The sequence below is a fragment of the Epinephelus lanceolatus genome, chromosome 3 (genome assembly GCF_041903045.1).
Source record: "Epinephelus lanceolatus isolate andai-2023 chromosome 3, ASM4190304v1, whole genome shotgun sequence".
Classification (NCBI taxonomy): domain Eukaryota; kingdom Metazoa; phylum Chordata; class Actinopteri; order Perciformes; family Serranidae; genus Epinephelus; species Epinephelus lanceolatus.
Window position 1 is genome coordinate 14,283,796 of NC_135736.1, and position 121,164 is coordinate 14,404,959.

At 41.0% G+C, this 121,164-nt stretch overlaps 2 protein-coding genes across 8 annotated transcripts; one reads left to right on the forward strand and one right to left on the reverse strand.

The window, feature by feature from the left end:
• Positions 1-2,187: 2,187 nt before the first annotated feature.
• Positions 2,188-28,032, forward strand: ubn2a (ubinuclein 2a). Of its 4 annotated transcripts, none has more exons than XM_033624232.2 (17): positions 2,188-2,659; positions 3,576-3,689; positions 5,406-5,507; positions 6,355-6,465; positions 8,435-8,538; positions 11,090-11,648; positions 14,129-14,199; positions 14,614-14,743; positions 17,048-17,154; positions 17,513-17,623; positions 18,300-18,443; positions 19,276-19,326; positions 19,463-19,505; positions 21,044-22,567; positions 22,658-22,865; positions 24,504-24,572; positions 27,523-28,032. In XM_033624232.2, the coding sequence occupies exons 1-17, from the start codon at positions 2,357-2,359 to the stop codon at positions 27,567-27,569; spliced, it is 3,798 nt and encodes a 1,265-aa protein (XP_033480123.2). In that variant the 5' UTR covers positions 2,188-2,356; the 3' UTR covers positions 27,570-28,032. The 4 variants fall into 4 exon arrangements, with proteins under 4 accessions (XP_033480123.2, XP_033480124.2, XP_078021537.1 ...); XM_078165411.1 differs by having other exon boundaries at positions 2,197-2,659; positions 8,438-8,538; XM_033624233.2 differs by lacking the exon at positions 24,504-24,572 and having other exon boundaries at positions 27,523-28,023.
• Positions 28,033-36,166: 8,134 nt separating this feature from the next.
• Positions 36,167-112,344, reverse strand: myh10 (myosin, heavy chain 10, non-muscle). Of its 4 annotated transcripts, none has more exons than XM_033625008.2 (45): positions 112,169-112,344; positions 107,297-107,678; positions 97,145-97,301; positions 83,113-83,140; positions 73,594-73,696; positions 73,174-73,203; positions 72,402-72,416; positions 71,793-71,810; positions 67,007-67,099; positions 65,931-65,994; positions 65,520-65,618; positions 65,028-65,171; positions 64,126-64,221; positions 63,219-63,337; positions 60,433-60,585; positions 60,058-60,231; positions 59,613-59,786; positions 55,974-56,088; positions 53,506-53,699; positions 53,188-53,309; positions 53,031-53,100; positions 52,140-52,300; positions 51,666-51,774; positions 50,431-50,562; positions 50,094-50,300; positions 49,492-49,629; positions 49,183-49,306; positions 48,377-48,548; positions 44,902-45,114; positions 44,476-44,620; positions 44,127-44,333; positions 43,835-43,939; positions 43,335-43,487; positions 42,517-42,765; positions 42,209-42,421; positions 41,702-41,914; positions 41,441-41,602; positions 40,492-40,620; positions 40,188-40,276; positions 39,215-39,338; positions 38,912-39,001; positions 38,639-38,757; positions 38,340-38,448; positions 38,059-38,231; positions 36,167-36,686 (listed from the first exon to the last, which is right to left on the reverse strand). In XM_033625008.2, the coding sequence occupies exons 1-45, from the start codon at positions 112,300-112,302 to the stop codon at positions 36,539-36,541; spliced, it is 6,168 nt and encodes a 2,055-aa protein (XP_033480899.1). In that variant the 5' UTR covers positions 112,303-112,344; the 3' UTR covers positions 36,167-36,538. The 4 variants fall into 4 exon arrangements, with proteins under 4 accessions (XP_033480899.1, XP_033480904.1, XP_033480901.1 ...); XM_033625013.2 differs by having other exon boundaries at positions 112,174-112,330; XM_033625010.2 differs by lacking the exon at positions 72,402-72,416.
• Positions 112,345-121,164: the final 8,820 nt, after the last annotated feature.

Genomic DNA, 121,164 nt, shown 5'->3' on the forward strand with positions numbered 1-121,164 from the left:
TGATTTTTTTGTGTGCTATTGAAAGACACTATTGTCCTACTTTAGGCTTTGAATTGCACAAAGAAACATGAGAGGCTGCTAACAGCTACGAAACAAGAATAAAATGTGGATGGTGGTGAGGCAGCGCCATAAACTAACAAAAGTAATTAATGAATATTAATAAGGAACTCTCTGGAAAACATTTTTGCTTTTGTCCTTGTGGAATAAATTTGGCAATGTCATGTCAGCGTTGCGGTTTCACATGCATTGGCACATGAAATGTACGATTTCCTGTTAGTATAACAAAATTTAATATGTACTCCATTTCTTTAGTGTTACTCTTCCATAAAGTTAATGATTTTACAAAGACAGTTTAAAACAACAATGGCTCCAAACACAGCGGCTGAGGCTGAGAAATCTTGCGTTTTAGTTGCTAATTTAAGTCAAGCTTCAAAAATACTGGATCCTACAACTCACACAATGCAACTCAGTACTATCTTGCATTAAACCTTACCTGTCTGTTTAAATACCTTTACCTCTCAAACTTTAAGGCCAAACTGACCATGATGACATCATTAGGATTATTTTTACAGGCAGAGTGTCCACATTAAGATGGTTTAATTTGTAAATGCACCTTTTTCTCTCCATATCAGCCCTCCTTCAAGACAGTAACAGCATTTTTCTTTCTTCACAACGGTGCTTTTCCAAAACGATGAGCTAGCCCAGTCAGGGTCAGGGGCAGTGTGCTAAAGTGCTGGAACAGTTAAGAAAATCCTAGTTGTCTATAACTGTCTCTGTAGTTGTTAATTTTAAACGCCAACATAGCAGAATACACAGCTAAGCTGTTCCTATTAACCTGGATTTATGTTGATTTTCACAGACAGACGGTGCAATTATAAACTAAGAATCTTGCAATGCAGGGCAGTAGCGTGGGAATGGTGGTTAACGTGGGGTTCATTAGCTGCAGTTAAATAAGTATGTTATACACATTCAGCTGACTGAAAACAGAAATAGAAAATATGTAAATTACAGCTATATGGTGACTATATAAAAACAGTCTAGGTGACCACAGAGAGCAGGCAGACAGACCGGTGGAGTAACATGCTTTACCATTGCTGAGTGTGTGTGTAACCTAGTCACAGGCAGGGACTGTGTGGCTGTAAAGTTAAAAAGGTAACTCTCTGTCATCTAACTTTTTGAGTTATTATGCATTTTAAACATTGATATAGCTGATCACGCAGCCCAGCTGTTGTCATTTATCTCTGTTCATATATTAATTTTGTCAGACAACACCCTGGCCATGAAATAATTATTTGATCAGCTATGATGTCTGTCTCACTCCTTATTAATGTTGGCTGTGATGCACTTGAAAATGGGCAACGAATAGGTTGTTTTGGGTCACGTTTTCACGTAAAAAAAGGCATTTTGAATCTGGGAAGTGTTTTTCAAATTGCAAATTTGGCCACATTGCACAGGGGGGATAATGGGGGCCCAAAACCAAATTTTGCCCTGGGGCTTCCTAACAGGTTAATCCAGCCATGGTTTAACCACAGAAGTACAGAAAGCACAAGCATCAATTTCACTTTTCAGTTAATTAATTTAAGGTAATAAGGGGCATGTCTGTTACTCTTAAAGTGAATATCAACAGGTGGTCAGCAGTGGCTGTAACTAACTCAGCTGTGTTGGGCTGGTTAACTGAGACAGCCAACCATCTGGCTTGCTTTCTTCCGTTTCGGATTTGATGTTTGAGTGTGCGCTGGTGCCATTGTAGAAAAATGCACAATTCAGCATTTTCTTGAATAGACACAAAGACAGGCTTCAGCTGAAAGCTATCGATCCTGAACCAGAGCCGAAGCTGCCAATCGATGCGTGGCCACACACATGTGGTGTGTGTACGCCGAAGCCTGTCCTTCACTCAGACACTTTATAAAGGTCATCATAGTACTGACAGTGTTGTTATTATCGCCTGTTGTGACAGAGGCGGGTTTAGGATCGGGGCACGCGGTGATTGGACGTGACGACCCCCGTGTCACGGTGCTTCCGTTTTGTGCGTACGCGCAGGCGCAGCGACCCCTCTCTTCTGATATTTTATTTACTCCCGAAAACCCAAGATGGCTCCTGTGAATGTGTCGGTCCCATAGCAAATTGAGGATGCAAGTAGCTGCCGAAAAAACAACTTTTCCCCGACCGTCGCATCCCCTGGAGTTCAATTCGTATGGTGCGGAGGAGGCCCTGACATCCGTCTAGGCACTGAGCAGCCGTCGGAGCTTCGCGAAACCTTCTTCAATCCACCAATTTGGAGTAGTTTCGCGAAGTAGCTCTTCTCCTCGCTGTCGCTGTCTGTCCGGAGCGAGGTTCAGGCAGGCAGCTCATCCAAATGGCCGAACCGAGAAAAGTGCAATTTGTCACCCTCTCGGCCTTCGCAGCTGGAGCAGCCGCGGAGTCCAGGAAACGCCGGCTGGAGGATGAGGCCGACTTCAACTTCGGTAGAGCCGGGGAGGTCGAGGCAGCGACCGGGGCAGGGGGTGCTGCCAGCAACGGTCGCCTCGGCAAAACCGGCGACAGGGACACGGCTGGAGCCGAGAAGAGGGTGACGGTGCGGCTCAACCTGTCCCTACCGGAGCCTGACGACCGCTCCTCCGCCGAGTTTAATTACGGCGAACTCATCCAGAACCTCCAGGTAGGGTATCCCAGTTTGACTAACACTACCAGGCCGGGTGAGACTGGAGCTGGAGTTAATTTTATTTGCTCTTGGAAGTGTTTGTGAGGACTTGTCATTGCTAAGTGAGAGGGGGGAAGTGCACCTTGTCCTTCTGTGGACTAGCGTGGCTGAAACTGACCATTAGTGCGACTCAACACAAAAGACAGCAGCAGTTTTTTTGAGCACGCAGCTCAGCCAGTCCACTCTGCGTGCTTTCCAACTTCAGCTGCGCTCTGCTGCCAGATTGTAGCTCTATATCGAGGGACCTCCTCTTTCTGAACATGTAGAGATATAGCTTATCTCGTGCTGCTACCTGTGTCCTGTTCACTCAGACTTGCCCAGCAACAGCCCAGTCACACAGCCATTACAGCACTTGGAAATGCCACATGCAGTTTGGCCCTCTGGCTGCGGGTGATAGATAGATGATAGAGCATTGCTGATGGAAGTACCAGGATGTAGCATGGGAGCAAGGCAAATGTCAGAGCTGTGAGATCAAAGAGAAGCTCGCCTCATTTTGATACTCTGCAGTTTGGGATGATCCAGTTTTTGCAATTATGTTTTACATGAGTTGGAGATTGGTGGGAAAAAGTTTGCAAACCACAGCTGAATTGAATAATTATTATTTGGATCTAAAAGGTGATCATGCCAGCACCATGTTTGGCAAACTGTATGTTTTTTTATTCAGTTATTTTAAGTTTGCAGGTAATATTATGATAATGTATTGATATTTTACCAACTGGATTTTCCTTTTTTTCAGAGGTTTGAGCACAGAGTCATGTTGTGTTTTTGTGTAAGGGTGGTCTGACACTGTCTAATCCAAGTTTTGAAATCTGATTATTCCTGTGACCTAATCTTGATGTTAATAATATTCATAATTTTCACATTTGTTTTCCAGGCAAAGAATCCTCCAAGTCTGACTCCAGCCCACACTCCCAATGACCCCTTCAACGATGACGAGAGAGAGCGGCTCCAGGTTGAGGCCCTGGCAAAAAAGTTTGAAAATAAATATGTGAGTTTTTTGTTTTGTTTTGTTTTTATCTCTGCATTTGAAGTGTTTCTAATCTGATGATGTAAGATTTATAGCCTGGCAAATACTGGATTTTTGAGGCCCATACCAATACGGATATTTGAGAGTTTCAAAAAATTGGCTGATGAGCACTAAATGTAAACAAAAATGAGTTGGAGATTTTATGGTTGTCGGAGGCTTTCTTTAAAGCGGTGGGTGGGGCAATGTAATGGTGATATTATGTCTGAAATAAATATGTGTGTGTATATATATATATATATAAATATGTGTGTGTATGTGTATATGTATATATATATATATATATACACACACACACACACACACACACACACACATATATATATATGTATATATATGTATATATATATATATATATATATATATATAGATATATAGATATATAAATAATAACCAACACATATGTCAATACCACTATCTGCAATTACATAATATCGGCTGATATATTGGTCAAATTTACTGTTAATTATCTCGTTATAGTCAAGTTAATTTAATTTATATAGCCCAAAATCTCAGCTTTACAACAGGTGACACCCTCTCTCCGTAGACTTGGAGAAAAGGGGACAAAGGAAAAAACTCTGGAGCAACAGATGCGGTTAAATATATATTTCGTGATATTTTCAGTCTCGTATTGATTGTTGCTGCAGCCTCACTAAACTGGGATTTTCAGGTTGATGTTGATATTTGAGAATTTAAAGTATCCAATACCAGTGCAGTTTCTGATTTTATTGTCTCATTTTTGTACCTTATTGCATACCTTTTGTTTGTTTGTTTGTTGGTTTAAAGAATTGTGGCAGAGAAACATACTGAGTGGGGCATTTTATAGTTGAAAAATGAACTAGTCTGTGCTCTCTGGTGAACAGACTATGTAATGGAGCAAGTGTTTCTGAATGGCCTTAAACATATCTTTTGCAATGTAGTGCAATCTCTCACTGCTTATCGGCTGATATATATGCCAGTAGAATATATCTGTAAGAAGTCAATATCGGCCCAATATGTCAGCATGGTTGAATTATCAGTCTGGCTCTAGATGTCTTTTGTGTTTGTGTCTTAAGAGGTCCAAATGCCCCTAAAACAACAGCCACATGGAGAAAGTGAGGACATTTTGTAAATCCTCACTCTAGAAATGGGTCGTTTTAAGATTAAAGGAACAGTTCACCCCAAAATCAAAAATAAATATTATTCCATATACCTGTTGTGCTTTTTATCAATAAAGCGTGCATCTACTTTTAGCTCACCTAGCACCACTGAGCAAGCTCACAGCTCTTGACCATGAGTAGATGCATGCTTCCTCCTTCATGGTAATACAGTTGGTGGGTGTAGTTGGTTGTAAGAAAATAGTTCCTCCATGAATCTGCGCACAACAAAGTCTCTGGATTATCTTGAGAAATCAGGTCATAATTTCATTGCTGTTGAGTTTTTTAAATGTATTTTCTTGGCACTTTGAGCACCACAAGCAGAGTGCCATCTAGTTCCATTATATTTGAGAGAAGGCAGACATCTCCAACACTCTGTAACTCACACCAAAATGATCTAGACTGATATAGCACTACAGGTAAGAGGAAGAATATGTATTTTTTGATTTACCTACCTTTAAGGTTAGAATAAATGTAAGGAAATTTCATGTGAAATGAAATCAAAAGTTAATATTTTTAAATGTTTTTTAAAATTATTTTTCAGGGTAACGCAGAAAAGAAGAAGAAGAAGGACAGAATGCAGGATTTGATTGATATAGGCTTTGGCTACGATGAGACAGACCCCTTTATCGACAACTCAGAAGCTGTGAGTGCACTTCACTTTATTAATAATGAAGTGATTTTTCACCTTTAGTTGTTTTTTTTCAAGGCTGTCACTTTTATTTAGTCAGGTTTCTCTCTTTAGTCTTGTAATGACATAACATATTGTTCCCTTTGTCTCCTGTTTTATCTGCTGGTTAATTTGCTGTCCTTGTCACATTCCTGTTCTCATGTCGTGTTGTGTTGAGGTAGACATTATTCCTCTGTGGTTAAATATTTATTTCCTGGCTTGATGTTTCAATACAGTGCATTCAGTGGCACTTCTAAAGATAGACACTTGTCCCTTCTTAGAGCCAACCCGAGACTGCGGTCTAAAATCATCCTCATGACTCATGAATACGTACGTGCTGCTTGTGTCCACATAGGGATATGTCATTGTTTTGGTTTGTCTGTGTTTGTTGCTCAGTATTCGGAGGATATCGCTCTCTGTCTCACTCTAATAGCTAGAATTATGCTCTTTGTATGGAATCTCTGCCATTATATGATATTTGTTTTGCTGTTTTGATAGCTGTCCTCTCTGCTCTCACAAATTGGCAGTGCCTGTTTGACCCTTTTCTCCTTTTGTTTTGATATGCTCCGTTATGGAAAAGTGTTTCATCTGTGGCCTGCAGGGATTGCGACTTTTTTTGTTTTGTTTTTTTTAGTCATTTTATTTATTTTGTTGCACAAGTCATCCATTTTTACCGACCAGCAGAAGAGAATGGGCTTATTTGTAAAATGTTCACAAAAAACATGATCACAAGATCTGCTTTTGTTGTGTAAGAGGATTTATTGTTTCCCCAGATTTCTATGTTCTTATAATACAAACTGTCTTCTGTTGTTATTTTTCTCAGTATGATGAGCTGGTGCCTGCCTCTCTGACCACAAAGCTGGGGGGATTTTACATCAACACCGGTACGCTGCAGTTCAGAGCGGCCTCCGACTCTGAGGGAGAGGAGGACAAGGTGAGACTATCTCAACACGTTCATAACGAAACGATAGTAACATAAAGCAGTTAATATCCAGCCGGGCTACAACTCACAGTTATTTTTATTGTTGATCAATCCTTCAGTTATTTTCTTGATTAATTGAATAGTTGTTTGGTCTATAACATGTCAGAAAAGTGTGAAAAATGTAGCTCTGTGTTTCCCAAAGCCCAGGATAATGTCCTTAAAATGTCTTGTTTTGTCTGCAACCCATAGATATTTAGTTTACTGTCAAAGAGGAGTAAAGAAACCAGAAAATATTCACATTTAAGAGCTGGAATATTGACTTTTTTCCCCAAAAAAAATTCTCAGACTGATTGATTATTAAATTAGGTGGCTCTATTATACAGCTTTTCAAACTCATATTCAAGCCCGGAAAAGACATGGAAATGGATATATATATATATATATATATATATATATATATATATATATATATATATATATATATATATGTGTGTGTGTGTTGTGTGTTTGCTGTTGTCTGAGAAGGTACAGTGCTGGGGAAAGAATCTCATCTTGGGTACAATAAAGTGGAAGTCTGTTTTAAATTGATGTTGATTTTGAGTCGGTGTTCCGGCTGTCATATGTATGTACATATATATATATATATATATATATATATATATATATATATATATGTATATATATATGTATATATATATATACATATATATATATATGTATATATATATATATATATATATGTGTATATATATATATATATATATATATGTATATATATATATATATATATATGTATATGTATGTATATGTATATTAATTTTAATTTTGTTGTTTTTTTTCCCATGAATTACATGCTACTATAAAAGATGATGAGCATACACAAACTCCAAGACTTATTTCCTGTATGGTTTGTTATGTAAAACTAGCAAAGATGCAGAAATGCAGGTGGCTGGGAAACATCAGGGTACCAACAGCAACAAACCAACACAATACATGCATATATTATCACCATTGAAATTACTTCAAGTCAAAAATTCAAGATTTTTTTTTTTATTTCATACAATAACAAAAACTAGGATGATAAGCTCATACCTTCGAATGTTTGGAAAACCAGAATTATTATTTTGATATGCTAAGGTAGCTTACTCAAATTTGTTGCACTACAGAACCCAAAGGATCAAGTATCCTCGATGGAAATATATAAAAGATAAGAAAATGATACCTTTAATCACACAAGTGCCAGTGGTTAGTTGGTCACTAGGACCAATACTTTGGTCCAGATGGAAATATTTCAACCACTTCTGGGTGGTTTGGTACAGAATGTTGCACATTACACATTTACATTTCTTGGAGGATAAATCCCTAATTTTCGTGACCTACCCTGCCAGTTAGCATATGTTGGTGTGCTAACACACTAAACTAAGATATTGACCATGGTAAACAATATACCTGCTTAACATCAACATGTTGGCATTGTCATCATGAGCATGCTGATGTTAGTGTCCAGTTCAAAACACCACTGAGCCTAATTACAGCCTCACAGTGCTGCTAGCTTGGCTGAACACCTCCCACTACTCCCAAAACAACACGCTGATAACCGTGGACTAATGGTCATAGACGTGAAAACATCTATATTACATTTTATATCCGACTCTCATTTCGATATATAATATGGTTACTAACATTTGGCACATCCCATTGTTATTGCAACATATGACACAGCAGGATCTCAACAGTCCTAATGAAGCACATGAACGTCCTTCCAACGGGAGCTTGATTTTCATTGGTTTTAGCGATACATGATGTAGACGTTATCTTTCACCACATCAAGAGAAATCTCTGAAGGGCATACTGGTGCACACTCACTCAAAAACACACACACAGCACAGCATGTGTTCCTCATACAGAATCGATCGTTTTTCACTGTGCACTGTCGTCTTCTGCTTAGTTGAGTTAAGGCGTGTTTGTGCTTTCGTTTCAGAAGCCGACTGACAACAAGGAGCAGGTGATTAAGAAGAGGAAAAAGAAGGAAGTGAATAATCTGGAAGAGAAGAACCTGAAGAAGAACAGAGTACCGAAACAAGGGTGAGAATCATGGCACTATGATATTACTGAATTTTTGTGGTTGTCTTGTGTCAGTTGGTGAAGTTACACTTCTGCGTGTAAGGGATTTTTGGCTGTATGGTAATTAAGAAGCTGAATGAATGGCTCATGAGTAGCTGATCAAGCTGCCTTGTCTCTCGTAAAGAGTCCATCACTTTCCATGCATCTGTAAAATAGATCTAAAAAAACATCCACTTAGTCAAGTGATTCATTACAGTTAAGCCAAGCTGTTTAAAAATGTCACACAGACGCTGTTATGTAAAGGGACGTGTTTATCTCCTGTGCTTGAAAAGTTGACCTTTTGGACACCCGTGGATCTGTGGGGCACTGTGAATATGTGATGACGCATTTGTTCACTCTTTACTGCGCTAATAATCCACCACCCTGTGTGACATTATACTCCTGGGCTTTTGTGCGGGTCCTCTCATACATCTATCATGAGGCAAGGATGCTGACTGCGACTTGCTCTTAGTTGCCAACCGCCTTCCAGAAAACGCCCCGTGATCCGTGCTCGGATAGGCCGAATACTCCAACATGCTGCCATTCTGAAAATAACTTCCAGAAATAGCAGCAGCTATTGCCATTGTGCCATTATGAAAGAGATGATGTTATATATGTGTGTGAGTGTGTGTGTGTCAGATCTTCAGACTGCAGGTTAATCCCGCAGAATCCCCACAGTTCCTCTTCCCACGTTCCTGAGTCGTCTTTGTCAGCATGTGTCGATGCCTCGGTTTCTCAGGGAAAATGGCTCTCATTCCTCGCATGGGTTTCTTTTGTTTTTCATCTTGCGCTTTATACCTCCGCCTACGTATTTTTTGTCCTTAAATGTAACTGAAATTGTCTTTGTGCCTTATTAGGATGTCTATCTCAGATTTGTTCAGCAGTTCAGATATGTCCTCTGTTGTGCCTGTTTATGGTTGTTTCAGTCAACCAGTCAGAGCTGACTAGGCAGGACTAAGAATGAGGATATCATCCTCCTCCATAAATGAAAAATAGCAAAAGAAAAATGGCAACAATAGTGGATGAGATCGATGCAGCTGTTGTTGCAAGTTGACTTACAGAAATACTTAATAATCTCGTACATGTGAACATGATATCCACGAAGGCTGAGTAATATGAAGAAAATCAAATATCACATAATTTTTGACCGAATACATAAATATTGATGTTGCGATGCTATTGAGTATTTGCGCTTCCACAAAATATTTACATCTAAATTTTAGATAAATAGACATCAGTAATGTGGATATAATGACTAAGTGGGTAAAGGCGAATAATAGAACAGCTACAACAGCGTGCTAAGTTCAGTTAATTACGTCAATTTACTGTAATGCAGCCTTTAAAACAGGACAACACTTATGATATTATGATTTACAAAATCTAAGACCTCGTCTCATATTGTAATATTGATTTAATATTGATATATTGCCCAGCCCTAATATCTATGTGCAACATCAGATATAGATCGGGCTGCTGTGGCTCAGGAGGTCGAGCAGGTTGTCCGCAAATTGGAAGATTGGTTGTTTGATCCCTGATTCTTTTAGTCCACATGTGGAAGTATCCTGTCTTCTAAACCCCAAATTGCTCCTGATGGTTGTGTGTGAATGCGTGTGAATATTTAGACTGAGTAGCAGGTGGCACCTTGAATGGTAGCCTCGGCCACCAGTGTGTGAATGAGTGTGTGAATGGGTGAATGTTTAAAAATGCTTTGAATGGTCAGAAGACAAAACTAAAAAAGGCACTATATAGGTTCAAGGCCACTTAAGTCCACATTAGACTCTTATCCCCTCCATAGCCACTATTTTCGATTAACGTCTTCACATCTGTCTATATGTGCTATATTAACGCACATCTTTTTGGACTACTATCTGCTTTTATATTATACTGTGAAGTGCACTGCTGTGCACATCCCCCAGAATGGGTTAGTGCATATTTTTGCCTAGGTTTTTCGTTTTAAATGATTATATTTTAAATGTGCATATTTTAAAAAAAATTATTGTATTTTTTTCTGTTCGACATTTGTTTTTTGTCTACACATTAAAACACCAACGCAAATTTTTTATATGTGAAAACTTACTTTGCAGTAAACTGGATTCTGATTCTGATACCCTCGTTTCAAAAACCTGGATAAAGACTTATCCCAGTTTTGAGAAACCTGCTACCTGGAGTTCTCTGATAGAAACTGGGACACTGTGGCCGTCTGATCATTCTCAGTTAGTACAGAATATAGTGACTGAGATGTGGAGGATTCAAGACACAGCTACACACAGATTATCAGAGAAGTGAATACTGTTATAACCATGTGAACGGGGATAACCAGCTCTGTCATGTTCCATGTCATCATCATATTCTAAATAAGATCAGAAGCTGTATACTAATGTGCCTGTAAGTGTACTGTGTGTCAGGCTGAATGAATGAATGAATGAAGTGAAACTAAATGCTGATGCAGTCTGAGGCACTATATCGCCGTTCATCCAAAACATGCACTAAGCGTTTTGTCATAAACAGGCATTGCTGTGCTTTCCTCCAACAGTGTAACAGCCCTCAACCTCCACCGGCCGGAGAAGAAGAAGAGGAAGAAGCTGATGAAGGACTCGCTCTACCTGGCGGCCATGCTCCGCCGCTTCACCCGGGAGAAGGAGGAGATGAGGAAAAGAAACCCTAACATGGCTCACCCCGGCTTGGCAGGAAGCATGGCTAACAAACTCCACTCCGCCAACTCAACGAACCACCTGTTAGCCTCCAACTCCACCCACTCACAGGGCAACACAGCCAGCAACGACCTCTCACTGGCAGACCTCACCTCGGACCCTGCTGTGATGTCACTGCTGGGCTCAGCCAACGAGAAGGAGCTGCAGGATCTCCTAGGCGACCTGGACTTCGGCTTGTTGGACACTGACCAGCAGCACGCCATGGTGGCTGCCAGGGAGAACGGCATTCTGGGAGTCGGTGTTCCGGCTCATAAAGCAGCAGCAGCAGGAGGAGGTGGCCAAGGGCGAGGCCTGGGGTCTTCCAGCGGACTGTTTTCTCCGCCTCCGCTGCCTGATGGACTGCCTGCTCCTCTTATTAAACGCATCGAGGACCTGCGGGCGGTGAGTCAACCGTAGCCCGTCTGTGGGCGGCTGCAATTACCTGTGAAGCCTCTTTGCTGAAGTTAAACACAAATGCCCATAATCTCAGGAAGTGGCACAAAATGTTTATTGTTATTGTTTAGTCCAACGAGAATAGTCTCTTCTAAAGCAGTGGAGGAACATGGCTCCAAGCTGAACCCTGAGGGTTTTTATGTAACCGAAACAGCAGGGTCGGCCTCGCTGCCTTTGAAGAAGTTCTTATTTTCTTGTTGCTTGTATATCTCACAGTCACAGAGTCCATCCGTAGCAGAGAATTGTTTTTCTAGGTGTTGGTAAAAATGTAAAGAGAGGCAGAGAAAGGCAATTGAGCAGGATGATTCAAGTGAAGTATACAGAGGTGAAGAAGAGTGAGGAGGAGGAGGGAGGCAGAGAAATAAATAAAGAAATGGATTTCTTTGGTTGCTTCCAAAGATAACATATGGGGGGAAAGCTCGAGAGAGTCAACATTAGTATTGAGTATTTTCTTGAATTCGTTAAAGAAAGTGTCACTCTAGTCCAGGGACGCTGGAAGTCAGTGAGACTTCTGTATAATGACGTAAAGGCCAGAATAATTTATATTTAATAGTTATTAGCATCATGTTTTACACTACAACAGACAGCAAACTTAAACACCGATATACTTCATGTCGAAGCAGCCAGAGCAACTACACAGTCAACAGCACAGATCTAATGCATGAGAACTGTAAGGAGAGAAAGAGTGAGTGAGGCAGTGTTAATACAGGCGAGAGGTGTGACCCATAGTCAGGTTATTATAGTTTATATTAATGCAGGACAGTGAGGATACAGCCCTTTCATACAGGACACATTTCATATAGGAGGCAAGCATGGATCTACCGATACGTATTCACCCCACGAAGGCTCATGTGAGACAGCTGTCAGTCTCAGTTTTAAAAAAGACTCCACTTTGCAGTGTAGTTCAGTAGGCCTACAGAAAAAGAGGGGGGTGTTGGGTTAGAAATCCTCTGGTACTTGGTACTGGAAAAATAAAGCACAAACTGACAGTCACTGACATTAAAGCAGTTTGTTAAACTATACTTAAACATATAGATATGAATAAATACAAAATGCTCTTTACAAAATCACATGAAAGGTAAAATACAACAAAACTATAGTAACTTAATGCTGAATAATGGATACAGAGCTAATCATCTTCCTGGGGAGACTCAGCAGCCAGACTCTACTTCCATTATCTGTTTAGGAGCGGCTGAAATCGTCACTAGCTAGCTAGCCCACCTTAAGGTCCAGACAGATCACCTTAAGGGAGGCTACCTTCGCTGGCTAACTTCTGGTGCACCGTTTACAGTTAGATCAGCAGATGACAAGCAAGACATAGAAATTTGGCTCAGTTTCATACTCTCTGCTCCAGATGCCTCAACCTAACTGTCACTCATCACTGTCACACTCTCTTGCTCTCCCTGGCACCTAAACAAGGCACCGAAATCTGTGTTGTGAGTTTTTCTAGCGGGCACTGGTTGTACAGGAACTGGTACTACATTAGCACCAGCTTTTGGTATCCAGCCTTACTCAGCACCACCACTTATAGAGTCAAACTACAGGTCAAGTGACCAAGGAAAAAGCTGGCCTGTTGGTTCTTGTCTGTTTTGCATTTAGACTGACATTTTACACATAAACCAAGAGCTGTGAACATGAAGTCAAACAGAGCAACAGGACAGTTTTGGTGACTGTCTTCCTGCATTATCAGCTCTATGTAGAGAAAACCAAATTCCAGCAACAGACAGCAGATCATACAGCACTTTAATGCCTCTTAGGTGATTATTTTTCTTAGCTTGTGGTCACACAAGTTCACAAAGAAATAGTTGATTATGAGCATTATTCGCCAAGACTGCAGCTGCACCTCATATGTCATAAATGGACAGATAGAAACAGGACAGAAAAGAGCCATTTGTTTGTTTCTCACTTTTTTAATTGAGGAACTGACAATTCAGATTAGAACACAAGCACAACACACGCTGTTGTAATGAGTTCACACTGTCTGATTGATCAGGGAAATTTTGTGCACTCCCTTGCTGATGGTGTTAACACCATGCCAACCACATCACATTGTGTATACGTATTGCATATACAGACTGTGAGATCCTCGAAGGTTCTTGTGATCAACAGGTGGATTTAACTGTAGTGTATCTTTTTAACTCATGCTTAAATTACCGCTTGGAAGATATGTTTGTTTAGTCTACTCCAGAGTTCAGTTGACATCTTTCACACCAGCCAAAGTGAAAGGGCAAATTAGGTAGAAGCGTAAAAAGCATCCTTAGAAGTTTATGGTTAGAATCAGAGTAAGGAGAGGGGCAGTGTCAGGTAGAGGACGAAATGTGTTTCTGTCAGTACAACCCCATCAAAGGCACAGCATCACAGATATATGTATATGTATTTGTCCTGTATGGAACAGTGCTGGTATGCTGACTAAACCTTTTCTCCTACAGGCCTCGCGGCAGTTTGATCAAGAGGGCAGGAAGAAATTTTTCACCTTGGACATGAATAACATTCTCCTGGAGTGAGTAGGACAGCTTTTAAATCACCGTCAGCCAAATCCCAGCTCATACTCCTCCTCCCTTTCAGTGTTTCTCACTCATTTTCAGCAGATTTCCCTCGCCACCTCTCCTGCTGTCTTAAAGTGTTTTGTTTTCCCTGCATGTCTCATTGTCTGTGTTAATGACATGCTTCTCATTTCCATTACTCTCTCTTGTGCCATCATCTTTATGTTCACCCTCCCCTCATTCTGTGCAACTACCCTTTATTCTTCCCCATCCATTACTTCAATCTCCCATGTCTGTTTTATTCTGTCTGTCTGTATCCCACCATGTTTGTCTCCACCGCCATAACTGTTCATCTCCTTGATTTTTCGACCCGTTCTGTATTTCACAATCTTGATTTTTTTTTTTTCTCTCCCTCCTCTTCCTCCTCTCAGCATTGAGCTGCAGGTGCAGGAGCAGCCTCCTGAGGTGCGCTCAGGCATCTACTCGCACATGGAGGCGTTTGTGCCGTGCAACAAAGAAGCCCTCCTCAAACGCCTGAAGAAGCTCAGTCTCAACATTCAGGTGGGTGAGGCTCATCTGTGGAGGGAGTGAGAAATTACCTCATTTTAAATTGATCTAGAATCTGATTCAAAAAGTCTTTCCCACCGCAGCCTTTTTGATTGCTCTGTGTTTATTAAAAGCCAGATTCAGAAAGGGCTGAAGCCTCTGTACATGTACACTATCAAACCTAATCAGAAAAAGTATTTTCAACTGAGAACAGGACTCACAGAAAATCATAATTGATGCCCTGAAATTAAAATCACATCAGTGTCTGAACTTCATGATTTAGGACGCTCTAAAGAATTAGTTTGCATCAAGTGTTGTCTGACCACATTTGAAGGCAATAGCTGCTGTTGAGGAGAGCGCCAAGATGTGATAATTGTGCAAAAAGGGTGAATGGCACACACTGTTGGACAGTCTCTTCTCTGAGGCATTCAGTGTTTCACTTGTTTGTACTCATGGGACGTGATAGGAATAGCTCTGTGGAGATTCATATCCAGTTTATTTTCATACCTCTGCACATCTGGCCAATCGCTGTGTGAGGTGGGTGTGTTCAGAAAGTTGTAGCCTAAAAAATGCTGGACACAGGCCTTATTCCCACTGCTGTGGAAGAGTTTTAGGGCCAGACATATGGAAAGAACCTTTTTTTATTGTGCATTACAAGAATAAAGCCGAAATGTTGAGAATAAAGTCACATTTTTTAATATTAGTGTCAGGAATAAAAAAATGCATTATAGGAGGTAGATTTTTTTTTTCTTGCATTTCGAGAATAAAGCGGAAATGTGAATAATAAATTTGACATTTCGACATTACAGTCCAGCTAATGAGAATAAATCAAACTACTAACGTTAGCACATATGGCTGCCTCTACACTGTGCCTAGTGTAGATGAATTGGTGAAACTGTACTTAGGAATCAGTTTGAGTAACAAGGAAAGTATTTCTCTTTTAGCACTTAAACACAATGTTGTGATAAATATTAGGACTTTGAACAGATTGTGCCTAAAATTGCTGCATCTGTTCAGAAGGAGAAAACACACGGACGTGGAAGTGGTGCCTTTATTTGTGAAAACTGAAATAGCTGGTAATGAAGAAATACAAGGGTATTGATGGTTATAAGTGCATGCATTACAGAGAGAACGAACTGTATCACAACACACAATTTGGTGGACCAGATGAGCTGACTTTATTCTCAGCATTTAGACTTTATTCTTTAAATTGTATTACAACTTCATTATCCAAATTTTTTTAACGATATTCTCTCTATTCTTTCTCTGATTTACTTTCTTCCTTATGCCTAGCCCTGATACTCTTTTGTAAATGTCAGTGCTCCATAACTTTCAATTTTTTTTGCAGCATCTTATACTTAAAGCAGAGTCAAATCGTTGAAAATGCAGACTGTAACCATGTAATTAAAGCTGGACTGTCATGCAAAGAAAACAACTATTATAAAAATGTCATTGCTCGACATAAAAGGAATGGAAAAGGAATATAAATTGATTCTCATATTAATGTTGTAGATAAGTTAGAAATGTATGTGCAGGGAAAAAATAGGTCCATATTCACAGTCACCTTGTAGCTGATTCAGGGCAAAATCACAACTGAAACTACGAATGTTCGCATTTTAATTCTTTTTTGATCCTCTTTACACCTTTGAACTGACTTGGATACTGTATGAGATTTGTACCTTGTTTTTCTACAACCCACTTCCTGTTTGCGTTTCTATTTTTATCACATCACACCAAGGATTTTTTATAGGTCCTTGTGGCTTATTTACACACTCATGTTCATGTGTGACCAATAAATTATTTGTGTTTTTTCATAATGAACAAATCAGGGAAGCAACTAAATATGATTTTAAGGTTTTCCTTCAAACTCTGTTTTCTAAATTTACAGCTATGTTTTTGAGACTGTGACCTGCTTTTGTCTAAATCTGATCCTCTAGTTTCTCCACATTATTTGTGCCTTTTCATATAGCGTTAAATCCTCAGCCATCTTCACTTCTCCAGTCGTTAATGTGCAGGGATCTCAGTATAGGTTGACTAGTGCGATGAGGACTGTCACTGAAAACAGGTTTCTAAATGTGTTTGGTCATGGACCATTAAAGTAGCATTGTTGACAAAATACATCAACATACTCCCCCGCTCTCTCCCTGTTTGACTCTTCCTATTGACGTCCCCCCTGCCTCTACATTTTTTTTCCTCCTCTCCTTCCCTCACCATCTCTGACTTCAAGTTTCTCCCTCAAACTTTTTCCTTCATTTTCATTCCTGTTCTCCCTCTGCCTCGGTCTGTCCTTAATACAACCACCCTTTGTCTCTCTTTCAGGATGATCGCTTACGGACACCGTTGTTAAAGCTGAAGCTGGCGGTGTGTAGCGTGATGCCAGAGCAGATAGCCAGATACAACATGGACTGCATGGCCAAGGTTGCAAAGTAAGTACCTTTTCTGTTTCAGAAGACGTGCAAGTACAAAGCTAAGCAGGTGAACTCAAACTAAAACCTAAAGACTTCTGATCAGGTTCTACTTTTATGGCTGTTCACCATTTTTACTAACCAAATCTATTAAAAGAATTACAGCTGGAGTCAGGGAGACATTTAACTGATATATTTTTAGACAGTTTTTTTTCCTGTAACTGGACACTCAGTCAGCATATACTTACAAGACCGCAGTAATCATTGGTTAGGTAATCCAAGTTTATTCAAGCTGTTTGTGAATGGGTGCGTGTATGTTTACATTTTACTAACTCTGTGTGTGTGTGTGTGTGTGTGTGTGTGTGTGTGTGTCTGACAGGCAGCAGTCAGAAGAAGGTGATAAGAACGGCTCAGAGGAGGAAGATGAGGAAAAACCCGGGAAAAGGGTGATAGGCCCGCGGAAGAAGTTTGTCTGGGATGACAAGCTCAGGTAATGATCAAGGATTGGATGGTGTGTTACGTGTTTGTGATGCTGCAGGTTTGACTTTGTATGCTGACTCATTTTTCTCGTTCCCTGTCCCTTCATGTAGGCATCATGCCTGTTTGTGTCCACTTAAAGATGGTTCAGAGTTGCTGGGATGGAGGAAAAAATAAGGCTTTGAAAGTTTTGACTATGTATTAGGGGGGAAATGGCAAACCTTGTCATGATTATTCCTCAGCTGTTTGGAATATTTAGGACTGTAGATTATGATGGGTTGTGTTCACTTCATCACCAAGACCTTTGAATGAGAACTCCACTTATTTTATTAATTCACACCTTACTTTCCAAAACCCAGCGCCTACATTACCCATTATGCAATGCTTTAAAGTTACAGAGGAAATGCCTGAATTTTATGCCTGTACAAATATGGAAACCCAGAGTAAAGATTTAATGTCCTAATGACATTACAAAAACCCCGAGACGGAATCACAGCTGCTTTTCAATCATAATTCAATTCCATAACGGCTTCCACATTTTCAGAAATGTGTTTTTACGAGGTCATAATTACCTCTGACTCCCTGCAGAGTAACCGTCTTCTCAGTCATTATGAGCCGAGCACCTGCAGCCTAATTTAGATTTTAATCGTGAATGATTTGTGTTGAATTGAACATTTGTGTTTGCGCAGGAACCTGCTGTGCAGCTTGGTGCGGGTGAAGCTGAGCTGCTACGAGATGGAGAACCAGTGCTCTCTGTCTGTGGAGGACTACCTCAAGGCCTTCTTAGAGAATGAGGTCAAACCACTATGGCCCAAGGGCTGGATGCAGACCAGGTCTGTGTGTGTGTGTGTGTCTTTGTTTTTCTGTGTGTGTGTGCGACTGTGTGTGTGTTCTTGTGTGTACGCAGCCTTTATATATAACAGCTGGTGAACAAATTTCTTCGTGGTGATAAGACAATTACTGAAAAGTCTCCAGGGTGAAAACAATGGAGTTAACCTTAAAACTAGGATTAAGTTAGAAATGACAACGGCGCATGTGTGTGAGAGAGATGCCAAGAGACAGAGCTCTTTACATATTTCTTTCCAGAGTGGCATTAGTTAAGTCTGTTGGTGAATCTATGCACTTTTCCCATCGAACAAAGTTTGTTGTAAATAGCAGTTCATCTTTTTTTTTTTTTTTTTTTTTTTTTAGCAAATATAATCATTTATTACAAAAAAAAATAGCCTAGTGTTTGAAGTTGGGAGGTTAGACAAGTTCTCTAAAAACATATTCTTCATGTCATGTCAAAGTGGACATAGCTGTTTCTGTGGCAACAGAAAACAAAAATTACGTTTGCAAGAATTAAAATGCTTCCACCTTGAATTTCCTCACTGTATTCTTTTGTCTATGTGAACCAGTATCTCCACGTACGTATCTGCTGCTCGTATGCAGCCTAAACACACTTTTTTTCTCAGCTGTCTCACGTTTTTTCCAACTTGATATCTTAAATAAGTTAATTGAAAAATCTCTCCTTCCAAGACATCAATGACCGTGGTCTTCATATAACTCTGGCGATGTCTGCAAATAAATTCACTTGAGAGATGTAACCCAACATTAATCCAGCCCTACTTGTCCTCTGGCATGAACGGTGTGTGTCTCTTATCGCCTTGTGTTTCCTCTGCTCAGGATTCTGTTCAAGGAGAGTCTTGCTGTTCACAGTCACCTCACTGGAAACCTGTAAGTGTTTTATTTTATCTCGCACAGCTCGTGTTTCCTCAATAACACTAACGACTCGGGGGCTTCTCAGGGACCGGGATTGAATGCAAAATGTAAATAAAGGAGGGTGAATATGTGCCTGCATTTTTCCATACAGTGTCAAGAGGAGAATGGTGCCTGGGCCCAAGGCCAAAGCCAAGGTGAGTGACAGCTCAGATCACATACTATATAATAACTGAAAATATCTTAATGCTTTTTTGTGGTGGGAGTTTTAAAGCCACAATAATAATTTAATCTGAACCCATTTACCAAACAGCATGCTGCCATAAAGTATTTCCTGGCTGCTAGTTATCGTATTTGCTCAGTGTTTGATGTCTCGAGTCGTATTTTATTATTTCCATGCTGGAGGGTTGTTCTTATCTTTCTAACTCTCATATAAAAGCAGGTATTCAAACAATAGCCCGGGGCTTAGCCAACACTACAAATAAAGGCTGAGTAAAAAAATCTACCACAGCTCACATGGCAATTTTAGTATAACATGCATTTCCACAGCACAGAGTCCTGCTACACTTACCACTGGACAGCTCCGAGTTTCACTTGTTAAACAGAAGTAATGTTTCATAACTCTGAGTAGTTTTTTCTTTGCCATAATCCTGATGAGTGTTACAATACAGTCAATAAAACTCAACATTTCCTGATGCTTTTTCACATTAAAAACCTTCCTGGAAAAGGAAGCTGCAAGACTTTCTGCCCCACTTAGATCTTTATTGGCAAAACATTTGCAACATTAAAGAACGACAGTAACAAAGAACAAAAAAATCCCATATTTTCTGTCCTATAATACAGTCCTGTTGATGGATTGATTTGCTGCTTCGCTCTGATTTTGCCATTTTGAGTCTTGTGTAATGTCTGTTGCATTCAAGATACAGTCAGCAACGTTTATGAAAATAACTTAATGTCATATTTGCTGAAACTGTCAGTATATTCTGAAAGAAGTACATGAGATAATATGTGAAAAAATCATGTCCTTCCTCCTTTTCCTACTGCATCTAATGGTATTCGCTAGAGTCAGACCACGGTCAGCAACAATCAATCAGAGCTGAGGAGTCTCTAATGTACCTGTCAATCATGTCAGTCGCTGAACAAATATGAATCAAGATTCTTTTACCGCATTGCCTGTTTCTCACCTCAGATGTTTTCAGAAACATATTTTAGTGTACCGTTTAGCTGTAAAATGAGAAAGTTGGTCCGGCTAGTGGGCATTGCTTGGTACTCCTGTTTAACTGTATCAAACATGGCGGCCGGGTCACAGACTTTTTCATGTTACAGCTAAACACTAAAGTATGATTTTGAACATTTGTGGTGACAAATAGGCAATGCAGTAACAGAATCATGATTAATATTTGATCAGCGCTGCTTAGTTTGACCACAGTTTATGAGCAGTGATTGACAGCTGCATCAGAGACTCCTCGGCTCTGATTGGCTGTTTTCATTTGCATGCAGTAAGGCCATTAATAATAATTAATGCTACAAAGCAATAGAGTAGGCAGAGAAATATGATTTTTATTTTATACAAATTATCTCTCTTATTTAGTGCTGTATGAATATTTTACAGGTTCAGCAAATACAACACAAGTTTTTGTACTGTAGCTTGAACTGAGGAACAGCGGACATTAGAAAATAGCGGTCTGGTTCTCTCTGCGTCTCTGACACTGATCATGTGTTCTCTGTTTTTTAGGAGGGTCTTTGGATCCACAAACAACCTCTCACCATGACCTCCACCTCGTCTTTACCCACCTCTGCATCTAATCTGACCTCCAGCCGCCAGCCCCCCTCCTCCTCCTCGCCCCCCATCTGTCTGTCAGACTCACTGGATGAGGATCTGACTGCTCCCTCTCTGGACTCCATCTCCCACGCTCTGGCCCTCCTCAGCAACGCATCTAAGGGCCTGGGCCCCTCAGACAGTCCCTTGTCGCCCCCACCCCTTCAAATCCCCACCTCCTCTCCTCCGCCTGTCACCCCTCACTACCCCTCAGCCTCTCAGCTCTCTGCCTCGGTCGCATCCACAACGCAGCAACATTCCCTGTCTAAGGTGGAGGCTGCTACGCTGGCAGCTGTGTCTGCTGGGAACTTGCCAACAACAACAACAACGCTACCAACCTCCTCTTCTACCTCCTCTTCCTCGTCTCCCACTGTTTCCTCTTTGGCTCGTGTGCAGGCAGCTGGCCTGTCGCTGGCCTCCAGGACTGCAGATGGTTCCTACAGCCTGATCAAAGGATCTGGCACCATGGGCCAAACCCAGACTCAGAGACTTGTTACCATGGCATCACCCAATCACAGGCCAAGCTTGGTGATGGGCGGGAGTGGCAAGATGCATCCACACCCGTCCCCGTCGCCTCCGAAGCAGCGGCCTCCTCCCACGGCTTCCCCTCTGCTGCCCCCCCATCAGAAGGGCTTTGTCAGCCCGGGGGGGATGCTGGGAGTTATGGGAGCCCCTCAAGGACTGGCAAAGAACAGCACCAAAGCCAGCAGCATCAGCAGCAACGGCAGCGTGAGCAGCAGCATCACGCCTTCTTCCTCCCCCTCCTCACTGTCCCGCTCCAATTCCAACACCCATCCTAGCCTGCAGTCCTTCTGCCCTCCCTCCCCGGTGGCCTCCTCGCCGTCCCCCACCTCTCATACCTCACACTCCTCTCAAGGTAAATCCCACACACACCACCACCACCACCAGCCCAACTTCATCACGCCCATGCAGGCCACCCTAACCAAGTCCTCCCACAGCAGCAACTCCTCTCCCATCATCAAGCTCACCCCTCGGCCCCCTGCGCCCACTCCACCTCCCTCCTCCTCCCCCTCCCCGTCATCCTCCCCGTCACACCCGCTCTCCCATCAGATGATCCCCGGCCAACAGCAACAACACCAGTACTCCGCCAAATCCCCCAAAACTTTCCGCCCCCCCTTCAGTGTATCGGGTAGTGGGCAGGTGAAGCAGACGCAGGGCAGCTTCAGCTTCGCCGGAGGCCAGAAAGCTCAGTCCACCACGAGCAACAGTAGCATCAACAACAACTCCATTAATAACAAGGTATCAGCTGTCTGCAGTCGCCCAGACAAAACTCCTGCCTCTCCTGCACCTTCAGTCTCAGCCAATCACGGGCAGAGGCAGAGGGTGGTGGGCGGGGCTAACCAGAGCTCAAAGGCAGGAAACGGTTGGGCGGCTTCAGGAACTTTGGCCACGTCCTCCACAACGTCACACCTCTCACAGGTTAGTTTCTTTTTGATATTTAGCTTCCCCCTTAAATGAACAATGGAGTCACAGGTCTGACCAGTTTTTTATTGCATCTTATTTCTGCAGGTATCAACAGCAGGCACTTCCCTCCTGGGCAGCCCCTCTGGTCTGCCCCTGGGCTTTGGGATGTTGGGAGGCCTGGTGCCCGTCTCGCTGCCCTTCCAGTTTCCCCCGTTGCTCAATTTCAGCCCTCCTGGAGCCCCAGGGGTCGCTGGCATGGGCTCAGCCCCCAGCTCCAACTCAGGATACCCTCTAGCACAGAGCGACCTAATGGGTGAGTGGGCACACTCACTTGTGAAAGCATGATTTGTCGCTTAACATTGATTAAAAGGAAAAAAGGGGGAGTAATATTTGTGATTTTAGTCCAAAAACAAAATAATTAAGGGGGAAGCTCTGTTTGGTCCTTTCACAAAACACATGCAGCAATATAAAGGGACACAAAACTGACAGTTAGAAACACATTGGCTTCATTATTTTAAAGGTTAATGTTGGTGATATACTATAATTGTTATTGTTGAAATATTCTGTAAATAGAGCAAAACCAGCAATGTGTCAGTCAGTCTGTTAGTACTCTTTGGTTTCCCCACACTGTCTGTAACAATCAGGCCACTGATTCCTTCTCATGATGTGAGGATCTTTAGAAGACGGGTAATAAATAAATAGTTTGATTTTTAAAAATGTCGTTCATCATGTCATATAATAGCTAGGCACTGTTGTTTAGCAAACATCACTTTAACAGGATTAGATTTGTTAGGGACTATTTTCTGTCACAGATTAATACACATTTGGATAACAAGTACGTCTTTATGGCAGCAGATCAACTCAAACTGTTCATGTGTTTTAATAGTTTTGCACAACAATGCAGCTCTGTGGCATAGAGTAAAAACGTATATGTTTGTTTACCTTTTTATAGTCTTTAAAAACATTTTCCCCCTGATATTTAGGTCAGTGTTTTTGAGTGTATTCTATTTTTGTACTGCTTTGTTTTAATGACTATCTTATATATCTTATATTTCAATATACAGCTGAAAATACCCTTGTGGAGCAGGTGCTGAATGATTAATGGTTCTTGTATCAACATTGCAATCTTAAATAATGTAATATTCATATTTATTAACATCACTTTACAAGCTTTAAAAGTTTAAAGACACCAGAGTCGAAGGGCTGCTTTTTACTTTTCAGCAAACACAACTGTAGCCTGAGGATTTAGTCAGCTGTAGCTGTGCAGTTTGACGACCTTAAAGGGACAGTTCACCTCCAAAATCAAAAATACTTTTTTTCTGTGCATCTACTCATAGATGAGAGGCTCGTGCTTGTAACTGGCAGGATGTAGACATTAACGGTGTTCTCCTTGGCTGAGCTGTAACATTAGCTTGCTCAGTGGTGTATGTATTTTAAATTTTTGGATGAACTGTCCCTTTTAAATAATCATTAATCATTCAGCACTTTGTGAAGCAGACTGAAGAGGATGTGTACATAAGGCAAGATATGTGTGAGACGTAAGGACATGTTAGCAGGAATTAACTAAGAAAGTGACACATATTCAGTGTTTTAATTTTAATTCCAGCCTGGTGTATTATTATTTATGTGTGTGCGCTCATATTGAAGTGTACCAGCAGCAGTCTCTCCCCTGTGCCTGCTGTGCTCCTTATCTCTCGCCCCATCTCCATTTTGTTTTATAAACCACTGTCTCCTTCCTTTGTTCTCACCATCTTTTGTGTCCATCTTTGTCATTTCCACCTTTTGTACCTTGCTGCCACCTCACTTTGATCCTCTCCTCTCTTTTGTTGCTGGTCTTCCATTTTAACATGCCCCCCCTCCCTCTCCTCTGCATCACCTTTTCTATGTTCCCCCTTATTGTTGTTGTTGTTGTTGTTGTCTTCCCTCTCATCTTCCCTCCATCTCTCCTCAGATCTGTATAAGAGTCTCCAGTCAGGGTCGCAGGCTGCCCTACCTCCTCACTTGCAGCTTGCTTTCTCAGGTAATCTGCATTCCTCCTCCTCCTCCTCCTCGTCCTCCATCTGTCTGTGTCAAGTCGACCTGTCGTCCTCTGCTCGGCTGATGCGTTGTTTGCTCTGTAACTTTCTGCCTGCTTCAGTATATTTGGTGTTTAGCATGCGTCTGGTTTCTCCTCTGTAGTTGCAGTGCAGTAGACGCATGTTATGAAGCTACTGACGTTATTCAGAGATGTATTGTTGTTTCAGTAGTCTGACGAATACACAGTGAGGATTCAGTTTCTTTCTGGGATGTACAGATGGTTCTTTGATTTGAGAGCAGCCGTCTGGTTAACAAGTCAAACTGCAGGGTGTGATGTGGATAAATTATAAAAAGAAAAAACATCTCTTAGGGATGTGGTTTGAAATGATGTCGACCATGAATGTATGCAGCTTTATCTATGGCTGGATTCAGTTGTATTCATAGCTGTAAACTTGAAGCACACAGTCCAGTCTCACCTGGATTATTCATGGCGCTCAGGTCAAAGAGCCATCTGAACATCTAAAGCAGGAGACACAAACTGAAACACAGCTCATCCTGTTTGACAGCAGCCTGGTGCACCAGCTCACCGTGTGATCAACCACAGACTCCACACTGAATATTATTTACTTCATTTGACACCTAAGCCAAAGTCTGTGTTCAGTTACACCTCTGAGGTTAAAAAGTGCCTGTTAAATAACCAAGTATTTCCTGTCTGCAGCAAACCTTAATATTTAGTCTCCTGTTTATATAAGAAGGACACAATCAGGTATAAAACACATGACCAAGGTAACGTTACAAAATTTGGCTCCATTACAACTCACAAGGTTCACCAAAAAAACAACGGTCCTATACAACCCGTTTTCCAAACAAATATAACATGCTAATGTTATTAGCACAAGCCTATGGCATTTTACATTCTATACATTAGCCTAGCGACGAGCGGAGATCTACTCCGCTCGTATGAAGCCAGGATAAATCATACACAATACTTAAAATGCTATTTTGTGGAGGCTTTATTATCTCCACAATTTGTTGTTTCTTATCTGTGAAATTAAAGTAAATAAAAGCTTTGTTTCCACTGAGTGAAATGGTTTCAGCTTACAAAAATAGACAGGAGGTCTGCGTCACCGCGACGTGTAGTTACATTTCTGGCGAGGCGCACGTCAGGCTACGGCATAGGGTTCAGCGTAGGCTCTACGTCGACACAGAGTCTATGGTGTAAGTATGCTGCCAATTCAACGCAGAAGTATAAATTCCATCTAACCCATAGACATCAACAGCTATTTGACTTTGCCCCTAAAAAGCAGCGAGTGTAAGGTTGAAGCTGTTGGCTGTACAGCCTGACAAATACTGGATTTCTGAGACCATTATGAGTACTGAAGAATTAAAAGTATCTCTCCATCTACCCATCTGGATAGATAATAAATTTAATATGTTATATGAGAATTGGGAAGATTTTTGCTGTAGGATATTGTTTTTTCTGAAGTTTTATACGTCAACTGATGCATCGAGAAAATGATAGATAACAAAAATAATCAATAGTTTCAGCTAAGGCTGGGCTAGGGTTGTCCTGATCACATTTTTTTTGCATCTGATCCGATACCGAGTTCTTTATTTTGAAACCGAGTCCGATCCGATACTTTGCAAAGCATTAAGAAAGAAAAAAAAGAATGCATCCAAGTTGTCCCGTAAGGTTTGTTTTTTATTTAAATAGTATCCAAAAAGCTTATCGGTGGTTCAGCAGCACAAAATGTAAAACAAATTCTGAATTGTAAACAAATTGTCCCTCCAGAGTTGCCATAGGGCTGTGGTAGGTGAGGTTTGCCGTTAGGTGTGGCTGTGTTGCTTGGAATAAAGAGAAGCGGTGGCCGCTGAACCTGTTGTCTTGACTCCTGTCTGTTTATTGCTCATTAGCTGCACTCAGTTAGGCGAACCCAGGACGCTCGGTTACAATACATTGGAAAGTGGGATCGGGACATCCCTAAGCTGGGGAATATATCAATATTATATTAAAATGATATTTGACTAGATATGGTCTTTTGGGTGTTGTAATATCGTGTGTCTTCTTTTCCCTGTTTTTAAAGGTGATGTAATTTTCTGAACTTACCAGTTTTATTATTTGCCTTTAGACAGTCATAGTCAGTCTTAGTCATTATATCCACTTTACAGATGATTATTTACCAAATATCTTATTGTGTAAATTTTTTCTGAAAGCACAAAAGTCAACCCAACATCATGACGATATCGAGGTATTTTGATATTTGATTTTCTCTATTTCAACCCAGCCCTAGTTTCAGCAAAATAATGACTCCGATATTAGCTTAAGGTGACACATGTTATAAAAAACTAATTAATATTAAAGTATAGTCATGATAACCAAGATTAAAAAAGAAAAAAAAAAAAATTAACAAAAAAAAAAAAGAAAGGAAAAGAAGGATGATTAGCAGCCATATGGCCCTAAAAGGTGTTCAGAGTGGATCGGATTCAAAATTCTAACAATAAACTTTATTAATACAGTATGATAATAATATTTTGTTGTATACAGCACATAAAGTAACAAAATATTTTACACGGTTGAATGAACCAGGAATAAAACAGGGATGAAGTAGACAGTTAAACTAGAACACACAAATAAAATGGAAAAAATTCCCCCACAATAATGTGAGATAAAAACAATAATAAAACAGATAAGACATGTTGGAAATAAAAGTGTGCCAACATTAATGAAAAGATAAAATAATAATAATTTGTTTTAAGAAGTGATTTAAAGATGTCCCTAAAGATGTTGTAAAACGTTGAGGTGAAGCTTTTCAGTGTACGTGTGATACATTCAGATGATCCCAGAGTGTGTGGGAGGTTCAGATATTCAGCGTTGATCTGGTGCAAGAGGCTGTCGGATGATTTCCTGTCATCCAGATGTCAAAGTGTTAAAACTCTCCCTCCTCTCCCCTCAGATGCGAACCAAAGCCAGGGTGGAGACATGAAGAGGAAATCCCACTGACCAATAACTGCGCAGGAGGGTGACACCAGCGAGGTGGCATCACAGCCTCCTGGATACATCCACCAATAGGAATCTTCACTTTGACTGACACAGTGACGTGGTATGAGGGGGCGGGGCTCCACTGCCTCTTTTAAGAAAAAAAAACGGACCTAAAGGAGAATCAGTTTATCCTCGCTACAAGTGGCAACGATGAATTAATTTAACTGTATTTTCTAATGAACCGGGTATGAGAACAAGACGGAGTGAATGACGAGAACACTTTTTATTTTTATTTGGCTTATTTTTATTTTCTTTGTCAACATGTTTACATATGACCGACCTTGATCACTGTGGAATGAGTGTGAGCGAGGTGGTGGTACAGATGAGAGTAGTAGTACGCTACGTAATATAATTTGTATTTAAGCTTACGTTGAATAACAGGACTCTCGTTCTTGCAGTACAAAAAGAAAAAAAAAAAAACAGACTGAGTAATGAATTTTTATTTTTCTGTCTTTTTGTCTCAGATGTGGGAATCGTCGTGTCCGTAGAAATTTTATTGTTGGTCACCTCTGCTCCCACAAATGACTGTTAAGTAGTAGCTTAAATTAATATTGATAAATTATTTGTAATTTACACAGGGACAAAAACATGTTATGGTGTGTGTGTGTGTGTGAGAGAGAGAGAGCGATGATTTGAATGTGTGTATGTACATAAAAAAAACACAATATACTGTTAATTTCTTTCCAGATTATTCAGTATGAATGGGTAAAGACGTGTATCCCCTTTTCACAATAATGAGCGAGTGTAAGTTTGATGCCCCTCTCTCGCTCAGTGTGTTTTTGGTGCTGTTTAATCACACTGGACCTTTTCTGGAAAAAAGACTTGAATTGAAAAAGTTTTGGGCGCCTCATCTGACGAGGGGAGTCGCCTGTGAGAGAGGGGAGAAACGTCAAGACTGTAGCCTACTTGAATTGTTTTAGTTGTTTTTTGTTTTTTTTTTCTTGTGAGTTAAGACTTTTTTATTTACTTTCTCTGCTTATTGACTCAAACCAACTTAATATAACACAACGCCTTAGTTTGTATTGAAAAAGTATGAAAAGATCTATGCAGGACTGTAAAACGCTCAATGCAAAAGTGCAAGTCGTCGCTTGGCTTTCAACCTCTACTCAACTTGTCAGTGCATTTCTGGAGTTGTGAATGTTTGTAGATGTTTTTATGTCACTCGAGACTCTTTTTCTTTCTGGCGTGTGTTCAGACAGAATGCAAAGCGGAATTTACAAGTGGCAGATGCAAAATGATTCAACCTGAGTGAAAAAGTCGTGTCATATTAAGTGTGCTTTATTTATGAGCATTAAAAACCTGAGTGTGGAAATGCCAAAAATATTTTTAAAAACTCGAAATATCGCAAAAAAATTGTACGCTTGGGGGAGGTGGAAAAGTTGGTGTACTGATAACTAGAAACAGATTCAGTGGATAACTGATGACCTGCCGTCTTCGTCGTACATTGATGTGTCCACACAGGGCTGTTAACAGAACTCTTCCAGGAGCACATGGATTTGTCATATTAGTTGTAAAAAAACGTTCCCTGTCCATCGTCCAGTGTGCTCTCCATTATTATACGTCCATGGTTTCCTTTGTTTGAGGTTTGACTACATTAGTTCGCTACATTAAAATTTGCGCTATATTTGGACGGACACTGACTGTTATTGAAACCATCATTACGAGCAGCAGAGGGAGAAAAAAGTTTAATAGATGTCAGGAGTTTCTAACACTGATGATCTCTTCCTCTTGGGGAAAAAGACCTACACATGCCAGCAAACTGTTGGCAAAATGGTTGCAAACTGTGATGGTAAATATGCTGCAAAATGCGAGTCTGGGGAAAAAATTCTGAACCTGTATGTTCAAAGCTTTCACTCGTATAAAATATTGAACAATGTGAACTCGTATGGTGAAATTTTCACTCATAGAACTTGTTATCCGTTATTTACTTTTATTAAGCTTCATTTTTTAAGTCAGTTTTCCACTGCAACTTCACACATGTGCTCTCTTGCATCACAAAGTCACAAATCTGCACGTCTTTACTTTTGCAACCGATAAATTTGCTGCAAAAAACATTGGTTCACTCCCCGCTGCTCGCTGTTGCTTGAAAATAAAATCCAATAAAACCACTAATACAATTGTTTTAGCTCATTTTAAAGGGGCTATGTGCAGTTTGGATCTGGATTCAGATGGTAACGTGGGGCTAACCATCTTGGAATGAAGTGTGAACACTCCCAACTTGGAATAACAGATTTTTTCTTCCCATTCTGCTGACATCACCCAAACGCAGCACCAGGGGCTTTATGTATTTACTTTATAAACATGCAGAAGAAAAAGATCAGAGAAAGAAGTTAAACAGTTTGTGGTGAGTTCAGTGTCTGAGCTGAACACAAACACAGTCACACTCCCACAGACATCGTTAGTGTGTGCGTTGCTAGCTCACTCACAGCTAACGTTGATACAGGTGATCCATTGGCTGTTTGGAGGGTCACGCTCAAACTGACACAAGGCTGAAATTCCCTTTCCCGTCTGTCTGAACACACCTGTAGAGATACCTTCCCTCTGCTGAATACCTCCATTAACAAAACCGTTCTTCCTGAGTCTCTCTCTGTCCTCCCCCGACTAGTTCCCCGCCCACCTCCATGAGTGTCTGAATGACCGGCTGCACCGAGAACGGCGCCAAAGATTGTTCTGTAGCTCACTTAGATGGGGTGCTGCTGGTCAGTGTGTGTGTGCGTGTGATTATTCTGACATTTTCCCCACAAAATGTAAACCCATGAGTGTCGATGTGTGGTCCTTCAGGATGTCATTGTGAAGTCATGTGACTGGAGCAGTGGGTGACATCTTCTAAATTGTGCTTTCTTTGGGGGTCGGGGAGGATGAAAATGACATTTCGTGGTTAACTGGTTACTTAATTTGGTCTTTTGTAGATTATTTTTGTGTGTCGATTATGAAATTAAACAAAACAGGTGGTTTTCATGACGACTCTGCCAGACTGTTTGTTTCTCCATCTTAAAGTGAAATGAGTGTAAAGACGTTTTAAATGAACTTCCTCTGAACATGTGATGGAGCAACATGCTCATCCTCCATTAACACCAGCATGCTCACAGGCCCCTACTCACAGGTCATTGATGTGCTCTTCATTTATTGGTGGGAGTGATTGAGGTGGGGTTTGTGAATCAGGTGAACTGAAAACACCAGTTCTCCCCTGATGTCAGTTCTGTCTCTGAAGAAAAGGCTCAAACTCATAAACCTTCAACACTGAAAGGAAGATTCAGTTTCTCTGCTTGGCCTGTTGTCATGGAAACACATCAGAGCAGCAGCAGGCTCATCGGACATCATGGCCAACCAGGTAAGTTTAAAGATTTAATTTTTAAAAAAAGGTTGAGATATTTCTCAAAACTGTGACCACTTCTTAAATGTTTCTCAGTCTTCTGATTATTTATAGCAGCAGGACGGTGTGTGTGTGGGATTCAGTGAAAATAAACTACAGAGTTCGTGTTGTTGTATTTAAGGATGTGTCACCCAGTGCAACAATGAGACTTTTTTTTTAACAGTTTTTGGACAAACTTGTTGGTAAAGTCAATAACTTTCTGGTTTTGGTCTGTTCACAGGAACTGTTGAGGATGATACATTTAAACTATAATAATTATTATCCTTTAAGTCAGGCCTGAGCTGTTTTGAGATTGAGTCAAGACCAAAAGACCAAGTCGCACTTTGGCAACTTGCACTACGCAGTACAAAAGGCTTTCTGGATGAAAAAAAAACTGCAGCTAGTGATTATTTTCATTGATTAATCTGTTAATTATATTCTCTTTTAATCATTTAATCTATGAAATTTCACAAAATAGTGAAATGATGTCCATGACAGTGTCTCATGGTCCGAGGTGACATTTTCATGTCTTTGTCCTGACTACCATTTACAACAGAAAAGCAGGAAATCGTTATATTTTAGATCCTGAAAACATTTTTTTTGTGTGTGTGTGTGTGTTACAATAGCAATTGTTAATTTCTTCCTGTCACCAATTGTTGCAGCTCTACATGGAACAATCTTGCCTAAATGTTAGGAATTGGGAATGAAGCAGCACAATCTTACTATTACAGTTTGGTGTCTCTCTGACAGCAGATCAGCTAAAATTCAAAGATTAAAGACCTTGAATTGATGGAGACTGAAGACTTAAAAACACTAGAGACTGAGAATAGTCTGAGGTAACATTAAACTAGAGTTACTGCATCATGGCTGTCGGTCTCTGCAAACCAGGCAAGCTGCACTTTCACTTTACATCCATGTCTGTAAAAACATGGCTGCTTCACAAACATCTTCCCCCTGACAACACAATCGGCAGTTTCAAGATGGAAACCCAAGATCAGTGTCACCAGATCAGTATCTGACCAAATGTTTCTCCTTGTGTTCCAGACATGTGACGCTGAGCAATGGCCAGAAAAGTGTCTTTGCAGAACATTATGATGTCACAGTGAAGTTGACCTTTAACCTTTTGGATTTAAAATGTCACCACTCCAATTCTTGCTTATGGCCAAAATCATGTTTTGTGAGGTCACAGTGACCTTTGACCTTTTGACCACCAATGGATGTTTGCTATAAACTTGAGAAAACTCCTTCAAGGTTCACAAGAATATGATGGATGGACGGACATATGGACAACCTGAAGACATAAAGGGTTCGTTCCAAATCGCATACTTTTTCTTTTTACTTAAAGTATGTACTGCAGCTGCCCTTAGAGTATGTGCTGTTGCATGCAGCTTGCACACAATCAGGACATACTACTTTCTCATTACATCACCCCCTGAACTTTGACCCTCTCACTCATATAACCTTGGGGGTAAAACAAAACACTGTTCACCAAGCTCGCCAGAGACAGAGGTCAACCCGAAGAGACCTGCTGTGGTAATAACTGCAAACATTGTAGATTCTAACATTATATTCACAATAGTAAAATTAGAGAAGCCATACATTTATATCATTGTGATTTATTATGTGTGCCCTTTTGTTGGTTATATTTATGATTATTTTATGCAACTAAACAATTAATATTCCTGTTATTACTAATCAACTGGTCATCGGTCACCTGAATGTGCTGTCATCCATCACTGCGACCTTAGACGGTTGATGTGAAGTTTCATTTGCTGTGCAGTGGATTATGGGTCAGGATAGCCAGGAAAGCATGCTGGCTTGCATACTGCAAAATCACACTGGATGTCGTAGAACATCCTGGTATTTTTGACACGCTATGTATGAGGACATACTAAATCTTTCTGGCATACTATATAGAATGGTAGGATGGGTACTGGAATGCACAGGCTGCCTCCAGTCGTGGCTGTCCCAGGCACAGAGGCATTAAAAAGACCAAACTCCAGAACTCCAGCTCTGGTCCTACCCCCCCTCCCTCGATAACAAACCATGACAGCGTCACAGCTACAATGAATATGCTTTATTTTCCTTTTACAAAAACAAACAAAACAAAAAAATTACCATCTAGAAATACAGGTATACAAGAAACAATATGATGGGAGTATTTGCAGTTGGATGCCTGGTTGTCAACAGCCAGCTGGATAATAATAATAAAATAAAAACGAGTTAACTACTTGTGGATGTTAAAGCTTCCAACCAAATGAAATCCCGTGCAGAGCAATGAGTCCCAAAAATACCTTCAGCACTAAGCCTTCACCTGTGAGCGGTTACACAGATAAATCTTAGTACAAAAGTAATGTTGGGACGTGCAGCTGCTGAGGGCTCTGCTTCTCACGTAGTTAATGATACCGTAATACTGATTTTGACCCGAACACTCTATAGCTAGGAGGTTATTATGAACATGGAGGTACACAGCGGATATGATATGAAGCACAGCAAATAATACAAAACAAAGAACAAAAGAGTAAGAGTTGAATATCTCCATGGTGTACCTGTTTCATCTCTTTCACATCTGGAATGAAATCCTTGCCGGCTTATGTTCTTATCTAGTGTCTAAGGCACTTTTAAAGAAACATACTGTTAACGTTTGGGAGGAGGGCAAAGAAGTCCGCTGTAGACAACCATCCTAATCTGCAGATCCATGATAAAAGACTAAATCAAAGTTGATGGATGGATATATGGGCACCCTGGCATGTAGCTTCACACTGTGGCGATTCAACTGTTGAGGCGGCTGCTGCAGTTCAAGCAAAGCTTGAATTCACGTCGCTAAACCTGGGCTAAAGCCACGAGGGAAGAACAAAACAACCTGTGAATACTGATTCATCAGGTCTGACTGTAGTCTGAAGAGTCGAGCTTCGACTCACTAAACCATGGCACAAACCAGCCCGGGTTTGTTCATCATAACGTTTCTGTTACATCTGAGTCACAGAGCTGAGAGTCTCTGAAAAATTACACGGCAATCCTTGAAATACACTTAATGCTGTTCTGAAGGTATCTCTAAAATCCTAAACACTTCTCAATGTATAGATAAGAAAGAATCTCATTTATTGCACACACAATGTTTTCAACTTTTTAGCCAGTGTGAAAAGTCTTTCAGAGAAAAGCTAAATGGTGGAGTCCTGTAACACTGTCAAATTCATGATGGATGGGATTCAAATAGTTGCAGCTCCAGCACTAATGGTCCCTGCGGTGCTGAGATTGTTTTTATTGATTATTTTTAATCTTTAGCCCGTTTCCCAATTTCCAAGTCTCCATGCTCATTTTGTACTTCACAAGAAAAATATTAAAATCATTTTAGTGGTGATGAAAATATAAAACATTGAAATGTGATATGAATATGACCAAATGTAGCTAAAAATTCAATTATCATTATTTTATTTTTTTAAAACATCTTCTACTGTTATGAATTAGGAAATAGAGCCGTACCTTGGGATGTTAAAAATTCCTTTTTGTCTGAGCACTTTAAAAATTCTCAACCATCCTGGCTAAGAAGTTTAAAAACGTGTTTGTTGTGCAACAGATTTTTTTCATCCATACAGTGGAGAGTCTGAGAGGATTTCGAAAATGCTTCAAGTGGCCACACATATCGTTTAATTATCATCACAATATGAGCTTGTGCCATAAACACATTGTGAAAGACTGCGATATTGCAATGAAATTAGTCAGTTGAAAGAGTATAAGTAGAAAAAGGCACTTTAAACTGTAACATTCATTCATTTTTTATTGGTGCCTTTTGTGTTTATTTCAATGTAGTGTTGCCAAAAATTAAAGTTTATCGATACATATCGATTCTGAATATTTGAAACGGGTTTATTTCTCATTTTTCACAGTATCGATTCACCTGCATCGGCTGCGCTTTCTTACTGTGTTGCTGTTAATGTATACTGTGGTCTTTCTGCTGCTAACCAAGAAAAGCTGTCGTTGTCATGTTATAGCCTTGTCATATTTTCCCTTTAATAACATTTTTTATTTTAAGCCCTCAGTGTAAATTTACCCTGTGGTATTGACTATAGATATTTTTCAAGGTACTGTATCGAAGTTAGAAGTTATGGTATTGTGACAGCACTATGTCAATGTCTGATTTGCTCAATACAAATACAAATTTAAAAATACAACAAGCAATCTGTTGTATAGCAGTAAACCGAAAGCAGCAGAAAACTGACTTTAATATCCCTTGATTTTAAAGTAATGTCTTTATCATAATGTTCAACTTTTTGCACGTCTCATATCTTCCACACGTCGTGCAGCCGTACTTCACCACAGCTGTAAGTGTTGTTTGGGTTTCCAAAGATCAGCAGGTTATTCCTTTTCAGAAAAATGTTTTGGCTCTGTGACTCAGATACAGTGATGATACAAACTGGGGCTCGGCACAAACACTGAAATGTAGTGAGAAGATGACTGTTTTCAATCTGTCTGATTTCTACTGAAACTACAAGTTTAACCATTTAGTGTCACATTAAAGTCGTGGCCTGAGCGTCACTTTAGTGCTTCCAGTAAGAGCTTTATTTTTCTCCCTGTTGGTTTCCAGTTAAAAATTCACACATCTTCCTGTGCAGTTCTGTGCATTTTCCAGCCACTCTACATCGCTCACAGTTCACGCCGACCATAGTTGAGCACAAATGGCTTACGGTAAACGTGTTAACCCCGTGAGCTGTGAGATTCCAAGTTAAAACCCAGCGAGACATTCCTTCATTAAACGCTGAGATGAAGCAACAGAGAAAATAAAATATTTTCACAGTAAAACACTTTCAATTCAGAGTCCGTGTTCTTGTATTGCGTGTCCCGAGATGTTGGTTGTTCCTGTCGTGCTGCGGTGTAGAAGCTGACAAACAGTCTGTACATCAGAGGGAGACTCATGCAACTGAAGCAGCCGGCGTGGTGCTCTGAAGGCCACAGTGACCTTTGGAGTGTGTCAGGTATGAGATGGCTTTTACACAACATGTGAGTGGGACACTTGTGACAACACCAGAGTGAAACACGTTTCCTTGTAGTCCTGCATTTACAATATGGGGTGCGTTCACATACGTTACATACTTGATGTGTGTACACTTCACAGCCTCCACCTACAGTCTCATATGTATAAAAAGCACTTTGCACCTATGCATACTTTCTCAAGAAGCTGAGCAGATAACTTCACGCCTGATGGGAGGGAGGGTGTTACGTCATGATGCTGAGATGATACGTGGCTGAGAGACGAGCCAGGACTAGCAGCTTGCCGGAGGAGAACAGAGTAAGGCAGAATTGTCCGTTTGCCCCTGTGACTCTCCACAACTGGAGGCTTGACTTCAGGGGAGGGCGGTGGAGTTTCCCTGCAGTGTTAACTGATACAAAAAGGGCTGCCAGGCGCACTCCGCCCAGCGTTACCAAAAACAGCTCATCGCTCCAATCTTCTGTCCAGTCAGTGGTTTGAAATGAACAAAGACGATGGTGACGTCGAGGATCTTTTGTGGGGGTGGGGGGGGGGGGGTAGTGACGAGGTGAGGGGAGGGGGGGAAAACCAGGAAGGAGAGGGTTGTCGTGTTTACTCGGCGTTGGCGGTTTGTGTCTCGTTGAAGTCACCGGCACGGCTGTCGGCGTCATCGTCTGACATGTCAACAGAAGCACCGTCCAGATTGAGGTTGCGTCGGCCCGAGCGGCTGGAGGAGAAGCTGCTGACTGGACCACCGCGCCTGCTCAGAACAGATTGACAAAAGAACTTAAAGCTCTGCTGCTTTCAGGAGAAGTTCAACATTCTGAGATATTTGTGAGATGAGAAGATCAATACTGCCCTAATGTTCATGTGCCAGGGAGGTGTTTAGCTAAGCTTAGCATAAAGACTGAAGCAAGAAGAAATGGCTTGCCTGACTCAAAGTTAAAAAAAAATATGCCTACCACGCAATCCTGAAAATCAAGCTAAAAATTGCAGTTCCTTTCATGGCCACTTGAGGCTGACTCCAGAAGTGACTCAATCCCCACAGACCCTCATGTTAGAGTGCCCAACTTTACAGTAGAATTTACATTTTGTTAAGGCTTTAAGTTACACATAATTAAGGGCATGGTCGCTCTGAGTGACAGGTGGGTACCATCTGTTGAGTAGTCACTACCACAGCGACAACACTGGTTAGGTAACGTAACATGGCGTAACCCTAGATTCACAGAGAATAGGCGCAGCCATACCTGGTCACTTTAAAAAAATATTGTTAAGCAAAAATTAGCATTATCACACTTAACCATAGGCTGTAAATGCACTGTGCTAACCAAGCTAGCAGCCAGCGTCAGGGTTATCTCCACCCTCTCTTCTAAACATGGTCTATGGTCTGATATAATTTTTGGCTCCAAAAATCCACTATTGTGATGGCCAAAATGCCAAACTTATCTATGATGCCTATCAGCACCTCTGCTTTTCACTAATTGGATTGTTTTGGATCTTGCTATGTGATTAGTGGACAGATGCAGTGAAGTAGCTGCAGCATGTAACTCCCTGTGAAACCATAACTTTTTAAATTTCTGTATGAAAAAAAAAAAAAATAGATGCTTCTTTATTTGAATATTACAAATACTGATACACATATTTTAAACTTCTGACAGGGTCAGACTATCTGTTTCCCTGTTTCCAGTCTTTGTGCTTAGTCAAGCTACATAACGTACAAATGTGAGCCAATCTTCTCATCTGACTCTTGGCTAGAAAGCAAATATGTGTTTCCCAAAATGTCAAACTATCCCTCAAATCAGACAAGATCACTCAGGTAAGATGAGCCTGTAAGCACACAAGCTATAGACAGACGTATCAATAACTTTCAAATTAGACATATCAGAACTGTGTTACTGGATATCAGTGCCACTAAAACAGTGTGACACCTTACAGCAAATACACAATCCTGTATGACTGTGTCATTAAGAGACAATAAAGTCACACAGTTTATTCAGTCTTTTCAAACGTGCCCTTTCCTGTTATTATCATAACTGCATCTTGAGGTGTCCTGAATAAAAAACAGTGTTTTCGCTGAAGTACACGGGTCATCTGAGGACATCTCTAACAGGGGGTTAGCAGAGTCCTGGTACCTGAGGCGGTTCTTGAGTGAGTTGACCTCCCGGGTGAGACCCTCGCTGGCCTCTGTGGCGTCATCTAGCTCCCTCTGCAGCTTCCGTCGGGTGGCGTTGGCCCTGGTGGCCTCCTCCTCCGCCTCCTCCAGCTGACGCTTTAGCTGCTTCATACGAGAGTTGGCTTTCTCCATCTGATGGAACACATGGGGGGAACAGACGGAGGCAGTGAGAGGTCGTGGGTGGTTGGGCTGAGTAAAAGTGAGTATTTGCATGTGTCACTTTGCTTCTCGAGTCAATACCTGCTCCTTATACTGGTCGGCGTGACGACGCTCGTCCTCCACCTGCATCATCACCTCCTTCAGTTTCTTCTCTGTGCGACGGACGATCTTGTTGGCTGCTGCTCTTTCCCTGAAAGATTAAAACAGCAAACTGGTAAGACGAGAGCTCATTATCATCTGTATTAACTGTTCAGTCCAACTTTGAATCTTTCACACAGGACTCTCACTAACACCGTCTACCGCCAGGAAATCTCTTCAGTGATGTTTCATCACATGCAAGATGTGACATCTTGTGATAATGGGTTAGTCTGGTCACTTACTTTCCTTCCTGCTCCAGCTGCTCCTCCAGCTGCAGGATCTTGGCCTCCAGGGCAGTGATGGACGCCTTAAACTTTGACTTGACCGTCCCCTCCAGCTCTGCCAGCTTGGCTTTCAAGTCCTGTGTTCATAATATGTAACTGTTAGCCCTGATTCTGATCTCATTACTTTTATGTAGTTGAGAAAACAGATTTTTCTGTTGTTTTATTCTACCCATGTACGTGTATGAGCACACATATGATAAATGATAATGTATTTGACGAACTATACAAGACCTTGTTCTGCCGCTCCATCTGTTGCCGAGCGTTCTCACTCTTTTGTGCAGTGCTGCGTTCTCCGGCCAACTCTGTGTTCAGGTTTTCAACCTGAGGAAGAGATGAAGGTGATGAGAAGACAGACAGGTTGATGCACAGTGTATTGAGTCACTGAAGAACTGTCAGTGAATGAGGATATTTGCATAGCGCTGATTAACGTCAGTCAACGTATGCTTTATGTTTGTCTGAGTGTGTTCATCATCTGGTGTAAAATTAATGGAACTAAGTTCATGACAATGTGTATAACTACTATCTTATTTGCACCTGGATGTTGGTCTTTCTGAAACGGTCATTGAGCAGCTCCATGTTGCCCTGCTCCTCCTCCAGCTCCTCCTCCAGCTGGGCAATACGAGCCTCCAGCCTCCTCTTTTCTTCCAGCAGCGACGACCTGACACACACACAAACACACACAGACAGACACACACTTTTATACACTGTATTTTCAGGAGTCCGTTACCTTTTTAAGACTAGGGACTGGATATATAAATGATGCCTACACACAGAAACCATGCATACACCATGTCCCACAGATTAACTGGTATAAAGTCATGGGACACTATGCCATGAAAAATGTCATAGTATAGTGTCTCATTACAAAAGTCATAGTATACTATGTATGTTATAAAAAATGTCATAGTTTAGTATATCATGAAAAAGGTCAAGGTATAGTCTGTAACACCAAGCAGTAACATTATGCCTCACGGTATTTTTCAGTAATGGGCCTTGGCCATGGTTCAAACGGCATGACCTGCAACTATTTGTCCAAGAACTTCCATTTTCCCAGAAGCTAGAAAGTTTAACACCCAGGTGTAAATGGACCTTTGGGTTACATTAGTAAGCAGCAGTCAATCAGTGGGACAGTGAGCACACTGATAGTCTGCAATTTAAGATTATGTCAAAATTAGCAGAATTCCAGGATTATTTGAGAATCCCACTACGTGCCCGCACAATAATTAAATTCACACAAATATTTGCATCCAACCTCTTTGGATAAACATACATGTTAAAAAACAAGCTACAAAATGTATTGCTTTGGAAAATGGTGTTTAAGACTTAAAGACTTTTTAAGGGCCTTAATTGTGATTTAGAATAAGGCCCCAAAAACAAAAAAATATTTCACTTCTCACTATAGCTATACATTTAAAAGATAACCAAGAGTGACAAAAGCTGCCTGTTGGTCAGTTATTAATGTGGATAAATATTTTTAAAATATGGATACAAACAAGGAGACACTGACTTTCCAGAAGCACTGTTGGAGATCTCATCAGCCAGCTCGTCCCTCTCCTGTTCAGCATGTCGACGGGCCCTCTCTGATGCTGCGTGGTCCTACACATACAACACATTAAGATCAGAATAGAGAAGATCTACCAATTCACGGTCATCAAATACAGAAATGAAGTTTGACTGGATAAAAAGCTGATGTTCATTCTTTTCATAAGTCACTTTGCTTGTCATGAATAAAAGATTAACAGCTCACATCTACATTAAGTTAACCTCAAATTCAAAGCAGTCTTAATTTAAAATAAAATCTGCGTTCTGACCTCCTGTAGCTGCAGGATTTCAGCCTCTAGGCTCTTGAGTTTCTTCTCGTTCTCCTTGGACTGGGTGAAGATCTCATCCCTGGAGGCTCTGGCCTCTTCCAGCTCCCTCTGATAGTCCTTCATCTGAGCCTGCAACACAGTGACAATGTGGACCGTGTCAAAGGCTGACAGCACAAAGTGACCACTCAGGCCAAGGCTTTACAAACTGTGAGGTGCACAGGTGCATGCCTGCGTAACAACAACAAGAAGTTAGTTAGTTTGGCCCATTGACTTGGCCGGCTTATTGACACGGTCAACAGCTGCAACAGCAACAGCTGACACACAGCTAACAGAGACGATTAAGTTACTTAAAAACCCTTAGCGTGGAGTCATAACTCACATCTGAGCACACAGACATAATACACATATTTTCTGATTTAGAGTTACATACACTTAAACAGGATGTAATTATCTGTGAATGAGTGGCCATAAATCATGAAAAAACGATGCTCCTTATAACAGAACTGAGAATCAACATGTTCTCTTCGGTATCACAGTAATAAAGTGCAAACAAATTCTAATAGCTGATTCAGGATACTTTTCATGGAGCCATTTTGCCAATTATAGGCTAAAAATCAGGCTCAAGTTGTAGCCCACTGCTAACTCACTGACTCCATGGCAACAATATTTCCTATTTACATCATCCAAAGCATCATGCAAGCTGTAGTTGCAAAACCTCATTATCAAATGCAGAATCATCCCCCAAAAAGATGTTACACAGGGAATAAAAATCCAGTAATGTTAACTTTTTTGTGCTGCAACATCAATGTTTTGGTAACTGAGGCTCAGGTGTCCCTTAAATGTGGTTATTAGATTCCTGACAAACTGATACTCTCTCCTCTGTCCCAAACCTTTTGAAAAGCTGTTTCAAAGGCTTCTAGGCTATACAGGTGCAAGTGTGAGCGTGTACCTGGAGTTTTCTGAGTTGTTTCACAGCCTCATCCCTGCCTTTGTTTGCGGCTTCGATCTGTCCCTCCAGCTCGTTCAGGTCCATCTCCAGCTTCTTCTTGGCAGCAACAGCCAGAGTTCTCTGCTTCCTCTCGTCCTCCAGCTCTGCCTCCATCTCACGCACCTAAAGGAGTAAAACAACACACAGCATGTCAGACTGAACCAAATGTTTCAGCACTCATGACATGAGTGACAAATGACATGATCTGTGTGCCCTCTGTACCTGTTTGACAAGCGCCCTCTTTTTCTCCTCTCCCTGCTCGTCTCTGGCCTGCAAGTCTCGGTCAAACTGAGCCTTCATGGCCTGCATGTTGACCTCCAGACGCAGTTTGGCGTCCTCTGTGGCCTGCAGCTCGTCCTCCAGCTCCTCCAGCTGAGTTCTCATCTCCTCCACCTGCTGCTCCAGTGTTCGCTTGGACTTCTCCAGCTCATGGACCTGCACGCAGCATTGGGAGAAACAATAACGTCACCGAAACAGGCTGGACAAAGCCAGATCAAAGGTCATCAGAAAACCCTGTGTGGAGACTGATGCATAAAAAGAAAAATCAAACCTATATCTAATAAGCATCATCGGTATGGTGAACGCAAACGCAGAGCTGGAGGCTATAATTTAATTTCAGCTGTGAATGCAACAGATTTAATGCGGACACATCTATCTGCAGAGAAGTGCCTTTACTCAGTAATAAGATTTCATTTAGCAGGGTCATTTAAGAGGTCAAAGTTCACTTACGTTCTTCCCCACGTCATCCTTGGAGCTCATCAGGTCCTCCATCTCAGCACGGAGCTGCTTGTTAAACCTCTCCAGTTCCTCTTTGGCCTCCAAGGCCTCTTCCAGAGCTCTGGCCATAGCCAAAGCCTTGGTGTCCTTCTCTCTGGCCTCAGCCTCTGCACGGTCACGCTCCTCAGCATAACGAGCTGAAATGGTCTTCTCTTCAGCCAGCAGCTAGTGAAGGCAAACAAACAATGGCCTTCAATGACACTTACATACATCTGAACTCAATCTATCATTTCAAAAACATTTTTGGCAGCCCAGCATACCTGGTCGAACTTCTTTTGTTTTTTTTCCAGGTTGGAGACGATCTGTCTCTGGTGGTCCAGGTCAACCATCAGGTCATCCAGCTCCTGCTGCAGCCGGTTCTTGGTCTTCTCCATTTTGTCCATGGCCATTGTCTTCTCTTCCAGACGCTGGTTGGTCAGCTCTACGTCCTTCTGGAGTTTTCTCTTCACCTCCTCCAGGCCCTCCATTGAGCCCATGTCCTCCTCAAGCTTCTTCTTTGTCTCAAACAGCTGCAGGAAGGACATATTTTCAAAATAACATTTCAACACGTGATCATCTTGCTTTGTTGTGGTCATTGTGGCCTTTCCTGTCACATGGGTGTGTACGGGCAAAATAGGCAGCAGTACTATGTGCAAAGTCGGCAGAAGACAACTGAAAAGATGAGGCAAATTAATGAGCTGTGTGATTTGTGAAGCTACTGATAGAATAAACAAGTTACTTGTAACAGAAGTTTATCTTTAAAATTTCAGTTCCCCACTGAATCATCTACCTTCAGACATTTTCACTTCATGTAGTTTTTAATTTCCTGCAAGGCCTCGCTACTTTACAGCTGTCTGCATGCTGCGCTACACGTCACCGGCAGGTGTTCACAGCTGGTAAACAGCTGGAAACTTCATCCCGGCCCTTCTCTTTGCACTTGGTCGAGCAACAGTGGTACCTGAAAGGTGTGCCTGCCCGCCTCATGTGTTTGTGTATGTCAGACCTTTAGATGTGTGTAAATATCTACATACATGTGTGTTGTACGTGCTGTACATGTTTATGATGACTTATTAACGTTTGTGATTATCAGTGCCCGTACCTGAGAGTGCACCGTCTGCAGCTGTTTCTCCAGGTTGCGTCGTGCCTCCTCTTCCTCCTCCTGCTGCTCCAGCAAGGTGTTCTTCTCCACCTCCAGCTGCCGGATTTGGCCGCTCAGGTTCAGCTTCTGACGCGTCTCCTCCTGGCGCAGCTCCTACACACCAGAAATGATGATCAGACCAAAGAAAAGCAGGGATACATATTTGTTAGTATAAAATATCCCTATTGAGTGAGTAATCACAAAACAAGAAGGTATAAGGTGCACTTTCTGTCACACACACTGCATGCCATGGCTGAAATGTCACCATAAAAAAACCTGTTGACTGTGTTGATTTGTTTTCTTGAAATCATTCTGTGTACCCTCATTACCATCCTGGTGTTTGGACTTCAGACAAAATTATTGTGAAAAATATTTAACACCTTTGTTACTTTTGCAGTTATTCTAAATAAAGTTTCCTGTAGCTTAAAACTCTACTCATGTTGATGCTGTCTCTTCTGTACCTCTGAGTCCTGCAGTTTGCTGTTCAGTTTGTCGACTTCCTTGGCCAGTTTCAGGCTCTTCTTCTCTGCCTCCTCCAGCAAAGCGGATGCATTGTCCAGCTCCGTCTAACAAAAGACACACCAGGTTATGAGGAAAACACAATAAACTAATCCAAAGTGTACCATGAATATTCCCATTAAAATATTCATTGGATTTCTAGAGTAATGTGGGGCTACACAACTTAATTTCAAAGCAGAACTGCCCCAAAGCCGTGCTTCTCTGACCCCTATAACTGTCCATGCAGATATTTACCTGTAGTTTGAGTGAGCGTTCGGCCAGCTCTCCCTTGACCCTGTCTACCTCGGTGACCCTGGACATAAACTCCTGCAGCTGGCCCTCCAGTTTCTTCCTCTTATGTTCAGACTCTGTCTTCGCCTGCTGCAGGCTCTTCACATCACAGGCCAGCTCTTTGTTGTCGCTCTCCAGACTCTGCTTGTTCTTCTCCAAGTTGGCCTTGAACTAAACAGAGTGAAATAATGGTTTTATGTAGCTGTAGTATCTTAATTGTGAGCATGATTTAATTTTGTGTCTACACATCTCACAACTGATGTAGACTGATGAGGACAAGCCCTGTAAGCATAAGCATGTACGACTCACTCACCCTCTTGGCCTGTTCCAGCTGTTCGGCTAGCTCTTCCAGCGCTGTGGCGTGCCTCTGTCTCATATCCTGGATCTGAGCCTCGTGGTTTTTGGTCTCCTCATCGATGGCCTTCTTCAGCTCTGCCACCTCTTGCTCTCGCTTGGACCTGGAGTTCAGACGCAAGGGAGAAGGTTTAGAGGACAGGACACCTTCTAAGATACAATATAAAAGTATCTTAACATGCAGGGATTATTGGTACTGTCATCTTATTAAAATCCCAGTTAATTGGTCACTAAGAACTTGAATGGCTCCGCGACCCACTTTTGGACTGTGACCCACCAGTTGGGAACCACTTCCCTAGTACTCCCCACGACCTGTAAACAGACGTTGGTGTATAAAGTCGCTGCAGTTCCCCTTTATCATCACTGATAAGCTTTTAATAATCACCGGAGCTCCTGCTGGGCTGCGGTGGTATCCAAAGTGTCCTCGAGCTCTGTCTTCAGGGCCTCAAGCTCCTCACTCAGATCCCTCTTTAATTTCTCAGCTTTACTTCGACACATCTTCTCTGACTCCAGGTCCTCCTGAAGCTCAGCCAGATGGGCCTGCAGCTCCCGAATCTGCTTCAAGGCGTTGTTCTTCTGGACGGTCTCCTCATCACTCCTGGTTGGAGACACCGAAGAACACAAGTCAGTTTTCTGGAGACATATACAACTTAGACCTTCAGCTAAGGATCGGAATTTACAACAATTTATCATACGCCAAATCACTATCTTCATTTTTTTTAATATTTAGTTTTACCAAAAGAATCTTTGAGGATATGTTGGTCCTCAAAAAAAAACAAAAAACAAAAAAAAAAACAGGATAAGCAAGAGTATGTTCCTGCACACTTCAACTCCTTTCAGGCCGCAGACCTTCACCTCTAAACAAACAAAAAAAACCTTCTTTAGCTCCTCTAAGTTCCACAACCTCCACTGTTAATACACACTTTACTTCAACTGCTTTGAGTGTTTACACTACAGCTGCCACTTCACATTCATTTCTTTCAGGACTTCCACTTTGAATTGACCCATCCAGATCAATTAATAACCTGCACTTTACCTACACATTTCAGCTCCTTTCAGTACCTGAATACGTTTAGCACGTTCACTTCAACAAATACTTCCACTTAACTCAGAGCTCACACTTTAACTTTTATCAAGGACTTGTATTTTGACTGCCATATCAACCCGTTCAGTAGTTAATTTTCAACGGCCACTTAAACTTCTTTCAGTTGTTTAGTTTCAACTGAATATTTCTAGGAGCAAGCAAAAATAAATTCTTCTTTTTTCAGCAAAAGTACAAGAATGCAGAAATGTTGATTCCTTGAATGCAGTTATTCAAACTTCTATTGTCTGTGTATGTAATGAGATGAACATGAAAGTCTATGATGTCATTTTTTAAACTGAAATGAGGCCACCAGTGCACACAGGGTGGCAGTGTGGTCAACTCTTCACTGCTGAAGCTTTCCCCATAACGTGTGCGTGAGTGTGTGTGTGTGTGTTCTCTGTGGGAAGATGAACATGTTAATGAGACTGTTGATCTGTTTGCTGCTGGACGTGAAGCCAAGTCAAATTCATGCTGGCTTCAGCGCCCCTGTAACATTCCTCACTTACAGCGATACCCACTGATTAAACACACTGAATGTAATAATGACTCAGTTTCATAATCAAAATGATGCCACAGCGTTGATTAAAGGCACTAATGACTCCCATATAAAAGTCATTTTCCAAAATAACATCATAGAATTGTTCTCAGAATAGCTGCTGAATTTAAAATGGGGCTCATCAAGTTTAATGAATGCTTAATTATCTGGAGCTGTGACTAAACTGATGATTTCTGCATGTGAAATTAGTGAGACAGACCAGCGACCCCTGTAGTCTGGATTATTAGCTTGCTGCAAGAAGGAAACTACTGAGAAGTCACATTAACCTTCAGAGCGACGACCTCCACAGCTGTTTATCTCATCTGCAACTAAATGGGAAAATAATTAAATATGACACCAAACGTGTTGCTCAGAATATTTTCCCACTGTGTGGAAAATCAGGATAAACGGAGGAGTGAGCTAAATTAAGGACATATTTTGTTGCAGGGTAAGGTTGGTAAGACGCGGGTCTTCTAAAGCCAAAGCTGACAACACTTTTCATTATCATTAAAGACAAAAATCTCCTGACAGTAAATGCAGCCTTGTTAATAGTCTCTGCTCCACTGTGAAATGAGAGAAATGTGGAAAAACGACTGCAAAGCCAGAACAGAGAGCATCCATCAACATCAATTTGCCTGTAATCAGACACGGCTGCCTCCGAGATGAAAGGTCTCAGACACAAACACTGCAGCTGCAGAGTAGAGACGGACTGAGGTAGGGGGAAAGATAGAAGAATAGCGTGTATGTGTGCTGAGACACAAGCTGAAGCAGCTTATGAGGACGTTAGCTGCTTCAAGTCAGAGTGCAGAGTTGACCCAGTGTTCATCTCTGTGGTGTAACATCTATTTTAGGTCTTGCTATTGACTTGGAGTGCAGTTGTCATGGAAATAGGATGTGCTGCACAAGTGAGAGGATATGTGTGAAGTTGTACATCACATACTGGAAATGAGCAACACCGCTAACAGTGAAGGTTTGTTGTGATATGAGTTCAGAGGAGTCTGCCTCTCAGTGGCTGTAAGAATACACTTCAGCGTACTCAGTCCTTCCACATCAGGCTTTAGATATCTGTCAAAACAATTCATCGACTTTCTGCAGTCATCAGTTCAACAGATGTTGAGCTGAGACAAAATATGTATCATTGCAAGGCGCTGACATTTGGACAGCTATCTTTGGACTTCCTGTCAATAAACAGCCACTTAATAATAAAGGATATAATAGCATTTGCTTCATTGTTAGCACGAAGAAGAATTTATAGAGTATTAACGTAAGAATATTAAAGTAGAATACATTTAGCTCCCTCTAAGGAAACTTTCTGCTGTTTTGTCAATATTTTCATGTTTGGATTCAGTATATTAGTGGGTTTTTTTTGGCAGAAGGTGACTGATACAGTCAGTTGTGACACTTGTGTGAAAGATTTTAATATGTCTATCCCGAGTTCCCCTAGGATTTTTAACAGCAGCGGTGCTTAAGTGAGAGTTTCATTTTGCGCTGCCAAAAAACATTTAGCATGTCCGCTGACACATGATGGGCTTTAGACACATTTTTGTTTATGTCGAATATGTTTGATAAAATGCACGAGGGCAGATCTAACATTTGACATCTAGTGTTTTAATCAATACTGTGACTCTAACATTGCTTGAAAAAACAACTGACTGTTAACAAGTACGACACAGATAGAAGTCCAGTTGCAGAAATCAAATCCTGTTGAAATGCAGATAATAAAGAGCTGATATCCATAAAGATGCCACGTCGGTCGTGTGGACAATACAAGACAAAACAAAGCGAAATGTAAACACACACTAAATGCTGCGAAACAGCAGAGTGTATCACATCCTCTACAGAAGCAGTCAGTGCGATGTGTGGGTGGTGAGTGAGGAGAGAGAAACGGCGTGTCTGCACTCAGGTTTGCATTTTTGCCCTACAGTTTTGAACTGAAGCATTTATTGATCACACAGTTAGGAATAAACAAGGAACAGAAAATCAACCAGTGACAAAAAGAATAATGGAAATTGACTGTGACCGAACACCAGGGGTGATTTCAATGTTTTACTCAGATATAAATGCAGAAAACATTGAGAAGAACATCACAGCGGACCAGAGTGAGTCCATGAATGACACAAGTTAACTTGCATAGTTTATGATTTTTCTGTAGAATATAAAAAAAACACTTTTATTTGGGTTGTTAAGTCTGGGACAGTTAAAGGTAGAATTTGGAGAAACTAGAGCTCTGCTATCACTGACCTGGCCAGAGCAGCCTGCAGCTCCTCCTCCTTCTTGCTCAGTTGGATCTTCAGCTCCTCTATTTGGGCCTGGAGCTCAACAATCTGGTCCTGCAGGTCAGTCGTCTCAGCGTCCAGTTTGCGTTTAGCCTTCTCCAGCTCCTGCCGCGTTTTCTCCTCCTTCTTTAATCGCTCTAAAGGGAGTTGCAATCGCATGAAAAAGATTCATTAATAAAATGCTGAATCAAACAGGCCAAAAACTGTTAGAAAACTAAACTTTTGGTTTCAGTTGATCTCGAGAGGTAAACGGTCACAAGTTAGCGAGGGGTCATACGAGGCACAGAGAGGTCACACACAATGATAAACCACAAACACTTAATTGCCAACAGCCTGACACAACTAATGGTAATCAGATTAGCTGCTGTGTTAGATGTCCGTGTGAGTTTTTTAAACTTTCCCACACACCTTGGGACTATCAAGTGCGACCCCACACTTAAATCATAAAAACAATGTTGCTTGTTAACTATTCAGAATGTATTACTGACAATAAAAAACAGGAAAAATATATTTTTGCCATTCATCAAATGTTAATCATTTAAAGATTTTTTCTCTTTCTGAAATTCATTCATTCATGGTTATTTTTCATGTTTATACAGTTTATCTTACATACAGGCTACTGTAAATTCGCCTGGACAGTCACCTACCAAACATGAACTAGTCATGGAACTGATATGACGGTGGCCATCTGTCCTTTTGTGTCTGTTCTGGTAAAGGTTTCCTATTCATGGAGCCAATCACAGTATCTCACTGGAAGTCAGAGTCTCTCACCTTCCAGGTCAACCATCATCAGCTCCTGCTTGTTCTTGACCTTGCCGAGGTTCTTTGCTTTCTCCTCCTCTTCTGTCAGCTGGGAGGTCATCTCGCCAATCCTGTCCTCCAAAAGCTTTTTCTCCTGTTGGGTAAAATCAAAGTGTGGGGTTAGACTGGAGGCTTCAAGACACAAACATACTACATGGATGTAAAAAGGTCAAAATACACAATCTTTTTTTATTAATCACTAATGAACATGCGTCATCACCTTCTTTTAGGTATTTTTGATGTTGTTTAATGCATCATTTACAGATCTAATCCTCTCACCTTAAGGAACTTGGAGTTTTGGTCCTCCAGCAGGAGAATGTCCTCCTCCATTTTCTTGATCTTCGCCTCGGCCGTCACTTTATCCAGCTGCAGCTTCTGTCTTGCAGCTTCCTCCTCATCGAGCTGCTCCTCCAGGTCCTGCAGAGAAAAAAACACAAACACATTTGCACAGATAAAGATTGATAACCCATTCTAATGCGATACAGTTGAAGTTTATAAAGTGAAGTTTAACAGCTACAACTCTTTAAAGCCCCTGAACACTCGTCTTTAAATCATAAAAGTATTTCTCTACATTATTAAATATTTATGTATAAATAAGCAATAATCAAAGTAAAGAATAAAAACACCTTAAGGTATTATTTAAGAGTTTTACACTTATCAGGGTGGTCTAATCAGATCTGTGAGACATGGACGTGAACTCTCTTTAACTTCAGTATATAAATGACAGGAAGGCCCTTTAAAGGTTCAGATGAGGACAGTGTTGATAGTTTATAATGCTTCTGAAAGGCAGGTATTAACAGCATGGATGTCAGCATATCAAAACAAAAAACGGAGAGAGATGTGTATGTATAAGTTTGGTTTAAATATGTGAGGATATAAACCTGGATGTGTGACTGCATCTTCTTCTTCTCGTTCTGCAGGCTCTGGTTCCTCTCCTCCTCCTCCTCCACCCTCGACTCCAGGTCATGAAGGATCTCCTCCAGCTCCTGCTTCCTGGAGAGCAGGCGAACTCTCATCTCCTCGGCCTCGGCAAACAGCTCCGTCTCTGCGTGGAGTTGTTCTGCTAGAATATTCTTCTCCTCTACAAGCTGGAGAGAGGAGGCAATTTGAGAAAAACATCCAGCCTTCTGAGCTGCAACATTGATTACTCAACTGTCAGTGCTACATCAGCTTGTACGAGGTGAAATATTTACTCTGCATCACAGAGGACACGCTTACCTGTTGGTGTTTCCTCTCCATCTCCACGAGCTCATTCTCCACCTTGAGCTGTCTCTCCTTGACCTTCACCAGCTCCTCATCTTTGGCTTGCAGCTCCTCCTCCTGCCTGGTGACCTGCAGCAGAGGCTTCACCTGAGAGAGAGAGAGAGAGAGAGAGAGGGAATAACAAATAATCCTCTGCAGGATGACTGCATTTTAACACTTTATAAGACACAGAATGCAACTGAATATCATTTTTATGGTCGTACAAGTGAGGGACAACCAGTAGGGACAATAAGGCCGACAATTATTTATTAAGAATGCACATTTACTGACATCTTTAATCACATTTTCTTAGTACTTCCAAGCAGTATGTATGTTCCAAGTAATATAATTTATCAATTAACTTGACCTGGACCCTGATAAGCAGGAGAAAACTGATGGATGGATGAACTTATTAAAGGATTAATTTAATTTAAAGTTTTGCTAGAACTGACCCTTGTCAGTCATGATTAGATGAGCTTACTCTCTACACAATCTAGTAGTAGTAACAGTGTTTCCTACAGGTCTGATGGCGTTGACTCAAACTCCACAAAAGAGTATTGTGGCCCCCTGTTCTTTACAACCTTCTGTCTGTCTCAGGCTACCTTGTAGATTATAGGTATGACATCTTTCAATAGCCCACAAACACATGCCCAAAAAAAAAAAAAAGTTTCTGTGTAAGACAGGCAAGAAAAATCATTCAGTTTCAGACTTCAATACCTTCCAAGGCCAGCGTTCAGTGTTTGTTAAGACTGTTCAATACCTGCAGATATTGTGCTCTAATGAGCCAGTGAAACAGAAATAGATGAACTCGACAGTTTATTCTTGACCTTAAAAAGACCAAATCGACAGTAGTTGACAAAATCATCTCAAGGTCCACTTATCCGCTCATTCTGGAGATTCTGACTGCATCACGCGGCCCTCATCATGAGCTGGAGTTTCCTCAGTTGCCATAGAAATGTAGATGTTGAGACATTTTTGCAACATTTAAACACCTACATTTCAAAGGAAACTGAGCAAACTCTGTCAAGAGATTTTTAGTTTTCTCTGTTGTCTGTTTAGTCCTTTTTTAACTGGAGAAACGTTGGAGGCATCCAATCACTAGTTTGTGAAAATGCTCAGATCATTGGGTGAAGCAGAGATGTGGAGCTGTGTATCATCTGTGTAGCATATATGAACTATATTGTTGGAAGAGGTAGCTGTCCGGTTCTTACCTTGGTGAAGAGCCGCCACCACTGCCAGTGTCGCAGCTTCAGGTAAGCAGCGCAGTTCCTCTGGAGGACCTTCAGAGCACTCAGCTGCTGCTGCTTCTTAGCAAAGGCCCTGAGTGAAGAAAGAAAGAGTAACAGGCGACAAATCAGTGTCTGGGTACAGCAGTGTTTTTAAAGTCGTAGGTGTTTTTGGAGACCAAGTTTGGGCTGTTAGTGTACAAATGAGCTGTAAATGCACCAAACTTTTTCCTCATCATGCTGCTTTATGCACTAATATAAATGCTAATCACGACAGACGCTTCAGTGCTTGTGATTGTTTTGGATGGGAATTTGAACTTCTGGATGTGTTGTGCCTCAGATTACCTCTCGGAGTTTGAGTATGGGATTGGCATCCTTAAATGCATCTTGAGTATCCAAATGCTGATATATGTTCATACGTAAGAAATCTATAAGACAATCTAGAGATCTGACACTCACTTGCGTGCCAAGTATCCACGGCAAACAGACTGGAAGTAGATGATGATGTCAGTGATCTTCAGATCTCTCTCCTCCTCCAGGTGAGCCAGAACCCCGGTTCTGAAGAAGATCTTACTCTGACCGATACGAAACAGGTTGGGGTCCAGCTCCAGGGCTCGGATCTATAAAAGGAACATAAGGAGTTGTTCAGGATTTACCTCTGTAGGCAGGGTGAAATTACATTCTGATTTAATATATTTAAGGCATGTTAAATTTAAGGCAGTTTGACATTACAATCAAGTGAGTATTTGTGTTCAGGTGTTTCCACCGCAGGAACTTTCCCCGGGGACTGACAACCTTTTCAAGAACTAAAGAACAAAACCTGCGTCATGCAGCTGGATAGCAGCAAGGGAGTCAATAAGAGAGAGGTAAAGAAAACGAAGCCAGTGAATGAAAGAGATAAAACTTGATATTAATGTGTAGCAGAAATAAATAACCATCAAACACTCAGCGGATCACTGTGGAGACAGGTGCTTGAGTTTACAGTTTCCTTTCTTTCTTCTTTTCATTCATCTCTCACATTAAACTCAAACATCAGAGTCATGCAACAATTAATACAACGAACAAAAGAATAACTCTGTGTTGTTGTGTTTCAAACACTTGCCCTCATTCTTTAATTTGCCATGGGTCTTATTTAATAATCATCACGGTTCTTCAGATGCAGTGGAAAAGCAAAAGGGACTTTAGTTTCTAAAGTTTGTTCCTCTGGTTCTATTGTTCCTCGAACCTTTTGTTTGAAAAAGCCTAATCATTTCTAAATTATGGCTGCTCAGCAGAATATACAGTAAGTCAATGTTTCCTGTGTTGCAGTTTTTAAATTGAACCATGGAAAAACAAAACAAAAAGCCCTACCATTCTCTCACAGGCTTGTTTCCCATCCATGAATCCTTTGGGGATAGCATTAGGTGTCAGGATCTCATATCTGTGAACAAAAGAGAACATTAATATAAGCTTGTCCTCTGTGAAATGAAGTTACAGAGCTCAAAACACCTCTTCTGTTGTTTGTCACCTCTGTCTGAATTCCTGGAAGACGATGCGGTTGGGGAAACCCTGTCTGCAGATGCGAATCCCCTCTAGGACTCCATTACACCTCAGCTGGTCCAGGACCAGGTGAGGCTCCAGTTTACCAGCCTGAAGGAAAAGACAAATACACATTTGTACACTACACTTCAAGAGTTTTAATGTACAATTTCTGCTCTGCTCTGCTCTGCTCTACAGGGATAATCAATGATAATGACAATATAATGAAAAAAGTTTCAGGTCGCTCCCTTTCCACTGCTTGCTGCTCAGCTTCTACCAACTGAATTTGTAATAATTGTTTATTTACTCTTTTCTCGTGGTTGGGGATGATGCAGCGCACAAAGTTGGGGTTGGTGTTCCTCAGTGTGGCCATGAGCTTGGTGAGCGACTCCTTGTAGAGCTGTCCCACTGTACGAAACATGCCCTTTTTCGTTTTGTAGGTGGCGCCAAAGGCTGTCTCGTTCATCCCTGCCACCTGGTCCAGGCCCACGATACGGTCCACTGGAGGGAAGACGATGGAGAACTGGTTAGAGCGAAAAGACTTCATGGGGATAAATCAAACAGCAGCAGCAACACAGTAACATTAGGTGGCTACATGAAGTGCAAATGGATGGAAAAAACATGACACACTACGGTCAAACAACAGCAGTCTAACAAAGTAGCATTCAAAGTCTACAACTAGCACTAGCTTCTACAGATGGAAATGGAGAGCATAGCCTATCTACTCCTGTGTACATACAGGGCTCTTTATGTTGTGTTACCGTGGTGGGATGCTTTACTCACTAAGCACTAACAATGTTACACTGCAAGAATTGAATGGCTCTTCTCTGGTCCTAGTGGATGAATGTTGATGCTTGATGGAAGCTACATGAGGGCTTTTCTGCATTTTACTGCTCATTCCACAGAACCTGCATCAGCACAATGGCAGTAAAAGCATCTCTTTTCAACATGTTTAAACGTAAGAGGTAAAAATATTACAATATAATGGTCATAACCAATATTAAAGGGGCACTCCAGTGTTATGTATTATGTCTAAAACTGCAATGATTAGCTAATTAACTGGCAAGTCAATCAACAGATAATAAATTGGCGACTATTTTGATAATCAAATAATAACTCAAGTAATCTTGTGGGTCAATTTTGCTAAACATTTGGTGGTTCCAGCTTCTCAAATGTGAGGATTTGCTGCTTTTCATGTTTTACTGTATCTTTTGTTGGATAAGTTTGGGTTTTGGTCTGCTGGTTGTACAAGACAAGATAGTTGAAGACGTCACATTGGAAACTGTGATGGGCATTTTCACAGTTTACAGATGTTTTGTAGATGAAACAATTGATTAGCAGTTTAATGAAAACAATTGTTAGTTGCAGACCTAATACTGTCTTCTGTGGCTGTGCACGGAGCTTTGTCAAATGTGAGAAAATGACACAAGTGGCATCACAGCATCATTTCTGCTCAGGCTTGGAGACAGAGACGCTGCATTGCAAACTGGGGATGTCAAGTTTGACATGGCACAAAGGAATACAATAAATCAAGCTAGTCATGACAATTACAGCTCAAGTCATTGCTAGTTTTGGTCCTTTCGTGGAATTAGAAAAATAAAATACAGAATATCACCATGCTGATCCACTGAATAGCAAATCTTTTTATAATCTAGCAGAAGGTTTATTCTTGAAAAAAAACAAAAACTTGACAAAATGACACAGCACATGAGTTACGATTTGACACTCAATTATAAAATATAAAATAATACACTATACCACTTATTAATGTCGACTCAATTAAAGTTACGAGCATCTGATGAGTCTCAGACTGCCTGAGTTTAAACCGAGGTGATGTATGGACTTTGTGTCTAGACCCTCCACACTGACGTCTGAGCTCAGAGCCAAAACAAATACCAACATCTGCTTCCAATTCCCCGCTACTGTGATCCTAGCAGGGCAGGGGGAAGGCGGGAAATTAATGTCATTAAATTTTCTTCAGTCAAGCTTCAAATCTTTAATTTGCTCGTGGATGTATCACATCGCAGAGGAGGGACAAAAACAGACCGCAAACTGCTGCTCTAGATCCTAAAGCTTCAGGGCTATGGACCATACGAAGATCACGAGACAACCTAAAAAATACTAGGACACTAGTTCAACTAAAGGGAGATACTGACTACATTCTACTTTAGCTTATTTATAGGCAATACTGCTTTTGGCTGAGACAAGAGAGCCATGCAGCCTGGAAGCACATGGGAGCCACTGTAGCTATGACGGACACAGCATCGGCTAAAGCATGAAACAAACAGCCAGATCTGGGCAAAAATATACCAGTGCACTGTCAAGAGGTCAAACTGCTTGGAAAGCGCTTACATTTAGCTGACCAAGCACCCTGAGCAGCTTCACAACTCAAAACTGTTCATTTTCAGCTATTATTATTTTGGCCCAGGTCTGCTATAGCACGACCCATTCATTCACCTGCCGGGTCATCCAGACTAGTGACATTGTCATAGAATGAAGCCCTTTGAATGGTCTGAATCTCTACAACACAGAGAGAGAGACAGGAGGGGGAGGGGGTGTTATATTGACTCTTAGAAATCATAAACGTATAGGCCTGGGTCAACAAGGCAGACAGCTGTTGTTAGTAGGCTTGAGTGAGAGACATACTGACATGATTGTTAACTGAAGCAAATCAATACATACTGAATGAATCTTAAAGGATGGGTTTGTAAAATTGATCAATTCTAGTATCTGGCACCATTTCAAGTGTTTAGAGATAAGAAGGTGGCAGCTTACCATCTTTCCAAAGTTCAGCCACAAACTTGTCAGTTGACTGGTGTAGAAGTGTGGCCACATTGTCATTCAGGGGGTCCATGTTCTTCATCAGCCACTCATCTGCCTTGTAGTCAACCTGCGGTAAGCGAGTGACACAGCTCAGATAAGTACAAAACTAATAACACAATTATAGTCTGACTAAGCCGATGTAATATGACTCTGAACAATCTGATAACAACACACTGTTTTTTTACATTATCAACATTTTTTGATAAAAATCCCTTTAACTTGCTTTCTTACAGGATCTAAAGCAGGTCATTGCATTTCTGTACTTCAGTTCAGTTATCTGTATATTCCGAGGAATGTCCCATTGGAGTGAAAGCCCATTTCGCCAACAGATCGTTATAACAAAAACAAATGCCCATGGTGTTTTTTGTGCCTAAATCTAAGCAAACATTCACCACAGCATTGCTGATAAATGTAACATATCCATGGTTCACAAAAACAAACAACGCCAACATTGGAAGTGTGTATTTTCAGAGAAACTAAATTTCGAAGCAATGGCCGTTTGTTTTTGGGGATAACAGACTGCTATAGAAATTGGCTTTTGGTCCAGTGGGGCATTTTTCAGAACAACGGGGCATTTTTTGGACCAACAAGGCTGTTGGAACAATGGGCAGTACCCTCCAATAAGAAGTTTGCTACATATTTTAAAAGAAAGCTAAAAACGTACCTCTTCACATTAGCCTATAACTAGCTATGGCTTTCCTGATGCAGGCCTTCATCTCTTTTTCTGCACTTTGTTTTGCACTTGTGCACTGATTCACTTCTTTTGAAATATTACAATCTACTTGATTTTATGCTCTCTATTTTTTTAACTTTATTTTTATAATTATTATTAAGAGGGTTTTCTTTTCCATCTTAAGTTATACATTCTATGTATTCTTTTTTCACCTCAATCGTTACCTTATTTTTATTAAATTATTTAATTTTCCATCCGATTTTGCATTAATTATGGCACTTCATCCCTGTTTTTATATTTGCTCTATGTCTGTATTCATGTGGAGCACTGGGTGCATGTAATTTCTTTCTTTCTTTTTTTTTTTTTTTAAGATTTTTTTGGGCATTTTTTGCCTTTAATGGACAGGACAGTTAAGTGTGAAAGGGGGAGAGAGAGGGGATGACATGCAGCAAAGGGCCACAGGCTGGACTCGAACCCGGGCCGCTGCGGCAACAGCCTTGTACATGGGGCGCCTGCTCTACCACTAAGCCACCGATGCCCCATATAATTTCTTTTTCGTAAAGCAAAGTCTATTATTATTAGTATCATTATTATTATAGCAAATAAATGTAGCGTAATTCAAATGTCATATCTGTTGGCCACACAGCTGATACTAATGTAATATCTTTCATAGGCTAATATTGGCTGGCATATGGGGAGAGGACATTTATCAGGGTTCAATCACAGTAGTTTACGACATTAGATTAAAATGTTGTGATCTTCATAAACATAAAAAATAATCAAAAACATCCTGGTATAATGCATAACTAAGTAAGCCCCACAAAGATTCTAAAATATATGTTCTTGAGTATTTCAAATGTCAAACTGTAAAAGACTCATTTACACATGAGAGCTGTGAATCAAATATCTTATTATGAGAATTCAGTCACGATATGTTTATGGAGACAACAATACTGATTCAACCTCCATGCATAGTTATAAGGATCTGGATAAAGTTAAGAGCTCGAAATTCTTAAGCAAAAATTTGCTGTGACACAGATATATTGTTATCTGCTGATAGTGAAAGCGAAAATACAGAAAGCATTTTTTTTTGTAGAAAGCACTGACATGTTTGTCCATGTGATGCATCTATGTAAAAAAACAACAACAACAACAACAACAACTCAAATATCGATATAGTTAACAGCCTTAAAAATACAGAACTGGCAGGGGGGGTCTAACTGTAGGTCTCTCAGGACCCCTAAACTATGTGGTTGTGCTGGAGGTCATTTAACAGAAGAAGAGGAAACATAAGGAAGAAGTATTAGCACAATGGTATCAGCTCTATAAGTCTTAATAGCTCTATTAATGTTAATACCTGTGTAACTAGCTAGTCTAGGCAGATTATCATGGCGACCTACGTCAAATACTGACTTAATATACTGCACAAGCCACAGCAGTGACTCAGACTGCATGTGTGAGTTAATATTTTTTTGTGCATTTACAACATTTGGCTTCATGTTGCTGCACATTTTTCTCCACAGAGTTCTTACAGTTCAAATCTCTGTCTGACTGATCGTGGAGTCAAACGACACAGTCCACATAACGATAAGCAGATGTGCTTCTCAGCAGGTCTCCCTGCAACACTGAGTTCTATTGCATAACACCACTCACGACATACAAATCCACTCCAATACAGTCTCATATAAATCAAACCAGGATTCAGTATTTCACTCAAATCCCACCACAGGAGAACCTTGCGTCATTGTTTTATCTGAGAGCAGACTGGTAGCAACTTTTCACTTGCTGTTTAACTTTTGCAGGAGAAGATTGGGGAAGAAAAGAGACGTATTGGACAGAATGAAAATACAATAAGAAGCAAGGGAGTCATATACATTATGTAATATGGAGGTAAAACAGAACATTCAGTCCAGTGCATGCGAACCTTTCAGACATTACCTTAATTAAAAGGTATGTGTTAAAGTACCTTAGAAATTTAAGACAAACTAAAGCAACTGAAGGAGCATTCAGCAGCAATGAAACATTAGTATTATGATATTAGTTGTATCAACCTTTAAAGCTGTGACTATATCAATATAGTTCCCATTTTTCCTATGTGACTGTCTTGGTGAGTGCTTTGTAGAAGAGAGACTGACCTATGCTCCAAAAATAAGCTCCATAAAATGAAAGCTTTATCCTTCAGTAACCTTTCATTTCCAACGAAAACCCGATATTTTTTTCTTTCAAAACACATCTACAGTGTATTCGAAGGGTGGGTCCATCTATATTCTTTTGCTGGTCTTCAAATGGAAATGCCCACTTAGCCATCAGCAAAAGCAGTGACGTAGCTAATAGTGGCGATCGATAATAATAACTAAAAAAGGTAAGTTAGTTTAGACTTTCTGAAATGGGGTTGTATTGTATTGTATGTTCTTATCCGTGGTCAGTGTAATTATTTAACGGCTTTATCGCTGTCTTCAAAGCTACGAGACTCCACCGACAAAACGGTAATTTTACCTCACAGTGCATGGGAGTTGCTGGACTAACACTGCCTTGACCTGTTGTTTAGGTTTTGTTTTTGTGTAACTTTTGGATCCAAACTAACATGGTGTTTTGCTTCTGTGTTGGTAAGGGGGATAGGGGAATGTAGCATATTTGGAAGATCGATAACGCATACATCTCAAAGAAGGATTGGGTCAGTCACGAAGCGGCAAAGGTGGAAGGTTTATGCAGAAACCTCGCTCAGGTCAGGTGGGTTAACATTTTTGGAAGGGCTTGGGAAAATTTTGATACTAAAACATATCTACTTAATCAAAATGTGCATGTTCGGATTTAAATTCATAAGGAAATCTACTGGGCAGCAACAGAATGACATAAAAACCTTAAAAAAAGCAAAAAACATACACAGAAACTTGCTGAGAAATAAAAAACAAGTGTACCCTGCCGGCGTAGTGGATGATGCAGAAGTCAGCCTTGTCTTTGAGCTGGCGGGGCCTCTGGAACTTGGGGTGTGTGCCCTGCTCTTGGATCAGCTTGTCTACAAAGGTTTTGTCTGTGGCCTTGGGGAACCAGCACTCTTCATCCAGAAGAGCCAACACCCCGGGAGGGTTTGCCTAAAACAGGACAGAACAAAAGACTTTACAAAGAGTAAACTGTAACGACATCAGCAAAACAACAATTTCAGGTAGTTTGTGTTTAATTAAGATGGGAGCATTGTGGTCAGCAGCTTAAACCCCTCAGCCACCAGGATGCCCTAACAACTTAAAGGCATAATTAATTTTTCCTTTCCATTTTAGGTAGAAAAATGTATTACATGGTTAAAAAGAAACCTAAATAATTCAAGAATAAGTGAATTATTGATACGAGCTAATCATTCACACTGACCGGCCTCTCAATGAGGTCGATGCAGGGCTGCAGGTCAAGACCGAAGTCGATGAAACTCCACTCGATGCCCTCCCTCTGGTACTCCTCCTGCTCCAGGATGAACATGGTGTGGTTGAAGAGCTGCTGCAGCTTCTCATTGGTGTAGTTAATACACAGCTGCTCAAATGAGTTCAACTGTAGTAGGAGGAGAAATAAAAGGAAGAGCAATAGTTTTACTAAAAAGGTGTGTAGATGACAAGAACTTAAAACCTCCAATGTAGACAACAACAACAACAACAACAGACATTATCATCGACTGTACAAAACCAAAACATTTCCTCTAGGCACAACAGGACGAACTCTCTTCTTTAAAGATGAAAAGACTTTAATCCAAACCTGGAAAATCTCAAAACCCGCAATGTCCAGGATGCCGATGAAGGAGGCACCCTGCCGTTTGGTTCTGTCCAGAGCTTTGTTAATGCGATGGACCAGCCAGCGGAACAGACGCTCATATGTCGCTTTAGCCAACGCCTCGACTGCAAAGTCAGCCTGGAGGGAGAGAGAGGAGAGGAAAGTGGGAAAATAATGTTTAAATAATATGAGGAGCTACAGAGCTGACATGGTAGAGAGCGAGGACAGGCAGGTTGGGTCTTGAGCCAGTAAAATTTAGACACGCTTTCAGATCTTCAGTGGACAAATGGACTCAAACATTTTGGCAAGGCTGCGTACCGTTAATGTTCCACATGCTCTCTGAGTCAGACTTGCATTAATATCTAAAACAGTTGAAACAAAAGCCGTATCCACTGAGCTGCAGCCAGAACAATCAGAAGTCTGTAAGAGTGCTGCACTTTAAAGGAATGATTCATAGTCAGGAGACGTACTTTGGAGTAGTTTCACAGAAGATAAAACTAACCTTCTCTTGTGCCCAGTGCAATATGAAACGAGGCAAGGTATCAGTTTTACACAGCAAGTCTTCACTCTTACGGCTATAAGTCTTCAAATGATTTTAACTTTAGAGTATCTCTTTACTGATGAGTCTTAAGACAACAATACCCATGGTGCTCAGTGACCACTGTATGGAAAGGAAGCTTGATTCTGATTCAGAGCTATAAAAAATTCAAAATCCAAGGTTCAAGAGGCTTTACTGTCAATTCTACAGTTGTGTAACAGGCATACAGAGCATTGAAACAACATTTCACTCTGAATTGATCCACAGTGCAGACAGTGCAAAAGGATAGATATAAAATAAAATATCTATCTTTCTATCTATCTATCTATCTATCTATGTCGTGAAAATATATCTTTAGCTTCCGCTTATTCTTAGCGACATAATTTTAAGCTTTCTAATTGGATGTTTCTTACTGAAATGCAACTTGGGAGTTGTAGGTGACTCCTCTTCTCATGCTTTTATAGACATAGGTTTGTGCCTTTAACTTTTTTGAATCAATACTGTCTTGTACTTATATGACTCTGTGAACCAGTAATGTTGCATTTAAAATTTATATCCATGTCTGTCTAGACTCACATGTAGCCATGACAGGTAACAATACTTCAAATAAAACACATCATATTCTAAAATGTGGATGCTTCAAATACATCTCCCCCCAGGCAGCACAGAAGACCTATACAATCAGCAAAGATTCAAGATGGACACCCAAGATTAGTGACACCAATTCAGTATCTGACCAAATGTCTCCCCTTCTGTTCCTGAGATATGACATTGAATAATGGCCATAAAAGTGTTTAATGCAGAACATTATGATGTCACATTGAAGCTGACCTTTGACCTTTTGGATATAAAATGTCATCACTTCATCATTTTATCCTGGCAGACATTTGTGTGAAATTTTGTCACAATTAGCATAAGAATTCTTGAGTTATGGCCAAAAACATTTCTTATGGTCACAGTGACATTTGACAACCAAAATATAATCAGGTCATTATTGATTCCAAGTGGACATTTGTGTCAAATATGAAGGAATCCCCTCAAGGTATTCTTGAGATATCATGCTCATGAGATTGGGATGGACAACCCAACAGGAAAATGCCTCTGGCTATGGATATCGCCAGCGCAGAGGCAAGAAAACAGATCATTTCTATTGCAGCTGCTATAATTAGTACTGATGATTTAAAAAGGTAGAGTTGATACCTATCAAGGCCTATAAATAGTGCTCCAGCTTCACTGTGAAACAATGTCTCTGCAGAAAATACTACTGGAACCCCTGGTGCCTGAAATAACTCCTCTAACCACGCAACTCCATTACTTCATAACGAAATGACTTAACGAACGACTTAACGTAAAGCTATAGTGCGTAATTTCTACAGGTCCGTAAATGTCCGTTTCACCCAAGCCACTACTAGAGGAGATGACACAATGCTGATTAAGCCGATCGGCTCCTCTAACATCTCGTGGTATTTTTCAATATATATCATTTTTAGTTTGCGTGTAGACTGGCGACATTCCCGCGCTGGCGCACAGGAAATGCTTCCTCACAACAAGAAGGGAGGGGGAGGAAGAGCGGAGAGTCTCATAGCAAGAGGTAGAGCGCAGGTAGAAAGAGAAAGCAACAAAGAAGCGGCCGAGACACGGTTCAGAAGTGGATCCTACCACAAAGAAAAAGCCTGGACGTTCGGCTGAAGGTCAATTAGCAAAGAAGGAAAGTGACCGACGGAGAAGGCAAACAAGGATTTGTATTGGCGTCGCTTTTCCTCGGTGGAGAGCCCTGAAGGAAGAAATTGGGCTGAGGGCAGACACGGATGTTGCCTTGCTGCTGTTGGATAAGTAAGTGACTTGGTTTATAATTATATTATGAGTAGTATGTGTTGCTGTTACATGTACTGGACCTAGTACTTTATTATTTTCTTGGAAATGGTGCTATGAACGTAATGTAATGTTAGCAGCCTGGTGTTCGCCACGTTGTGTAGCGTTGTGTACACGGTGTGAAGCAAGTGTTACTCTGTTTACACGGTGTGTGGCGACTGTTACTCTGTGTACATGGAAGTGCTGCCGGCTTATTAGTTGTAATAACGTATTATCTGCTGGGAGGCGACAGAAGTTACGCACTATAGCTTTAAACTGGAAAAGACCTACTTAAGTTACACGACTATACAATAGATCATCATTGTTACTAAGGATCTTATCTGGCAGCAGAAGAGTATATGCATCATGTTAGCAAACTGACCTGTTCTTTAGTCTGTGCTTTCTGCACGTAGTCTCTTCCCACTTTGATCCTCGGGGACAGGATGGCTCTGGTAAACTCCATTACATTCATACCCAGCAGATGACACAGCTTCTGAGCGGCTGGGAGATGGAGAGCACACAATGGGAAAAAAAAGCTGAATTAAATGAGAATAAAAAGAGGCTACGATAGGAGATTTCAAGCAGTATATTTGGGCAGTATCTGTACGTTTAATTATCTTGTCAAAACAAGAAATAAAAGATTGAGAAATTTGTTTTTGTTCTTCAAGAGTGATTTGACAATTACTGATTAACATCAAGACTCATCACAAATCTTTCAAAAAGGTCTTCTTTTGAAATGTAACGAGGAAAGAGTCATATTTTACATGGCTGGAGTTTGTGGAAAAGTAGAAAAAGCAGAATCCGGTCTAGATCAGCCAAGTCTCACTACTAAAGAAAGAAAAAAACATCTGCTTCAGTTCTGGATTCTGCCTGTCACATTTGGGAGTATCTGGCCGAGCTGCATCACTGGCATCAGACCCATTCTCTCTCCCTGTCTCCCTCATTTAAGTGCCAAATATGCAGTGCCACATGTGGAGGAACTAGAAGGCTGTGCCCCATTTCCTTCAGGAGTAAATCCTCACAATAATGTGGCTTAATAGCAGGTTGACAAGGCTTGGGGAGGGAAAGGACATAAATCACCAGTTCCTCTGTTCTGTGGACGAGAACGCAGTGTGAGGGAGGCAGGAAAAGGTGAGGAGAGTATATATGGCAAGAGGAAAAGGAGGAGAGTAATGTGTTGACCTGTGAGCTCCAAGCTATGAGGTTATGAAGCAGATGTAAAAGGATTGTGTGTGTGTGTGTGTGTGTGTGTGTGTGTGTGTGTGCGTGCCTGTGTGTGAGATACCTACCAGTATTATCAGGCATAGAGGCTTGGTCAGAGTTCCTCTCCTTCTTAAAGTTAATGTTACCAAACTGAAGCACCGAGGACACCACTTTCAGCATGGCTATATATAAAAGAACAAAACAAACAAACAATATTACTATAGAAAGACACCACTTTAGCATCACGTGGATGTGTTTAAGCAGTGAAACTGACAAAAACGCGTTGGTTTCATAGTCATGGAGGTATTAAGAGAGGACCATGATTACATTTTTATTTCACTGGATAATATCAATTAAAAAAACATGATAAGCACTTTTTAACAAACCCATAACACCCAAAGAATTAAAAACACTAAATATCAATATCTTTTGATGCATGCAAAATCATTTTTATACCAAAATCCCTCTTATTTTTCTTGTGTAAAATATCAAGATATTTCTGAAGACTTCATCATTCATCCAATCCAATATGATTTGGGGCTACTGGCTAACCCCACCCATCATACATAGACATCTTGACTATTAACTCTTGTCATAGGTAGCAAAGCAATATAACAGCATGAGGCATGAAGGCAAAACCGTTGTTTACATTTCCAGAAGAGGATGGTTGGGGACCAATATATTAATTTCTCACCAGTCCCTCGTGTGTGGAGGCCAGCAGTCCTCTACAGCTTCATAAGTTCTGTTTTACTAAGTCATGGTCACTTCTGAACGATTTGATGAAAACCCTTTTGAAATAAAACACTGCCCACATATTTTGTTCACTCTTGAGATATGTCACAGTACCAGAGATGCTCTGAGATGCTGTTGTTTCACTGTCACTTCAACGTCTAAAACCATAAAATCAGAGGGACCTTGATAAGTAATTTTAAAGTAATAACCTTTTTATGTTTGTGTTAGTTTTATTCTGGTGTTATGGTAAACATACCCAGAATCTCCTCATGGCCAAAGCTCATGATGTGCATGGCCTCCATGGTCTCCTGGAAGTTGTCTTTGTCCTGCTGGCCCGGGATTGGGATGTTACCGTTAGACAGGAAACGGTAGTTGTTGAATCCTTCCAAAAGCAGGTCCGCTGTGGAGAGAAATGTGGTTAAAACATTCAGAAGCATGGTTAAGATATTATTCTTTTTTTCTCTTAAGGTAAAAACTTGTGGACCAAGTGAGCCCTGGGTTTTAGTAGAACTGCTGGCAATTCAAAGTATGAATATAAATTATGTAATGTGATCATTTATACTGTTGCAAACACGGCTTTTACTTAGTTAAAGGAATATTTCACCTGCAAAATGACCATTTGTATACTTCTTGATTGTTTAAGTAAATAAGTATTCCTTTCAACTGCCAAAATCAGCTATGGTCTAGAGTAACAATAGACAAAGGGAATAAGAAGTACCTTAACAGTGTAAAAGCTCGGTCTACTTACATTTGAGGTGCTCTCCCGCTCCAGCCAGCAGCTGGTAGAAGATGTGGAAGGTGCGCTCATCTTTGGCTTGACGAATAGCTCTGGATTTCTCCAGTAAGTCTGAATCAAATGGTCAAAGAAAAATCTGTGTGGTGGGTCAGTTTGATGTAGAATAAAAACCCAAAACTTCAGTGTTCCAGACACTTTCTAGTGTACAGGTCAAATTGGTTGAACTATTACAAGATCCAAATATAGTGCCAACAAATTTCAATAGCATGCCATGATGAAAATGTCCTGTTGGATTAAGTTTTATGAGTGCTTCCAATAGACACTCCTGGCTACTCTCCTCCTTGTGAACATCTCACCTACAATGTCTCATATGACACGCACAATGCTACATCATTTCTAGTCAACTGTTTCAAAACAGGATACAGGTTTCAATATTGGCTCCAACGATGTATCCGGTGACATCAAAGTTGATACGGATAAATTTCCCCTGCAGAGATGAACATAAGATAAAAACTCAGGAAGTGCACAAGACAAGATACAGAGAAATCAATTGCTAACATAATGACTGTGTTCTGCTGTAACACACACTGAGGCCTCACAGTGAGGAACATCTGATAGGTTTAATGTTTATAGAATAATATCCTGGGAGTTGGCATGAATTTTCCATATACATGAACACTGATACACATCACCTACAGAATAAATTACAATAAATACATTATATTAGAGGACCACAATGGAAATAAGCCATACATCTAACTACATTGTGTTTTTTAAATCTAATAAGTATGCCATTACCATTTGTTATACAGTAAAAAGCAATATTTTAAATTGTAAAATGACGTTTTAAATCAACCAAAATGATATTCATTCTGTTTACAACATAACTTTATTTCCACACACTGGACTCACATCAGCACAAGTAAATTTTAGTATTTTTTTGGAAAAGACATACAGAACATGTGAGGTCTGTTCCTGATCAAGTGAAATGAACACTGTGGTATTTTTTACTATCTAAACTGACCACAGAAAGTTGCACTTAAGTCATTTTATGAGGTAACGCAGTTATTTAGTAATTAGAGAATGCCTCTTAAATTTGGCAGATTAATTCACCACATTAATGCTTAGGCCGAGACTTTCCTCAAGGCCCTTTTTGTACGTCACTATCGAGAAGTGTAGTAAGTGGAGTTGCCTCCAGTCTGAAAGGATCCAGTACATCAAAGGCATCATTAATGACTAGCAGGCGCCTGTGTCCGTCTATATGACCTGTGCAATTGCTTACAGGAAAAGTAGGATAATCAAATTACTTTCAATCAGGTTACCTCTGCTTATCCTCAAAAAGAACTTTCTACAGGATCCAAACGCGTCATTTAAATCTGATTCAGGTGCCGACTTAAGATCAGCCCAGGTGGTGCTGTGACAGTGTCCAACTGCTAGAGTGGACTTTGTCTTCTTGAATATTATTTTCTACTTTTCTTATTCTTCTTATTTCTACTTACAAAACGTGACGAGTTGTCGTTTTTCACTGTCTTAGCGTTCCCAAAAGATTCAAGGATGGGGTTGGCTTGTAAAAGCTGACGTTCCAATTCACCCTGAAGAAAAAAGAAAAAAAAAGGCAGAGCGACATCACAGCAGTCCTTTGTCTCCACGAAAGCAACAAACAAAAATGATGAGAAACTGAATCAGCAACTGAAAAAAACCCATAAACATACAGATGATAGGGTTGCAACAGTATACCAGTTTCAAGGTATATCATGATATGAAAACTGATGTCTATCATACTATGTATATTTGCTTATCTACAATATTAAAAAAAAAAAGCAACTGGACGGAGAACCTCACCTTTATTTTACTTCCTTGCAAAAGGGAGACTTTTTAGACTTACTTCCATCAAAAAAAAAAAAAAATAGTTTCAGGTTTTAATTATAGTAATAAAACATTAGTTCAAACAGAAACAACCCTTCAGTTTTCATTCCTTTAAGGGTCATTCTGACTGATGATAATAATTCTGTAATACCGTGATATTTTCTGAGACAGTTATTGTACCGTGAAAATCTCATACTGTTGCAACCCTAGCAGATGATGACCTCACATATATTATCCCCGTGTGGTAAACTGCACAAACAAAACCAGAGAGAAGTCGATGAAAACATGTGACAGTCATGCTCCTAAAAAACTTTATTGTACCAAGTTTACCTTAAAAACAACCAAGCATGTGAGTTGTTCTGCAGTTGTCCACAGTGTCAAATGAGCTAAGTGACAATTTTTGGAGCCAAATTGTTTCCCTGAGTTTAAAAGCCTTTCCAATCCCAAAACGAGTTTAAAGTTTCTGAGGGAGCAGCACAGCCCATCACAAAGAGCATTTCTCTAACCAAGTTATTTTCTTCCAAAGCAAGACCAGACAAACAATGTGACCACATCATTTGAAAACAAGTATATTAAGGGTAACATCTTTATATGATAGAGGATTTAAATGAGAAAAAGGTTGGTCCAAAGGTCAAAGGTTGTCCTATCACTTCTCAGTCATCAATATTATTTTAAATGTTCAGGCAAAATCTTTGTTTCTAGATCAGTTAAAAATTGTGATTAGTGCTGAGGCAATTAGGCTAGTCGTTTGACAAAACAGTAATTGCAAACAATTCTGATAAACCACTGAGTGTGTAAGTCCTTTACCCAGCAAAAATGCCAAACATTCTCCGTTTGCTGCATTTCTCTTTTAATGACCTTGTAAACTAAATATCCTTGGGTTCAAGACAAAACCAGCAATTTCAAGACTTGTTTTTTGGCATTTTAATGACTAAACAATTAATCTGATTGTATTTAAGAAATCTAAATGCTGAAACCATTAGGTCTTGGCAGTGGACCTGATGGTTTAGGGACTTTTTGTATTTTCTCAAGTACATAAAATATGAACCACTCCTGTAAACACTGTGATCATAAAGGCTTTCACAACCTGGTGTGCAGGAGTTTTATCTTTGGAAGTTTAAAGAAAAATGATTGTGCACTGAGCCCTGTGATGGCTGACTGAGGACTAATGATGTTACTTGATTGTGATTGAAAGAACGTTTCTGGGAAAATTTGGGCTCATTGTTGTGAGAAAAGGCAGACGGCCACAGGACGAATGTGTCTCCAACACACAACAGAAACACTTCAGCTTTATTTTTTCCGTCAGACTGGACACTTTAAGAGGCTGAATAAATAAATAAATAAATAAGCGACTTATGCAGATGTTTGGACAGGTGGCGCGCTGTGCTTCCATCTAAGCCACACTGTGGGCTTTGTCACGACCAAAGAATCCAAAATGGCTGAGAGAAAAACAATTTCTTCTGCAATGTTACTTCTCTTCTTGTGGCCGAGAGGAATACTTTCCCATTACGTCAAAAATAGCTGCACACACTGAAGGCCTGAGGAGGCCATTTTCCACAACTCTGTGGGATGAGGAATCAGCATTGCTCTCAGGATGTGAGACAAGTAATGTGATCTTTGGCCGGAGAGCATGATGTGCTGCTTTTAATTGAGTTTTTGAGCAGCTGGAATGAAGCGGGGCTGAACGGGATAAACCTGGTTCTTCTCCAGCTATCAGAGTGGCGGCAGAGCCCACAGAGGGCAGAGGATTCAAACCAAAAGCCTTTGTTTCTATATAAACACAAGCCTGTGGTGCAATGTGGTAGCTGAAATTGTTCATTGGCAGCCTCTACCCATCTGTGTGGTCTGCTCTGCGCACATTAAAAACAAAGAGCAGATTACAAACACCAGTGGGGGTCCAATTTAGCAGCATTAGAAGTTGACCCACATTCCTGTTGCAAAATGAGCATGTCAGACATCTGACAACAAACAGAGCTGGCTCCTCTACTTGAGCTGGCCAATTGTTGTTTGGCTGTGATAAAATGTAAGCAATCTGAGACGCCTCAAAACTACTGAAAGACACATTATCAGTCACTCCACATACACCCAGTCGTTTTCAAGCTATAAAAAGAAAAAACCCCTATCATCTCCTTCAAAGTCATCTTTCTGCCTCTATAGAAAATGTTTACAGGTCAGAGATACAAGTGTGTCTCTCAAAGTGCAGGCTGTTTGGCAGGCCATGGGGCAGTACTTTAGGACAGCTTGAGAGGATCAGTCAAAACTGTTCCACTAAATCTTATGAGGCAGAGGCCAGTTGTGGATGTGTACTCGCTGCTCAACATCTGCTCTGGAGGTCACGGGGCCAGACAAATATTACAAGTCGCTCTTTCCATCAGCAAGAAAAAGGAGAACAGTCTTTGGGAAATGGCACAAAGTATTTAAATCTGGAACAAGCCAATGTGGAGAAGTCATTTGAGATGACAGAGCTTTTAGGCTGAATCAAACTTAATGGAAAGGTCAAAAGAGGTTTTGCATCGGCCAATGGGTCCAGGTCAAGTGATTCTGATGAGCTTAGCATTAGTGTCAGCTAAACATTTTGTGGTGTAACTATTGTTAAGCTTCTTATATATTGTACATGCAGTAGAAACAAAGGTGGTACAAAACATCCAGCGATGGGAGGGTTAATGTGAAGTAAAAATCACTCTTAAAGGGACAGTTCACCCCAAAATCAAAAATACGTATTTTTATCCACTTATCTGTAGTACTAGTTATCAGTCTAGATTATTTTGATGTGAGTTGCAGAGTGTTGGACATATTGGCCATGGATACTAGATGGCACTCTGCTTGTGGTGCTCACAGTGCCAAAAAATACATTTGAAACACTCAACAGCAATGTCTCTTTCCAGAAATCATGACCAAGTTACTCAAGATAATCCACAGACCTTGTTGTGATCAGTTTCATGAAGGAAGTATTTTCTTGCTACCAAACTACACCCACCAACTGTTTCACTACGAAGAAGGAAGCGTGCATCTACTCATGGATGAGAGGCTCTGGCTCAAGACAGTGTGGGAAACATTAATGGTGTTCTCATTGGCTGAGATGTAATGTTAGCTAGATCAGTGATGCTAGGTGAGCTGGAAGTAGATGCAAGCTTCCCTCTGCGCAGTGATGCAGTTGGTGGGTATAGTTTGGTAGAAAGAAAAATAGTTCCTGCATGAAACTGCTCACAGCAAGGTCTGTGGATTATCTTTAGTAACCGGGTCATGATTTCTGGAAAGAGACATTGCTGTTGAATTTTTTAAATGTATTTTTGTAGTGCTTTAAGCACCACAAGCCGAGTGCCATCTAGTGCCTTTATATTAAAAAGAAGGTAGACATCTCTATAGCTGATATCTCTCAACACTCAGGAGATCAAACTGACTGATAAACTGCACAGGTAAGAGGAAAAATATGTACTTTTGATTTGGGGTGAACTGTCCCTTTAAGAATCGGTGAGCAGTGTACATATAAACCAGCAGTAGGACTGAACAATTAGCTTGTAGCTTATTTTCTTCATTTTGTTTCAGTTGGCGGAACAACAAAAAGGATTCTCAATGCAATACACTCTGTGATGTCAGTGTCTGTATATTAACATTTTGTCACTCTGTATTATTAAATGTATCTTTTTTCATAGAAAACCAGCCAAATCCACTAAGAAGTTCACTTTTCATCGACTGACTGATAAACCATGGAAGAACCCTTAACACCAAACAGCTCAATTATTTTATCTTATCTTTTTTTAAATTCAGAAACAAGACAGGTTTGTAATAATGCTTGGCATAATCCTGTCTTGTTCTTTACCATGTCAACCACAAATACAGACACCTCTAGGTGTATATATAAAAAACGAGATGTGTTGTGGGATTCTGACACACATCATTCACAATTTTTCCCAGATGACAAGCTGGGACATTGATCTCTTTAAGGCCGCCAGGAACCAAAGTAGAAACCTTATTGTTAACATGCCAACAGTGAGACAGAGTGAAACATATTAAACAGCAGATGTAATGTTAATATCCTGATTCATTATAAAGGTAAATAAATAATATGGGATCTATCAGCTTCACGGCAGCCCATTAGTTTATAAAATGAACACTAGAGCAATGTTTGATTTCTATGAGAGGATGTGTCCTCACACTGTAAGTAATGTGAATGTTAAATGTCTGAAAGAAGCAGATCCTACGTCATTAGCTCAGTGAGGACAGGAAGTACAGATCATGCAATGCAAAAGTTAACATTTAACTGCAGAAGGTGATTTAAGGTGAATGAAATCACATCTACTGCCCATAAGGCAATATTAATCAGTTATTTTGAGGGTAAAGAGAAGGTGGCAACAGAGTGAGTAAAGCACCCCTTTGATATTGTGAGGTGAGATAGGCAAGAAACTACATACTACTCACATAAAACAGGGGTCCACTCTGTAGGAATGGGGAGATTCATTTGTTATTATGGAAAATAATAAACTTAATTAATGACATGGATACATAGTGACCTGTAGTTCAAGATAAACATTTTTGTTTATGCCTAAGCACAACCTAAAGAAATCTATGGAGGGAATAAACAATAGGTGTTATAATAATACCTCAGTGGTCTGTAATCCTGGCCCTCAAGACTAGATTAGATTATGGTTTGTACTGTGCATCTCAACTATACTGTAATTCAGTCACAGGTTAGGTGGCTACCTGCAGGGCCCTCGTTCCCAATGACCAGGACTGGTCTTAACTTACGGTCTTAATCACTGATAAGACACATGCCTCGCTATAATACAAGTAAAATCAGCATTCTAACTATTTCATACAGCTTCATACAGCATAATATGACAGCAGAGACTCAACATGTGACTATCACAACAAATAAAAACAACATGCATGCGACTACGTTTCAGCGAGTGTGAATCACAGAGATGGCGGGCAAATTTACAGTGTGTCACATCCGGACAGAGTAAGTCATTCACATAAAACACAATAAAGGGAGTGTGAATTATCATGCAAGTTTTAAAGTGTACTTACAACTGCATTTTGTGCCTGACAGAGAGAGACAATGTAAAAGCTAAATATGCTGTAATGAGGCATTTTAAGTAAATACAGCACACTAAGTGTCAACTGTCACTTTTGGTGTCTCTGAACTTCTTTACACCATTTGATGAGCCCAAAATCCTGATTTATGGTACAGCCCTTGACACTTTTGATGAGCTGCGCAACATTTTCAATAAATGCTTCGGCAAAATGTTTCAGTCATCTCCATTGTAACCAGACGCTATCCTCCAGCTGGCTTGTTTAGCAACATTTTATCATCCTGAACCGTCTGACAGCTGTTTGTTTTGGGAGCCAAAATGTGAATATGTCTTGGTCCAACAAATTCAGGACAATGTAAAGAAGCTGCATTTCTGGTATTTTTGGCTGCCTGCCAACCCTTTCAGTGATCTTGTCAACAGGTCCAGTGTTACTCAAGCTGGGACACACTAAACTCCAGTAAATGTATCAGAGAGACTCGCTGTGAATACCCTATCACAATATAATAGTGTCCACAGCACGACAAGATTCTCCAGGTGCCCAACTGAAAAGAAAGAGTCAAGCGACAATGGTTTTTTTGCTTGCTGAAAATGTGTCATTTCAGTCGATTGACACTCATCAAAAGCGTCAAGCATCCCACCATAAATCAGGCTTTAGTGGGCTCATGTCATTTTTCGAGCCCATTTCAGACAAAGTGAGTTTGTTTGAGAAGTAAATGTTAATGTAGCATGCACATGAACACGATGTATAAGAAAGTATAAAGACTTGCCTGTAGTTTCACTGGTTTGGGTGATTCTGGCTGTTTGTTACAGATAAACAAATGCAAACTGTTAGATTGTGCACTCATCCAGTGCACAAAGCCATATTGCCCACTACTGGTGTTGGTAGCTACAGTATATTATACCACAACAATCCCACATCGGCCAAGCTGCTCATAGTTTTTTCTAATGATCATTACTCCACAGTGATTATAGTGTTATATAAGGTCAAAAGAATAACCTGGGATTGTGGTAATTGTGGGGTGATACAAAGATATAATATGGCATAGTATAAGTGATTCATTTCTCATACAAATCCAACATTAACGTCAGTATTTCAACACATTTTTATGGGCTCATTCAGTTCAGTTTATGGCTTTGTGCAGGCACTGCTAACCTAAATTAGAGAGATGAGAGAGGAGAATACTCACAGGAATGCTGTGGTCTTTTCTTCCTTTGTGGGAGGAGGCAACATGTGCCAGGTACTGAATGACCTTTTTTGTATTTTCTGTCTTGCCAGCTCCTGACTCACCTCTGTGGGACAAAAGAAGACAAAGCACAGAAAAACAGACATCCTCAGAACAGTGTGAGAAACACTAAACCAGAATCAACCCTTTAAATCAAAATCTTAGACACAGAGTGATCTTAACAACTGAATCAATATAGCTGTGATGCACTTTTCTCATTTAGCTTTACAGATTTGCAGGTGTTTGTGGGAGAGGACAGAACACAACCTCTTCTCCATGACAAAAAAAACAATAACGTACAAAAATTCTGTTGCAAACCTGATCATGTGCATCTTTCTCTGCAATATCTTTGAGTGTCAGTCAAGTTTAGGCCTGTGGTTGCTGGTGCGTGGATGTGCAGCCTGCTTTTAACTGCTCTGTCATACGGTGACCATGGGATTGAAAAACAGGGAAGAAAATCTCCGAGCCGTGCAAAAACTTTGGAGGAGCAGTTTAGATTTAGAGCATACTTGAGGTTTTACGGTAAGTGCAAATTTGCATAAACCAAGTATGCACAAAATATTGTTTTGCTTTTTAGATTGAGTGAACGTGATGTGGATGGGAGTAAAGAGTAGGAGAATGGTGTGTAACTGTCTGTCTTGTTGGCTACTGTGAAGGGAGGGTAATCGTGAAGGGATTATGTAAATGTGTCTGTTGTTGGCCTTGGACTGCTGGGTGTTAAAGGAGTGCTGCACCCGCAAAATGACCATTTGTGAAGACTTGCCTCCATAGTGATACTACTACTGCATAGAGCTGACACACAAGTATTAATCCCCCAGTAATGTGCCTGGGCACATGTGTGTGTTTGAACACTGCTCAAGCAGAGCTGATACGCATGTGGGTGCTAAGTCACGCTCAGGGTGCGCCATTTGCAGTCGTAAGTGTTTTAAATTGTTATGTTGTAGTGAAAATGCATGTGTTTTGGAAGTACTGAGTATATGACTGGATAAATTAGACTTGGATTATACTACAGGCTTTGTGTGACAGTTTGTAAACAGATGTTTTGATATAGTTTTGTTGATGTTAAACACAACCCCTTTTTTTCTTCAATTCATTGACAATGTTTGCCTTTTTAGGATTCTCCATTCACCGTTGAGGCATGCAAGAAAAACTTTAGGTTACTTGCGTAACCCCGGTTCTCTGAGTAGCATGAGTGAGTGTCTCATATTGGGAACGCCCTCGGCGTGACCTCGTCAGAAGCTCCTTTTACATTACAATAGCCAGGATTGGCTGGAACTAAGCACATCAGTGTCAGGATGGGTGGAGACCCTCCCCCTATAAAGGGGCCTGACACTGCGCTGCACATCATTCAAAAAAAAAAAAAAAACCCATCACCTCTTCCTCGCTACGAATGAGCAAGGAGGGTGGTCTGGTGAGACACTCACTCATGCTACTCAGAGAACCGGGGTTACACAAGTAACCTAAAGTTCTCTTTCATAGCATTTGTTTCGTGTCTCACATTGGGAAAATACTGACTCCCGGATTGCTGGGCAGATGTTGTCAGAGTGTCAAGACTAACCGCCCTGAAATAAGCCACACTAGGGCTTGGCCAAACCAAGCACTGAATGGGCCAGAGAAGGGGCTGTAACATCAAGCCTGTAGAACCTGGCGAAGGTGTGTGAAGAGGCCCAGCTTGCTGCGGCACAAATTTCCTGAATGGGGACCCCTCTGAAAAGGGCCCAGGACGTGGAGAGACCCCTGGTAGAGTGAGTACGCAGACCCTCTGGTGCTTGCACCCCTTTGGTGCTATAAGCTAAAGCAATAGCCCCCACAATCCAATGAGAAAGCTGCTGCTTAGAGACTGGCTTCCCCACCTGATTCTTTGCCCAAGACACAAAAAGCTGGTCACTTTTTTCTACAGCCTTCAGTTCTGTCCATGTAGATACGTAAGGCCCGCACCGGGCACAGCATGTGTAGCCGCCGATGCTCATCTGAGGAGAAAGGCGGGGGATAGAAGGATACAAGGTCAATGGGGGAACATGACCCTAACACCTTAGGCATAAACGCTGGGTTAGGCTGTAAGGTCACCCTTGTATTTCCTGCAGAGAACTTTGTACATTCTTGATGTACTGAAAGAGCGTGAATCTCACCCACGCGTTTAGCTGAGGCCAGAGACAGTAATAACACTGTCTTTAAAGCCACCATTTTCAAGTCCACCTGATCTAGTGGTTCAAAAGGTGGGGCTGAAAGGGCATCCAGCACCATGGGGAGGTCCCAGGACGGTGCTAATGGTTTAGAAACAGGAAGCTTCATAAAGCGGCAGACCAGGGGATGCTGTCCCACAGTTTTCCCCCCAAAGCCGATACGGCAGGCCGAAATGGCCGCCAAATACACCTTAATGGTGGAAAAGGCCATCCTTTTGTCCACCATGTCCTGTAGGAAAGCCAAGATCACCACTACAGAACATTGAAAGGGAATTTCTTGTGTGTTTGAGCACCATTTCTCAAAGATTGACCATTTGCTCTCATAAAGGGACCTCGTTGAGGGAGCCCCAGCACTCTGAATAGTCTCAATCACGCCTGAGGGAAGGCCTCCAGACTGTAGACTGAGCCATTCACGGGCCAAGCCCACAGGGCCAGCCTCTCTGGGTGGGGATGAAATATTTCCCCGCCCCCCTGAGACAGCAGATCCCTGCGTATTGGCAAGGGCCACGGCTCCCCCTGGAGGAGCTGTGTTATCTCCGCTAACCAGTGCTTTGTTGGCCAGGAGGGAGCTATGAGAATCATTGACAGACCCTCCTCCCTCACCCTGGCTAGGGTCGGGGAAATCAGTGCTATCAGGGGGAATGCATACAACAGAGCCCGAGGCCACTGATGAGCCAGCGCGTGAGAAAAACAGGACACTGGGTGTTCTCCTGTGTTGCAAAGAGGTCCACGGCTGGCCGGCCGTAACGCTCCCAAACCAGACTCACTATGCCTGGGTGAAGTCTCCATTCTGCATAAAGAGGGTTTCCCCTGGACAGCAGATCTGCTCCATGGTTCAGTGTCCCCGGAACATGGGTGGCTTTCAGGGACAGAAAATGTCTGCTGCACCAGACTATCAGTCTCTGTGCCAGTGTGTGTAACTGAAGGGATCTCAGGCCCCCCTGCCTGTTGATATATGCCACCACCGTGGTGTTGTCCGTCCGGACTAACACATGATGTCCCCTCAGAAGAAGGAGGAAGTGTTTCAGTGACAGGTGAACAGCCAGCAGTTCTAAGTAATTTATGTGGGATGAGCGCATGTGAGGATCCCAGGTCCCGTTTATTGCTCTCCCTTCGAACATACCTCCCCAGCCTGATAGAGAGGCGTCTGTTGTGACCACTTTTCTGCACTGAACAACCCCCATAGGCACTCCCTGGGTCAAGAAGCCTGCGCTTTTCCAAGGGGCCAGTGCTGCTGTACAGTTCACCGAGACTCTCACCCTGTGAGAGCCATGATGGTGTGGGTCTAACCTGTGTGAAGCCACCCAGCGCTGCACTCCTTTCATGTGCAAGCGTCCCATGGGAACTGCCACCAGGGAAGATGCCATCAGCCCTAACAACCTTTAGCAAAGCCTGAGAGACACAAACTTCCCCCTGTGAAAAAGGGCTAAACAGTCTCTGAGTGCCTGCACTCTTTCTCCAGTCAGCCTGACTCTGGCCTGAGCTGAGTCTATAAACAGGCCTATAAAGGAGATGTTCTGAGAAGGCAGAAGAATACTCTTTTCCAGATTTATTTTGAAACCCAGATCCACCAGGTGTTCTGTGAGTAACCTTGTGTGATCTGCTGCCTCCTGGCGGGAAGATGCCACAATAAGCCAGTCGTCGATGTATGTGGCTACTTGGATCCCCCGCCTCCTGAGCGGTCCCACAGCTGCCTCTGTGCACTTCACAAATACTCTTGGGCTTAGTGAGAGACCAAAGGGAAGAACTAGATACTCGTAGCATGTCCCCTGAAAGGAAAATCTGAGATATTTCCTGTGAGGTGGGTATATTGGGATGTGAAAATATGCATCCTTGAGATTGACTGAAGTGAACCAATCGCCCGGACGCAGAAAACGCAGCAGGGACGCGTGCGTTAACATCCTGAACTTGTATTTCCTGAGGTGCTTGTTTAGATCTCTGAGATCTAAAATCGCACGCATGCCTCGCCCCCCCCTCGCTTCTTGGCGACCAGGAAATATCTTGAATAAAACCCACTCCGAGTGTGTTCGGGAGGAATTATTCTTATTGCTCTTTTCTCTAGCGACTTCGCCTAGGGCTTGAGACTGGGTTATTCCCCTGAATTTTTGGAGGTGTTACGGCAAACTGCAGCCTGTATCCCCTGTTTAATGTTCTCAAAACCCACTCTGAGCCTGTGCATTTTGACCAGCTCTCTGCTCTCAGTGTCAGTGGGCTGACAGGCTCATCTGTCACACACGGAGTAAGAGCTCCCTCTTGTGGCACTGGGGCGCAGTACCGCTCTGTTGGTACTGCGCATGCGCCCGCCACGCCGTTCACCACATGGTCGTTTATTGAGAGAAGGATCGCTCCCTCCGTAAAATGTGTGACCAAACTGTTTTTCAACAATGGATTTATTTTGTTTTTCATTGTTTTTAACTGCGCCCTCGGCACTCAGCCTGGATGCGACAGTTGGGACAATGAGAAGTGTTTGTGAGACATGTTTGGGACCCGCTGGGGGTTTCCACCTGCTATACACTGTCTCTGCTTCTTTTCACAGGGCGCTGGGCCGGGTCGAACATCCCGTTGTCCATGCGCTGAACAGAACTGGGCTCTGTGGCGATGCTCGTGAACGGAGCTGCTGGGGTGAGTGCAGCCGGGGGGAACAGGGCTGTCTCGCTGGCCGCATCTGGAACTATCAGGCCTGTCGTTTCCTCCTCCTTACCCTGTGGGTAAAGGTGGGGGGTGGCCAGTCGGGCAGAGTCCCCTCTTGGGATGAAGACTTCTTCTGCCACAGACCCTTTGGAGCCTGTGCTCTTGGCGGAGCCTGAGGAGCTGCCTGGGATTTAGGCAGCTTGGGGATTTTGAAGGTGGGAGGAAGCCGTGCCACAGCCTGGGCAAAGGTTTGACAGTGAGCCGGGAGGGTGGCAGTGGGTACCCTTCTCGGCAGACACAGCTTCAGGGCTTCATCTTCCCTCTTTCTCTCCTCGCACCTCTTTTGCATGGACGTGACCGCCGCGCCGAAGAGGCCCTTGGGTGATATGGGGGTGTTGAGGAGATCTTCCTTCTCCTTGGCTGACAGCGTGGTGAGATTAAGCCAGCGGGCTCTCTCCTGTAGCACCATCAACCCCATGGCTCTGCCCTGTGACTGGATGGCCACCTTGTGGAGGTGAAGGCAGTGGTCAGTGATCACACACGTTTCCTCCCACAACACGGGGTCAGGTGAAGCCGTCATCTCCTCCTCCAGCTCGATTGATACGCCATCAGAAGGGAGGTGGCGTTCAGGGCTTGCGCCGACAGTGCAGCCGCCTTGTACGCCTTGTCTGTCAGGCTGGACTGGAAATGATCCACTCTGGATGGGAGTGCGGGCCCCAGTGATGACAGGGATGCTTTCGGGTGGAGGTGAGCCGCCACCACAGGCTCCACTGGAGGGATGTTGCGGAGACCGTGGCTCTCCATCCCCTCGCAGTCAAGCATGGAACTGCCCGCCACAGGATGCTTCTCTCTGTATGGCTTGTTGCGCCAGGAGACAGCAAGTTCTTCCAGCAACTCTGGGAAGATAGGCAGGAGTTGTTTCCCTGTTCTCTTCACTTTTGGCAACTTTATCCCATCGTAGTGGGACCGCGTCACCTCAGCTTGGACTTCGGGCCACTGGATGTTGAGCTTGGCAGCGGTGTGTTTGCACACGTCCTGCAAGTCTAAATCCACAGCGGGGGAAGACGAGCCATCTCCCGCCACAGCTGTCGTTGAGGGTTGGAGTTTTGCAACCCGGCCCGACAGTCCCAGTGAAGAATCATCGTCGTCATCCTCGTCGGTCATGAGGAGTTCCGACCCACCATCCGAGTCATCCTCCGCCCTCTCCACCAGAAAATTGAGCGGCCGGGTCCGTCTAATTCCTGGGGAAACGGGCCGGTGAGGCTGAGCTGGTTGCCCCAGCTCAGACCAGCTTCAGGCTCTGGAGCCATTGCCACAGCCACATCCATTAGCTCCGAAGCCTCGGACGTGGAAGCCAAGACAGGGTTGCTGCCAGACAGATTCGTCTGACGAGCCAGGCGGCGACGGAGCACTTTGAGGGAGAAGCGTTCACAGCAGTGTTTCCCATACATTCATTTATCTGTGGCGGTGCGCCACGAATAAATTATCTCCGCCACATATAGATTTTTATGCTTTTGGCGCTACCTGTTCAACCTCGCTCATAAACACATTATAATGGGACTCACTGTCTGTGAATGTAGCTTGTTGTTACAATTCCGGTGCAATAGGTGGCGGTATGCATCGTAAAGATGCACTTAATGCACCTGGTCCACCAGAAGAAGAAGAAGAAGAAGCAGACGTAGTAGCAGAACGGATCCAAAGACCTCTCGGTACAAATATGTGGGCAAACAAGTCCAAAAGTGGTCCAAACAACTCTAACTCATCATGTTATATTAGCCTGTGTCTGTATTAACATAGCTGGAAGCTCAACATGTGCAGAGACATTAACTCACGCTGTTAGTAGTGTTAACTGCAGCGCGAGTCCCGTAGCAGCTCGCCCCCGTTAATCAATTACAGCGGCTGCACCGGCAACGGGAGCGGCGCAACAACCACTGTCTGTCGCGCGACAACTCTTTATTTTACGCGGCTCTTCTATTTTTGTCGCGCTACGCTCCCTACGCGACCCTCCAGCAGATAAAAACTATATGAAGTAGTGTGCTAAACGAGCACAATGTGTTTTTAAATGAATAAACCATTATCAGAGGCGATATGTGATGATTCTTTTTCATGCATTTACCCATGTTTATCCGTGACATTGTGTAAATGTCTGTGGTGGACATTTGAAAGCGAGTAGATAACAAACAGTACAGTAAACTTGTAGTTAACTCAAATATATGTAATAACTTAGGTGGAAAATGCTTTAACATTTCATGCAGCCTACATGCAGCCTCTTGGCTCAGCAAACAGTAAACAACCCAGCTGGCTTCTCTATGTGTCGCTTCCGTACGCAGTCAGTGGAGCCCAAATGAATATGCCGTGACGCTACGCTGACGTGACGCTTACGTTTGCAGGTGGAGCCCAGCTGTAAGGTTCTGCTCATTAGTAATTAACTCTGACGTTGGATGTTCACTCCTTCACACAGATGAGTACTGAAATTGAAATTCACTGCATTCTTCCGTGGACTCAAAGGCGGCTTGGGCATGTTTCAGGCCGAGACACATCATACACATCGGGTGAGTATCTCCGCTCGAAATCTTATTCCCGCAAGGACAGGCTCCTCTGCTTTAGTGGAAGCATTAGCGTTAGCCATGGTCACTAGCAGGGTTTGACAGCTGTGAAGCTAGTGGGATTTATTAGCAGTGAAGCTAGCGGGATTTGTTAGCTGTGAAGCTATGCGGTATGGTATGCAACTGCTAGCCTGGTGTGGTTAGGAGAAGCGGGCACCGGATGAAATACAGCGGGAGTGTTGCGACTCCGTTGTGCGTTAGCTGGGCGAGGCTAGCACTAGTGTGATTAAGTATTGCTACTTGTGTGGTATTGCTACCGTAGGGTTGAGTGTTGCCACTCGGTTATGCTAGCTGTCGAAGTATTGCTACTTTCCACAGATAGCGATAGCTCTCGGATAACTGCCTCGTGAACAAAGCGCCCGGCGACCGAGTTTTCGCTCGTGTCTGCGGACAGTTAAGCTAGGTCACAAAGAAACAGTCAGCTCGAGAGTGGTTGGAACTTCTGCTCGTAGCGAGAAGAGGTTTTTGAATGACGTGCAGCGCAGTGTCAGGCCCCTTTATAGGGGGAGGGTCTCCACCCATCCTGACACTGACGTGCTTAGTTCTAGCCAATTCTGGCTGGCGTAATGTAAAAGGAGCTTCTGACGAGGTCACACTGAGGGCGTTCCCAATGTGAGACGCGAAACGAATGCTATGAAAGAGAACAAAGTATGCTTGACGAAGTCAATGTAACGAGTAACTGATTCACAAATGGTCAATTTGCAACTAAAGTATTCATTCAAGATTCAACAGCTCCCCTGTTTCAGAAAACATGCCATATAAATAAGGTAGCGCTGACTTAATATTATTGTGTTCCATAATATTTTGCAATCTGTGTGTGTATTTCAGCACCAAAGCCCTTGATAATGTGCATAATCTCTATCTTAATACCTGTGTATATGTGCATTTTAACACCTGCGTGCAAGCATAAATATATCCATATTTTGTTCAACACAGCAACACAATTCCATCCAATACCATAACCAAATAATAAATGCAAACTAGTGAACCTATACATTTCTCTCTGTGGGTGAGAGGTGTTAATTCATCTCCAGAGTATGTTAGGGCTGTTACTTTTGATGTTAAATTTGGACCATCGTTCAAAAATGTAAAGGGAAAAAAAAAATCTGATCAGTAATGATCTGTTCAAAGTCAAAACTCACAGATTTGTTAGGAATAAATGTTGACTCAGGGTCCACACACTAGCATTTTGGTACATAAACTGTGTCCAACGGCAGCAGTGACACAGTAAATGAAGGAAACAAATGGCAATCATTGTTTAGGATCAGATTATCTGGGTTAAATCTGAATTAATTTAATTTACATGTCAGCTCTACTTTATTCAAAACAGATTAGTAACAATATGCTTTAGCTTTGTTTGTGGTGCTGTTGTATTACAGTGAATTATTTTGACCCTCTGTGTGTTAATACTGTAGAAGAGACAAAATAACACGAACACCTCACTATTCAGTCTGCATGAGTAACAGGGTTATTGAGGGTTCATGTCTTGATACCCTCTCTGGCATTTTCTTTGGTGACATTCCTGTCATCTGTAGACACTTGTCACCCAAAGGACGCCAGAGGGCTGCATAGCAGAAATGTCAGGCATTTCTTAGTCCCACATTTCACACATTTCTTTCAAGTCGTGACAGTCTGGTCAGTGTCACTGAGACACACGATTTAAAATGACTGTGAAGGCCCCTGGGCAGCTGGTGCACTTGCAATGCTCCTGAACTTGTTTATTTAGCAGTGAATGCATTATTGTGACTTACAGATTCATTTAATGCAGACAAAAAACTTCCCACAGGGAAATATACTGCACCATGTGATGATATTTCCAAGAATATAAAAGGGAAAAGAGAGATGCATGAGTGTAATGAATCAGCCATGAACCTCATGCTATTAGTTTGGGACAGAGGGCTCAGTTTATCTCAGCAATATAGGACACAGAGACACAACTATGGGCCCTGGGGGCTTAAAATTGTTTTATCAACAATAACTTTAATATGCTGAAATAACATCAGCTTCAATAAAGCACAAGAAATGTTAATACAAAATTGAAAATACAGAGCCTGTATACTCACGTGCAAAGAATGGATTGGTCCTCTCGATCTGTGGGAGACAAGAAGAGGGAGAAAGGGGGAGGAGAGGGAGGAGGAGAAAAAGTCAAACCTCAGCAGTCTGTCTTTGATTCAGTCTCCACTGTGCTGTCACAAGGTTTGACTGACAACCTCATTGCCATAACACCATGTCACAAGTACAGTCTTATCAGCAGATTGTGGATTTGAAGGTCAAAGTCAAGCTTAGCATGTATGTGCATGTGAAGTTGCCATCAAATGTTTCAAATATCATGTTTTTCACAGCCCGAGACTCATTTGTTATCAGAAGACCAGAATTATTTTCTTCAGGGCGCATTTTTCAGTAGGCTCAGGCTTCACAGCATTTCACTGCAGGTATTTCATGGAATGCAATGTCAGAAATGCAAAGATGCGACACTGTGAAGTCAAGTCACTGCACAGGGGAGATAAGGCAACTGTAATGTCAGCTTCATATCTGTAAATACAGGACGCTGACTCTGAGGATACATTTGAGACTTGGACGAAGGCCAGTAATCCCTAATTTTACACAAGTACCAATTACATCATTTTAATTTATTATTATTATTTCAAGAACATGCTGTGGAGTAACATTATTTCACAATAGTACGTATAGACTGACAACTGGAGCATACAGTAGCACACTCACACTCAACTAACCCCAAATATTAATGCATTTACTTGATACTGTATACAATGATTTATGGTACGTAAATTGTTGTGAACAGGTTTTAATCTTATAATAATTATTTTAATTGATGGCATAATTAATTATTTTTTATTATCTTTATTTTAATGAGGCATGTCTCACTGAGTTTTAAAATGTTTTTTTTTATCATTCTGTTCCAGGAAAGGCAGCAAAAACAATTAGGTACAGACAAACATCATGAGTAGTAATAGCCTGATGGTTATTGATGCCAGTATTTGGAACTAAAAAAATCTGACAATGATTAATCACCCAATAATAATTTGTTTTAACATTAACACATAAAATAAACAACAATCTGGATACGGATCCCTTAGATTCGTTTTTCTAAGGAGCTGTGACCAAGATACAAACCGAGCAGGATCATTTACAGCTGAAAAATTAACTTGTCACATTTCTACTGTAGACAAACTACTGTATTTAATGGTGACACAGTTTCTAAATGCACTTATTACTAGTTTGGAATTTTTTTGCAACTTATCTACCGACATAAACTCCGACCTAAAACCAATATATCTGCAAAAAGCTGACTGACCTTGCTGATTTATCAGCCTGCCTCTAAAAATCACAGAATAGCCTGAATGGTAAGGAAAACTGAAGATGGCCGGATTAGTACACTTTTTTATTTGTAAAATATAATGTGTTTTTTTAGTAATACAATAATAATACAACATTTGTGCCTTCATAATGGAAGGTTGATCTAGAATGACTGCTAGAAGGGAGACCATTTGGTTTGCTGTGACAGATTTAATAAAACTTGTTTGTCCACACTATACTAATAGTCTGTAATTTTGGATTAATTTCATTTTTACAGTGTACATGTGTCCTTTGACGCACATCTACTGGCAGAGATATGACAATGGCAGCAGTAGTGACCACATCGGGCCACTTTGTTTTGTCTGTTGACAGTACCAGATGCAGTATCAAGGCCTTGCACATTTAGTCTGTGCTTTTGTGTCGTCCAACAGAAATTGTTACACAGAAAAACCTTGCATACTGAGTCTGAAGCCTTTTATTATTCTATTTGTTGCAAAAAGTTGTGCAATACAAAGCAAAATGGAAAGATACATTCCTCCCTTGCATCTTTCAACTGGAGGTAACTCCTTGACTGTCACCACTCTCTGCAGGTGTCTGGCTCTGCGGCTACCTGAGTTATGATATGATACTGTGCTGCCATTAACTTGCACTCGCTGTTTTGCATTTCTGGATAGGGTTAGGGAAACCTTCTCTTTGTCTTGGAGTATTTCAAGAAGTTAATTGCTTCCATATATTTCCATTTCTTTTTCTTGCTGGCCTGCTGTCCTTGTCTGCCCTGTTCCTCTCTCTTGTTGTGGATGTGCATGTCCCACAGGTTACGCCACATTGTCTCCACTGCTTCTTGATCAAACAACTCTTTGACGGATGGGAAGAAATGCAGAAAATCATACCTGTCCTATATATTGGTTTTTTTTTCCTTTTAAGCGTACAACAATTTCTGACAAAAACTATGGACACTGATCAAATTTGACCATAACTATACAGTTAACAGTACAGGCTCTTCTTCTACACTTCTGTTAAAGCCCTGTCCTCTATCCCTATTTGCATTGTAACTCTTGGTAAATCTAGTATGGCTGCTGAATGTGAATAATCAAGGTGAAAAACTCTTCACTTCTACAGCCATCAGTGAACAAACTGAGTGTCAAAGAGAGGGCCCATATGGATCGAGTCTGCATTGCTCATTTTGGAACCTAAATACAACGTCCCCAAATGTCCCTCATGGACCATCCTGGGAAAGAAGTCATAGTGAACATGTTTCACAGCCAAACTATCTGCCAGATTTGAATGAGGTTAAAGAAGCCTGAATGGTGCTTTTGTATGTTTTTCGGGATATACATAATGTAGACTATTATAATGAAGGGTCTCAAAAAATGTCAGCTACACTAGTAAAATGAAATGTTCACAAGTTTGACTGAAAATAGCGTCAACCACTTACAGCATGGTGACACAAAGAGTGATCCCATTCTTTTCTTGTCGGAAAATGTTAATGTGTGCTGTGCTGAAGGCAATCTGCACTGTGGTCATGTGGCAATAAAATATGACCTCTAATGCGTCTCCATTAACCTCCAGGGTATTCCACTTTGGTGGGTCTTGTGAGCTTGGAGTGAGGCAGATCGGAGTCATCTAGAGGCCCAATGGGGGGGAATGATGGCAATGATGTCATGGGAAAACAGTACTTTGTCTTCCTGTCAATGCCCCTCACAGGGATAGGGCCTCCTGTCAAGTCGTATAGGTGGCTGAGCAGCAAGACGTCCAGAGATTAGATAAAAGTCATCAGACTCCCTTCACTCTATTGACTTCATGTTGCACTGTTCATAATGAACTAAAACTGACCCTGACACTGCAACTGTGTAAGATTCATTCAGTTAGAACAGCAGCTACGTCAAAATTGAGTTAATACTGAGATTAGGATTATTTATCAAGATCATCCATCTTTTGAAACTGTATAAATTCACTCTGCCTTCAGTGTAACATTGTGTTAAGTTATTTGAATGACAATATGACTTGAAATGTCTGTCTGTGGGCTCAAACCAAACACCCGTGGTCGGTTTGACAGTTAAAGATTAATTGAGCACCCATCTCATTTCATTCTTGCTCAGACAGTTTCCTGTATTTGATGAGTAAGTGCCTGTTCATCAAGGGGCCTGATCTCAGAGGCCATTAATTCTGTCACTGTATTGCAAAGTCAACATGTTTGTTAATTGAAGGAGTTACCAGTGGTTGGTGATTGGCAAGCTGGTGCATTAGTAGATTGACTTGGGAGAGGTGATCCATCAATGACTCAACGAAAGACACGTTCTGACTTGAAGTATAGCTATGTGACTGTACAAGCCAATGATAGCCTTAAAGGACAGTTCACCCCGAAATCAAATACATATATATTTTTCCTCCTACCTGTTGTGCTATTTATCTATCTAGATTGTTTTGGTGGACATCAGCTGTAGAGATGTCTTTCTTCTCTCCAAAATAACAGAACTAGATGGCACTCGGCTTGTGGTTTTCTTTTTATTGAAGGAGATCTGCCGACCGTATCACTGCACACCACTCACCCAGCATGACTGAGCTAGCTATTATTACAGTTCAGCTGAGGAAGATGCCATATCTACATCTCACGCTGTCATGAGCACAAACCTCTCGTCCATGAGTAGATGCAATCTTCTATCTGCGTGGTGATATAGTTGGTGGTTGGTAAGTTGGTAGAAAGTAAATAGTTCCTACATGAAAGTGCTCTCAACAAGGTCTGTGGATTATCTTGAGTAACCAGATTACGATTACTGGAAAGAGACATTGCTGTTGAGATTTTCACATTTATGTTTTGGTGCTTTGAGCACCACAAGCTGAGTGTCATCTAGTTCCATTATATTGGAGAGAAGGCAGACATCTCTACAGCCGATATCTCCAACACTCTGTAACTCACACAAAAACACTCTAGACTGATGAGTAGCACTACAGGTAAGAGGAAAAATACAACATTTGAATGTGATTTTTAACATTCACATTATTCGAAGATGGCCTTTTAGTTTTCTATAATTAATTCAGTAGTTCACCACCAGCCTGAAAAGACAAAAAAAACCTATTCATATTTGCCCCGAGCAAATGGTTGCAAGGCAACAAGAGCTTGCAAATGAATCTATTTTGGATCTTAAGTATTACAACGTGTGGAAATTGCAACACACTGATTAAATATAATTTAACTGTTCCAGAATCAGTGGATGCAACTCACTCCATGTCACAATGATGGCCCATTAAAAGCTGCAGAAGTGATCTAATGGAGCAGTATAAAAATAAGATTCTTGGCAGGGCAGAGATAGTTTCCTGAAAGACTGCTGGTGTGGATGGGTTCCTCTGCCATTCCAGCAACAAGCTAACAAGATACACATGATTAAAATCACAGAGACGAGCTGATCATTTAACCATGAGGAGCAGCAGAGCACACTTGCAGAATGCAAATGGTCCAATCCTTGACTGTGATCTAATTCGGTTCAGCATGGTTAGTCTGATGGCTCCCTGATCTACTCATCATGAAAGAGGACACACATTCTGTATTCAAACTTACAGATTATTTTTAAATATGAAGAAACGCTCAAATGTAATGTCTACAAAAATGCAGGTCGGGAGCCTCCCGGGAGGTCCAGAGATTTATCTGAAGGGTCACATAAGGATTTCAGGGACAAAAAAATGTATTTACTTTGCTTCAGTCTGGCTTTTTGTTGTGAAATACTGAATACTTCACCAAATCAGGTCTCTGTGGTCATGGAAATTCATACTCTGAACTGCTCACACCTCGTGTTGGCACTCAAGACCATAACATGTGATGAGGGGTCACAAGTAAATGTTGCTCAATTTTATTGGGCTCACAAGCCAAAAAAGGTTAGGAACCGCTGCTATAAGACATGCTGTTAATATCTCAACTCATTTTGTACATGCTGAGTCCCAGGCTGGACCGTTCTGCCAGAGGTGAAGGTTTCCTGGACTGAAAAGCTGACTGTGCTCCTTTGGGGTAAAATGATGGAAAGTTATCTGACCGAGGACACAGCTGAATGGCTCATCAGGGACGACCTGGGTTTCCTGGCTTTGACCAGGAACTTCCTGCAGTTAAGTATCGTAACAAGGGGTACTGGCCTCACACACCTGCATGCAAGCCCCCCTCCCCCCAAACACACACACAAACACACACACACACACACACACACACACACACTAAAGCTACTCCAATCCTTCAAGATCTCTCAAGCTATGACGTCAACTGCTGCTTTGTGCATGACAGCACACATGCAAACACAATCCACCATTAGCCCCACCTCGCTCTCATCTTTACATTCACATCCCTATCTGCATCAGACACAAACACAACACTGCTCAGAGAGCTGGTGTCTCCTTTATCAGACTGGCTGCAGACACAGTGGAAAGATGTGATCCAGTCATTGTGAGACTGCTCACTTCCATTCAACAATTTGCCAGCATTGCTGCAACCTTAACAACCTCTCCAGATTGTAAAGCGCCGATTACTGGCAAGGGATTGTGGGTCTGTACAGATGAGAACTACTCAAACAGGGGCTGTTATTTCCGTAACATTACTCAATGGTCATAAGGACTGTTTTGTGGGTTTCGCATGATTGGTAATGCTCTTGCCAGCTTCACATGACTCCATTATGCTGGGTAGGCAGTGAAGATTCCTCCAGGATATAGAATATTTTTAGTTACAGTGAAAGCTGAGAAGTGTGAGTGTCATTTTTAATACTGACTTCAGACCTTTTTAAGGCAAAAACACTGACATTTAGACTTGTCACTGGTGACAAAGATGTTGATAAAAGTAGCTCTTAGATAGAAAAGGTCTGCGTCAATGGTCTTACAAACTGGTGACAGTGAAAAATTTGAGGATGTCTTGCGGCATTGACATAAACACAGCAGCTCTGCATGTGGTGTTTCTCCCAGCGAGGATAGAGGAGGAGGGGAGGCGGGAGGAGGGGAACTGATCTCAGCTCACGACAGTGAGCTCATTGTGAAGCTGTGGCACGCTGGGCCTGGGCCAGTGTCTGCCACTGATGGCTAATGCCTGTATTTGAAGTGCAAACACTCACCTCAGGAACCAGTCCTGCACTCTGATCTAGATGTTACTTCAGTGTCACAGCGAGACAAAAACCTCCACAATACCACAGTGATGTAAATAAAAGAACCCATCAGCTGAATGTTCAGGGTAATAAAGATGAATCAATGAGCACTATGACACTGTCTCATTACCAGGAGGATATAGAGCGTTATCTCTGTGCTGTCTGTAAAGAAAAAGGGAGCAACTGTATAATGTTAATGATGATGCTTGCTTAGCTACAGACAGTATATTAAGCCATTACACAAATCATTAACTGGCAGTATTAAATGTTATTTCAGTAAATGAGCAGCCACTCAACTATAAAATAAAAAATCAAAGACCCAATTTCCTCTTCGGTGCCATACAGGGCTGTCCACAGCTTACTTAGTGCATTCTCCTACAGCAAATATCTACAACAAACACACAGTTACACAGCTGAGTTACACCTTTAGGCTTAATGTAAACCTGTATTCTAATTACAAATCAACAATCAACCGTGCAGCCACAGCAGATGCTTCCTTTAAGGCTGTGCACAGTTACTTTGGTTGATAAGAACTTGTAAGATTGAAGCTATGCTGTGAATTGTGTGATGTCACATATACGGGTTATTAATAATGGTGACAGAGAAAGTTGTCACGCCCTGACAGGTGGAACCAAAGCAACAGAAGGCTGAGGGAAATGTCAATCAAGTGCAGCTCGTACACACCCACAGTTCTGAGAAGATGTCTAACATCATTGAAAAAACCGTGTGGTTCAACTACTGACATGGCTAACATTGTTTCCTGCCAACATATTGTTTTTTATGACCCTGGGTGGCAACCACCAACCTTTGGGTTGCAATTCAGCAACCTTTATGCCATCATCCTAAATCCACAGAAACCTCACAGCTTCAATTTAATGTTAGATAGACCATAAAAAGGAATACTGAAAGTGAATTGTTCTACTAAGACAACTGTTTTTCATTGTCACACCCTTCATACAGATACTATAACTACTGTTGTGATTTTTTTGAAGCCATTTGTTTTAAATGATAATCTAGAAATTAATGCAATCCTGTAAAAATTGTCAAAATATCAATTTATCTATACATAGATTCAAAATATCTGAAGTGGTTTCAATACTTTGAGCAATGTCGATTCACCGCTACCAGCTGCACTTTCTCACTCTCACACAGTTGTATGCCCTCAATGTCCATTTCCCTGTATCCCTGTAGTATCAAAAATGGTATTGAAAATTTCTAGACATATATATACATATATTTCAAGGTATTGTATCAGCGTTGGAAATTCCAGTATTGTGAATGACAGATCAGCTGGTAAAGACGCGTCACAACCACCACCAAATGACACTTCTGAGGAAGGTGGAAGTTTCCACCGAAACATATCAAGAAGCCTACAAAGGAATGTAGCACCTTAATACATGTCTGAGATAAAAGAACAACTAAAGTCATTATCAGAAACTAAAGACATAATGAACACCACTGAACTGTGACAACACTGCTGCAAATCTAGCCATACATCCAGCTGTGACACAACACTGACTTAAGACTGAGATGACCTGAATCAGAGACCAAAAAAAAAAAAAAAAAAAACCCTAAACTGCGTAATGACTACGCATGAACTACCACATATATTTGATTTTCCAACTAAAATAAAGTAGTGGGTTAAGTATCCCATGTGGCAATTATGGGATTTGCTTCTAAGCACACTTGGAGTGTTGGCATGGAACTTAACTATAACAAAAACAGAATAGAAATCTTGAGCACTGCTGATTTTGAAGAATTGCGGGTGTCTGTAGAGTCCTGGCATAGAAAAGCCATCTAATAACACAGAGGGGGCTTGCCATTGTTTATTGGTTTAACACCTCATACCAGTTATACTTATGACAGGGCGCCAAAAGGGCTTTAACAGCCTATTAAAAGAAGTCTATGGTCAAGTTTGCAGTGGCATAAACCTATACTTGTCTTTCATCTTACTGCACCTTCAAAATTTTAGAGAACCATTAACTACTGGACCAAAGGGATTGGACTAACCCATGACACAGATGTGTCTGTCAATAAGGGTTTAAAAGGCAAATCATTTCAAACCATCCATTTTAGGGCCATAATGGCAAAGATTTCTGGTGTGGGCAGGACTGGGCTGATGCTTCAGCCAGAGACTTATAGATGGAAAATGCATTGGAGATCCAAAGTATTTGGTTTCCTATGTGGAGCTTTACTGAGGAAGAAAGGAAAGTCTGTAATGAAATCTGATAGGGACATTAACTGTGTTTGAAAAACACTGACAACAGGATTTAGATTTTTATTCAAGGTTTTCATGCAAACTAAAACTAGTCTCGAAAATATGTGATTAATATCTACATCAGGTGCAAAATAAATCAGTGGTAAGAGGGAGTGTGGGAGCCGAACAGAGGTGAATGGAGAAGAGATGGAAATTAACAGTGAAATAGACAGCAAGAAATAGTGAAGGTTATAGATTTAATACAGACATTAAGAGTAAGAGTACAATACAGACAATACAGAAATAAATTTACTCTGGCTCATAATACTGTGTCATGAAATATTGGTCTGATACACCGTCTGCCTTCCAGTAGCTGAGGTAAAGAAAACATCCAACAGGTGAACTTTACGAGCAAGACTCGTACATAGTCTGCCAGAAATAATTTCACGCTGGGTGACAACAACGAGACGGTATTTGTACTGTAGATCCACGTTGGAGCATTTCGTAGAAAAGTGGAATCAGCTGCACCGGCAATCACAACAAGGCATCCCACCTACGAGTCGCACAGCTTTACGCTTTACAGTTTTGTTCAGTGTCCTATACAGTATGGCCACTGAGCTGAACATAGACTGCCTCACCTAACTCAACATATGGTGCTATCCTTGAAAAAGCCACATCTTTCCTCAGACTTCTTTGGTCAGAGTTCGGAGATGTGTTTACTATAATGTTTGATTCTTTCAAGGTCAAAGAAATGATACAGGATGGATCATGCATTTTATTGGAATATAAAATTAGTGCTACCAGTTACAGTTTGTGAATGAATGTATATCAGCTGGAAGTCTTTTTTTTTTTAAGTTTTGGTATGTGGGTCTGTGTGTCAGAGGAAAGCATTAGCTTTATGCACACAAGGTCTCCAGGGAGCCCCTTACATTTGGCAGCACAGATAAGATATATCCAGTGTTCCTCTCCAGTACTTTTACGTCAACTGTCCTATTAGATTTAAGAGGATGCAGTAAAAATTACAGCTAAAAAAGAAGAGCAACAATAGTTAAAGTTCCAGCTGTGCTAGTGCTATTCAGGATACAACTCAGAGCTTTATTGGGATCTGTTACAAAGAAAACAGGAGTGCTTCTTTAGTTACTGACTGTCCGCAACCCCATCTGTTTCAGTTGTTTTTGCAGGAAAAAAAACAATCTTTAAGGGAAAAAGAACAATAGTTTTGTGATCGTAAACGTGTCCCTCACCCACAGCTCCCTGTGGCATCTTTTTGAAATGTAGTGGATCGTTTTTTTCAAAAGGTTAGCAAAAATTTCCTGTGTGCTTAACATACTCTTTGTGTGCCCAGGAGGAGGTTTGAAGTTGAAAAAGCCCAACGTCAAGCCTCGGTTCAAAAGGCCATCGAAGCCATTACTATTTGCTGTACACCTTATTGATGCCAGGTGGGCTAGTGTTTACTGAGAGTGTACGCCGGGCCATTATAAACATTCCTGAACTCATTTTATCACACATTCCTGACAGTATATATTACACTGTGTGCGTCAACTTCATGAACATGCTTTGCATTCTTCAAACAGTTCATCTAATCTTTTATCAATATCAGTAAATGCTGCTGACATGTGAGATGGGAAGTGCTCTGTTCACTGCTGATAAAATGGACCTCTATGAGAGAAATCAAAGAGCTGCGCTTTGGGGAAAACCTCACTAAGCTTAGATGGATCGAGCTGGACTTGACCTAACGCCCTGGTTAGACACCAGGGAGAGACTCGAGAAGGGAGGTCTTTCACCATTTTCACTCGAACAAAGACCCCCCTGTTACACAACCCCACCTAGGGACACTTTCAGTGCTGTTGATGCATGTCCACTCTTGGAAACCATCGCAGCTGCTGACATGACCGGTCCTTCAACACATGTTCTCATTTAAGCAAGCATCAGCATTTTTTTACAACACATTTCCAGATATGATAAAATTAGCTTCTTGTACGTCAGTGAGTTCACCTCGACTGAGCAGCGAGGGCAATTATGTAAAGTATCTGGAGTGCTAATCAATGACAGATGTGCAGTAAGTTCTAGAGGTCTGCTTACACACCCCGTCTTTGTTAGGTAACACCTCATTTAACCTCCCATCCGAGTACTGACTGGCTTCACAGCAATGCTGAGGTAATTAACAGATCCCTGTGAGGCTTAGACACCCTTCAGCCATAAATATGACTCGCCAATCTGTTTGAAGGTCATAAATTAGAGGCAACAAATTATTTGTCTCATGTGTTCTTTCTTGTTCAGATGGCAAATGACGCTGCGAAGTCTAAACATGACGTGTAAAAATGTCTGATATTAATCATTGGAATTTAATGAAACATTCTGAGATAACGGGGACTGAGCTTGGCAATATGGTGACGTAATGTGAGAAGATATTTGTCAGAAATTTTGCCAGAAGATGTTTTTTTTTTCCCCCAAGAATAGCTGCATTCCATTTGAAAAGATCAAATATACTCTCAGGAATGAATACAAAACCTTTCTGAAGTTTGGCAACCTTATTTGACCTTTATGGACACCTTGCCAATGCCTGTATCAGATTTAATATTAAGAGTTGATACACCATTAGAATAAGCCAAGATTTTTAACATTGGAATAGCCTTGTGATAGTCTGGTGACTTGTCCAGGGTGTACCCCGCCTCTCCAGCCCCCCCGCGACCCCTAACAGGATAAGCGGTTACAGAAAATTAATGAATGAATCTTAACATTACCACTTTTTTTAACTAGCAACTACCCACCACTTTCGAGAAAGATTATATATTTGTACAGCTGTAGTTATGTATTAGACTAGGGCTGTTTCTAATGATGACGGCTTAACTATTTATCAATATTATATATCAATATCATGATATGAGACTAGATATCTTCTTAGATTTTGGATGTCTTTATATGATAACAGTTGTTTTTTCCTGATCTAAAGGCTGTATCACAGTAAAGTGATGTCATTTTCTGAGCTTACCAGACTGTCTAGCTGTTTTTTAATTGCCTTTACCCACTTAGTTATTATATCCACATTACTGATTACTGATTATTCATCATAAATATCATTGTGTAAATATTTTGTGAAAGCACCAGTAGTCAACCCTACAATACTGTCACAATATCATTAGAGGTATTTGGTCAATAATAGTGTGATATTTGATTTTCTCTATATTACCTGGCACTACTAACAATTATTTTATTTTTTATTATTTGCTAATGTTTTTACAATGTATCATTTTTTTTAAAGATATTTTTTAGGGCATTTTTGGCTTTAATTGATAGGATAGTGAAGTGTGAAGGGGGGGGGGGAGACATGCAGCAAAGGGCCACAGGCTGGAGTCGAACCCAGGCCACTGTGGCAACAGCCTTGTACATGGGGCGCCTGCTCTACCACTAAGCCACCGACGCCCCTACAATGTATCAATTAACTGTTTATCTTATTAGAAATGTATGTGAAAAATGGCCATTACAATTTTAAGATATCAAGGGGACATTTCAAGTGACTTGTTTTGTCCCACCAAAATCCAAAGATGAATATTCTATAACGAAATGAAACAAAGATAAACTGAAAATCCTCTTGTTTGATTAGGTAAAAACAGTGAATGTTTTAGCACAAATGTCTTAAATGTTAATTTATTCATTTACAGTTTAATTGTTGTTGTCTTGGTGATTAATAAATTAAATGACAAATTGTTTCAGCATTATACTGGACCATTGTAGTCGATGTTGCAGGACTTTTTTTTTTTTTTGTTTTGTTTTTTTTTTTAGATATTTGTGCGATTTTTGAGAGATGAGATGAGGTGAGATGAGGTATCCTGATTTGTGAGACATTCCTGTCTGGTTGTTTCATCTGTAAACTGTTAAAGTGATTTTCCAGAAAATATGTCACGACAGCGATATAATATTACATACACCCTGATGGACAATTTCCTTCAAATCTCAGAAATGTGATGATATCTGCCTCAGTGTTTGGTTTTCCAAAGTCTTCACTGGCCTCTTGGAGAGAAGAGAAAAAACCCAACAGTGCTAATCTATACAGCTGGATATTTTATTAACCAGGTTGCTGAAATGCTCAGGGCCACAGCTAAACAGCAGCTGGCCTCCACTAATCTCCAACCTACAAACCTCCTTTTGAACCACAACGCTGATAATTCTGATACGACCACAACTGAAAATGGGTTGGAGCTGCAGTGCATTAAAAAACACAAATCAGGCTTGTGTACTCTGAGACATACAGTAAATACATGAGGCATTTTGAAAAGCTCAGGGTCAGTGCTTCAAGTAAGTTGAAAACACATCAATATGTTCAACACATTACTAATTGACAAGTCTGGCAGCCCTGCCCCCATGCGTTTATGTCCATCCATGTAGAAACGCAGTGTGTAGAGCATAAAGGGTGTGAAGAAAAGAGCAGGAGGTGACAACTTGAAACTAGCTGGACTAAATGGCAAGCTGGCAGAGCTCAACAACAGTTGCAGTAGGGCTACTACTGAGACTATGCTCCTGTGCTTGTACATCCGCTGATAATAACATGCAATCAACAACATTACAACAGGCATCTTAATACTTAAGCTCACAGAGTACAACTATAAGAAAACTATGTGCAAATATCTGAACTGTAATGGTTAAAAAATGTATTGACACTGTCACTCATCACAGTAGTTACTGTTTAAAGAAGGCAAAGCCATCATCAAGCTACTTGTTGACGTGACCGAAACTTCCTTCTGTGTACAAACATGGGGAAAGCAACGCCTAAAAGGACTGACGGGACTGTCCAGTTTGTCACCACCCCCACTGGTCGGTCCTCGCAATCACACAAAGGACCTATTGTCGAGCACAATGGGGTCACCCTCTCTGTTCTCGCTGGTCTGATCCCAGTCAGTCACTGCTCATAGAGCCTGGAAGCTCGCCAACTACCAGGCAAGAATCTTTGAAGACATCATTCTGAGCAGACTGCCTTCACTTACAAGACTTTAGGTTCCTAAATTGATTAAAATGAAATAAACGTGACAACTGGGGCAGACTGGATGCTGCTGGTGACTGCAGTGTCATGCACTTATAGTGTCACTTTTACTCCAAAAGATGACACCTAAAAAAGTAACTGGGAAAGATATGCACAAATGTTGAAAGTGAAAGCTCAGGCACTAGTTTGTATATCTGTATGGATTAACAGAGCCAGATGCTTGAGAATAACAAAATGAATGTTTTGGCTGTATGACTGAATATTGTGGCTAAAGTCTCATGGTTTTGTCATCCAAGATACTTAAAGACAGAATTGTGGCCAAATGTCTTGTTTTTCTCTTCATATCTGGGCCCCTGCTCTGAACATTCCAGCAAATCACCGGCAAAATCACAACCTTGGTGTGGAAATCAGAAATGTGCCACCAAGGCTGAGGTAGACGAGAGGTAGGTAGGTGAGAGGCAATCATATGAAGCATTAACACTCAGACTTACCTTGTAACATGCATCTGTACGCAGACTCTGAGATGGCGTAGATGTGAGGGGGCATTTCGTGCCTCTTTTTGCCCCTGTACATCTCAATGATGTTCTCTGAGTAGATGGGCAGGTTTTTGTAGGGATTTATGACAACACAGAAGAGACCAGAGTATGTCTATGAGGAGAAAAGAAAACATGTTTAATGACCATGAATTCATCACACAACAGTCCTAACATCATCATCATGACACAATTAATAGCTTATAGTACTTGAGTATTATTTTAGTATTTGTATGCATTGATTATAAGAGGTTAACAGTGCTGAGTGTGGATTTAATTTGACACTGATGATGCTACCTGTAGTGATTAAAACACACGTTTACAATTTTAATTAACTGTTACTATCACACTGGTTTATATAGATGGTACAATGTATCTGGGTCCTAATGTTATTGCCACCTTCATGCAAACAGATGGCCTCATACAAGAATATTTTTTTTTTCTTTCTTTTCTTTTAAACTATTTTCTATATTTTTCCAGCAGGACTTGTTCTTGTGAGTGTTCACAGCCAGATTTGTGAATCACTTCTTTCAGCCTGGTGAAAGCCACATTTCATAAGGAGGCACACGTTTGAAAAATCTGACCAGTGACACAATTAACCTGCAAAATTGATACATAAAGCTACCTGTTCAGCTCCAAGTTCTCCACAAAAATGTTACTAAAAAGACAGAGTAAACACTGCGGAGCTCAAACCCAGCTTTCTGAAATCATTAAATAAACATATAACAAATTTAGCAGAGTCAGTAGTGATATATGAGAATCAAGAACAACTACAAAATACAGTATGTGAAGCAAAATGGTCTAAGTCTTTATGAAAGTCATTAAGGGGACATGAGAATTACAAAAATATTAGACGATGGAATATTATAGCCAATAGCAGGTGAAGTTATACAGCGGTTTGCAACAGAGGGTGATACTGGACAGCGACCGTCCAATAGACCCTGAGGCAGCTGATGGTGTGAGATAATGTGAGTATGACAAGATTGGTGAACGCCACAAATTCATTTAAATCACTCTTACACTACGTGCCACTTATTACAAAATCTGTTTGTGCAAGTGGTTCTACCATGTGGCCCTTTGTGGTGTGCAGATTATGAATTTGCGGATCATGCCAGAGAACTGTGTACGACTGCTGCCTGCTGGCACACTGCCAAGTATCCTACAGTATTTAAATTCTTGCTTCACTCGCTTATCCTCCTCAAATCCGTAAATTCTCCACATTAAAATGGTGGCAATTTTACCTCGACATTCTGACTGACTACAGAAATCAGAGGCAAGGGGTGGTGATTTTAATCCACGTCAGTATATAGGTCTCTCAGCTGTATAATGCAGACAGAAGTGCCGTCAGACAGGATAGGATAGGGTTAATCCCTGACATGTCTCCTGCTGCTGCTGGAGCACTCCATTAACTCCAGAGTGCACGGGGTACACAGGATACAGTAGACGCTGCCGGATTAAGGCTTTTTGAATCACACATCAATGACTGGGATCAAATGTCTTGATAAATCATGCCAATAAAAACTTTTTGGCAAAAAAATTGCAGCCCTCTATCCAGTCATGATCATGCTTTGAATTAACATGAAAAGACGGTGTCTCTCCTCCCTCTGCTGACCAGTCCTGTCTGACAGTTTACTGCTCTTTGTTCTCTTGACTTAAGGTTATCATTATCTATAAGTTGTACCAACCCTTTTTGTGCATTTTACTGCTTTACCTGCACCCCTCACTCTTTTTCACCTTTCTGATCTTTGTGCTTTGCTGGGCTGCTGAGCCACATTCTTTAAATCATGTTGTCTGTGACGGCCAGTGGGCTGCAGGGGGGCCCTGGGCCTGCTAACCCAGTTGTTAGACTGGAACAATGGTGACATGACCAAAGCATGCTGTGGGAGCAGAGGGGATTTTGTGTGTGTGTGTGTGTGTGTGTGTGTGTGTGTGAGAGAGAGAGAGACTGAGTTAGAAAAAGACCTCCAACAAACACATCACAACTGTCACCTGGCTGGATTTTCACACATTCACACATACATAGCACATATCTGTAGTCTGATACTGTGGAGCCTAAAATTGCATCGCAGTGTTACTGCAACAATAAACAGGGCAGAGCAATAATTCAGTGTTATCAATTAATATGAGGGCTGTTGCCATAACCACAGTACTGCAATACTGCGCTTTTGACAAGTCAACCATAGGGCATGGCAAGCAACTGCCACAAACACTATGTTCATGTTTTTTCTGTTTTTCTTGGGAGCACCGTGTAAACGCTGCAGCCACTGTCACTTTTTACCCAGCAGTCCAATCACTGTGGAAAAGGGGTGGGGCAAAAACCATACAGACCAACCCTCACATCACTGAACACCAACAATAATGGAGGACAAATAAATACCGAACCCACACAGAGATGTGGCTTCCCTTCATCCAGAGCAAGTGATCTACCTAGTGCCAACAAATGTGCAATAAAATCGGGATAAATTAAAGGAGCTGTATGTAAGAATGTGGCCAAAACGGTTACTGCACTCAAATTCAAAATACTGCCGCGAGTCGTGTCCGCCCCCCCCTACAGATTCGAGGTTGCTGGACAGCGGCATGCTGGAGACTGACTTATTTGCCCACGGGCAGCTGCCGTGGCAGGGCTGTGTCGCCGCGTCCTTGATCTTCGGTTTTCCAGTGGACCGTTAGAGCAAGTCCGGCTTCTCAGGTGCTAATGCTGCTGCCGGGATACAGCTGAGGAGAAGCCGGCAGCTAATGTTATGTACCGGGACACTGCTAATGTTGCTTGCCGTGCTGCTGTAGCTCAGTCGTAACTGTAACTGATGCTGAGACTCTACTGACTGCGTGACTGGTAGACGGCGGTGGGTGGCGCAACAGGCCAAAGCACAAATTCAAAACATAAACATGATTTGCGGACCGTAAAAATGTTTTTTAAATGCGAATATTCTGGCTGTACTATTGTTGTCGGCGAGATCAGTATGTTATATGAACATTATTCCTTAGTCTCTGTGACATATTAGGAGGATTTTATGACTATTTGCTTTATATTTCTTACATATAGCTCCTTTAAGTAATTTTCAAAAACAACCAAAAATGGTGGTAACACCACATATGCTGCTTTTTAGCTGCCATTAATCACAGCAAGGGAAATTCCTTCACCATGACAGCCCTAATTAATATATGCATCGCTTACCATGACAGAAGTTCTAGTTATAGTTAGATGTATCATAAATTGTGAGATTTTGTTTAGTAAAACACACACAAAAAAATCTTTTTGAACACTGTAGTATTAAAAAAAATAAGTGCACAGCCAAATACTTCAAGAGGTTTGATGCTTTTGCATGTTTATGATGAAATTCGTGAGGAATGTGACGTCTAATCCTGGCATTCCATTTCTATGATATTCTATTCATGCTAATAAACATATTTAGCTGAGTATCAACATAACGATTGTGAATGATATGAAATTTCACTGAAATAAAGTTTAATTAAATTCAAATGCATAAAGTGTCTTATGTGGGGCTGACATTGAAACCCTCACTGAGAAGCATATATTAGATTAACACACTGCTTCCTGGTGGTGGTCCTGTGGTGCTGTAGACCACATGTGTGGAGGGTGGGGGGGTAATGTCACCAGATGGCTATCACAATCCCCCTCCTTACCTCTTCCATGTGCAGAGATGCTTTAGACACAGATCTCTGCTGCAACCTGGCCACATAGAGATTTGCTACTCTGGAATCACCAGCAGCAACACCACTCAACATTACTGATTACTGTAGCCAATACTCACACCTTGCTAACTGGAACTGCCTGTAAAAATAAACTTCACACTGCACAGGATGTACTATAGGGCCCTCAAACAATAACCCCTTCCCAAGCCCCCCACGGTGGGCACAGTGCCAGGCAGACAGATCAGCGCTCCTGACCCAGCGTGGGCCACAGGCAGCGGGGAGAGGGATGACTCAGCTGGCTGTCCTTGATGGCGAACCCCATGGGGTATTTGAGGGATTAGTGGAGCTCTGAGGGCAAGGAGCTGGACACCTACACAACCAGGCATAACAAGCAACCAGCCAGCCAACACATTGTGGTTCGTTTCTTTCTCAAAGTGCAGAGTTTGGACAAAGGAATGTCTACTCACTGGAACTACTACTACAATCACAACATCTGCCGACAGCTAAATTACACCTGAATCTTGAGTACATGATGTGGGTTATTTTGAGCTAATCAGTGGGTTTGAGCTGGTCAACCCAGAGAAACCATGGTGAACAGAGGAGAACTCTGACACAGTTGACAGGGTTCCCAGCCCTCCGGAAATGTCCGAATAAATGTCTGTGAACCGAGTAGTGCTTAGCAACAGGGCCCCAGCCTCGCTCAGTGGGAAGAGGGGAAACATTTTCTGGGGTCTCTGGTATTGCATGAATCAGTTCCTTCCACTCTGACATAACTGGGCTAACTGGGCTTAACCATGTTTTTTTAAACCCTTAAAAGCATGTCAGTGTCTTTGCAGACTTCCCAGGGAAATTAGGAAATGCATTTGCCTCACACAACACATTTTAATTATTTCCAATAAAGCCCAGACAGACTGTAACGGTTCTTGTTGCTTTGTATTTGCTCTAAATCTTTAGGTCCTCTTAATCTCACTCAACAGCACTTGATTAAAATGATGAACCTGTCATCACTGTGTGCTTTTGACTACTTACAAGAAGGGACTAACCTAAATTCAAACAGCTTTGACAGCTGAGAGGAGTGGATACTACCCAGCAAAGTGTAACAAGAAAGATGACAGCGTTAAAAAAAAAAAAAAAAAGAAGACTTAAAAAGCTGAATGCAAATAATCTGTGTTGGAGACATCTTGTGGTGCCTCCATCAAGCAGCATAACCCCACTATTGTGTAAACAGGGAGGTGTCATATAATTGTGTGAGTTATTAAGTTGAGGTTTTACCAAAGTCTCCACCACGGCAACAGACAGAGAAAACCCATCAAACTGGCAGATGAGTCACAGTCAAGGCAAGTGTTGGATGAAATGGAGATATAATTAACATTTCAGGTGATTTCTAATGCTGTAGCTGTGGAGCATTATGGTCTAGATGTGACTAAAGACCAGCGAAGCAACCAGCCAGATAGCAGCCTGATGTTTATTTTCTTAAAAAGAAAAAATACATTCAGGAGAGATTGTATTTTGTTTTCAGGGTTGAGTTGTGAACAGAGAGAGCCATGCTCCAGTATGAGCCAGGCTTAATGAACAGAGAAACAGCCTGCTGATAAAGGCGTACAATATCCACATAAAGCTCTCAGCCTGGAGCTGCCAACCATCCTCTTCAGGATGTACACTCAGCAGCACCAGCGCAACAAAGGATGAGCATATAGTGCCATTCAATAATACATTACAGTGACTTCATTACTGTATTCCGTCCTCCTTTCTCCGGCGCCACTGGGTTGAACCATATTTGTTCAAGCATGCTAATAAGCAGAGTCAAGCATGACATGGTATATCCATCTAGGGCTGGCGATAAAACGGTAATTATCTCAATATAATTTTCCTAGATAGAAACATAACAAATTCAATTAAACCAACCATACGGCGGTAGAGGGATGGCACTAATGCATCTTAAAAGCTAGTTGACTCCCATCAATAAAAAGGAGAAGAAGAAGACGTAGTGGTAGAGGAAGAAGAATAGACCAGGCCTGCCACCAAACTAATGCGTACAGTAATGTTACAACAACATTCATCTTCAGGTGGAAGATTTCTTAGTTATACTCAATGCATCACAGTTTGTTCCATGTGTGACATAGAAAATGACTGTATCATGAACACTGAGTAAAAATTGTAAAGTAATTTTTTAAGATATGGGCATGAGACTCGCTTTGGGGTTCCAGTTCTCTTCTCTTCTATTATAGCTCTTTTTGCTCAGCATCATTCTGCTCCAGTGTGTGTTTATAGCATTACAGCATGATTACAGCATGCCGGCATTGGAGAATCAAAAGAGGTGTGATGGGCGCGATGTGACACAGCAGTGTTGGCCTCTACCTAAAACATCCATTTTGACAGCACTTTATAAACAATAACAACGGTGAAACATGTAAATAACAATCATTTTCTATCCCTGTTATATGGTGGCTGATCTCGTCCTCTGCTCGGAAGGGTAAGGAGCTCCTGCATCTTATTGTTTTACCAATTTGCAGCCATTCATGGCCACTGCTCTTCTTTGAGTTAGCCGCTAACTGCTATCAGTTACCTTTAAAATCTGCCACAGTGTGTCCCATGTCATTAAAACGTCACACCCCTCCTGCCCATGGTCCCGACCTACTGGCTGGCCCGTTTATACAGACACCATTGCAGCACTGTTTCTACCTCCCGTGGTGGCCAAAAGGAGTGACAATTCTGTCCCCCTACTCCGCGATCTAACATTATATAAAGCATGGCGAGGCGGTATAATGTCGAAATATTCCCGCCTTGAGGAGGCAGTGTAAAGGGACTTATGTCTCTCTTCCTCTCACAGACACAATTTAAAAACAAAAAAAATGTGTTATGGCAGTACTTTAACCTTAATTTTATTGCAACTCTAGTTTATTTTATAGTGTAATATTTTAGTAGTCTACAGTAGTTTAGAGGAAATATCAAAATATTAATATATATATGTCACAATATAGACTACAAATATTGCAATGTTATTTATAAGCTGTAATGCCCAGCTCTTCATTCATCACGCTCATAAAGTTGATTTTTGTATGACTGTACTGACTGTATGACCTTAACGTGACTGACTTGCAGCAATTTCATCAGAATGAAATAACAAAGGATGAATTAATGTGACTAAACGCAACATGAATAAAACTTTAATGTGTCCTTGTCCATGAAAATGATTTCCTCCTGAATCACGTCAGATTCAAAAATTTCTGAAACACAAAGTTTGAAGCATGATTATCACCTTTACATCCGCTGCCTGCTGTGTGTCTGGAAGTAATTAACAAGGTTATGTCAGCGCTGTGCTATGCTGGTCTGACTCAAAAGGTCACACAATCCTCAAAAGCAGGACAGGAAAACATGCAGTGTCAGGAATGCTAAAGCAAATGCCTGACAGAGTTCTGCATGCATGAAACTCAAATCTCTAAAAATGCCTTGTTCATCAGCTTCACAAGTGGGGACTTTGGCTTTGAGGAGAAATCAAAAAGATGTTAATTTAGCAGCATAAAAATTTACGAAGTGTGGAAACTGGATCAGAGGAAAGACATGTCTGTAACCCTGCAGAACAGCAAAAATCATTCAAAAGCTGACATAGGTTGGGTGTTAATTAAACATCAGGTTTTTGGAGGAAAAACTGAAAAAATTTCAGTTACATGAGCAGACAGCTGTTGCTTATCAGCAAACACAAAGAACTCTGTTAAGGCGGTTTGGTTACAGTGTGACTCAGCACAGGCTTCCCTGAGCTAATAGATGGGTTGGGGTCACTTCTTTCTCCCTTGCAAGCCCTCTGAAAATACTGAAAAACACAAAGATGTGCTTCATACTCAGACTGGATTTTCAATTGACTCAGTAAATAGTGAACATGGTGACTACACTGCAGCAGCTTGTGTGGGCAGAAGGGGGAGTTTTGTTACAGCACATGAAGAATCTGGAACCAATTATTAGCTTTTGTCAACAGGTCTACAAAGAGATTACCTATAATTTATGTTACTAAATATCCTTTGAAAATTCTTGTAAGGTCGTGGTCATAGTAAGGTCATCATTGTTCTAATGTGGAGGCAAACAACTTCTGCTCTTGGGAGATACAAACAGACCGAGCATTCTCTTGGCAAGGAGCCATCAGTAGACAGTGACCACATAGCCGAGCTCACAGTGCTACACCTTGTCTGGTCACAACATCCACCCCTCTGCTACATTAATTATTTAGTGGTTAAATGTTATATTTAGCTACAACACAGCAGAGCACCAGAAACAAATCAAAAGAGAGTATTAGATTTTAGTTTTGAATCTGTCATGTTGGAGGGCACCACTCTCATTATTGTATCACATTTGTGCACTGTGAAGCTTGTTACAAATGTTTTCATTAGGGGTGTAACTCACAAGTTTGATCATGATATGATATTATATCGATTCTATGGACAACGATACGATATTTGCCAATATCACAAAGCCTGACATGATATGTTTTTGATTCGATTCAATCCAGGGGCCTGCGATCGATATGAGACGACATAAATAAATATGCTCATTGTCTTTTTCCTGGCTGCTTACCATTGTCTGCCTGATGCTAGGCTGCTAGTAATGTTTAAATGTTTGGGAAGGAAGTGCGCTTGTACGGAAATTGTAATACAGACCTACACATCTTAAAGGTGATTAAAAACCGATGTTTTCACTTTAGATTGATAATACTGGATCGCTGATAATTCAATCGATATATTGATCCAGATTGATGGATTATTACACCACTAATATTTATCTATATTCATATGTCACATACTTTTACTAAGCTGTAGTAGACTCAACAAACCATGATGGGATCAAGGACTAAAGGACTACATATGGAGTGGGTCCTTGCCTATGGAGTCCACCATATTGTTTCTACAGTAGACCAGAACGGACAAACCAAACACTGACTCTGGATAGGGCTATTTATGTTTCTGCATTAGGCACACAGGAGAAGTGGAGAAGTTTCAGTTGGCTGTAATCTGCACCCTCACCACTAGCTGCCACTGAATCCTACAGGCTAGACTGTCGATGAAAATACAACATTCACTGGTCCCAGCTTCTTATATGTGAATATTTGCTGATTCTTTTACAATGGTAAAATGAATGACATCACCTTGGACGATGATCAATATTTTTTACCATTTCTGATATTCTAAAGGACCAAATGATTCATTAATCAATTGAGAAAGATTGATAAGTGAAATAATTATCTGATGAAACCCTATGCAGATCCATAAGACACACTTAAGAGTTATCAAAAAAGCATTTAGGAGTTGTAGCAAATCATAGTATATGATGCCAGTCAGGTAAAAAAGGTAAAGTAATTTAGCATAAACACAAATGCAAAATAGCTCTTGGAATAAACTGAATATGACAGACTGTTTGAATCCCAGCAGAGTAAGGATACCTGCGAATGGATTCTTTCCTGTAATTATTCCACTGAGGGACCTAATGCCGGTGGTTTGGCAGGCCATCTACTGGATAATGACAGTGATGTAATCATGCCTCATCAACACAAAGAATACATAGTGTCTTCATTAACATTTCAAATGTCATGACTTCATCCATAAAGCTTCCAAAGCTCTGTCTTAATGACAAAGATGGAAAAACCACAAGTGCTTTCAACTGCAGCTCATTCCCCTTAAAAGCTAATATAAATGGAACATTTGAGGAATAATCCCCCTATCCTCAAAGGTAATATTCTTTTAAATTGTGTACATGTAAGATGTAAATGATTTCAGATAATCCCAGCTGTTACCATTTTTTGCTGATATAATCAAATGTAAATTTCTTACTAAATGGAGAGATATTCTCTCTACATCACAATCATCTACAAAGTAAGTAATCAAGCAATATCAGACTGGAGAAGAAAACAAACCATCCTTTTCACAATCTGCAGCGAATAAATAATCTAGTTTAGCAAAGCTCATTTCTGTCTTTGTGACCGGGCCTCCAAGTGTGTGCCCCTCAGCCCCTGCCTCCTCCCCGGGTCTCAGGTGGCCCACAAGCTCTGAGTCTGGGCTATTCCAGGAATGCATGTCACTAAGTGGGTCATAATCACAGGGGAAATCTGCAGCTTATGTAGGACGTGATGGCTTGTTCATTGAAGGAAATGTATTTCTTAGTCTCTTGAATTCAGATATTTAAGTATAAAATGCTATGTTTGAAACTTACTTACTTGCTACCAATTTTAGACTATATGAATGAAGGCATACTGAGGGAATTCAGTAATGTGGTAAAATGCATTACATTACATCACACTGTCCGATGACTTGGCTCCCCAAGGTATTACACTGAGCTTACTAGTTGTAAAAAAAAGCCTGACTAAAATCAATGTATTCATTTCTTCAGACCGTAATTTAGTCTCTTCAATGTGGAAGAAGATGATTACAAGTTGTAACTGGTAGTTGTTATGAGTGAATGACAAATGCTTACATAGATGAGGCCAGAGTAGTAGCGGTCTTTGAGGTTGTGAAGTACAGAGGCTTCGTTCAGACAGGTGAGTTCGGCCATGTCCTCTACTTTGCTGAACTTTGGCGGATTCATCTTCTGGATGTCATCCTTGTTGACCACCGCCTTCTTCCCATTCTCTGCCAGTTCCACCACCACCTCATCTCCGCGCTCCTCACGAATACTGGCAGCCTCGAAGCCGTTGCGTTCTGACGGGATCCATACTAGCCTCTTGGCAGTCCAGTCGGCCTGTGCAGCTGGGTTGTAGACCACAGCGCGGTCCACAAAGAGGTACCGCTCCGGGTCCTCCTGCCCGCTCCTCTGTGACATTTCTGCTGGAAACCAGAAGCAGAAGACACTACGCCACCTGTAGGAAGGAGAGAAAGTGTAATGTTTATCTGACCAACAGACAAAAATTAAAATCTATGCAGCTGACAGCTGTCACACGGCTCACTATGACTCAAGACTGTTGTGTAAAAGATCCTTTTAATAGGTCTTTTTAACAGCAGACATTCTGACTTGCCATGGTAGGAAAAGCATTGGTGTTCCTATGACCATGAACAATGGCTCAGCTCTACTCAAGTGTCCCCATAAGTCATGGCAGTGTGCCAGTGAGCCAACATGTACGATACCAGGACCCTGACGGCAAGTCAGTCATCTCAGAAAGCATGTTTTCATGGTTCATGGTAAACGGTATTACACAATTATTTTTTCATTTATTATAAGTAACAATGATCCTTAATTGAATGAAACTTAAGGGTTTTTTTGTTGAACAAAGGCTTTATCATTGGAATTTGAATTTGAAGCAATTTCTTAATGGAGGTATGTGTAAAATGTCTGGCATGGAGATGGAGGAGATGCGTGTGCACAAGTAAGATTCTATGTCTGTGTCCCCCCCCCCCCCCCCCCCGAGAGACAAGATAACATCTTAAATTTTTGATGATCGTATCTATCGTATATATAATATTGTGGGTCACAAGACTTACAAGTGCCCCAACCAGGCCAAAAAATCTCTTCAAAGTCAAAGAAATAAAAAAGTATGTATTATAAAATCCTGTGTGATGTCTATCAGCCAAAGAGACAAAGATATTGGACGGCAGTAGAGGAAGTTATACCAGTGTCTTGTTTAAAAGTGGTTTAGCTGACTTTGCTAACATTCAGCATCAGAGCTGAAAGTGACGAACAGCTACATGTCACAGGAACAAGTTGTGATCAGGGATGAAAAAGTTACGGGTTCCATGATAAACTGTAATAAAATTCCGGACGCAGAATTCTATATACGGTTTCCAATATAAAACTTGCTGACATAATTTCACTGTGTGTATCAGTGCTTAATAATAACAACACCATTAAGATTTAAATAACTGCGATAACTCTGTTCACTATAATCATGAAATGAAATTGTCATACTGTTTTATTTCTGGTTATGTAGTTGCAGGACAAGGTTTGTGAAGTTTATAGCCTGCCATGCTATGTGTGTAATGATGCAGCTTAAAAACAAATACATAAATCAAGAAGCATTCATTCCACTGACAAAATAAGATTTGACCCGAGGGCTTCTCGACTTTTGATTAACACATTTGATATTTATGGGCCAGCCATAGTTGAGTGGGAAACTCATTTATCACATTATAATGTAATTTTATACCTTCATATCAGCTATTATCACAGTATAAAACATTTTATGGGAAGGCATTTGAGAAATTCTTAAAGGCAGACAGGATGTCTTGAATGAAACTTGATGCAAAAATCATTAAAAATCCAATATTTTTTATAAAGCAGTCCAGCTCATAGAATTGCAAAATAAACCACAATAACCAAATACATCCAGAGATGTTAAAGGGAGAGCTACTATGGTATAAAATGTATAGCAAAACCTCTGACTGCTGATATTTACTGTACATATCATATTGTTATATCATATTGTTTATTTCATACCATGGCAGCACCATGAATAATATTTTGGCCATTTCAGTTAATACATCATTCCAACCAAGCTGCAGTCATTACAGCTGAATGTTGAAGCCGATGGCTAAGTGCTTTAAGGATGATGCAGCTTCTCTAATGGCTGCTAAATGCTGGCTCCAAGAATTGTATTTTAAATGACTACAACATTTCAAAAAACAAAAACCTATTAGGCTTCCAATAGCTAATGCTGTGTTTGTTGGCCTTGCTGACAAATTTTAACACCATGTTGAGTTTATTTCAGGGTATGTCTAATTAATCATCAAGTGTCACAGCTCATTACAGTCACCCACAGTGTTGCTGCTTGCCTGTCATAACTCAGCAGGGACTTGTAATGGCTAACCTTATATCAAAGTACTACCAACAGAAAATGTGGGTCATCTGAAAACATCAGATCCTTGTGGTGTGCCTGTGTGTATACAAGTAATTGTATGTATTGTGTGACAAAAAGAAAAGGTGCGCATAAAATACACCAAAAACTAGTGTCTCAATCAGCATTTACAGTAGAACCTTCTCAATAATCATCTCTTATGAACACTGACACAATGTTGTGTTACTCTTTTAAGAAAGCAAGATTATTTATTCTGACCAAAAAAAGAAACTAATAAAATAATAATAAAAAATGTATTTGTATTATGTCTTTTAGTTGGATTCATTTGCTGTCTTTGCTTTGCTTCAGGGCTTTGCAATTTTTCCAGAAGGACTTGTTAGGCCCACACAGACTTGTATGCTCAAGCCTTTACACCTCCATCCTTGTGCATAACCAACCCACATGTACAGCAACCACACCATTTCAGCCTCTGCATAAGCCAAGGGAAGCCCTGACTGTGTTGTGCAATAAAAATAAGGCATAATGTTTTTCCTTTTCTAACATTTACAGGGTTAATGATTATTGTGTAAAAATAATTGTTAAATGCAGCCCTAATTTGACGATATCTCCTAAGGTTTAAATAAACAGTGAGGGGCAACAGTGAGAGGAAAGCCAAAGGAGTAATCAAGAAAATACATTAATCAATAATGAAAATTATTACTAGTTGCATTCAAGACACTTGTGCGTGGGTTTTATATCATCCAACAGAGCATATGATTACACCATCAATAATAAAAGCACATACTTTCACCAAGTGAGCTGCAAAAACAACAGAGGAGAAGGTAAACCTGACCATGACTGAAAGCACCACTCCAGCTGCAGTGGAGTGGTATGGGGTACTTATCCATAGACGATATATTACATACAGCAGATCTAAGTTGGCACACACCCAGTTTGGAGAAGCAGGCTGGACACTGACACAGAAGCCAAGCAATGTACTGCTGTGGATGGGGCATGGGGGTCAGCAATAAAACATTACAAAAAAAAAAAAAAAAAACTTAAAAAAGTCCCATCTAAAAAGCATTAATTTCATTTTAAGTGTATGCTACAGGCTACTGAGAATATTTTTTTGCTTGACCTTTCTGTCAGACAGCCTGTTGATGCGCCACGTATGCTCTCTCAAAGCCACCAGACCTCATTGTCAAAAACAATAATTTTAGCACAGGGGCTGCTGGTCTACCTCTGCTTCGATCAATTAATAAGTTTTTGTTAATGTGTGACTTTAGTGGATTTGAACTAACCCTTTTAAATGCCAAAGTCACACAGTAACACTAACAATATAAGTGTTTGAGGTTGTGGTAGATCGGCAGCTCCTGTGTTCAGCAATGTTAAATCACTGATTTTCTCAATGGAGTCTGGCTTTGAAAAGAGCAATATTATGGTTTATTTTTCTTTTGGAAATTGCTGTCTGACATTAAGGTAAAGAAGTGAAAATACTGCCAATATAGCATACACTTAAACTTATATGGATGTTTTTAGGTGGCTTAAATGCGTTCTGATGCTGACCCCTCCACAGCAGTACATTGCTACAGCCTGCTTCTCCAAACTGGGGGCGTGCTGACTGACCTTCTGTATGAAATATATTATCTATGGATAAGTGCTCCATACAACCCCACTTAAAAAAAACTGAACTCTCCCCTTTAATCTGAGACAACATCAGCTGATAAATGCTCAGAGATATTTAACCTACAATCAAGTCCCATGCTCAAATCAGGCGCTGATTAGACACGAATCTGGGTCAGGTCAAGGGACGAGGGATCAGTGTGGCTGCTGACTGCCGTGTCACCGCATCCCCTCACTCCGAGTTGGAAAATAGTTACTTTCATCCCTCATTCAGCTCTACACCACAGGAATAGAGAGCACACCACACCTCCGGGAGGATATTTCAACAGAGGAAGGGAAAGCAAATTGCAATGAGCTGTGAAAAGGGCTCGTGAGGGACTGGCATACCCCGGCTGGGCCAAACCGCTGCATCGGCTAGGTTAGCTTGCTAACGTTAGCTCAAAGTTGGCATGCTGTGCTTCATATCCCACCCGCTCGAAATGATGCCTGCAAGGACTCGACAGCCCTGTTCAACCCACAAAACACAACTGGAGGGTCCATGCAGGCGCTAACATGACTTTAAACAACTAGAAGGTGAACATAAAATAAAAATAGTCTAATATCTATGCAAATGAGAGTTTTAGGGATGAGGCAAAATCCCATCATGGGTGTGGGTGTCTCAAAGACGTCTGGGTGGGGATAAAAGCAAGCGGACAATGACCATACGGTTTCACGGTCGCTCCTAAAGTGTACCCTTCTAATAACAGATACCTGCATCACAAATATTAATTTAAGACAGTATTAGACTGATAGAAATATCACGCTGCCTCTGCGGCGCCGGCTAACATTAGCAAAGCTGATGGTCCTCCATCATTGAAAAGTCATGGCACAATAATCCGCTAGCTAACGTTAACGGGGACTGTTGCTAACCACTCCGCCGCATCCTCACCACAATGAACGGCCCAGGCTTTTCTGCTGACCTTACCGCACACGGTAAATGAAGAAACCCTGCCCAGGTGCTCAGCAGTGTCCAATAGACGAATGTAACAGTGCTCCAGTGCGTGTTAAAATAGTCCCTTCTTTCGCCCGCTCTCTCATCAGTGGTACCAACCATCCAGCAACCTCTCAACCGAACTCTCGCCGGCCAGGGAGGTTGCACAGCACCGCCACACTCTTTTTTTAGGGCACGCCCACGAGACAAATGTGGAATGTGATAGGCTGTCCGAGTCTAATGCCTCACAGCGATTGGTCCAAAATAATTTCCATCCCAAACTTTGATAGTTGCGACTGCCGCCCAAGATATCATCACCTGCAGATGCTGCTGCTGCGGCTCTGCCATGGTTGTGAGCCATTGACATTGTCACTGATATTAAAGTCAGCTTTTGAATAACGGGACTGTATTTGTACTGTCAGTTTCACATAGACACACATTGTCGAGGGAATGAAACAATGACAATAAACCTAACTGTATTACTTTTAAATTTCTTGCTGTTTTTTCTACTTATAGTTCCCTCTCGTGTTCTAATTTAATTGTCTATATCGGTATATATCTATAATTAAATTTAAATTTATGGTGCAGGTGTATTTTCAATTTATTAGTTTTATTTTTATCCTTTTTGCAACTTTATGCTTCTTTTGCTGCAACATCCAATTTCGTTTTCAGTTTATCTTGTACTGTATTGTATTTGTCTTTTTGTTATTGTTTTTCCGCATTTATTGAACATTAGATACTATATTATAGCCTATTCAGTGTTACATATAAGTAGTTACATGTAATTAAATTACAAAATAAATTTATTTGTAATCAGTTACAATTACTGGGGAAAACAATATATGTAGGGCCTAATTAAAATACAAATACTGATCAAATGTTGCTGATTAAAAATGGGTTACATTTTCTTTCAGTTGATATGTAGAATATAATAATCATTTTGTTGCTTTGTATCTTTTCATCATGCAGGAGTGCCTCCTCTTGGCATTGTCTATTTGCAGACATTTTTCAGCTGTATTGCCCACTTTAAAACATTCGTTAGAAGTCATCAGAAAGTTACTAAATTTCATAAGTTACATTACTTTGATGAAGTAATTACAATGGTTACATTACTTCTTACGTTTTCAATAGTGTTACTAGTAATATATACCCTATTATATTTCAAAAGTACCATTCCCAACACTGCTTATACTGCTACATATTAAATTATTTTTATTGTATATCACTAGTCCTCACAAACATGCAACGTTTTGACAAGGGAAAGAGGGGGGAAAAGCAGTTTAAATAAAGGTAAATGCAAATGTAATTAGTGGGTCACTTTTGTAATGTTATAGGTTTCAGACTATAATTACACTGTTAAAAATGTAGTAAGTAATATAACTATTTTAATTACTTCATCAAAGTAATGTAAAGTATTACATTTGCTAACTTTCTGATTACTTGTATAACTAATATATTTGTAAATAACCCCTTTGTAATTGCCAACATTTTGATTAGTATTTGTAAATGCATCACATATTTTTTCTCAGTAACTGTAACAGTTTACAATTACATTTATTTTGAAATTTAAGTATGTAACTCGGTTACATGTGAGTAGTTACTCCCCAACAGTGAATACAATCAACAGGACCTTGAGATCATAAAAATTAACCATGCATGATGGATGACACTGTAATTAAAAGAAGAGAAGACTGCAAAGTTTGGACAGATAAACAGCAAGAAATTAGATATTTTACAAAAGCTTTCTTATTAAAAAAAAATGTTAAAGAAGGGACTTAAGAAATGGCATCAGTGATGAGTCTGAGATCTTTAACTGCTAAAGCTCAGTCAACCTTTGTCACCAGCCAAGACCCAGAAATCTAACATATATCCAGCAAACACAGTGAAAAATTGATTCTATCCCCGGTTCAGTTTTGCTTTGCTTTTCAGACTGGTAACACATTTGAGTGTGATGAAACAGTGCCCTCTGTTGCATAAACACAGACATTACTAATGCTGACCATGTGCTTCCATAAAAATAGATTGATAATGAGGTGCAAAAGAGCAGTGAGTTATTAGGTCAGTAGATGTCCGAATAAACAAAATAAAACGTGAGTGTGAGGTGAAGGTTTGCTTCTCTGGCACTAAAGTCCAAATGATCCCCAGACAATTCTCTAACTGAATTCTCTAATGCATATCTGTGCCTATTAAACTTGACTTACTAGACTTGCATTAAGTTATAATACTTTATTACTACAAAAACATTCATCAGTCTTCACAAGTCATTCTGTTTCAGACTCAGCCTTCAAGACATTTTTCCTCAAACTAAGGGGGAAAAACAACTGTCACTTATTTCCAGTGTAGTTACCACTGTTTCTGATTGTCACAGAAATGAGCATCTTTGTCTTTCACTATGACAGAATAAGGCATAACGCTGCGCCATTATCAAGAAACTGACACAATATTCTCAAGAATTATTGAGCCCAGTTGATTCATAGAAGGGAAATAATTTCAGTGCTGTGGTAGATGTGTTTGCATGTTCTTTAAAAAAAAGGCCTCAGTAACACACAAAATGACCTGTTGAATTTTCTTGCAACAGGTTAGTGAGCTCCACAGAGGGGACTGGAACTTCAGATCACAAGGAGGTGGATTGGCTATGGGTATATCCAGTAAATAAGCCATACACCTTTTTAACACTAGATATTTTGATTTGTGATAGAAACAATAATAAATACACTTCGCCGATTAGCAATGATGCAGAATCATACTGCTCTGAAACTGGGACACCCAGTAGAATAAAGCCATTGTTAGTTATTGATTACACCTGTGTTTTCTATACTGAACAAGTGAAATATCTGTTGATTTATTCCAAATTAGTCACTCAATCAGAGCACAGTTTGTTTTCTCTATATGATGGATTTCTCCTTATATATTATTGAATACTTATACAAAAAGGCAGCTCTACAAACAGTTGCTATTGATGTTTTAGATCATTCCTGTATAAAATGCTGTTGTGTTGCCACAAGAAATAATTTGATGTGACCACACATTGTCCACATTCATCCTTCAGGAGCTGCAGCTCTCAGCTTCTGATCTACAGTATATTCAAGTGTTTGCAGGTGATAAGAGGAAGAGGAATCTTCCCTGTAAATTGCACTCATTCTAAGTGACCACAGGAGGGAGCCAGAGAGCCGCTGTTCAGTGATACAGAAGTGAAGCAGTTGTCATGGTGAGCACCATCCAATAAATTGATTTAGATTACAAAATTGATATCAATGTTTTGGATATTATAACCTGATAAAATGTCCCCAAGGAGTCGAGAAAAGATTTGGTGTTGGACATGATTTAATTCAAAGTGTTTACTGTAGGTGGGACTTAAACTAACTTCATCATTGCAGTGCCTGTAGAGATTACACTGTTATTAAGCCACAGTTAAACGACTTTGTTTTTTTTCAAACACTTGCGATTAATTATCTTTCAGAGAAACCAATCATTACCTCTGTGACCCGAATGTACGCTGACAAACCAATGCCTGTTGAAGTAAGTCCAACATTTACCAAGCCAAAGAAAGCCAGATGTTTTTCCCCAAGTGTTGGGAGACTGACTAACATTCAACAAGTGACCAGAAAATGACCCCAGGATGCTGATGTTGGTTATTCTATGTGCTGTGTAGCCTATGGTAGATGCTGCATTCAAAGCTTGTGAATCAGGCAGTTGCATGTGTGACATACTTTACTTAAGTGAGGTCAAAGTTTTTTTTTCCATGCTTATTTAAAAAATGTGTCAGCTTGTTACTAACTCATCTTCCAATAAATAGCCTAACATTGGGCTTTGCAAGACTGTGCCCCCCAAAGAAATTAAAGAGTAGCTTGAAAACACTTTAATGACTTAGTACATTTCAGGTTCAGTCTTTGTATTACATCTATTGAACAAGAGATACCATGTTTTTTATTCTATACATTCTTTTTTCTTGTCTCAACTGGTGCCTACACTGCCCACAATGGAACTTCACTTGGGACAGTTCAGTTGGAGAGTTATGCTAGAACCAGCTGATGTAGCGTCAAGCTGCTATCCTGGGTAGAGATCAGCAGCTGCAAAGGTCTGGTAAGCTCACTTCTCTCTAACTCCACAGCCCCCGTTTTTTTGTTTGTTTGTTTGTTTGTTTTTTCATTTTCAAACTTGTAGTCTTCAGCCCCAACTGACTCAAGTGACATCACTTGAGTCAATTTTGCACAGCTCCCTCTGGATTCTGAATACCTTTTACCTTTCCGGTGTGTAGGATTCAGTGGCATCTACGGGTGAGGTTGTAGATTGCAACTAACTGAAACTTCTCCCAAGTGCCAAGCATGTAGTAGAGCTAAGATGGCCGATACAGAAAAACAAAAATGCGCAAATATGAATTATCCTATGTGGAGCCAGTGTTTGGTTTGTCCACCCTGGGTTATTGTAGAAACAACATGGCGGACTCCGTGAATGAACGTCTCATTCTAGGGTAACAGAAACACAACAATTGTATTTCCAGGTGAATATTAATGAATGAAAACACAGTTATGAATATTACATATCATTTCTGTCAATAGGTGCCCCTAAATCCTACACACTGAACTTCCAATGCACAGACCACTTAGCTGCAATCTTATTTATAAAATCAAAGATTACATTATTACAAAAAGTTAACTTTCAAATTTGTTACCATTGAAAATGGCAACTTGCACACTTTACCATAAGCCTCCAACCTTTTTTAAAAGCAATCATACCCTTTCACCTTACATGCCAGTATTACTCAAATGATTTGACAACACAAGATTGCGTGATGTTATTTGCAGCAGACAGTAGAGGGCAGCAGCAGTAAAGGCAAAGCTTTGCAGACCTCCAGTTAATAAGAGATCCAGTTGAGGTTACTGGACAGCTGTCTTAGGCTTTTATTAATCACATATTCACACACACTGCATGGTTGCATCCTGCTTTTAAACTCATAAGAGGCTAACTGATTTCTGTCAGAGGCACTGAGGAATCAAATGACTCACTACAGGCATCCTTTCTGTCCATGTGTCCCCATATACTCTTCCTCTGTGCTCACTTAGTATTACTTCATATATGAATCAGTGACAGATTGACATGCAGATTTATCAGCCACAAAATAGTAGACTGAGTATATTTCATTATAACTTTTATGTCACATCCTGAGCACTGGCATAGCTTGACTGACAGATTCAAGATGTCTGAGTGAGTTATTTCGTCTTGTCTTGACGAGTGACAGAGTGACACCCTTTGGTGTGGTGCATTTTGCAAAATGCTGTGACAGCTCCATCTCTCAATTGTTGGCTTCTCCAGTCGCCTCTGTGGCATAATAGACCTGTCATCAGCATCGTCCTCCACCATCCCTCTTCTGCTTTTGTCTGGACAGCAGTTTATCAAACATCTCCGTCTTTTTTTCCCTTTTTTTTTTTTTGCAAGCACAGATAAGGAATGTCAAATGTGGCATTTTCGATACCTGATTGGATTGAGATAAATGTTTGACCTCCTTGGGCAGTGGCTTCGCTTTTCTGCACAAGTATAGATTGATGTGCCCTCCTCTGAGCTTGCTCGCTGCAAAAATCTCCATCTTAATAAGTCATTTTGTCAATCACTGAGTTCTAAAAACGGTATTTTCTTCAGAGGGGTGAAATGATCTCACCCATTTCCAAAACAAATCATCTCACTTGAAGTGTCATTCGTCTTGATTTCATTCTAAATCCTCAGAGCAAGCACATTTCTGCTGGAACAGATGAAATAGTCTGAACCCACTTTAGATGTTTTCATTCCTTAAAGGACTCAATAGACTCCAGCAGGGTCATAGCTACAATTGAGGTCATGTCCACAGTTCTTTCCAAGGAACTGGGGTATTTTAGCATCTTGGTGAGAGTCAGTGTATACAGTACATTGTGGTTATTTGGACTTATTATATAAGTAGGCTACTGGAATATATGGACTTATTCCAGTGTTTGTAGACTCTTAAAGTTAATATGAAAAAAACCCCCACACACAATGTAAACATTTGAGACTATGAAAATATCCTAGGGGATGTTATAGGGGGTTTAATTGGATTTATCACCTCCAGTATTCCTAAAATCTTGGATACAGCCTAAAGTAACTGGCTAATCATTAGATCTTTTGGTTCTACCTACAACACAGTTTGGCCTATAGCAGCAAAAGGTCTCCTGCAGCCTCTTTGCATATGACATCACAGGTCTACATTCAGGTGGAGGTCAGGCAACTGGAGGCAAAGACTACCAACACTGCACAAATGACTGTGATCTGAGCTGTTTACGGCTGTTCCAATTGATCCAATTTAGCAAAAAACAAGGGCAACTTTAAGTCCTGAAAATAGTCTAGCATAAAGGGGAGAAGTGAAGAAAAAAAAACGAATTGGGAAACAGTGGCATATGTGAACCTGAAGCCTCCATCTTCAGTCTAGTGGAGCGGAGTTCACTAACTAACTATATTTGCAATACGAGATGTGGCATATTTACGCATTAGTTTCTGTTATGGATGAGTATCAACACTCCTGCCAGTATTATATTACCCATACTAGTTTAGTTATAGCCTGATATATGATAGCAAACTTTACAATGTAGTGATGTGCCAAGTGTTAGCTGTTATTAGCTGATGTTAGTTGTGGCTAATGTCGGTCACACACCAGGACACCTGCAAACTTCGCCACTGGTTCCCCTCACACCACATCTCAATTTCCCTGCAATGACTGTCATTTCTCCTAATTCCTGGCCGCTCCTGGTCTCTTGGACGTCTATCAGGTTCAAAATTGTACGGTTGTGGTCCATCTAATATATATGAATACACATTATTGACCTCTTCTTTCACAAAACTAGCATTCTGATCCATATTTGCCATAGTTTAATTTGGCCGCTCTCCCCCTTGTTAGGTCACACCTGGTTGGGTTTTTCTTGATGCGGAAGTAAAAATTCCTCACAAAATCGACTCACTGTAGTGTGTGTTTATGTATACTTCTTTTAAAATCTAGTGCCAATATCATTGTCCTACAAACTGATTCACTGGGGGCTCTAACCTGCAAGTTGCTCTTAAATGTTAAAATATCGTTTTAAACATGCCTAAAGTTGGATGCGATTACAGTGTGCTGTGACAAGTTTTAGCCAGCATCCAAATTTTTACCAGCATCTCACCAGACCTTGGGGAAAAGTTGATCTAGTAAGTAGAATATAGTAGCTAAAGTTAGCTAACATTAGCTAGTAACGTTAGCCTGACAGGTCTACCTCAGCACCTCCTTACCCTGCTCTCGCCCTCTCTCCTTTTCTGATTATCATAAGGCTACTGCTGCAAATGTGACCTCCACACTTGGGAACAGTTGGTGAGAATCCGCCTGCACACGCACACACACAGCAACAGGGCTTACTGTTAGCATCACACAGCTAATGTTACCTAAAGGCCAATAATGGGTTTTACGACAAAGTCAGACTCTTGCAGTGTTGGTGTGAGTTTGTTTGGACCATTAAATAGCTCAGTGTGGGATGTTAGCCACTACTGCTGTGTTAGCTTGTGCTATCGGGCAGACGGCGAATGACTTTGGGTTTAACCTATGTAAAAATAACAGCAGCGACACAAAGTTTGCGGATTGTCCTCATGTCAAATTTAAATTTGTGGTTTGTTCAATAAATGAACTTCAAATTGCATGTGTTTTCCAATTTTAGACAATTTAATTTACAGCCAATTTCCGCGAGCACTCAAATACTGAATTAACTTAAAAAGCCTGTAACATCCGTAACATTTTCTCACCTGGCCAAAAACAAGACAGCAGTCGTTTCAGTTGTGGACCCAACCTCACACAAAACAGTTACAGTGCACCAGACTCTTGTGGGATTTCATCAGCTTGCTGTGTAATGTTCAGTAACATCAGGTTTGGGGGATGAGGTAATTTGTAACCAGACAAATGAGAAAATCACTTTTCTTTGTTTTGTATGGATCAAAGATTTTTTATTTTCTGACAATACCTGCTACCTGCAGGTTCATCCAACCCTTTAATGTAGTCACGTTCCTCTATATTCAGTTCACACAGTAAATGGATTTAACACTCGCTGCCCTCCATCTGAATTTCGTGCATCATAATAGTCAGGCTACTGCAAAAAAGCTGTTGGTCCATAATGCAGCTGAGTCCTCACAGGATTTGAGAGGCTGGATCTTATCACACCTGTACTGATGTCTCTGCATTAGTTGTTTACACAAGAGCTGATTTCCTCCTTTTTACCTGTAAGGCTTTAGATGGACTGGTTTTCTTGTGTAGCTATCTCCCCATATACTTCATCACACCCTTTACGTTCCCTTGATGCCAGAAAGATAACGATTCCTTGATTTATAATAAGAACTCTTATGGTGGTCGAGCCTTTGCCCACTGAGCTCCACTTCTCAGGAATAATCTCCCACTGCACATTTGGGAGTCTCTTTCTTTGATACTTTCTAATCCAGACTGAAAACACAGCATTTTTTCCATTCACTATGATCTCTCCTATTTCAGCAGCTGGGAACCCAAATCTCTGACTGTGTTACTTTATTGACAAGCTAGCTATCCCGATGCTGTTATGGTTACAGTGTATGATCTCTATATTTTAAATTACTAACCTCAACTTTGTTGTCATGTTAACATTACTACCTGTGTATATGCCTGTGAGTGTATGTGTACTTTTACATGTAATATCATCTGTTGTTTTTTACTGACTTGTAAAGTGTACAGAGACCCTCTGGGTGACTTGCACTTTAAATAAACTGATGTTGATGAAGTTCTGAATGAGGTATCGATCGTGGAGATTGATTAAAATATGAAGGATTAAAAAACAATGAAATGTTGTGATGATGTAGCAGCCAGAGCATGACAGTAATCAAATTCGGATGTATTTCCTCCTCCACGCCCAGGTCGTCCTCAGCTTCCTCTTTACCTGGCAGACTGTCTGCTGCAATGTCCAGAGAGAGTTTGTGGAGAAGCAGAACCTTCTCACA

What these genes read in the sequence shown, in the direction of transcription:
- ubn2a (XM_033624232.2), top strand. Translation starts at nt 2,357, where the DNA reads ATGGCCGAACCGAGAAAAGTGCAATTTGTCACCCTCTCGGCCTTCGCA. An exon ending in TTATCGACAACTCAGAAGCT is followed by an intron (nt 5,508 to 6,354) that starts GTGAGTGCACTT and finishes TATTTTTCTCAG; the next exon opens with TATGATGAGCTGGTGCCTGC. An exon ending in ATGAATAACATTCTCCTGGA is followed by an intron (nt 14,200 to 14,613) that starts GTGAGTAGGACA and finishes TCCTCCTCTCAG; the next exon opens with CATTGAGCTGCAGGTGCAGG.
- myh10 (XM_033625008.2), bottom strand. Translation starts at nt 112,302, where the DNA reads ATGGTTGGTACCACTGATGAGAGAGCGGGCGAAAGAAGGGACTATTTT. An exon ending in GAAAAGACCACAGCATTCCT is followed by an intron (nt 73,204 to 73,593) that starts GTGAGTATTCTC and finishes TGTAACAAACAG; the next exon opens with CCAGAATCACCCAAACCAGT. An exon ending in TCGACCTCATTGAGAGGCCG is followed by an intron (nt 59,787 to 60,057) that starts GTCAGTGTGAAT and finishes GTCCTGTTTTAG; the next exon opens with GCAAACCCTCCCGGGGTGTT.